General features: G+C 41.8%; 3 protein-coding genes across 3 annotated transcripts; 1 reads left to right on the forward strand and 2 right to left on the reverse strand.

Moving 5' to 3' along the window:
* Positions 1-52,262: 52,262 nt before the first annotated feature.
* Positions 52,263-55,336, reverse strand: LOC311017779 (transmembrane protein 26; the record flags this gene model as incomplete). Its single annotated transcript, XM_084016359.1, has 3 exons — positions 52,263-52,979; positions 53,602-53,746; positions 55,143-55,336. The coding sequence occupies 3 exons, from the start codon at positions 55,334-55,336 to the stop codon at positions 52,263-52,265; spliced, it is 1,056 nt and encodes a 351-aa protein (XP_083872485.1).
* Positions 55,337-58,685: 3,349 nt separating this feature from the next.
* gabrd (gamma-aminobutyric acid type A receptor subunit delta) lies at positions 58,686-77,417 on the reverse strand. The gene is made up of 9 exons (XM_084016325.1): positions 77,026-77,417; positions 67,173-67,288; positions 65,439-65,506; positions 63,850-64,070; positions 63,147-63,229; positions 62,434-62,571; positions 61,858-62,013; positions 60,979-61,190; positions 58,686-59,760 (listed from the first exon to the last, which is right to left on the reverse strand). Exons 1-9 carry the CDS (start codon positions 77,088-77,090, stop codon positions 59,437-59,439), a joined length of 1,383 nt encoding a protein of 460 aa, XP_083872451.1. The 5' UTR covers positions 77,091-77,417; the 3' UTR covers positions 58,686-59,436.
* A 2,896-nt stretch (positions 77,418-80,313) lies between these two features.
* Positions 80,314-120,030, forward strand: cfap74 (cilia and flagella associated protein 74). Its single transcript, XM_084015314.1, has 39 exons — positions 80,314-80,410; positions 80,911-81,000; positions 81,130-81,208; positions 81,451-81,615; positions 82,328-82,426; positions 82,530-82,634; positions 83,073-83,246; positions 83,596-83,706; positions 84,203-84,305; positions 85,619-85,776; positions 85,932-86,145; positions 86,229-86,372; positions 87,762-87,920; positions 88,071-88,189; positions 93,213-93,279; positions 93,693-93,782; positions 94,268-94,432; positions 94,591-94,714; positions 96,729-96,844; positions 97,813-97,935; positions 98,037-98,158; positions 102,577-102,705; positions 107,650-107,737; positions 110,548-110,721; positions 111,586-111,719; positions 112,596-112,872; positions 113,753-113,878; positions 113,980-114,113; positions 114,600-114,734; positions 114,854-114,963; positions 115,076-115,131; positions 116,207-116,326; positions 116,521-116,676; positions 116,871-117,009; positions 117,434-117,588; positions 117,767-117,899; positions 118,726-118,862; positions 119,488-119,622; positions 119,792-120,030. Exons 2-39 carry the CDS (start codon positions 80,916-80,918, stop codon positions 119,894-119,896), a joined length of 4,965 nt encoding a protein of 1,654 aa, XP_083871440.1. The 5' UTR covers positions 80,314-80,410; positions 80,911-80,915; the 3' UTR covers positions 119,897-120,030.
* The last annotated feature ends 1,866 nt before the right edge of the window (positions 120,031-121,896 follow it).

Consider the following 121,896-nt stretch of genomic DNA (forward strand, 5'->3'; position numbering starts at 1 on the left):
TTCAGCTTGTTTTGTTTTGCCACAATGAAAAAGTCGTCGATGCATTAAGGAAAAAGCAAATGCAGAAAGCCTTCAAACATTTTCTATCATACATTGTTGATATCGCTCGCTGACAGCAAAATTGCAACCGCTCTCTCTGAAGTTATATTTCTGTCTTTGTCGTCTTTGTTCCACAGAGATTGATGTTTTGTGTAATTTTTGCAGAGTTTTCCTGATGAGAGCAGCCAGATCTGGGGTAAGATTTCGTAGCTCCAAAAGCCTCTACCTAAACCCTGCTGGAATATTCATGTGTGGAGATAATTCATGTAATATGAACACTTGTCTAATGGGCTGAAATGGAGTGAAAGCTCAACAAAAACCTGTGTTAAATACCTCTAAACGGCCTTAATGAGCCTGATGAGAACTTACTCCGTCCTGTGAGGCTGAATTGATGGTGAAGTCTCGGCAGAGCAGCTTGTATATTTTCCCTGCGAATGTTTCAGACCGCAGCCTGCAGCTCAATACGACCCTTTTTTACCGCATGATTAAAACGGGGACTGTTTCACAATGTGTGCCTGTTGAGTCTTTGGCAAATTACCTATTTAATAATGACTCATTTAGGATGTGTTGATTCTGTCCGTCCACCTCAGTTTTTTATTTTTTGTATTTTTTTTATACACAGGACCATCTGAGAAGCCGTCATTGGAAACTGTTTGGTTAAAGGCAGACACTTAAAATAATAATAATAACAATAATAAATAAAAAAAAATAGCCGTCGATTGGATAAACCATTTGTCAGAGGGGTTGCCCCCCAATGGGCTGAAGAGAGAATTACAATTTTTAAGCACTACCGCTTTGGCTTCACTTTTCAGAACCAATAAAAAAGACAGCTCCACAGCGCTACTAGTGGTCAAATGGAATGTTGCCACAGACACCTGTTCCTAACACTGCTAATGCGATGGCTTTCATCATCAATGGCTTTCGTTGGAATATATATATATTTTTTTAAATGGTTGCGTTGAGCAAGGCATGTAGCCAGAAGGTATCAAGGTCAAGACTTTCTTACTTAATCAGCTAGCCCAGAGCTGCTGCTAACTAGCCAAATGTTGCTAGCTCTCTGCAAATACTGTCTATATTCAGAATTACATACAAATAGCATACAAAGAACTCCAAGACCTACTACTTTAGGGGTTTTACATGCCAGTCAGAAACTCTTCTTCCTGAAAGACTTTCTTCACTCCATTGAAAACACATTTCTATTCTGCCCCTCGCCCACATATCATATGGCTTGCACAATGGTAATTCCCCTAGCTTATTGGTTCTGGCTGTCCTGTCCAAATTGATTATGTCCACAGACAATCAGAAAGATAAATTATTTGATTCTCTCAACGATGGCACAAGCAGGACCAGAGGTGTTTTAATGGACACCTTCTTCATCCGTGGCTTTGTCAATAGTCCACGTAAACACTCAGACAAATCTCTGTGTACACTCTGTCTGCCCTGCCAGCCGGGTGCCGACAACAGACCATCAGAAGGTCATGATAATATATCTCCGGTCTTATCCCTCATTTTCTGCTGACTTGATACCCATTGTTGTTTGCAGCAACGTCTCAGGGCGAGTTGACGCGTTGACAGCGTTTAAATTACCTTTTGTGGAGATTGTGGGCTGCTATTTGCTTGTTTAGATGATTTCTTTTTTGTTATCACAAAAAAAACAGGAATTGGTAATTGAATGTCTGGGAGAGATTCAACAGGACTCCCTGTGCTAACAACTTCCCTGTGTTTGTGGGGGGAGGAAAATAAACTCTAATTAGCCAATACAAGAGTTGCTGTGCTACCTGCTTCTAAGAGAACAGGGATGATCAAACAGAGACAGCATCAGTACTACCAAGCACACATTTCTTGTCTGGTTAATTAGGGAAATGTGTTTTCTGTTCAAATAATCTCAACCACCAAGATCAGTTGACTGCGTAACAAAGACAGACATCAGACAGGGTTTTTTACAATAACAGTAATTGGTGATGGGAACTGGGTTATATTTCATGTTATTCATCAGTTGGCTTCAATTGAGGAAATATTTCTTTTTAAAAATATTTTATTTGAGATATAAAGTTTAAAATGCATCTTGATACTTTTACTTTAATATACAGTATTTCCATTAGGGTGGGTAATAAAATGTCATGTTCCTTTGAAAACTTTAACTTTTGTTTTGGAGACAGTTATCTACTTTAAAGTCATTATGCGCCATTTGTATCTTTTTTTACAACTTTTTTCGACTTGTTGTTGTTTATCTACTATACATAACTTCATGCCTTTTCATAACTCACTGGAAAACTTTCCATATTCCATTAATGGTGTATTAGTTAATGAGTTAATAATTAGTTAATTAACTATTTTAGTCTATGCAGAACAAATCAAGGCTACACAATGTTTAAGGTTTGATATTGATATATTAACAGAAGCATCTTATTGTGGCTTTCTTTGATGGAAATGTCTTTCCTCTGATTGACATTAGGTTCTATTTGTTTTAGAGATGCCTGACGGGGAATTCATTAAACTGAATGTCACCGGTCAAACTGGTCTCTCACACAGTAAAACCAGATGTTATTTATTCAGGAAACAATCGTTTTTTAATAACATAAGGAGAGAGCAAATATGGGTCTCCCTGTATTTAAAGGCTTACCCTACTTCATTCAACAATGGGCTGCTCCCGTGTCGCTACCACAGCCATTCTTTATGTCATAAGGATTATGTTCGTTGATGCTTTAGGAATAATCATATTGTATTCGGTGCCTATTGGAGAAGTCAAATCATAAGCAGCAACCTTCGTATCAAAGCTGTTTGGCTGGCTACATGTCAATATACAAAAAACAATAACACAACAATGGTAGTTAGGTAACTAGCAAGTGTACTTCAAAGTGATCTTATCGATACCTTGTAGATAAATAAATAAATATAATATTAAATTACTCAACAAAATACAGTTGAGTTGCATGGGAACATCATTTTGTAGGAGACAGGGCTGCTGGCCCAGCCGCACTAAACAATAAATACTAATACAACGTTGAATAGTTTACTGACCAAGTACTTTAATACTCTTACTTAAGTATGTTTTTTCATTTTTACTGTTACTTAAACAACATATTTTTTTCTGAGGAACTATTTTTTACATTTTAAATACTTACGGTTTCCTGTTTCTCTGTTTTACGCTCTTTGTGGTTTTCTGTGGGATTAAGGTTTAATCCGTGTGCTTTGTTTTTGCGTGCCAACAGATGTGTCAGGAGCGCCGTCGCTACCGTATTCTCTGCATTAAATCCCATCAAAGTGACGGCGAAAGGGGCCCACATTTAAAACTATGAATTTAATAGTGAACAAATAGCATCATTGTGACAGAGGAATACAAATACCCTTATTAGCAGAAGATTATTTCCAAGCATACAACGTTTTCCCGGCCCTGTGTTCACAGTGATGCAACAACAACCACAGGCAAGCTATTAAAACACTGATACACTTTCTTTTTTTTTTCTTTCTCCGCTGCTTGAATGCAACCAGGCGAGGGACACGGAAAATTCATTTTCTTGTTATTGCAAAATTATTTAAATGAGAAAAGCGTCAATAATAAGATTCCCACAGAGAAAATCCCCCATAACAGGACCTGTAGGATGAGAGATTTGATAAGAGGGTGCGTCCCGCCGGTGCAACATAATAAAAGGATCTTTGGAGCCCAACGGGTTCAGTGTCATAGATGCTCAAGTCGATGATGGATGCGGATGAGCTAACGCTTCCTTTCTATTCACATCCATGTTATTTAAGGACGCTCTGCAAGCACAGAATGAGGTTATCCGCCAACACGCGGTCAGTTTTTCCCTCACCTCTTCGGGCCGCGGTGACAACCCAATTTCCATTACATATAATCTGGCAGTTTAACATTTGCTATAAAAGCTAATGGGGCAGAAACAGGTATTGTGCGACTTTTAATTATCTCACGATCGCTTCCAACAGCTGCTGTGTGTTTAGCACTTATTGCTCTCCATTTTCCCCAAACTGTTTCCCTCTACAGACACCCCACTGTCAGTGTGGATTTCCTTAATCTTCATCCCTTCACTTGCTGGTATTCTATCCTGTGTGAAAAACCCCCCAAAAACTAGACGGATCCGTAACGATCATCACGCTCATCTTGCGACTGACCTCATTGCATCACGTTGTCTGGGGCTGCAGGCAGGTTTGAAGGGGGGTCTGCACAAACCGAATTACAGATTCTGTTGTTGCAGCTTTTTAATTGGTGTGAAATTACTTTTTTGGTGCAGGCACTAGTATCTGACTTCGCTGGGAATAATGGAGTTTGATGTGGTTGACAGACACCCCCGTGAAAGTTGCGTGGCGTTTGATAGCGGCGTTGGCCCGACGCAAACAAGGATTCCAGCGCAGTCGAAGCCTTTGTGTGTCCCATCACATGTGTAGGTAATAAGGCTGCCTACTGTGCTGCATGCTTGGATACGTATCCCCCTCTTGTGTGCAATAAGAAAAGGGGGGGGATTGGGCGGCTAGCTTTGATTCATCCTTTAGTGTCACTTACTCTCGCAGAAAACTTCTTTTTAGTCATCAAATAACGACATCAGTCAGATGTCTAAAGATGGTTATCTTCGGTTTTGCAATGAATCCAAGAGGAAAAAGGCCAAACGCTGACCTTCACTGTGTGGACTGAGCTGTAAAAGGCCAATTTGACTTGAATTGACGCTTTACAGCTTGTCATCTTATTTTCACTGGATTATGGGAGGTGCTTGACCTCTTGAGTATTGAATCAGTCGGCGCCCAGGCTCCGTCTTCGTATCTACTTCTTTGAATTTAAAATCAGTTACACTAACAAGAGCAAAATGTCCTGCTTATGGGGAAGTATTCTGAATTCTTTACTGAGCAGATGTATTTCTTTTTTTCTCTTTTTTTTTTACCACCAGGGGATGACAGTCCTGAATTTCAATCTCTTGTTGATGGAATTCAAAACGGAGCCTTGTAAAGCTCTCATGTACAGAAGAGACACAAAAGCACCAGGATTCAGGTCGTGTACTCCAAAATGGCTACAAGCACATCTTCCATGTTCGCAGTAGTGGGCAAGTGAAGCTCATGGTGGATTTCTTTTAGTTGGGTTTTTTTTTGGACATTGAGACAGTTGTCAGGATGATGTTTGCATAGATTTGCGCTGTCAGAATAACGGAGTAGCCCGCGGAGACTGAAATAGAGTGTGGCATCGTGGAGGAAGCCAGCTGAAAGTCTCCTGAGAAAACACTGTTGCTGCAGATCACAGCATTAACCATTTATGATCCTGTATTCCCTTGGACACCTCTAAATGGTACCAGGTGGAGTGAGATATAGTGTAACACCACAGTCCTCCCTCATGGGACATTACTTGAGCTCAATTTGAATGCGTTGTTTTCACAGTGGGGTTAATGCTTTAAATATTAATGCCTTTTAACTTTTCTATCAATGCAAAAATCCCAATAGTGACCCCTACAGCTGCAAGATTCATTATAATACAAAAGAGTAACTTAACCCCCCAAACCACTTTTTCAGCTAAAATCAAACCAATTTATTTATTTATTTTCTTAGGTGCTATAATACTGTGTGAGAACTTTAAAACGTTTGAGACATAAAAGTGATAATGTTCATAGTCATTCGAGGTCCTTCTCTAGTAAACGTAGGTTTTTTTATGCTGGATGTGAAAACCCTCAAACAAGTCTGAGGATTAACTTCATTACGAACTTCTCAAAACTGTAAAACACGTAGCCTCCGTTAGCAGGATGGCATCTCATCCACGGTGACTGTCAGTTGATTGAACCACGTCACACATTTTATATAACCGGTCCATTGTCTCCCGTCCTGCCATCGTTTTTAATCCAGTATCGACGCCACCGAACCGCCAGCTACAGTGCGGAACAGACCTGGCACATACGTACTTAGCTAAGCCTTTTATCTGTGTCCAATCGGATATAATTGCCTCCTCCTTCCAGATCAAGCCACCTATAGAGAGAGAGGAGCCTTAAAAAAAACCCAGCAATTGGATGTACATCTGGATATGAATATGTCAACGTTAAATAGCTGCAAGAGATTAAACACAAACACACACACACACACACACACACACACACGTAAACAAAGAGGTCCACCTCTTCACACCCACTCCAACATGGCTTCCTTTATAAACAACATGAGTCAGTCGGTTGGCTTTCTATTGCTGCTGTAGCTCCCCACAGCACCGTCCTTGGATCGGATTCCGCCAATCACAGCTGGAGGAGGGATGAAGACGGAAAGCGAGCCGCCGGTCGAGGACAGAGTGACCATGGGCCACGTTTCTCTCTGGTAATTGGCTCGGTTTTAGATCTCAATACATTCAGCCAATCAACAGATGTTTGGCTTAGCCCCCCCCCCCCGTGCCGCGGAGCTGTAGAGGAATTCGCCCTCTGCAACGCCACGTCCTTGTTCTCAGCTGCTCGGGCACCTGTCTCTCCGCTTGACTCGGTGTGCATAACGCACTATACATCACAGGCACTCTCAACACAAATACATGGTTGAGGGGTCCTGGGACTCGCGAGAGGTCCCTCCTGCAAAAAAAGCTTTGTTTTTATTATCTCAGTGGAGATAATACCTGTTAAAAAATGCATGAGCACTAATGTCTGTTCAGCATTTCAATAATTCAACTACTCAAACCGTATTATACACAAATAACCTTCAATCAATGGCCCTTATGAACTATAGTCCATTTGTTCAACCATGACATTGAAATAGTTTATTACATTTTTATAACATTACATACTTTGTAGTAATGGCTTTTTTTTATAGCGCTGGAAAAAGTCACTTTCAGAGCACATCTCGTATCTGTGGGTGTGAGAGTTGAACCGAGGATCTGTCTTCGCCCCTGTTAGCTTGAAAGGTGGCTGTGAAAAGTTTTTAGGGTTCTTCTTCTTGGAGGACGGTGGTTTGTATTCAGCCGGGATTCACATCAGTAACAGCGGATTACAATAGAGACGCACAGTTACCGCCGGGGGGCGAAAGGTGTCATAGCATTAGAATAATGTCCCAAGAAGCTACAGGTTCGCCCATGAAGGTGGAATCATTTGCAAAGGTCTTTTCTTTAATGGCGCCATACAAATGCTACGCATGAATTCATTTCACCTGGGTAATTGGGACACATGATGTCATCATTGCACCTGGTCAAAAGTGTTATGGATGCATTTGTTGCTATGACAACAAGTGAAAGCAACCGCTAGCATTTAAGCCCAACCACCTGATCAATAAACACCCATAAGATGACAATTTGGCCTCATATAAATAAAACCAACAATAACCGTCAACAGCCATCAACATAAGGATCTTAGCAAAGCGTTGTCACAAGTGATGTATTAATTAGATTCATGGGATTTTAGCTAGCATAAATGGTGGTTGTTAGCATCGTAATAAAGTTGCAAATTTGCGACTTCAAAACTAGCAAATTTGCTACTGTATGAAGTCGTAAATTTGCAACTTTTTTTCTCTGAATATTGCCCACTTCTCGGCTCCGTTTTTTTTTTTTTTTCCTACAGTGGGCCTAATACGCCGTCGTAGGTTTTTCTCTGAAAAAAAATGATTCCAACTGCATGGGCGACCCTGTATATTCAAAGCACTCATGCAGCATGCTCCACTTCTCTGCTGTTGATCCATACGCACCGTGTGTTCCAGACAATCACAGCTGCATGTTGCTAAATGTGCCGCCGCTCCGTGTACTTTTAGAATGGAGCTCTTTTTTATGCTGCCCCTTAATTCCAATCGAGGGAAACCTCAATTCTACAGCATCCAGAGATATTTTAGACAACAGTGTGAGAACGGAGCCGCATCAACCAACTCCTTTTGAATGAACTGGGACATTGAAAAATCCCACTTTGCCTTAAAAGGATCTGATTCTCTTCGGCCGCAAGAGGTCTGGATCACTTGAATGTAAACATATGTTCCCTTCTGAAGCAACTGTTGTTCCTCTTGGGAGATACGATACGACATACTTTATTGTCCCCTTAAGGAAATATGTCGGGGTCTCAAAGGCTGCACACATACAAATTGACAGTAAAGCAATCAACATATAAACAAACAGTACAGCAAGACACTGTAGCACAATCTCTCCCGCCTCAAGCAGTGCTGTTTAAAAGTCTCTCACACACGATGGAGATGTTGCTTATGCTGCAGGAGGGGTTGGACTTTTTTTTTTATGGACATGTTGACACACTTTTGAAGGCAGGTGCCGTCCCCGGCCAAAGGGTGAGCTGTAAACTCTCAGGCAGCGAGTGTTTTATACTATGAGTTCACTTTTAAAATGGTTTTCAAGTGCTATAAATTGTCAGGTTTCTTGAAATCACTGCTGCTTAGCGTGGCGTCGTGGCGTGGCTGAAGTATGGTTGGGGAAGCCTTTGTTTGGGCGTGCAGGCGTGTTGGTAATGAAGTGAACTCTAGGGCAGCCGCTCTTTAAAAGCCCTATAAACACTCTCCTACCAACAAAGGACACGCTTGGTAGCTTTCTTCCCCTTCCTAACACGGCCCTCTCGGTCGTGGGTGGTAATTAATTCTTCATGAACAACACACATTTTTATCAGTGCCACCAGATCCATTAAACGGGGCCACACAAATGGAGTTCGGTGATCTGCAGCGATTGCTTTTTTTCACGACTGTAATGTGTCGTTTAATGACAGAAAAAATAAAATCTCACTCAGCGCGAAGGGGGACTCACCCTGATAACCTTTGACCTCCCTTTTTGAAGTCCACTTGGTTACAATCTCCTTGCATTCTCCACTCAGGCTCCCGTCTAAGGGTATCTCCTGACCTTGGAAAAACACCTTTTCCCCATCGTATCAGCATATTCCACATCTTCTTATCGCATTATGATGTTTCGTTATGACCGTTGCATTTGCGTCTTCCTCATAATTGCTTTAAGAACCTTCTTTTATTAATGGCGACTCCATTTTCACTGAGGCCGGTCTCTGGGGGTCACTTTTTTATTGAATCTTCTGTTTGAATCTGTCTGCTCTAAATGGAAATGCATTCAGCTTATTTCATTTATCATAAGCCCATAGTCGCCGGTCGTCTCCGCTTCCCCTCCCGTTGCTCATAAAGAATTGAACGAGTCATTTTATCTACAGTGGAGGGTGATGTTAGCCCACGCAATGGCAGGCTGCGGCTTGACTGCATTATTTAAGACACAATTAAGTACTTCAATTTGATTGCACAGAATATTTGGGATGTCTTTAAAGCAAACAGGGCTGTTTTAGATGCAACCCTTCGTGTCCAGGAGTCCAAGGTTATTATGACTGTAATGTGGCTACGCTTCAATTGGTAATGCTGCAGCTGAAAATGCTTTGGAGTTTTTAAATATTCAAAGAGATCAGTTTTTTTGTATTTCCATTGTACATATTTTAACACACACTTTAAATAAAATTATTTCTTCCCCTGAAGCGAATTATATCATGGAGGCCCCTTAGGCTGCTGCAGAAGTCAAACTGAACTAAATCGCACAATTTAGTCGTGGCAGATTTTCCTCATTGTTATATTGATATCCGATGTGGAAACTGAAACCATCAATTGGAGCTTCCGTGTGGAATCTTAAATTCTGAAGCGACTTCAGAAGTTGAGTTAATCTCATCACTGATTCCATCGCCTCAGCCAACAAGCAGCGGAGGTCTGAAGAGCACAGTTTACTAATGGAACTTGATTTATAAGGACTCAGGTCCCCAAAATCCAAGCTTTAGGGTCCACAATGGTTCAGCAATCTAGTTTTCTGCATTTGTCTTGGTGGTGGCATTACATGGGAAGCTCAAAAGAATAGAAAAGGTCCATCTTCTGAGGAACATGATTTTTCATATTCATTTTCATGACAATTTGTTATTATGATTCTGGTCCTTTTATTGTGAAGGACATATGTTGACCTGCATAGAGTGAGGACTGGCTCCCATGAATGCAGTAAACTCATATCTGTGGGGGTCTAGCCTATATTTACTTGTGCATACTTATTTTCTTTTTGGAGACCCCCACAGAGATGAAATCACAATGAACCCTGGGGACAATGAATATCCAGAGACCATTATGCGGAAAGGTGGGCCTTCACTTTAGAAGACACCTTGTCAAAGTTAAGAGAAACCTTTAACCACGCTCTCACTATGGTGGCCATTAATATAAAGAACAAAAATTCCAAAGTGCCCGTCCAGCAGATGTCAAGCCTGTGCCAGACAAGACGACGGACTGATTGACCCTGCCACTAGCTGAGCAGAAGGGATAAAAGGTACTCACACTGTCCTTTGAGGAAAAAGCTCCTCGACTCTGTCGAACATCAGCCAACGTGTCCAGTGAACCTGTAAAAAGAATCTCTTACACATGTTGCAGTCTGGTCAGCGGGAAGAGAAAAAAAATTGCGGATGTGATCCCTTTTATAGCAAATCGATGTTCCCCACTTAGGTGCAGGTCACGTGGAGGGGAAAGTTTCCCCGCTGAATTGTGGCCCAGGATCTATCACAGTGCCTCTATAATCTGTATTTAACTATCCATTTCTCACTGTGATCGTCCTCTTATGATCAGAGGACGACACCGCGAACCCCTTCGCCAGAATTCAACTTTGACGTTATGAAGAAGGGGAGTCATTCAGCCGTAGAGTCTTTTTTTTTTTTCGTGTAACTTTTAATGGCGTCAACTTCTCCAGAGACCGATTCTCATCGTACCTTTTAAAGTCATTCTAATCATTAAGTGATTCATAGACGTAGTTTTACGTTCATTCTCAAATGTGACTCCGGGGGAACGCGATCGCTATTTCTGAATGGAGTAAAACTTTTGGCTTACGCGTGATCGTGCCAATCAGCACAAATTCTTTTGAGCATGTGTCGCTTAAAACATAATTCTCTCTCTCTTGGTGTGAAGTAGAATGTATGTACAAGGGTTAGGAAGGAAGAAAGGAAACCGACTTTTGGCCGGCTCATGCACCTGGCACAGAGGAAAACAAAACAGAAATTGGCCGAAAACTCCACCAGCATAATTCATTTCCACTCTCCTGGGGAAAATGTTGCAATCCTTTCTACTCGGAACTGGAAAGAAAACTTCGGTCATTCATGTCGGTACTCCCAAATTGCTGAAATACCATCATTTCTCACATTTTGTTTAACGAGGTAATCCCCACAAATCAACACCACTTTAGGTGTGAATGCAACCTTAGGCTATAAACATTGGCGCTTCATTGCCTCATAATCTTAATTTCCCTTTAGATTGGAAGTGCAGTTGATTTACTTTGTGTCAACATCTCTCTGTTATACTTCACTTGCCAAACAATCATTATGTTAAGTTATTAAGTTTAAATAGTTTTTAGATTCTCAATATGTGAATTTATCCAAATAATGCCTTGGAAAAGTCCAATGTTTTTAGAGCTTTAGGAGCTGCTGGCACATACAGGTTATTAGTTATGAGAAATGTATTACACTTGTCAGGTGACTTCTTAACAAATGCCACGACCCCGCCTCTCCAAGCGACCTGTAGTTTGTTGGTTACATACCAAAAGCTTTTGTCTGTTAATACTTGATTTGACAGAGCTTGGTGATACAGCTCCACATACGTTATTGTATGATTAAGCTATCATTTAAATGTGTTGACTAGCTCAGATATTGTTGAGGGACTGGGGGATCAACTCAGCCCTCCGCTCACTCTGACCGAGGGATCTGTAGTCTCTCTTCAGCTGAGTTATGTAATGACATGTGTTGTTTTGGGTTATAAAACTGGGGGGAGATGTCTGTGTGCTCAGGTTTCTCCAGTGACGCTGTGATGAATCCTCACACACAGCTGGAGGCTTCGGGGATCAGAGACGGAGTGTGTTCATCCGTTGCCTTAGGAGAGGTTAAATATCACGATGCACATTAGAAAACAATTTGGTGTCAAATTAATTTCCGCTCCTCAGAATTACCTTCCCTGCAAATTTCAGTTGAAAACTTGGTTCGTTCCAATGTGCGCTTGATGTGCGTGGGTCGCATCATTTTCACCGCGCGGGGGCGGGTGACAATTAAACGAGGGGAATACATAACATCACTGCCAGCTGATCGAGTCTGTCTGTCTCACTTCCTCCGAACCAAAGCCCCTCGCCGAACAAGAGGAGCCAGCAGATGAAAAAAAATAAATTAAAAAGCCCCTCCGCTGGTGCTCCTGCTCCCCCTTCAACTGACAAGTGACAGATCCCTGCGTTTCCACGGGCTTTACATATTCATAAAGATGCTCCGGAGAGGAACCCTCCTTCTCCATCAACGTGTTTGGCCTTGTTTTTAAGGCTTCGCACAACCATTTGTTTTTTCCCCTCCCGTTGAAGATAGTTCCAACTCTATTGCTTAGAGGGATTAGCGATCAAACCTGAGAAATGGTGCTCGTCTTATCAGCCGTTAACTGCTGTGAAAATTAAAACGGAACAGCAATCAAACATTGGAAGCCCCTGCCTACAAGCGAGGGGATCACACAAGCTTTATCTGGCGATGTTTGCATCAATGGCATTGTCTGAGCCGTGTTGATTTATTGAGTTTTTTTTTCTGGGGTTGTTGTTTTCACACCATGTGAACTTTATTTTATAGAGATAACTTATCCGACTGAGAGAATGGACCCATTACCCCTCCAACACCCACCTCCACCTCCACCCAGAGCTATCCTGAGATGCTCTTACAGTCGCCTTCTCTATATTTTCCTATTTATATGCATTGGAGCAGTGCTGCAGGACCTCTTCTTTCTCATTACTGACTGAGCAGGAAGGAAGTGAGCGCTCACCAGAATATATGGAGCACTCTGAGGCCCTGGGGAGAACTATCAAACATGGGTAATAAAATGCACTTGTTGTGTTTCTTAACTCTGGTTTGCTAACGTTGACTGCCGTTACCACGTGGACGTCAGATCTGATCCGTTTGGTTCGACTGCAGCTCTTCTGTCCATAAATGAAATGTGTTGTTGCTGCAGTTAAACTGTCGGCTACATGATGGCCGTGTTGCCCTGTAGCTCAGGACAAAGACATGCAGCAGCAGCAGGTCAAGCTCTGTCAGAAAGTAAAAGACCTTTTAGTATTCAAATATTATTCACACTCATATTTTGTATCTTGATTATTTATTTTTTTGTGATGAAGTAAAAATTGTAACAACTCACAAAGAAATGAATGCTTACATGTCGCCATTATAATGGCTTGCCAAGGTTTCAATTGAATGGTTATATTGGTATATTATGACACGATATGAATATATATGTATAAAATCTATTTTTTTTAAATCTCCTTGAACGCCACCCTGTTTAAACCGTTGACCTTCAGCATGATGTTTTTTTGTCGTCCAACATCTGCGTCCCCTAATATGACGGCGACATAATAATAATAATAATGACCCAATCCTTATATCGTAATACTGATATCATAATGATCAAATCCTTTTATCGTAATTTGAGGGTGTGGATTATAATAATGATCAAATCGGACAAAGTGCCACACATCTGACGTGCTTGTGCAGTAAAACAGGGTTTGATGAATCAGACTTGGAATGCTCATAAGAAAAAGAGTAAGAACCGTTTGGAGTAAAAATCTGAAAATGTTTTCCGTTGTTCTTTCAGAAGCAGTTGAGTAACATTTTTGATTGAAAGCACAAATACAATCTGGAGGTTGTTTCCCTGAAAGGAGATATTGATTTAATCCCATGCATACCATGCTGTTGCTAATACTCTACTACTAGTGCATTAAATGCATATTCCCCCACTATTCATTCCTGTTTGGAATAACATTTGTGACAAACTGGAGTGCCCATGTTTATAGAACAGAATAAGAAGTACAATTAGGATGTTCAATATACAAAGTGCAGAATAAGTCCAGCCTTATCATTTCAGGCTTTGCTGATTTGTTTCTTAAAGTGTTTGTTTTAAAGATTTAGAGAATGTTTTGCTTTTATATGTGAGGTTTGTTTGTCCTTGGAGTCATTTGTAGAAGCCTCAAAAAGCAAAGGAGATGGCAAAAACTAAGTTAACCATGAATTTATTCATCATTTGTCAGATTGAACATATGTTAATTGTCTTTGAACACCACATGGCATCAGAATCCGACACAGGTGGAAATGTAATGATGCAATAATTTCGTTTGAAGACACAAAACCATGGTCACCATGAATTTGTGGACTGTGATTGGGAGAATTTCTTCAGTATGTCGACCCCCTCGGCACTGACCATTTAGTCTCACAGGATTTTCTTTCCTGCATCCGTCCGGTGGAACTGAACCACCTCAGATAGAGGGAGAGCAGCAGCATATGTTGGCCTCCTCTCTGTACTTTTTTGGGAAGGATTTTTTAGAATCCAAGCCTGCACTTAAAATAGCTATGTGCATACTGTACCTACTCTCTTTAGTCATTGGCAGTGTAAAAGGAAGCAGAGCTACGCAGGTGAATAAAAGCCAAAAGTGTACGTCATACTGGTGAATATAGGCTGAGCCACAGTCAGAGGTCAATGGATATCGAGTGAACATGACAGTTAAACATTCTGAACTTTTAATTGTAAACTGTATAAAAAAAAGCTCCTCAGCTAAATCAATAATAATACAATAATGAATAATACATTAAATGCAAATGATAGAATGTGCAACATTTGAAAGGGTGACTTCCATCACCCATCTTGGATGCTGAAAACAACAGAAAAGTGGCAAAAAGAGTTCAAAATTCAACATTTGAGTCCAATGCAAGAAAAAAAAAAAGAATGCAATGAATAGAATTAAAAGCTATAATAACTGTAATAGTAATAAAACAATAGGAAATTAAAAAAAAAGATAAATTCAATAAATTCAATTATACAACGAGAATATTATAAAATAGGTGATAGTGATGAATAATGAAATAGAATAAATTAACTTGAATATAATGAATATAGAATATAAAGTTATGTTAATATACAAATTATAATAATAAGACCGCTATGTGTAAACACTTCTTAATCAAACACCTTCAAAAGCTTTTAAATAATATTGGCTGGACGGACAGCTTTGAAGATGATAATCCAGAAATGTATTGATTCAAACTAAAATGCTTTACATATTTTATATATAAGAGTAGTTTTTCTAGTGTGTGTGTGTGTGTGTGTGTGTGTGTGTGTGTGTGTGTGTGTGTGTGTGTCTGCATGAGCGATACTTTGATAAATGTCAACCAACCAAACAACTTCCTAAAAGAATATTTGTGCCACTCCTGATCATGAAGAGTCGTGAGACTTCTTTTGTATTCATGAAAAGCAATCAATAAGGAAATAAAAACATTAATTGATGTAATTTCTTGCCTGGTGTGAAATTGAAGGCAACCCAAGGGAGAAGCATCTTGGGGAAAAAACGTTTTTCTTTTCATCAAAACAGTGTGAAACTCGCATTTAGACACCAAACGTTCCGAATGAGAAACTTTTACTTACTGTGTGCGTCGTGTCGGCAGGTCGGACTTGCTTAGTGTGTGCTTGAACGGTCTCATGAGTGGAATAAGAAAGCAAAGCAGCCGAGCATTAAAGCCGCGGGCGGCGAGAATAAACAATGTAGAGAGTAGGACGACGTCCCCTTCAGACTCACGCGGTCTACACAGGAGGGGCCGAACTCAAGCAAAGAGCCATTTATCTGTTGAACAACCCCTTCTGGATTATTTATCACTGTTGTACCTATCCACTGGAATCCCAACGTCCTCCCAGCTGCCTGCTCAGCTTTAGGTAAATCAAAGCGACTGTTTCCCTGAATGAGGTATGTAAAACCATTAGGGCAAATTGCAGGGACCAGTAGTGCCTGCTGCTTCCCCACATTCCACTGAGAAGCTATAGGCGTATCGGTGTATCACAAGAGACACATCAGCTTTGAAGGGGGGAGTTCATGCTGTTGAAGTCGCTTGTCACTCGGAGCCAATAGGAGGCTTTGTGTTTAAGTGAGAATTCCCAGGAGAGGTCTGACTAATGGCTCTATATCGATGCACATCCACATGCCTTGTCTCGCTGTGACCTTTTCGGCGTTAATGCTGTATGCCACGGCTGCTGGAGCATGGCGGGTATACCTAACAGTGGTTATTGAAGGTGCCACGGAGACGCTTCTTCTGTGGGCGGGTTTAAATGATGTTTTCATCATTTTACCAGGGACCTCAAAGCTTTACCAGACCAAATGGGTGTGTGCGTGTGTGTGATCTAAGTGATTCTTATAACGAATACAAAATACACCCCACACTATTGACTTCCACCTCACTCTCTCCCATCTCTTTGACTCCCTGCTGTTCGCCTAGAGTTTCAGAGAAATTGGTGCGCTGTCTGCATAGCAATGAAGTCCTATAGCCCATATCTATCCTCGTGATGCATCCCAGAAGCAGCATGTAAATGTAGAATAAAAGTGGGCCCAGAACAGAACCTTGGGGGACTCCTTGTGTTCTAGCCACCCAGTAGGATTGAGCGGCCCCCATGATGACTGGCCTCTCAGGTAGGATGTACACCACAGCAGTGCAGTTCCTGATATGACCAGCACACACTTCTCTGTGCCTATTTGTTGAGGTGCGTTTAGATAGTTCACAGTGATTGTACTGAAATTGGATAAGCCACTAGAGGGAGGACAGAAATTGGTAGAAAATCAATAGGAGCAGAGAAAGGAGCTGGACTTATGTCTTCAAGTTTGTGGGTGAAAGTGTTTAATCTATTGTATTGCTCAGTGGATGATGGTATTGAAGGTACTGGAAGGATTTAAGAGCGTGCTGACTGTGGAGAATGGGGATTTGGAGTCACCCAAGCTGTCATTTATTAGTTTTAGTAGTGTGATGGCTAAGCAGCTTTCAAGGCATTGTCAGTTGATCTGCTCCTATATATCTATAAATCAATTTTCTGTATTGACATTTATTATTAAACTATTTCTTCATGGGGTTTTTATTTTTAAAATAAACATACCTTGTTTGTTGGTTCATTCATGTGTAACCTACTTCCTTCTCTCAATATTGATTTGCAGGGCCGAATGACGCATTATGAAATCAGTCGATACATATCGCACCAAGGAAGAGGGTAAAGAGTCTTAAGACGATTTGTAACATGCTATCTCGTGGATCAATATGCCATTACTTTCATCGAAACACTAATATCTCCGCTCCGATACGGGAAAAGTAACATGATTACAGTCGTCTCTATTGATTCTGTCTTTCTTCATTCTGTCCACCGGTGCCTCTGTCTTCATTTGGACGTCTTTGCAGCAGCAGAGTGTTTTCGCCGGGTTCTTAAAGAGATTCACTTTTGGCCTCTCGGGGGGGGGGCCTCTCCTTCCATCTGCACTGTCTGTGTTCAGCAATGCAAACCCTGCTCTGACAGACAGCGTGGCTCCGTCCTATAAATGACCTCCCCTCGGGGAATTCTGTCTTCTTCTCACAGCAGCCGATCTGCCCCAGTAAAAAAGGGACAGATCCGGCCACATTAGTGCCTTATGTGGTGAAGCATTGCATCGGTAACTGAGATCATATTATCTGTCAGTACGTGGACGTTCACTGCTTTTCCTCTTCTTAGCCAATGGAACAATTGAAAAAGCTCAAATCTTAACACAATGTGCTTATTTCGGTCGTGTCTCCGAGTGTCTGGCCCTGATTTCTTACTTTATTCTTAGTTGAGGCTAATTTGGTCTAAACAGCAGAAGTAGGTTAATGACTAAGTCGTCAATAATTTACCCCGAAGTTTCTTTCTGCATGCATGTCACATTGCAGGAAACGATAGTGATGAAACAGCGAATGACACCAATGCAACAGATTGCTTTTTTTTGCATCATGTATGTTTCATGGAATTTCATCTCACCTCTCCAGCTTGATCTTTGACCGCTAACCTAACTTCCATTTTTATTTCTGAAGGTCGATGTGAATGGAACTGATCAAGATGCATCAAACTGGAACTGTTGTCATTACTTGTCTTTCTGGTTGGTTGTGCTCCAAATGCAATACCATGTACAGCGGAGGGGCAGAAAAGCCGGGACAGGAAGAAGGTTTTCATGTCAGTAATTTCACTGTTGTGTCTTTGTTGTGTTTTTCCTTTTTTTTTTTTGTTTTCTTTGTTGTTGTTTTTTCATGGCTACCTGTCACATCTACTTAGACTGAGGCGAGGTGGGGTGCTTTCTGAACCAAAGTGCCCTTCAGTCTGCTCGGGCAAGTACTCCCTGGGAATAAAACCAAAACCACAGGCTTCCACTCCATGAAACAATTCTCTCCGCCACTCCTCAGAGATCTGCCACTACAATCTATTGCATTTCAAAACAGACTGGCAGGGAGACAAAAGCTCTGGCCCTGATGCAACGTGTTTATTCTGGGTAATGAAATCTAGATTGTGGTGAGGTCTTTGGCCATTTTTATCAACGTTGTTAGCGTTTTTCAATGGGACTGTCTGCACATTTCATGAGAAAAAAAAGACGAAGGGAAGGAGAGTGGCCACGAGTGGGCATTTCGGGGGCTTTTAGGCCTCTTCACACTGACCCAGAACATACCACTCGCATTGGCAGACTGGAAATAAAGCTCACGAGGTGGATCGTTCAGGCACGGAGATGCCGGATCGTGATGTAATGAGCTGCAAAATCAATTGAGCAGTAAAGCAAATGATCTCACATCCGCATCTCCTTTCATAGAAGACCGATTACCTCAACTGCGCTGTTTCAACAAAGCATGAGCATGTAGCACAAGGCCGCTCCTGCAGTAGTTGCTCTGTAACATTCCTATGTGTCTCAGATCCGGCTAATGCACGAGTGCAAATGAGACGCGGAGTTCTCCTGCGAACACGGTGTGCGCCGGCGGGCTGCAAAGGCCAAATCCGACTGGAGGAGATGATGGGGTGAATCCACACTGTGCTTCTTCTCAGCGCTGCAGTGTGCCTCCGACTGCCTAATGAGGCTTTATTAATTCAGATCAGGGTGAATGATTACCTCATCATTCCCGTTCTCCAGAGAGCTCCCTCGCTCTCCCTCTGTACTCTGCCCAGTAAATTTACAGCACGGTGATCCAGGGAGCGTCTCTCCCTCACCGCGAGACTCAAAGGCGGGCGCTGAAACGACATGAGCCCCGGACGGACCTGTAATATGAACAAGTCATCCGCGTTGCTGTGGGGTTCAGCAATTAATGGGAGTTGTTTTAAGTCTGCATAAACGACTGGTATCTATTTTTTTTTTATCTATTCTCTTTTTGGAGAGGCTGCACTCCCACTAGCAGCAGATCTCTGACAGTAAACACAGAACGCCCTCCCCATCTCTGTGCAGAGACTAGTTGCCTAGCAATGAAGTCTCTGATTTTATGTTCTGCGAGGCTTACATACGCAGGAAAAAAAAGAGGGGAGAGAAAAAGGAAAATCTATCAGGATTAGATTTAGAGTACTGTAACAGCGAGGCACTCTGTGGTTGCATGTTTATGTGGACAATATCAGACGATTCACATATCGATGAGGAAAGGAGAGCGCGGCAGACGTCCACCGCGTGACCGAAAACTGGAAGCTTTAATCCCTGGCGAGTGACACCTCGCTCATTGATCCGGGTCCATGGGCGACGCGTGCCCTCACCGTCTACGTTTTGACAGAGTTAATGAAAAATTAAACAAAAGTTAATCTCCGAGGCCAGCGCAGGGTTTGTTGTTAATCAAATTTGCAGCGATTGAATTCAAAGCTTCAGAAAGAGAGAGAGAGGAAAAGGGGAGGCACTGCTCTGTCTGTCTGATTCCACCACTATAGAAAATGTTAAAATGTTTTTGTGATGTAACAATGCAACAGCTGCATGTGTGATTCATTGATTGATTGCGGAGCTGCTGTCAATATGCTCATACTATTAAAAAAAAATTGCAATAAGAACAAATAGGTTGTTTGTTCAGGGCCTAAAAACAATCTGTTTGTATTGACCTAACAAGGCCCTTTGGCCTTGCAGTGTTTTTTTTATTGGCAGAGACAGAGAATTATCAGCCCGTCATGGAAATGACTTTGCTGATTCTAATCCCGAGTGCAGTACCTGTTCATGGCGGGCCGGGGCTGATTGCTTGTCTCCTGGATGTGCAGATTGCAGCATTGTTGAGAACCACTCCTCATCATCGCTGACTCCAGGGAAGTGAAGAAGAGTTTGGTTGTAATGTTAGTGTGTCCAGCGTCTGACTACAGCCAATGAGCTGCGGCCTGCAAACCCCCGTAGTGGACGCTTAGTTCGACTCAGTCGTAAGTCCTGCTGCCGCTGCTGGACAGAACATTATACCGCTTATTTTTAATAGTTTAACTGCATCGTGACTTTAAATTGCACCAACTTTGACACTTCTTTGGCCCCCAGCAATAAACCCAGCATGACCGTAGACTATATAAAAAGTGGACTACGGTGTTTGAAGCAAAGCCTTCAGCATGGATTTTGGCCGTTGCTATTTTGGAATTTTTTCAACCAGTGAAAGGAACCATATTTGGGCTGCGGATGATGATGCATTTAGCAATGGCAGTGAGGCAGTGAGGCCACAGTAGCGACGCCGTCGCCATTCACAAGGCAGCCACGGCCCAAAGCTGTCTTTTTGTACTCTAACGCTCTAAATGGGACCATAATTATCAAAATGAACATGCTGTATTGAAGACTATTGACTGAGATCAGTAGAGAGAATGCAAGTCCACGTTGACTTCACTTTTCAGAACCGGAGGTTGCCACCTGCAAACGAAGCAGGGTGGGTTTACGATGGAGCCGCCTGATGAATCGGTTTCTATGGGAGTGGCTGACACTGGATGTTAAAAGACGTTCAGTTCCGTCTTTTGAATCTTCCATCCCTCTAAGTGATGATTGAGTAGTCCACACTGGAACTCGGAGCTCACCACTGCCAACGTTTCTGGCAGACTAAAGGGTACTCTCACGCAGGCGACAGCGCGTGCGGTCGGCTCGTAACACCGAGCGAGCGCGGCGGTGATGTATTTGAAAATGCACTTTATATGACACGTACCAGAAGAGAGCGTGAGAGCGCCTGCTTTGAGAAAAGAGTCTGCTGATGTTCTCCTGCATTTTTAATTAATCTCATCCTTACACTTCACCCCCACTGCATCTCCCAGTTGCCAAAGCTCTTTAGCAAGAGAACCACTGGGAGAGATACACCGCATCACATGACTGCTGAAAAAGCTGCAAGATGACACAGCTCCTGATAGACACAGCGGTGTGTGTGTGTGTGTTATTATATCTTTGTTTGTTTTTTTTAAAGGGACAAAATGTATTGGCTGAAGAGCAGAAAATGAAAAAAATGAAATCTAAAAATGATAAAATACTGAAGCAAATGAAAGTTATCTTAATCAAAACATAACATGGAGGACCATCATGAAGAGAACAGATGTTACAGAACAGAGGCTTTTGTGCGTTTTAGCAACAAAGTGTGAACATGGTCCATTACTGCCGGCCATTATCTGTAACAGGCACGTTACTAAAATAAAAAATACCGCTCTGTTCACTAGTTTAGAGATATTTTCTTTTCTCCTCCCCGTGGTCTATTTTTGGTGACAGCATGTATTTTAGCTGTTTGAGCACAGATTTTTTGGATACTTTTTCAAAGCATACTGTGAGGTTTGAGATTGATTTCTTACCTTCCAGGTAGCTCCGCTTGAAACCTCAGCACTCCACCTTACTATGTGAATTACTCACATCCCATCGCCTATACCAACCTTCGGGGAGTGGGGGGGAATCAAACACTCCTTTTTTCCAGCAGAGAGGATTTTATCTTCAAAGGTGTGTCCATGAAGTCCAGTTGGAATGATGATGAATGTTTACCTGGGTCAAACCAAACATTTGTATCCATAATTGTGTTGGATTCAAACACTTCCCATAAATATACAGCTATTAAGTACCAGGCGGCAGCCTCCGGTTCTGAAAAGTGAAGCCGAGACTGAAGTGCCTTGAACTTGCATTCTCTCTACTGGCTATCGGGGTTGGGGGGGGGGGGGGCGACTCCTCTGGTTGCAGAAAGAACTCGGATTGCATTGAATAAAAAAAAACTTTTAACACTTCAAATACGTTATATAACAACAGTTAAAATCTGTACGAATGTAAGAATGAGACTTGTAAAGAATAAGTGGTAACAATGAGGGGACGGCTTTCTTTCATCTGAAGGTCCTCACAAATATCACAATACCAGGGTTGTGTGTGTGTGTGTGTGTGTGTGTGTGTGTGTGTGTGTGTGTGTGTGTGTGTGTGTGTGTGTGTGTGTGTGTGTGTGTGTGTGTGTGTGTGTGTGTGTGTGTGTGCGTGCGTGACACCATGTCATGTGAGAGCGAGCGAGCATGTATCTGTTCTTCACACTGCAGTAGATTCTCAAGTGAAGAAGGAATCTCATTTCCTCTCGGGGGTGAACTGATGCGCGGAGCTCGCAGTCCGTGTAAAATTGACCATGAAAGTCGCTCAATTCAGATCAAAGTCAATAGAGCCCCTCTTGCCCGTTCAATAGCATCAGTGTGTTAGAGGTTGCAGGGCTCCGAGGGGCTTTCGGCCTTCTCCCGACTCCAACGGTGACCTGTGACGCTGAGACGAGGGCTCTTGTGTTTCTACTAAAGCAGATGAGGTCGGAGGGCGACAGACAGAGGCATTACGTTGTTGACCTGAAGCAGGCATGTGAATCTCCTATTAGTGATGTCATAATGGGAGATGATGTGAGCCTCCATTGACGGAGAAATACAGGTGATGTAGCAGCACAAAGGAGAGGAAATAAGTAGGTAGCGATACAAACAGAAAGAAAAGATATCATTAGAAGTATCGCATTAAATCTAGAAGGATGAGAACATTAAATACACAGAAGCAATTCAACTGGAAATTACAGGGCAAAAAAAAAGCAGAGCACAAACTAACAATACAAGCAAAATGACACCAGAATAGTCAATAATACGATGAAGCAAATATGCTTGGATTTAACTGTTTTAAGAGAGGAAATGTAGTGTTTTGTTTGTGTATATATATTTATATAAACAAGAAGACAATGGAAATCTAGGCTGCAAAACACTAGGCAATCTGGCAAAAGAGCAGTGAAACGGGCTGTTAGGGGTCAGAGGTGAAGGGTGAGGGTTACCTCTACTGAGAAGCTAATGAGGGAAAGAGCTGCAGGGTGGGAAATGGCCGTGAACGAAAGAGGGAAAAGAGAAAATGATACAAAGGCCGGAGAGAGAGAGTTGTCGGTCTCTGGGCTCCGTGACGTTCAGATTCAGCGCCACGAACGTCCTTTCATCCTTTGTTTCTTTGTCAAAAGAAATGCCAGTATTTTGTGTTGATCTCTTCCCTGCCGACTGGGATTGTTTAGTACAGTGTGTTTTAGCTGTCCGTCAAAGCCGACAACACCCTCCCTTCTCCTCGTTGCCGTGGTGGAACCACTCAGCGGAGCAAAAGCAGAAGTTCACTTTCAACCGACGGATGTGTGTGTTGATCTGCCAGCTTTTTGTGTCGGCTCATATCAAAGCAACATGATATAAAACATCAGCGAAGGACATTCATATATTTAATTTATAGCTTTTGTCAAGCTGTGGCCACAAAGGTGACTGTATGTTTGAACAGGTGTTGACACATACACTCCCCACAGTCTATGAGAATAAAACATAGAAATGTTTCCTCCAATAAGGAACGGCGTGTTCCATTCTGGTGATAGAGCATTTTTACATACAACCAAATAATAAGTACAGAAGAATCATTGTCATTAATTAATTCATGTTGTTGGTGCTGTTAATGTTTAGTCTGATATGATATTGTGGACATGAAGCAACATTCTTTAACGAGCTCAAACTTTAAAGCAGTTTGTTCATTACACAACTCTGTGAGTGTATCAATCAGGGGTTTGTTTTATTGCTTATTAATTCAACATTTAATTGGTTCATGTAAGGCTGTCCAGTTAATATTCACTCAAAAGTTAGGCTTAATAAATGGCTTAAAAGAACTCCTCTGTTTCTTCTGATCCTGTTTCCTCCACAGCCATATCCAAAACATATTGGTTTATTTTTTAATGCGTTCTACTATGATTCGCTGTGTGCTTTGATTTTTGAATAGACTGGCTTATAAAACGAAATCCAAGCAGGCCATGAATGACAACTGACACATTAACTCCCCTGTGGTTTAAAAAAAAAGTGTTTGATGTAAAAAAAAAAATATCTAAATGAATATTTTGAAAGTGAAAAATATTTATCTGCACATCTAAAAAGAAATTGGGCTTTTAATTAAAACATATGAGGAACTGCAAAGCCTTTTAAAGTCAGATGGATTTTTAATTTATTTTTTTGAAAAGAGAGAGAGAGTTTTATTGCAAAAGACAAAAATCACAAAATATGCCTCCGGGAAATGGAATCACTTTAGAAAATGACATGAAAGCTGTAAAAATCCATGAATGTTTCAAGTGCTGGGTGAGACTAAAGGGGCATCATATTGAAAACAGAAATGGCGTGTTGAGCTCATGCAGCACTGTGCCAAACGTGAAGCTGTCATAAAATATTTGAAAAGCATACAATGGTCTTCTTAAAGACTGCCGAGTTCTTTCTGCTCTCTTTATTGAGACGGGATGTCTCCGGTTTCCTGCCGCAGCCAACTGCATTCGCCTTCCTTCCATAGAACATGAGCTCCCAACTCTTCCCGAGCAATTAAAACACAGAGCAATATGAAGTATGTCTCCTTAATTGCCTGAAAACATTTTGTTTGAGGGTAATGTTCTAAATATCAGGGAATATTTAAATTGTGTTCAGCTGGCTCATTAACTAGAATGTATAAAAATCTGTTGTTGATGCAACAACCGAAAATGCGGCTGACTTCAGTAGACCTCGGAGAACGTCTCCGACCTGCAACGCCTCGCAGCTCATCGTCTCCGCGTCGGAACAAACTCCGTCTCCGCCTCAACGACTCAATCAGCATCTTCGTTTGCCTTCCGCCGTCAACAACATTAAACTGGGAGGCCAGATTGATGCATGGCATTTCATTTTTTCCCCCGGCAGGCGGCGTGAGGAACCCAAGAGTGTTCTGATATATGTCCTCTAATTAGAGCGAGCCAGCTAATGAGCTTCGTTTGGGCTCGGAAAAACAGATAAAGGAAATCTAACGCAGAGGTGATGCCCCCGTGGCAATTAGCAGTATTTTTTTTCCCCCCAGCGCGTCTTGGGGCACTTGAACATCAGAAAAACGTTGTTAAGTGTCTTCATTACCTGAGATGAATTTGTCCGTTACAGTCCTCGATTGATCGAGATTGATCAGCGTGAAGACACTTCAGCCAGAAAAGTCAGCCAGTGTGTTTTTCTCAGTTACACGAGTCAAATGTCTTCCTCTCAAAATAAGTACAGGTAAAACTTCTGATGAGAGTAAAACAAAGTAGTCATTGAGAGGAAAACCCATTAGCATGGGTTCAGACGGTGGCCTACCAACTGGAAGCCAAGCTAGCTGTATTATCTTTGACTCTTAATTACACCACCTCGTACCTTCGCTTATTTAAGCAATCAGCCACGAGAGGCCGTGATTTACAGTCGTTTTACAACAGCTAAGGGCCGCAACGCAGGCATTTAGCCGTTGCCAAGCAACACACAGATGTCAGCGACCCACAGCCGTGGAAAGCAAGCTTCAGGATTTGTTAGCGCTCTTCTTCGCTGGTAGCGAGGCGTTTGCTTCTGGACACCAGCGTTTTAAAGAAACATCGCTCCAGCATCTGCTCCCTCTGCAGTTTGGGCGCCAGTCAGATTAGGATGATTCGTCACGAACGTCATTTCTGTTACCTCCAAGCCAGTATCAGAAAGTGTTTGTACAGTGCTGTTGTATCGCTGCTACACAAATCCGCAGCAATAGCAGAAGCTCAACCCCAAGGACTAGTATACCTACAAGAACCCTCGTCATGTTTCAGTTACATTATAATGATATTACATCACTCCAGCTCTTTAATTTCTCTCTCATTCATGTTACTGTGTCTCTCATCTCTTCCAACATCTTAAATGACAAATGTAACACTTTGGAACTATTTCTTTGGTGCAGTAGTACGACTGCGATGCGGTCACATCTGAGTATTTCCCAATGTTATCAAATGCGGCTCACCCATTCATGATCAAGGACGGGATCCATCCATTGTAGAGTTAATAGTTTCCACTTTTTTGTTCATCTACTCCTCATTTAGATTGTTGACTTTTTTGATATTCACATTATAAGAACATAAGCAATGATATAATATAATTATGAGTACACAGCTTGTGTTTATGGGACCAGAACGTTGTTGCATATTTTGTAAATTGTTTCTGACATTTTGTCGGTTGAAGACATCCCTGGTTTTGAAAATCCACCTGTGACTCCTCATGCCTGCCTATCACAAGCAGCGTGTGATAAAAGGGACATGGGAAATCGCATTTTAGGATTTAAAACTCAAAAGCAATGCAGCAGCAATTCAAATCAACCTCACATTGGTTGATGCCAATCGGCTCTGCTTTCAGAAATGGTGTTGGAGCGTTCATCAAAGCTCCATAGGAGTTAGTCATTCAGCCTTCATTCGGTGCATATCATGTTCATGTTATCTGTTTTGGAAGGGAGCATCCAACGTGTCCATCCTGTCATTATCGTTGTTAGTCGAAACTAAAGCTGCAGGAGCCGTTGCTGAGATCAGTAAGCATTTGTCATGGCGATCAAATAAATATACCGGTTGTTGTTGCTGTCAGTGTGTAGAGTGTACAGGGCCAAGCATTGTGGGGGAAAGTGCAGGAGAAAGGATGAATGTGAGCTTCTGAGCACATGAAAAAGACAATGTAGCAAAATGCTCAAATTTACAGGCAAAGGACAACAAATATACTAGTGTCTGCATGTAATTTCACAGTGTTTTTAAAAAATATCATTCATCATGTTAGGTTGAAGTTAACCTTCACTTGATTAAACTTTTTTTGAAGCTTTTGTCTCTTTTGTCTCATGTTTGTAACTTTGTGTTTTTTAATCTTTTTTTATTTTATTTCTAGTGGTATTTTTTTCTTGCTTATTTTACTGTTTGGGTCTCATTTTTAACAATTTTATCATGTGAAGCACCTGAGGTCTGCAAAAGATAAGAGATCAAATACACTTATTATTATTATTATTATTATTATTATTATTATTATTATTATTATTATTATTATTATTCGGAGCTTCATGATCCTCAACAAAGTCTTGAGGAAATACCAGTTTCAAATCAAACACACAAACAAACACAAATTATGTATATCATATTATATATGCAGATAGACTGGCGACCTGTCCAGGTGTACCCTGCCTTCGCCCAATGACAGCTGGGATCGGCTCCAGCCCCCCCGCAACCCTGAATACAGGATAAGCGGTAGACAATGGATGGATATTATATATGCAATTCTGTAGTGTATTAGAATCCCTTCCTCTGTTTTATTTCACAGTAGGAAAAGCACAGGTGGTGGATTCATTCACCTTTTGACGCTTTCTGGTGTGACCGGTCCTTAAGAGGTTTTTGTGGTGCTGTGCCAATATTGTGCTACTTCTGCCTTCCTCACAGCCCACGGTTAATATTTACACAGCTGCAAGAGGTCTTTGTCAGGAAAATGTAAACTTGTTTTAAGTGCTTGACCAAATAAAAAAATGCTGTAATTATTCTGGTAAAGAGAGTCTGTGTCAATATCAGAGCCTGGCTCAATCCCCTGGAGGCCGGTGTGACACGTGTACTGTAAAGCCCTGACGGATTACCATCACAGCAAAGGGCTGATGGAGAATGTGGGGCACCAGCAGAAAAAAAGTCCAGGACGCCTCGACTTTTTCGGGGAGAGGCTGTCGCTAAAGCATCCTGAACCGATTGCTGCGGGGCTCACTGTAGCTCAGCCGATGGCAGCGAGGGACCAAATAATCCTCTCAGTGTTGAATGACTCAGTACGCACTTCTAAATGTGTTTGAGTCATAAAAAATAATGGATACAATGTACAGTTCTTCTCCGGTGTTCAGCTTCTTTGGCTCTGGGGCACAATATGCTGGAGAAATGCTGACTTCTCCAAGCAACGTTTTGTTTTCTTCACCCTCGGAGCAATCACAGTCGTTCCATAATTTCTCCACATCTGTTCCTCGCGCGGCAAAACGATATGAAGGAGCTCGGGAGGGGGATCGCTGGGGTGTGGAGTTTTAAAGGATATGAGAAACTCAATGGCACATGAATGTAATGCAGAGGGAAGAGAAACTGCTCGTTAAAACGGGGTCAAATCAACCCACTTTTACAGCGTTTGTCCAGAAGACAAAAAACTGTGTGCCACTATTTACACCGAGAGCTTTAGGTTGTGGCATTAGGAATGTAAGAGCTAAAGTCAGCCACTCCTCACGGTCTTTTAGCTTTTATATTCCACATTGAATTCTGTAGACAAGTCTACTACATGTGTGAAAAGAGGTGATCCAGGTGGCGCAGTACCAAATCCGCTGAATCTCCTCAAGTGGTATCAAAATCAGTAGCGTCAGGTAGCGCTGGAGAGTCGTAAAAAATGCATTAATGAAGCTGCGTTGCATTGGAGGTAATTATGATTTTAGGGAAATGTATTGTGTTTGGGGATTATGGTTTTTAATACATACTGTATCACACTAAAATGAGTCCACGTAGGGATGCGGTCAAAATAACACAACTTTCACTTAAGAGACAAACTATGTTGTTGTCTTAAGATAAGCAAGTACTTTTGTTGTATTTTGTTTCAATTTCAATTTTTCAGTTTTAATTTTTTAGGCCCAACTTTTACTTAACCCATCTAAGTAGTTGTAAGTGTAAGTTTTGACAAACTGTTTAAAGCTGCAGCCGTAATCTGAGAGAGAATAAAACGTCCCTCAAAATGTCATTTAGAGTGCAGTTTAGTTGTATGGGGACATCATTCTGTAGGAGACTACATTTTAATAACACGTGAATGTAATTGAGAGAAAGTTGAAACGTTGGCTCACCTCCTGAATTATATAGCTTGAACTTGTCACATGAAAGGCAGAGTAGGCCATTGGGAAAAAACACAGAAACTTTGACTTTGAACGCATCGCCGAACCGGAAAAGTCCCGCCCCTTCGTTCCGACTTCTGGTCAAAGCCGCTCCCCAGAACGCCAAAGAGTGATCGCGATCGGCAGAGTGGCCTCCTGCCCGACGTTTTTAATTGGACGGGGGTTTTACAGTCCTGACACGGCCACAGATTACATTTTTTTTTTTTTTTAATGTTAGAGCATTTAATTTATTCATTGCTATCAGTATGTTACGAGGATTTCAAGTAAAATAACAGAGAGGGTTTCTGAATAGAATCACCTACTCAACCTTTAAACGCTATTGTATTCTTTAGTTAGTTAGTAAATGTGTGTTTTTGCTGTGTGTGCTATGTGATTAAACATTTTGTTTATTAAATGCAAGGAAACAAATTCCAAAGCATCTGCAGTCGGAAATAAAGGATTGATTTATTGAATTGGAATTTATGGATTAACAGTCCACATATATACTGCAGTATTAATATGATGTCTGCTTCCCGTTAGATGCAAGCCTAACCATATAATATCTGTTGCTATGGATGAAGTATCTAACACTTCTAATTATACCACTTTTAATCTACCGCCGAGATAGAATAAGATGGATTTCGAATGACTCCTCGAATGAGACAATTAATGCAATCACTAGACATCGGATATGGCTCTAAGCTGGCGTAAGAGCACATTAATGAATTAAACAAATAACAATGGGGTGTTGCGCAACCGATGAAATGAATAACATGTAATGTATTCATGTTTGACTAATGAGGACTCTCGTCATAATTTAATAATGATGGTATTAGAGCGATTAGACCGTATTACCATTAAAAGTAATCACTAAGGGTCCGCTGAATGCCGTTGTAATTAATTGTCCATAATGTCGCCACCTCTTCCAGTGACGGTCACAGTGTAAATAGAGCAGGAGCTCAGCTGCTCGGAGAGCCAGACGTATAGTTCAACATGCTCACTGCCTGGCAGATCATGCATTGCATGTGGCAGACCACTATTCAATGTCTGCAGATGGAGCATATACATGACATTTATTTTAAAAAGGAGCTCACGCTGTGGTTATGTTTCGCTGTTGCCAGGTGACGAGAATAGCTGACGATCAGCAGTCAGTCGCATTGCCAGCTGTTGTTTATTGTGCCGGGTCAGTGTGATCGTGCTGCACAATGCACAATATATGAGATAGGACGATGGAAAAACAAAAACTTTGTTTTGAATTTTGTTTTTGATCAAGAATGCAAGGGCCCTAAAGCAGAGACTTTCAGCACAGCTGGGGACAACCGCAGTGTTTATGAGGCCTCAGGCGGATCTCAACTGTATGAGGGCCCTCCTTACCCTCCGCTGACACCCTACACTTTACCTATCACACCTGCTCTGATTGCAGGTTTTCAGCCAGCTCGCTGTGCTGCGGAGGTTTGAAGATCTATCATGCATTTCATTAGCGAGACAAGATTCTCACTGAAGACTGCATAATAAAGGCATCGCACACTGTCATTGACTGCAACTGATGCACGCGTTTATCTGATTTACCTTCGCCGTCGCCGGCTGGAAATGCTGACTGGACTACTGAGTGCATGATGTCACCGGCGCGGTCATCACAGAGGGAAGGGTCTCCATCGTAATGATGATCATCGACCACTAACAGCACGTCTTGTTCCAGCAACTGTAGAGGAAACTGAAGTTACCTTTATGTTTGCTGGGGACGACCACGCAAACAAGATGTCTCATATCTAGTAGGCTGTCATTACACCGTCATGCTCCCAAGGAAATTCAGAACTTTACTGATTTCTGAAAGCTGCACTCTTTTTTGTGAATGACTGATGAAACAACTACTAATGTAAAATGCGTCACCCATAGTAACAAAGCCAGAAACTCTGTTGTTGCCTTGAAATCTATAGAGCATTTATGCCACTTTTAGCTCATTGTTTGGGTTTTGAGGGCCCTGTAACTTGATAAAATTATTATTCACTACTTGCCCAGCACCAGCAGACAGATGAAGTTAGCCACTAGCTGGTCAATAGATATTTTTGTCGGGAGTTGGTGGAGACCAAAAAATCCGTCCATCAAAAGGTTAATAATAATCATAATCTCCACAGCTCTCATCATCAGTCCGGTACAGGGGTGAAAACTTGCTGTGGCTTGTTTGTATTTCTTTAAACTAATCACAATTTAAAGCAACTTCAAATGTAATGAATGAGACCATAATGTCACGTTTACAATGTTTACTGGACTTCTTTTTTCAACGAGAGCTGTCGCCCCCTGATAGCAGAGCAGAGACAATCCAAGTTTGAGGCACTTCAGCACTGGCTTCACTTTTCAGAACCGGCTTCACTTTTCAGAACCGGCTGTTGCCGTCTGGTCTGAGGATATCAAATCTGTGAATATGTCTAATAGCCTCATATTCTAAGGTGAACATTGCAATGGGCCATGGCATAATAAATGTGGGGTTAACCTTTTCTCTGCCCCGGTCACATCATTCAGTGTTCAGACAAATACAATATTTTTTACCTGAATTGACCGTTACAAAGTCTGCTCGTTGTGAATGAACGAAACGCATTATGAGCTTCAGGCAGTTGTCCTTAAGTTTGCCTGTTTTTAACTCGCACAATAAACCAAAGTGTCACACTTTCTGTTTTTAGCAGCTCTGTTGCTTAAAAACATGTCTGGCATTATGGAACCCGGCTGAAGAATTGCAGGCAAATACAAAGTAATGGCTGTGAACTAAAAGGCTCCAGACCATTAGTGACCAAAGAGGCGTTTACAGCGCAGTTGCCTGAATGTAACTCAACCTCCAAAGACTTTGGAACCTCCCAGTTCCTAAATTCGCCTACAATGCAGCATGCACCCTCCCACGGTAAGCCCTCAAAGTGGTTATCAAAATACACACAGCAGCTGAGGATGTGCATCTTTTCCATGTCTTTTGTAAAACAAACTTATTACCCACAAACGAAAAGATTGCTGTATTTTGGGATGTTCCGTAAGTCAAAGTGAGTTTATCTGGTAGCAAAGTGATTTATTCCATCATGTCAGAGAGCTTAAAATGATGATGATGAGTGAAGACACCTCTGCTGAAATGATATCACCAGCTTGTTGGAGTTGTTTGCTCACTCATATTGTCGTCCGCTTTACTCTGTTTGCAGTCCCGGTTGTCAGCAGAAAATGTGCCAAAATGTATCTCTGCTTTAGATATTGAGGAATGAATAATTAAAAAGCCGAACTCCACACGTCAAAGGAGGGTGATGTGTACATTGCTTTGAACAAGCTGTGGAGGAAATTAATAAATACATAAATCGGGTGTGTGCTCGCACAGCATGCAAGCAAGTACGCCAAAAAATTGAAATTGCACAGAGGGGGGGAGGGGAGGGGGGGCGGATGAAAGTGAGAGGTAATTTTAACATAAAGCATGAACTGTCAGAAAACCTTTTTTTCATTCCTCAACGGTGCGTCCTGTTTCAGACAGAGCGTTTGTGAAATGACAGATCCAGCCCATCGTAACCGAGGGAACAACGAACAAGCTCATTTTCGTGGTTCTCCTTTGACAGCTTCAGAAATGACATTTCATCGCGTTTTAACACACATATTGATAGTAGTGTTCAAGACTCAATATCCATCGTATAGTAGCACATGAACAGGATTGATTCAGTGACAACAATGTGAGGTGCTTTTTTAATGCCAAACCAGGTAAGAGTTCAAAGTGTAAGGATTTATGGGCGCATGCGTATGCTGCTTCCGAGCACTTAAAGTAACAGAAGTAAGTGTGGGGACAGGAAAAGGAAGGGTGGGGGTTGGAGCTGGTTGCAGGAAAAGAAGATGGATGAAATAAGACTTCAGGCTAAACCAGCAGCAGGGAGGTCAGTGACTGTTGTGCCCACACCTTTACAGAGATCTGGCTCCATCGTGGCATCACAGATCAAGCTGCACTTGACAGGCAGACAGCAGGACAGGACACTGGGGGGAGGAGAGGAGGTGGACTCTGCAATAACATCAATGATGCACGCTGCTCAACCATAGTCAAGTTGATGGACAATGTTTCCCTGGTTTTAAAATGTTTTATGTTGTGATGCCGGACATCTGTCCAGAGAGTTGTTTTGTTGCTGCTGATTTCAATCCTCCTAATACATGTTCATAATATGCTCTGCAGCAATGCTCTACTGGTTTTGGTTAGGGACACCAAATAAATGCTCTGAATTTCTTCCATCGTCCTTTCATATTTATATCTGCAGGTGACCTTGGAGCCACGTGTTCCTATTCTTCTGATAATTGTAGTTATAACATTGTATCTCATATGAAAGTCTAGTGTAGATTCTGTTTGTTTATCTGATGAAAGGAAAATAAAGAATGAGAGCCTGTTAACTCTGCCTCAATGCATTTTTTCCCAGTTATAAAGTATTTAAAGGTATAATCAAGACCATTCATTTGAGTGCTGAGGCTTACAGGCCTTGCTAAGACAGGCAGGGGGAGCAGGCAGGCCACAGCAGGATGAAGCGTGCCTAAAGGCTGAGTTATGCTTCCACGTCGACACAACGCAAGGGGGCTTGCGGACCCCTTACGTCCTTGCGGACCCCCCTTACGTCCAACGCAAGGGCCTGACGTGCACCTCCCAAAAATCCTAGACGCGCGTCAAGGCGACGCAACACCAACGCAACACCAACACAGCGACATTGGCTGACTGTGATTGGTCCGCTAACTACATCCGCTGGAGACCGCTATCCGGTTTCCACTCATAAACACCGCCATTTAAACTTTTAAAAGGCTACTTTTATTGTTTTCACCTCGTTTTATTGTTTGCACCTTGTCGCTTTTGCACAAAGAAATAAAACACCAAGTTCTGAAAAATTGTGGATGTTTAAAGCCGGAAAGTAAACACATAGGCTATAACGAGGCTAACGACGATATACGTCAAGAGTCTCAGTCGGTCGGTCAGTCTTTACAAAAAACATAGCGCCCTTTACCGGTGTGGCATTGAATTGCATTTCGACACGTAAACCCAACGCAGAACCATCACGGTCTCCAAGCAACTGCGTGGCTGTTGCGTGGCCGTTGCGTGGCCGTTAGGTGATCACTACGCGGAAGCATAATCAGGCCTTTACGCTGCATTTATTCTGAATCTGTCACCTTCCCACTGGTTAGTGAGGAGGTGTGGATGTGTTTATTTATGCTTTAGCATGTAACTTGTTTACCTTTTCAAAATAATATAAAGTGATGCAGAAATGTCAGGAACGTCCATTTATAGAGAGGGCCTATTGTGAAATGGGTCGCTATTGTAATTTTCTTTCAAATTGGGTCCCAAAGCTGATGTAAAGGACAGACATTTGCATCCCAGACCCCCAGATCCCATATATGTATATACATACTGTATTTATTCAGAGGCAGCGGTAGTTTGAAGAGATGAAGAGCTGAACTCAATAACACTCTGACACACTGTCAGAGATCAAGGTAACAAGAGCTTCTGTTTCACACTTCCAACCAGAAAACTCCTTTGTCTATGTGTGTAGATACAGAGCCACGTCTGTGTCTGAGCTTGTGCATTGATGCGTTTTGTTCCAGTCATTTAGCTCAGCAGTAGATAGCTCTGTGTTTGCTTTTTTCGTGGCAACTTTTCCTCTCTAATTGGTCGCGGATCAACTTTGTTGTAGAAGGCAATCTGTTCTCTCTGTCTACAGGTCAAAGTTTCCTGTGTGATAACAAACTCAAAGTGATGTTTTTTTCTCTGTTCACAGAGGAAACAAATTGCAGCGTGACGACTTTCCCTTTGAGTTTCTGTACTCTCGGAAATCAAACATGCTAAAGTTTGAAGACGATCCGAATAGTTTGACTTTGCTTCATTTGTTTCTGTCTGTAGAATTAGCAGCAGCAGCAGCAGCAACCACTGTATTTGAATTGGAAGACAGATCACAAACTCAAACTCTGGAGCTCGTGAAAGATGGCAAAGTTTTAAAGTTTGGTGGATGACGAGAGAGTTCCAGGACACAGAGCGTTGACACACCACAGGAGTGATCAATTATTGCACGTTCCTTGTGATTATTATGAAATATAAAGCACTGCACGTTTTGCTAACTATGGGATCAATTACATCCACAATCAATAAACAATGCATGACCTCTAATATTAGTCCAAACTATAGACGGCAAAAAGACTAATTCCACAGCCATGCCAGCAGGTTGTGCTTTAAGCTAAATGCTAATATCAGCATACTAACATGCTAACAATGGCGATACTAACATGCATGTAGCAGACCTATTGCCGTGTTCACCATGTCCGTCACCTTAGTTTATATGCTAACATTGAGCAGTTTGATCTGCTGGTGGCGCTAGAGGAAAAGTGAGGGGATCACCACAGTCATTAGGATTCATAGTCTGGATAATCTAATAATAGTTTCTGAGATGTTTCAGCCTTGACTCGAAGGCTGACATTACCATCCCTAAAACTCCTTTTCATAACCTTGGGAATTCTGTTTTGCATCTGTATGGTATCTTAGTTGGCAAAAATTAAACAAAAAAGCTATATGTGACACTTTTCAGGCCATGCATTATGCATGGTCGTATAACTGCTTGGCTTGTGGCCATTGCTTGTTCATTACTATAGAAATAAATTATTTGTGGTAGTGAATTCTGCACAAACAGCAAATCTAATTAACTTTGGCCATTGTCTCCACGGAATACAACAATGTACTTGCAAAGCGAACTGGTGAAACTGCTAAAAAGCAGCAATTGATTAAGTCCACTGATGGGTGATATGGGAGGGAAGTTGAGTTCAGTAGGCCCTACTTTAGTATGCTCACGCTCAGTGATACTGAAAACCCTTCATGTATACTTCTTATGGTACTTTCAAAAACCTGCAATATCCGATGTATTGTGGTCACTTGGAGGCAGCAAAACTGTTAACACTACATTGACATACTATCTTTTATTGCAAATAAAATAGTTTCTTATTTACACATCCAGCACTTACAGAGTAACATTCTAATTCATTAAATGGTATTTCTGGTAACCTAAATAATAGAGTTCAAATATGCACTCTCACTCTCTGCTTTTGTCTCTTCCAACCAAGTTTAATTTTGACACTTTTGATTTTGTCCCGACAGAAACATATTTTCATCAAATTTGTTTAGATTATTGTTAGTTTTCTTGATGAATTAAACATTTTCCCAATTCTGGCTGTTTGAGCAGAACTGCTCACTCTCTTGCTTCTGCTCATCTAGCAGCTAATTGTATTCTATAAATCTGTTTCTTCCAAGAATATCACATATGGTTGAAGAATTTGTAGTGAAACTGTCCTTAATTTGTTTGTCTATTTGTTCATCTTTTACATTACCGTGTAGTTTAAGTATTTTTTGGCCTTTTTGCAGAGAGAACAGCACAGGCCACCAGTCAGAATTGAACCTGGTGCTGTGAGGACTTAGCCTCGGTACTGTCTACTGACTGGGCAATCCGGCACCCCAAAACTTCCACTATCTACCAGGAGTGGGGTTCGAACCCACGAGGACTATGTCCATTGGATCTTAAGTCCAACGCCTTAACCACTCGGCCATCCTGGTACACATGTTATGTAGTTTATCACAGCTCCTTTATAGTACAGTTTAGTCCAAAGTCTCTCCTCCAAACTGATGCTGGGTCCCACACACTATTTAACATTTGAGCTCACGTCTTCAGCAAACCCCAGAAGATTTGTTTCATTTATCCTACTCTTTGAACCACTTTCAAAGAGCTTACCGCTAACAACAAAAAAGGGCAACATGACACCTCACACGAAACACGCCCACCCTACTTGAGAAACTTTTACTTCTACTTAAAAATAATCAGAAGATTGTTTTTAATTCTGCCTTGTTTGAGCAGGCGTCTGGCATACAACAAAGTGGGGGCCAGGAGAATGTCGGGGACAATGTAGCAGGCCTGTCACTCACTCCGTACCTGTGTGGTTCCCTTCACCCAAGGGCCCACCTCCTCCCATTAGGCTGAATATATGAGATGCCAATCAGGCAGTTGAGGTCTTGGCTCCACGCAGAGCACAATAAGTGCCCCCGTCTGCTCCCTGGTTATGGTGAATTTGTTGTGTGAGGCAGACAGGGGAATTCACTTCACTTTACGCATTGTGGGATCAACAAACAGAAGCACTCACGGTTGTTGCAGATTTGGGTGTCTCTGGTTATTCCAGGTTGGAAGGCGTTGCAAAACTGTGAGAGGCAGATAATAAGAGAAGTCGATAGGAGGAGGGAATGGTAGAAAAAGACTACTAAATGCCCCACACAAAGGATGCAATGCCCCTCTGGGCCGTCACATGTACTTTCCCAAATGTTTGAGATGTGTCATTTATCCCCCCAAATGTGTGAAACCAATCACAGGTGACAAGTGTAATAATGTGTGTTGCCATGAGAGTTCTCACAGCATTTATGTTCGTTTCATGTATGGATTTTTCAGTCTAGTTTTTTTTTTTTTCAGTCCACTGCCATGTTCTGCCTCCTCAGTGAAGTGGATGCTTGAGTGATGTTTAAGCTGCATGCTTCACGTACGTCATGATTTGTGATTATTATAGTATGTTCCCAATACATTTTTGTTGCTAGGTTTATACATTTCCCGAGTATTTTCTTACAGTAATGCGTACATTGAAATGCACATGGATGGATGGACAGATATACCTTTATTGGTTACATACACAGGCAGCAGTTGTGTTGTGTGCTGTGGTGTGGTTTTAAACTTAAATGCTTATCTTATTTATTTTATTTAGTTATCTCATTTTTTATAATAATAATAATAATACATTTTATCTTTATAGTGCTTTTCAAAACTCAAAGATGCTTGACAGAGAGAGAGAAAAATACAAGACAAAGTCAAAACAGCAACAATAAACTGATCTGCGAGCGACAGAAGCAATACAATGACTCAACTTGGTGTGACGGGGTTTTTTTTTTTACTTCTTTCTACGCTTTTATGTTACCTATAATGGACTTTGTGAGTACCGGGATCTTCTCCAGTGTGGCCTCCTGCTACTGCAGAACCACGGTGCAGGCATCATGGATCCCTGGCCTGTCCTTTCCGCGGACATCCCCCGGCAAGTGCCCTCTGTGGGAAAAGGTAGCTGGACATCCAAGTCGTTAGGGGTAAGGAAGAAGGGGAGACGGGGAAATGGAGTGGCGTGTGCCAGACGCTCAAGAGACTGCTGTTGTTCTGCTGGCTGCACTACAATATGCCCCTCGGGGGTAATAAAGATAGCGTGAACCTTGAACCTCGGGCACAGCGCTACAGTCTGCTGCTTCAAATAATCACACATCACAAAAACAGCACAAACCCTCTTGAAACAAACAGTAAGAATCATTTGACATGGACAACATGGCAGATTAAAGTGCTCAAGTGCTTGTATATGCACACTGCTCTATTGCTCTCAGATTTATCAGAGTTCGGCAGCTTGGTGGAGGCTGGAACAAACGATCGCTTCCAGCAGTCGGTTTCGCACGTTTGCACACAGTCTTCTTCCTGATGGCAGAGGTTAGTGTTCAGAGAAGAGAGGATGTTGGAAATCTGCTCTGTATGGCTCATAGTCTTTCCTCCCTGTAACCTTCAGAGCTGTTTTGTGCACACTGACAAACCTGCTTTTTAATTGCACTGTTAGGCTCATGCTGTAATTCCATGTCATCTGATAGGACTGACTGGGATAACATCAGCATGACGTGGCTGCTCCCTCCATACAGCCTCAATAGCCTCAGGAAATAAAATCTGCTGCAGTCTATTGCACAGGTTATCAGCATGTATTTTCCACCAAAGAAGGTAGACTTTTTATAATGTAGTTATCAGGGTTATTGGGATGATATAAGCTCACTATGTGTCAAATAGCATGCAAAGAATAAAGGTTGAAAATAGAAAGGGTAATTCTTCAGAAAACAGCCAGACCGGAGACACGAGTTTGGTGCACTGTTGCTGTTGATTTCATCCACTGGTTATATGGTACTGATTCCAGCTCAACAAGAAAAAACTATAATAATAATAATACAATAATAACTTAAATCCCCTCTCTACTTAACATGAGCGATGGCAAGATAATCTCTTCGACAAAACTTTACAGCAAGGTGACAGAGGGAAATCATGCAAGGTATTGGGACGGGCTATCGTCTAGCCTCTGGCCTGCTTCGGTCTTAACTCATGAAAAGCCCTGCCACGCTCTTCCCTTCCACCAGTGGCTGAGGGTGCTCGCCGAGCGCATGAGAGCAACAATGATTAATGTGGTTATAAAACCAGTCGGCTGACTTTTAAGTGTTACACTAGATCATCCAGTGAGGGTGCTCCACCATGTGCACTGGAGCGACACAAAACTCTGAGCTCCGAGAGGTGCATAGGAAACAAATCTGTCATCCAACTTTGACGTACCTCCCCCTTGACAAAAAAAGAAAAGAAAAAACTCCTGCGTCTTCTGACCCGGCTATGAAAATCCTAAAATCCCTAAAGTGTCGTGCTACTGAGGAAATATTTGCTTTCCATCATACAATGAAACTGTTCTGCTGCTGGTTTCACATCATAGGTTTAATTGGTATTTTCATTTTAAAAGGGGCAATAAGTAAGGATTTGAAACAAAATGACCATAATATATTTGTGGGGGGCGGGTTAGACTGTGGATCACTCTCTATGGGCTTACTCGACAAGGAGTTAAGATCTGTTGCTTTAAAACTCAATTTCTACCCCTCAAGCATTTGCAAAAGAAAGCAAAACAAAGAATGAAACAGAGCAGTGCTCTGAAACTCCTTTATTCCTCTTCTGACTGCAATAGATTCCAGTCCTTGCATTCTCATAGGCTGTCAATCAGCAACTCCCACTATGGGGCATGTGAGATTGATGCTAACATAGCATTGGACTGCTTATATAGTTGCTTTTTACTCGCATTCTTAGATGGTGTGACAGTCCGACCCTCTCTGAACAGGACTCCTTGGTCTCTGCCTGCAGAAGGCTGGACTGACTGACTGCTGCTCTTCATAGGCTTCCGCCAGCCAGTCTTTCTCTATCCTCTAGCTTCACAGTGTTTTGTAACTTGCAACTACCAGCGCTGCCACCAGCCACCAGCCACTACTGCAGACTCACAGTTCGGGGTTTACTCTCACTACACACTTGGGTTTTCCCACACAGAAGTCAGAGGTTTACTCTCAGTGCCTTGCAGTCGTATTGAGTTGAACTTTTCATTCTCTGGGGAAAACTACAATATCTTGGCACTGGGCGCTCTCACACCTTGGGCAACTCCAGAAAAGGCCAGAGTCCAGCCCCTGTCCAGGAGTTTGTGTGGCGGTGATCCCAACTACATTTAGTCGGTACCACTCCACCTCTCGCACCAGCTCCTTCCCCACCAGAGAGGTGACATTCCATGTCCCTAGAGCCAGATCGGCATACCCAGGTACCCGCTGCCTGGCTTGCATAGCACCCGACCCCGTAGGCTGTCCCCGGGTGGTCTTTTTAATTGTAAGGTTTTGGTAAAAATATATGCCTGTTTGAAAAGTAGTGAGCCTTCTACTGGATAAATGAGAGTTGGATTATACTCCACGAGTTGTGTGAGACTTTGTAAATGGATGTTTTGATGTTGTTAAACATGGCCCCCACTTGCTTCAATTCATCAAGGATTTACTCCATGGAGGCATGTTAGGAAAACCTTTCCAAGAATTCAAGGTAACACTGGGTGAATAATTGATATATAAATGGTCACAATTACTCCTGTAATTAGGAAAAGTTTTGTTTTTCACGTTGGATTTAAATTGACCACAGAGTCTGTCTTTACATTTTAGGGTGTTTATATCCACATCTGATGAACTGAAATTGTACTCCTAAACTGTTCACTCTTGATGGATGTGAACTCCATTGAAGCTGAAGGTCAGTACTTTAACCTCACAATAATTGTTTCACTTCAAATCCAAAGAAAAAAAAAAGAAAAACATGCTCCACCACAGTTCTTATACTGCGCTGTAGATGTTGAATTATGTTTGGAGTTGTTGTCCATATTACTTGAGGTTCAGTGGGGCTCCTGATGCGACTGAAAATTAACTAATGGAAACGTTGATGCTAATTCCATCTAATTTCTTGTTTCTGTTCATACGTATGCGTCTGCTATTGATTGAAAGTCTGACCTGCTAAGTGATTTTTCCTGTACTTTAATATTCCCAATTAAATTGATGCAGCTTCCCCTCTTCTCCATCTTCCTGTGTTCCTTCTATCCCTGAGGTGTTACGTAGGCTAATACAATTATTTGTTCAAAAACAAAGGATCAGCAAAAGGATTCTGTTCTGAAATAAAGCAATCTTTCATTAGCTTTGGGGCTATTACAGCATAAGGAAACTGGATACTGTCTTCCTGCTTCCTGTTCTTGCATGTTCTTCTGAATGCATTGTGCTTTGCAGGTTTATTCCCTGCGTAGAAGAGCGATGGCACACTGGTACACATGGATCCTCTGCTTGTTATCCACTGCCAAGTAATCTGTTTGAACAAAGCCTCTTGTTGCTGTACATATTGGATTCATGTGGGCCAGTATTGACAGTGACATATGAAGGCTGGTTGTCTTTTTTTTTTGTGGCTAGCCAGAGCTGGATAGATGGGAGGTGAGCCACATTACTGGAGCTACCATTTCCTTCCTCTGTCTTTCTGCTCTCCGTTTGCTGGCAAGCACACTGGGGGGATGTTGGAGGATCTGCCTTCAAAGGATATTTTTTAGCACGTACGTGCTCCCCGGTGCATCAAAGTGAGTGCATCAATTAGAATTTAAGTAACACGTATTAATATGCATTAACCAGCACAGAGAACTTCACCACCACACAAATGGTTAACCGTGGGATCTATGTATGCGATGTCATGTTAGAGTAATCTGGGCGTAGAACACGAGCCCCTGGAATCTATTAGCTTGTCAAATTGTTTTTGACTGCCTTTGATTTTCCTTTTTTTCCCCCTCATCTGTCGCTCGGTAAGACTGAGGCAAGGCTGTTATCGTGCGGTGGAAATGGAAATCAAGTCTTAGCCCATAGTACAAATGCATGGGAGGCTCTTTGAGTGGAGCCTAACAAAGAATATGCTTTATCATTTCACTGTAAGTGGGTTTCAAGGACAAGTCCAATAAAGCTCCACATTAAGAATGCTATGACTGAATTAATGCCGACAGATTATTTGGGTTTTACATCACAAGGACTTCAATCGCAATGTCATTTTAGATTATGTTGGTTGCTTGCCTTTATTAGACTAAACAGTAAGTTTATGCCCTAAATCGATAGTCTCAGGTCTTCTTCGATACAGCATGATGTCGATTGAGTAAATCATGGTCCCATTTAGAGTAAAATAGGTGATAAAGCTGGGTATGCTTCAGGGCGTGGCTACCCTGTGATTGACAGGTTGCTACCACAGCGTTTGCTGCCGCTGCCTTGCTACTGTCCCTACCCCACTACCAATGCAGTTAGCTACTTAAAGAGTACTTCATCACTTAGCTGTAAAGTTTACCTTGAATTATGGAAGCTTACTTTGTTAACGGCTTCACACTAGGAAGCCAGATGGAGCCAGATGCAGTGAGGCTGCCGCTCAGTGTGCCGCTCTGCCACTTGTTTTTGTCAGAGCCAACCATTGCTCCTCCTGATCAAAATACACTTTTCACATTTCACATTGAGACAAGATAGCATTGTCCTAGCTTAGCTAGGCTAATCATGTCCAGCTTCCACATCTCCACAACTTTGAAGCTTCTCTATATTTCTCGAAGCTGTAGGCCTAAATCCCAAAAATGTACTATTAGTTGAAGTTGTTAACATTACTGCATGCTGCTAAACTATCCTTCACATGGGTCTGGATTAAATGCATGACATGTACATCACAGCAGTAAACCCACAGTGCCTGGTATGGTTTTATCTCACTATCTACAGATGCCGGGACACCAGGGGCTGCATGGTGCAATAACAAATATCCTAATGTGCAAAATATGTGTTTATTCTCTGAATCAAGCCTCTTCCCGTCACCACTAACCCACTTCCTGAAATAGATCTGCTCCATTCACTCTCTGAAGTGTTCCAAAGAGGAAGAAGTGCTTCTGGCTGCCCATGTCCTACATAATGTAATTATGTAAACCATACCAAGAAAAAGAACCCACCCACAACACAATCTACCACGCAATCAATGGCAAATGATCATTGGAAGAGCAATAACCGCGGAGAAAGGCTTCCGCTGCTGTTACAGATACGAGGGTATTCTCCGGAACAGTCAGCTCGAGTCGTTTGTTAATATTGATAAAAAATGATTTTTAAAAAAAGAGTGCGTTCATGGATGAAAGAATTCAAGAGTTCTTTAAGTACCAGGAGTTTATGAGGGAGACCTGCACTGCGTTCCCCCCGCTGGCAGATTGCTTTCTCGGGACCAAAATGACAATGGCTATTTTCTGTCTATTTAACGAAACCATTTGGTGCTTCAATCCTCATGAAATGCCCCTTGAAAGCCTTGCTCGTCATTCTGTGGCAGGCAATCGGCCTGCTGCCATAATGTTCACAAACACACACACACACACACACACACACACACACACACACACACACACACACACACATTCAGACGTATCCCACTGATGTTCGGTAAATTGCGGCTTCATAGAACACTCTGCTGTATAATGAAGGAGGACTGAGCTCAGGTCGGGCCAGAGAAGACATAATAGTGTTTTAAGGCAGAAGAACACGTTTGCATGTCTTATCTGAAGGTCTCATTGGTCCCGCGGTCAAAAGGAACAGCCTGTCCTCCTTCAGATGCTTCCATTGGTTAGATTGAATCAATTGGGGACCACTTGTGCCATTACAGCGTGGTTCGATCTGCAAGTGACTGAATCACTCATTTGCATTCTCGTTTTTTATGGATATATATATTTATATTTCCTTTTTTTATGAAGTGCTTGAATACACATGCACACACATATGCACACACACTTAGAAGCCCAACATCATAGCCTATTGGTGCCATTACAGCCGGGGGGTATTTTCTTCAGCTAAGCCTGTCAGGTCAATGAAGACTTGCATAAAGTGAAGTGAAAGCATTTTCTCACTGTTGAGCCCTCTTTTTTGACACATTACATGTTCACATAACAGATCATGTTAGAGGCTGACCTCCTTTGGAGACCATCAATCTCTTTTTTTGGTGTGTGTTTTTTTGTAACATATATATATATATATATATACTGTACCGTGTGCTTTATAGCAAACACTTCCAAGCCCAGACTGGTATTTAGAGCCACCATTAAGGCGGCACGACTATTTCATAAAGTTTAGTTACTCCCAAGAGCATTCATTACAGTTCCTTTAATGCCCTCCACGATGTTGTTTCCGAGAAGACTGATTGAATTGAAGTGACAAGGAAAACTCTTTACCTCTCTTTGGATTATCAATAGCTAAATGTCACATCCAATGTGTCTCTTGTGGAAATTAAAACTTTGGTTTCATGAGTAATTGAAAGCCATATCTGAAGGAACTGACTTTTTCGAACATTGATGATTCCTGGTGGTAGTGACATATAACAGAACACGTAACAGGATTTTACATTCTCGTCAACATTCGTCTGATACAGAGTTCTAAACACATCTGTGGGACTTTATAGAACATCATCTTTCAAAGCTGGCTATTAAATCAATGAATCCAATATGCACCCAAATATTTACCTTTAAAGATGACTGTGTGCACGGCTCAGGTGCTGCACTGTCCCTTTATTTAGTTTAACATTTTTGTTCCATAAAAAACAGTGAACTATTTCATAATTATACAAGATACAAATCACAGTTTTATGTGAATCAGTTGTTTACTGGGCAGCTGTGACTCAACAGTGAAGAGTGAGTGAAGTCGTCCTCCAATCAGAAGATCATTGGTTCTATTCCCGGCTCCTCCAGTCTGCATGCCGAAGTGTCCTTGGGCAAGATACTGAACCCCCAAATTGCCCCTGTGCCATCGGCTTGTGAATCTGCATGAATGAGTTAGATTAGATTAGATCCTGATTGGCAGGCGGCTCCTCTGCCATCATTATATGAATGTGTGTGAATGGGTAAATGTAGACTGAAAGTCGTGTAAATCGCCTTGAGTGGTCGAAAAAGACCAGAAAAGCGCTCCATAAACGCAGGTCCATTCGCCACATTATCACTCTTAAAAGTGCACATAGGGGCTTTAAGGTTTAAAGTAGATTGTCTTTCAGCCTGTCACAGTCAGGCATGCTGGTTTCAGCTCACTTTCCTCTTATAGATAATCTTTGAAGGGTAAACCCAAATCCAGCCTTTATGACATAACAACTGTCATCCCTTTTTATTTCATTTAGTTTATACCTAGAGTAGAATGCATTCACTATTTCCATTTTTGTTCAACTTCCGAACCGCTGCTTTTTAACACGCTCTTTGGATTCTGCAGCCACAGTGAATGTTGCATGAAGGTACCAGTCGTTCACCAACAAAAACTCATGGGCCGCGTTGGCTGAATTACTGCAAGCGAGCGGGGAGTAGCCAGGCTCCACGGCGGCCGACAGAATTAGAACATTAGCATCGCACTGCTAGGGATATCACCAGGCATATGGCTCAAGCCACACTGGAGCTAAATCCCCAAATGTGTGTTCATGGAGCGCCTTTACCGTCCTAATTATGTCGTCCAGTCAGACAGTCGACTGTACTTCCTCATTAGAACTGGTGTCCCGACGTGGCCTCAGCCTCCGTGACCGGAGGACATGTTGTAGATTGGAAGTGGGTAAAGTGGCAGCTCTCCCAGCTCAGAGGAACTGGGGGATGGCAAAGGAGGCGGCCGATTAATATTTCAACAATACATCCTCTGTGGCCTGAGATTGACTGACTAAACCGCTAACTGTCGGAGCAGTTATCTTCAAACCTGCCATGTGGGTGGGAATTCAGAACGCTCTGTTTAGAGAGGGATTTCACATTCACTCCTTACTTGTGCATTCCGCGTAGAATCGGTTACTGAGGCGATTATCTTTGGCGGGAAATTAAGTGAATACAAATAAGGCTGAGGGACAACAACATTATCAGACAGCTTCCCTTCTTCCAGGTTCGGTTTGTCTTCAGATCAGCAGTTAAAGTGAGCAGACTCCTACAGAATATGAGATGATGGATGTACCCCATAGCTCAGGCTCCTTTTCCTTCCAGAGAGGTGTTGTTCCGTGGATCTATAAGACCTTGATGTTACTCCCTACGTTTGGAAGTTACAGCCATGAGTGTATCAGGGTTGGACTCGAGGGTAGTAGACGTAGTATTCCAAGTCAAAAGATGGTTGTTGTGCCTGTTTCTGTTGACCCTCATCTCTGATGTGCATTGGAGCAATTAGCAACTGTGGTGAAATTTGGATTAAAGGAATACTTCACCCACAAAAAGGCCATTTGTATATCAATTACTCACAACTTTTTTTCCTCTTTAGAAGTTTGTTTTAGGGGAATTTGTCCATGATGAAGGATCCTGGGACAAAGGATGTTGTACACTGTACAGATGTTTTAGCAAATTTGTGATTTGGGGCTGTATGAATAAAATGTAATTGAATTCTTGTAGAAAAGAGCATATCTACTGAGCGTATGCCTGGATCAATGAGGGTACAGTCACATCTGTTGTTTGGTTCACAGAAATTGCTCCATTTCAGTTCTCTTCTGGTTCCTGTTGACACTGACTTTTTTACATACAAACAAATAGGAATAAACATGAAGTTATACAGGCTGACACGTGGTTGATTGGACTGTGTTGGGCGATGGTCCACCTTCATCATCAGGACCCACGTGAGGAAATCAAATTCCATTCAAATCAGTGTTGTGAGAGTTTGATTGACACCTTTCACACCGGACCAAACAAGTTTGTTTTAAACAGTTTTCTGTGAACGCCTCCTGAGATATGCATTATACTGCACATGTTTACCAAAGGATTTTTGATATATTGGTTGAATGTGGCCCCCATTAACTTAGATGAATCAAAACATCTCTCCATTTTTTAATTCTTCATCATCCGTCCTGGCATGTGAGAAAAATGTTTTCCTCACAAATTCATCTGAAGTCTTCAGAATCAGGATGTTCCTCATTAAGAGAAGCAGCTAGCTTAGTTGGCTTTAGGTGCAACTAACTGGGAGGAGACCACATGGCAGCCCCGATCCTGTTTGTCTGTGCTGGTGCAGGGAGGAATGATAACACTATAGCCAAAGAAGTTTAAATATTTGAAAGGTACATTGTGACCCGCCATAAATCCGGCCTTAATGAGACCTCTATATCACGCTGTCGACTCCATCTCTACAGCCTGTTCTGTGTGGAATCAAGACAGCCATGTAACATCCCTGATCCACCACCAGCGCAGTAAAGCTCATTATTTTGCCATCCGTGGTGTTACATTAGGTCTGGATCGTCAGCTACCTGTCAGAAAGTTGTGAAGTTCATTTGAAGTTTGCCTTTGTTTTCATGTTTTCACTCTTCCTCTCTTGCTCTAACGTTTCGCTGGCATGTTGACGGGTTTATCTGTAGGATCGGAAGCTGATGAGGCGCACCTCGGCGTGTTTGGACTTCCTGATTAGTTGACACAAAATAGGGAAACTGTGGCATGTGGTGCAAAACGCACCAGGCTGTCATGGGAAATGCACCTGCTCAGGTTGAGGGAATTTCCTTCTCTCTCTCTGTCTCTGTCTCTCTCTCTCTCTCTGTGTCTCTCTCTCGCTCTCGCTCTCTCTTTTTCAAGACCCCTTATTTGAAGCTCTGCGTTTTATTAATCATTTTTAAAAAGGCCTTGAAGGATTTCTGCACATGCTCAGTTTTGATTATCTTCGTCACATTTTCTGAATAAATCAAAATGTCAGTTGCCATTTAATTATTTTTCAAGAAACAAAGGTGCCGCCACATGTAGCTGGATAGAAAGCTGGCCCCAGGCCCTCAGGTGCCCCAAAGGGACCAAGATGATTGTGTGTGGACATTCTTTTGTGGCAATTTTATGAATTGTTCATTTCAGAGTTGGCATTCATTCTTGACCTTGAAAAAAGTAGCTGGACAAATACCATTGACTCGCCCACTTAATAGCTTCATCCATAGCTTTTACATTGCATGGTATTCTTCAGCAGACAGTTTGCTCTGTCGTCATGGAGATAGCTTATCACTTGCCACACACTCTAAACAAATAGGGGGCAGCATTTCACCTCTACTATTGGGTCTCTACAATCCAATAAACAAACAAGCCCTGTCCCTTCAGCATTTGACAAGTCCTTGGGCAGCTGTACTTCGTCATCCTCTCATGTTAGACCCAGGGAAGACTTGATGCTACAGTGACTCACTACCATTACAAGACAGGAAGTGTCTGGGGCTAGCTGGAGGGGCTTTCAACTGTGAAACATTGCAAACTGAAGGCCATTATAATGCGTTTTTGATTCAGAAAATATCATTCACTCCTCTATTTTGTCCCACTTGCCACAGCCAAATTTCTCATCTTCACTTGTACAAAATGCAGCAGTGAGGCTCTGAACTAGGACGGCCCATAGATCTCACATCACCCCATTTTTTAAGCCTTGCTGCATTGGATGCCATTGAAGTTCAGGACTGATTTGAAGATTCTTTTAATCACTCAAAAGGCACCCTATCGCAGCGTAGCTAATCCTAACACCACACGTTAGATCTGCAGAGTCTGTTCACTGTTTCAAAAAAATGTCTAAAAACCCAATCAAACTCATTAAAACTGTGTTCTTAAGTGTGTTTTTATGTATTTTTGAATATTGGTGTTTTTTTTCCTTTTCTTAACTGTGCTTTGAACTTAGTATTCATGTTTTCTGTACTTAAGTTGCTGTGAGACACTTTGTAACCTGTTTTTCAAAAGTATACAAATAAAGTCCTACTTACTTACTTACTTACTTACTTACTTACTTACTTACTTACTTACTTACTTAATTACTGATTTACTGACTTACTTGCTTATTTGGTTACTTACTTACTTACTTACTTACTTATTTGCTTGCTTACTTACTAACTTACTTACTTACTTATTGTACTTACTAACTTACTTACTTACTTACTTACTTACTTACTAACTTACTTACTTACTTATTGTACTTACTAACTTACTTACTTACTTACTTACTTACTTACTTACTTACTTATTTGCTTGCTTACTTACTAACTTACTTACTTACTTATTGTACTTACTAACTTACTTACTTACTTACTTACTTACTTAATTACTTACTTACTTATTTGCTTGCTTACTTACTAACTAACTTACTTACTTATTGTACTTACTAACTTACTTACTAACTTACTTACTTACTTACTTACTTACTTATTTGCTTGCTTACTAACTTACTTACTTACTTATTGTACTTACTTACTTACTTACTTACTTACTTACTTACTTACTTACTTATTGACCTACATACTAGTTGTTTAGCATTGTCATTTCAGTAGATATCTCTGACTAAACTAAACTAAAATTCTGAGATCTTCCACATTGTACCTTTTAAAGGAAACACAATACATACATTTACATTAATCCAAAGCGACTTATAATAATAAGTACTTTTGTCGGAAGAAAGTGCAACAGTATAGTATAGATACAGTACAGATTTCACAAGGACAATACACATACACATAGCAAACAGTTCATAGTTTGATACCTGCTACCTCAAAGCAATAGAAGCAAGTCAATTTTGTGATTGTATCTTCCAAAGAAAACCCACTTGAATACACAACAAGTTGCATATGTGATTTCCACTGTGGCGGGGTGTGACACGCGAGTCTCTGATCTCAGCAATGAAGCAAAATCTGTAGGAGCGCCGTACTGTTATTAACTCAATCAGGATGACTAATGCTCTCATCGCTCCAACCAAAGGAAATGTCGGTGCTCATCGGTTCCACTTTGTCCTCAGAAACACGCAGCAGCTTTCAAAGAGTTGGTGGGAAATGATATCACATGCATGGACTTTGCTTTGCCTAATGAATTGATCTAATCAGAGGTGTACAGTCAGGAGCTTTTAAGCAGCACCTGGAGGCAGCATCACTCTTCGCCGTGTGAGCAGATATTTTTCAGTCGAGGGCTTGCGAGGGTTGATGATTTTTTATTTTATTTATATATTTATATCCATGTGCAATGGAGTTGCAGGCTTTGAGTTTCCACGCTCCCTTCCCCTCTCTCTCTCTCTCTCTCTCTCTCTCTCTCTCTTTCTCTCTCTCTCTCTCTCTCTCTCTCTCTCTCTCTCTCTCCCTCTCTCTCTATCTATGTAGGGCAGCCCATGGATCAGCTGACATCCCCATCCTCCCACATGCCCACACAATCTTGTTAAAGCATGCCGTTAATCTGAAGAGGAAAAGGACTCTCTTCACAAGCTAGCGGCTCTTTCATCACCCTTTTGTATTGCCCACATCACGTTGTCATGCGAATATCGGATCCCCCCCCCCCCCCCCCCCCCCCTGAAAAACTCAGGTGCCTGGAAGAAGCTGCGCCCTCGTCTTGGCTTTGCATGATGTCATTCCCCCGGGAGCGACTCTGTAAATTAGCCATTATCTTGCACTCTAGGAGCACGGGTAGCATTGTGTTGCAGCGGAGAGCCAACATCTCAATGGAGACTCTCCATTAATTTTTCCCTTCTTTCTTTTAGAAGTTGGCTCCACCATCAATAATTTAGTCCAAAGTGCCGCCACGATCAAAACAGAGGAAATAAACTAGTGCTCTTCAGCAAATCCTCCGGAGGAGGCCTACAGTCGTCGATTTAGAAAATCTCGCTGATATCCTATGCATTTTTATGATCAAGAACATTACAAAAGAGGGAGGGAAACACACACATGCTTCCCCTTCTCTCCTATCTGGTTTCTTTTTCTGCCTTTCTTTCAATGAGGGCTTATTGGAAACAGAGTCGGCCCTCGTTCACAGCCTGCTTTCATCGTCTGGCAGACCAGGTGAAGTGCAGCTATTTGATGGACGCAGATACAGTGCGACGGGGGGAAAAATGGCCTCTGATTGAATTGCCACTCGCTTCTGGTGCCACCGACACGGTGAGAGAGACAGAGTGAGAGTCTGGTCCGTAAACGCAGCCCCTTGTTTGACAGGAGAGAGGTATTGTCTGGATCGAGGTGATTGTGCCGCGCCCGCTTGTCCAGACTGTGAAGTGGCTCGAAACCTTACGACCCGGAGCTTCTGCTCAAACATTTCTCCGTCCTGGGCTCTCAAAGAGTCTCTCTAGCATTCATTGGGCTGTGGAGGTTTATCTCAAAAGTGCTTTCTATCTCTCAAAAGAGAGAAAATGAGAGCAAATCATGTAGAACTTGAACAACTCCTACATAATCACGAGTGTGCTTTTTCAGACATAATAAAAAAAAATGCACTGCACTCTCAAACAGGGCTGATTGTGCTCGAGAGGAAAATGAACCTTGGAAAAATGAAGCAAAGCCACTTCAATCTCCTCCTACTTGTTATACTGTTTGAGGTGTCTATAGATTGCCTACATGAGAGTATTCATTACAGAGCCGCTGCCTGAAGGTGACTAAATCTTTTAAAATGTAATTTATCACAGGCCATATGTCTCCCTCACTATATGATCAGGTCTTGGAAAGAGACTCGTCGGGGAGATTTCCTGTCTAAATCCAGCAAATGATGAAGTTAAACATCGTAACTGTGCTACTGTGTTTCTGTCTCACTGTTTTTTTTTATTTATTCCCTATGTAACTGGCATGCATGTTCCAGTCAAGTAAACATTCGGTGCTTTAGTTGACTTGGCAACACTGCCATCTCATGGTGATCAGAGGGGGAAAAAAGAAAGAAAAAAAGCAGCAGATTGCTTTTCTGAAGCATCTTTATTAAAAAGGTTTATTAATTAAACAAGACATGCCATCGCCATATTGCTCCGCCATTTTAATTCAATCTATATATTGTTTTCTGTCAAAGGCATCATCATTACAATAGTTTCCTAAAAGAATGCACATACACACAACGTAACGAGATCACCACCAGCTGTTTGCTGATTAAAACAAATGTGTTTTACTGGAAAGCACAACGCTACGCTGATTTGGGTTCAGCTATGTTGTTAATTCCCTCATATGTTCCCCCCAACAAAAGTGAAACTTGTAGAACAGTTCTGTTTTTGTTTTGTTTTTTTCAGTGGAGAAACCTCCTCTGGCTGAAACACCACTTCTTGGAAACGTTTTATCAAAAGGGGGGTTGCATGAATTCATCTCTGATCTTTTCAGCGGGGACCTATTCTCTTCTCTTGTGGTCTATTTCTAGTCCCTGAGCCTCCAGAGAGCCGAGTCTGTCTCTGAGCGAGGCTGAGATGCAAGAGATGGCAGATGGGTTCGGCTTTTCTCTGTGTGTGAAAGCCGCCGCCCCCCTCCCTCATCACCCCCCCACCCGAGGGCCAAAGTCATGCCCCGCGGCATTTTGAGCGTTTCTATACCTGGACACCTTTCTGATCGTCCTCCCTCTCGGTGTCCCTCTCTGTGTCTGTATGACAGCTCGGATTCTCTCCACCTGCCTCCTCCTCCTCCTCCCCATCCCTCTGGGTCTGACAGCGGAGCACCAGAGCAGAACACCTCTCCAACCCCGACTCCCCAAACCGCTGCTCGCACTGCACCACCAAGATCCTGTAAAGCTCCAAGAGGACGACAAGGATGTTCTTGCAGGTGAAGAAGATCATCAGCTGGTTGAGTACCCGCTCCTGGACCATCAGGTAGAGCCGGTAAAGCAGAAACGGGCCATCTTGGAGTCCCACCGTGAGCAGCAAGCTCCACACTTCGCTGGAGCAGCAGGAGGCGGATGCCGATGGAGCAGCGGGGCGGCGGGCGGGACCGCCTGCACCACTCGGTGAGGGCTCACCCTCTGGGAGCTGCGTCTGGGTCAGCACCAGGGGGAACTGCATGAGCGCCCAAGAGAAGAGGCCCAGGCCCATGATGATAACCGCTCGGTTGGTCTGGACCTCGGGTTCCTTGAAGGTGTCGAAGATGTCCAGGATGTCGGCGCCCAGGCCCACGTAGACCATGAGGAGCTGGGAGAGCTGGTCGCGGGACATGTCCCCCTTGGGCATCAACCAGCGACCCAGAACCAGCACTATGAGCATGGTCTGCTCCAGGCCAGCCACCCAGTTCTCCGGGTCCAGCTCCACGATGCCCTGATTGTCAAATCGGACAATACGGTTTTAATCACAGTTTGTGTTACAGAGCAGGGAATTTCATTTGGATTCTCATCGGCTTTCCCTAATATTGCAATAATTGTTTGATCAATCATTTACAGCATGCAGATATTATTATGTAATGGGAACGTTAAGTGTGTAATCAATGAAACACTGGCAGTCCTCCACTCAACACGGCCTCTCTATTCTCCATGTTAGTCGGCCCCTCGTTGTGTCAGGGTTCATCGGGTTTATCCTGACAACACCCCTCGACATTTCACAACGTTCCCCAAACGTTACGTCTTCCACTTTCAAAAGCTGCCACCTAGCCTCGAGCACAGCCAAGGGGCCAAAGAAAAAAAATGTTCCCAAATCCCACATGAAAGAAAGTCCGCTAAAACCACTCCAGAAGGGGAGAGATCTGAGGGTTTTTCAAGCAGGAGCCTATCTGAAATCCATCTCAATGTGGCTATTACACATTTTCCTGCAACTAATAGTTTATCCGCCCCTTGCTAGATTTAAATCTTATCTGATATCAGGTGTTGCTTTAATGTGGCTGCGTGGAGGGTGAGACAGGGAGTGTGTGGAGGGGGGGGGTGCAGTTTTCTGGTGGGACGCCTACCGCTGTGATCGGGATGCGAGCCAGCAAAAGGAGCTCAGGGCCTGAGGAATTGTTGACAGGCAGCTTGGACTGCAGCAGACTCAGCTCCAGGAACCAAATGGACGGGATGACAGTACTGAGGTAGAGGAAAACCATGGGGGAGAACCTGAAAGAGGACCGCCAAAGGAGAGAGATGGTGGGTGGGGGAAAGGTGGGGGTAGGTTATTTTTAGGGACAGCCTTTTTTCTTTTTTTTTTCTCTTTTTTTTTCTGCGACCCGCTTAAGAAGAAAGAGTCCCCCCCTTTTTTTCCTTTTTTTTCCAAAAGAAGCATCGAATTTCAGACAGGCAATTATTCTCATCATATATGCAAATCCCCCTTGACAGTGCAAAGCCTTCTCCATGAGGAGAGGACTTCAAAGTAAGACTCAGTGAGAAAGAGAGAGGCCTGAAGAAAGCTTGTTCACTGTACTGTATATGCGTCAGAGGGATACAGCTTTTCAATGAGATGCGGCTTGATGTTGAATGAGGTGTGACACTAAATGCTCATATCCTCCAGGGACTCGCATAATAAAGGTTGGTGTCAGTTTATGTTCACTCGAGCCAAAAGTATAGATATATATATATATATGGTCAGAATTTTTTTTTTTTCCTTTCATTATTATTTTCTCCAGTGGAGGCTGGAAAGGAGAGACGGAGACAGAGACGTCCGCACAGAGAAAGACAGAGCAGAGGAATAGATTTGTTTGTCGATAGAGACGAAAAGACAGACAGACCTGCAGAGGATAACAAAGAATTTAGTGGCAGAGAATATTATAGGCCGTACATGAGCTGCCTCTCACCTCCCTGGGCAGATGGTGTTGTAAAGTCTTCAGAAGTTATTTACTCTCCTCACAAAACAGCTTTACAGAGTCCTGCTACAACATCTCAATCCTAATGTCATCGCTTTAAACAAAACAAAAAAAAAGAAAGAGCAAAAGCAAAAAGGTGGTTTGCCCTTGCTTATAGCAGTACGGGATCCCTTATCCAGCCATTAAATCAATACGTACATGTCCTTTATTTAGTGATTAAAGGTGCAATCCAGCAATTTAACGCATCAAGCCCCCTAATGATATCATCATCACAGTTAATTTGGCTTAATTTACCAGCCAGGGATAGTTGAACAAAGAGAACTGGGTTGCATTATGGGAAATGTAGGATCCAGGATTTTTGGAACTTGACTAGGGGATTCAATTAGTTTACATTTTTACCTTTTTTTTTTAAATTTGGTCTCTTGTGAGATTCACAACTTTATGGAAGTGCACTACTGCCGGAGTATCTACTCATTCATTTAGTCACATTGAAGCTCATCTTTCATACTCAGGCTTTACATTGATGTCCCATTTAAACTTTAAAAAAAAAATATATATATATATATATATGAAACTTAGTAATACTTTCTCATTCCTACAACTTTTACTCTCAATTTTAGGTCAAAATGTTGTGCTCCTCCATACGATGTCAGCGTGGAAGCAAACAGACACACTTAATCCTGATATTAACACTGCTGTGACCTCAATGTTACCATTTCCACTCCGCGTTTCGGGTGCACTTCAGAGTGACGGCCATTTCCACGCCCAGCAGAGCCACGCCCGTCAGCAGCAGCCAATAGAGCGGCTCGTCTTTAACGACCACCACACGCCACACCGTCACCACGCCGTGGACCGCAAACAGGAAGCGACTCAGCAAAGCCAGCAGCGCGTTCAAGAGACGACACATCGTGCACCTCGGAGAACCTGTACAGAGGACAGTGTGGATATGTCTGAGCTGCCACTTTTAATGTATAAAAGGTGGTTTAAAACTCAAAATACAAGTGTTTCCAAGTGAGTTTAGGCGGATTAACGAGCCAGTGCATCCCTGGATTTTCCTTTTCCCTTAATTTACTATAAACCATTACTAGAGTGTTTGGTTCTGTTTGATACTGAACCATTGATGTTGGACAGATTTGCTTTTCAACAGATCATTATGCAAGATTGAAAGCTGATTTTTTTTCAAACCGGCCGTGAAAAACAGTAAACACTTATGTGACCGCTTGCATCGTTACACATCACGCAGTTGAGCTTTCATCAACTATCGCATGATGTCTGTGTGCACACAGGCTTCGCTTTCAATTAGTCAGCTTAGGAAAAATGCCTCTGATCTTTGGGGGAATTCAAAGCAAGCAGTGATTAGTAAGCAAGAGTTAGAGAAACTGATCTCTGTCAAAACTAAAGGACGCCAGGAGGCTTTGCATGAGTTTGCTCAAATCTGATCTCTGGATGTCTGTGGATTATTGCGATGGCTCGATTGTTGCCAGGGACTCTCTCTCTCTCTCTCTCCCTAGTTTCCTGACTGTATGTATGATTGCAAGATTGGATAATTTAGTGGAGAAAACAAAAGAAACATGTATTTTTTTTAATTTACTTGTATTTTTATTTTATTGATACGTTCAAGATCAAGATTTTTACTCATCACGTTATACACGTGATGAGTAAAAATCAAATGAAAATATACACCAGTCTGCATTACGTTCCCTTCAAAAATTTATGAATGTAATTTCTAGAAAGGGAGATACAAGGTGTTTACTGGACAGCAATGAAATGTTAAGTCATTAATAAAGGCTCACTGGGTTCTCACTGTCTAACAAGCAAAAGTTAATAATGCATCAGTACATTGAGAAGTCTTATTGACACCTGCCACATGGATTAAAAAAAAAAAACACAGAAATGTGTTGTTATTAATTGTTTATAGCTGGGCAATATATTATATGAAATAAATATAATATATTCATGGTCATGGTCTACCTGTCCATGCCTTGAACAGAATTCATGCAATATTTATGCATTCAGTACAGACCTACAGCATGAGCCGGACTCCTCGCTGAGGTCGGTTGAGATCACTCTCTTCGGTGTATTTCCTCAAAAGTTCACAGATGCTGTGAAGTAGAAAATGACAATACCCAAACAGTCACACACAGTGACCAGGCCTGTATCTCCCTGGTTTTGCCTTTTAAATGATAGCCACCTCCTCGACCCACTGGATGCGGAGACATGTCAAAGGTGTGTGTGTGTGTGTGTGTGTGTGTGGGTGTGACTGCTGTTCAAGTCCGCTGACCGTCAGTGAGTGTTACTATGTCTCAGTGTATGTGAGTGTCTCCGTCCCCTCGGTGCCAGTGTAGGAGATAAGGTTTCCTGCCCCCCACCCTTGCGCCCACATCTTCATAGCCATTCATCATGATGTCATCTCTCCTGGCCCAGAACAAAGTTATCTCCCTGGGAGAAGCTGGCCTGTTGCGCTCCCTGTTCAGAGAGCGCCGGGCCCTGCCCCGATCCCACCCATGCCTGTGCTGCTTGCCCTGATAACAGCGGCGCTCTCCGGTCTTCGCGCTCACAAAAACATGGAGCAACAAGAGGGCCTGGAGACGCCGTGGGGCCCTCTGAGCCGTCACTATGGGAGCGTGTGCTATCGTCGCTATGTCCGTCTGCTGTTTGATGCATCACAGTGTTTTACAGAGTTTATCAGAGCTTTGTTTGCCCAAAAGGTAAAGATACAAGCTGAGGAGTGACGCTGATTTTTGTGGACGGTAAAACCAAAACAACGAGCTGAAAGGCAGTAAAGACAGAAGAGTCAGGGGTGTGATTATGTGGTTATTAATAATTATGATTGTAAAATATTGATTATGGCTCGTGTTGGGGTTCTTCTTCAAAAACACTTACTGTCATACTTGTTTAAATTCTCATTCCATCCCAACAGCAATCAATAACTCAAATGCTCGGAGAAAACGGCTCTCAGGTATTCCTCCGGTGTTACCTTTAGCTTTAAGGTGGTTCAGACTGATCGGGTCTTCCAGGCGCAGTATTTGTTCTGTGTGGTGTGCATTGAAGCGAAGACGTGTCAGTGAGGCCGGATAATGTTTCACATTTTATCTTGAGGCATTATGACTCCAGTGTATGAACACACTGAGACAAGGAGAGGGATGTTGAGAGGAATTACAGAAAAAGTGTTTTAAGCTCAGACATAGTCTGGCTGTGAGCTGTCACATCGACACAATCTACTCCACACAGAGAGCTGGCGTGTATGAGCTTGAGCACTTAGTACACTGACTGTTTGTGGTAACTAGATATGGAACGTTATATCATATAAATAATGCAAAAATAAGGGAAAGATTTGCTTTACAATCAGTCTGAACATATTTTAGGAATGAGACACACAGGCTAGATTTCTATTCATTTTAGTATGAATATTCAGCCCAAGTTCATTCAGGAAAAGTGAACAATGTTGCAGTGATGAACTTCAGAACATAAAGTATTGATCCCTTTGTGTACGGAGGCAGAAATTATGAACATGTGCGGTGGAAAGAGGCTACATGTAGCATTATGTCATTATGAGGGATGCTGTAAACCAGCCATCTGTCCCTAACCTTAACTATACCATGCTGTAGTTGTCATGCACTGATGTTGGATAAATATATACTATATACTATATTGTGAATATTAATGTTCCCCAGTGATGAATCCTCATGTCTTTGGTGACACTCTGACCCCCTCGTAAACAGGAGCTATCTGACCTACAGTTTGCCATGAGGTTTATCTTCAGTCATCAGAGAATACATCTTCTACATTTTGGCTTCTGAAAAGAGAATAATTATATGCCGTGCGTATTTCTGGTGGATGTAGCTTTAGAGTCTCAAACTTTGTTTAACTTCTAATTACTTTGCTAACAATACTTCCTTAAACCTCAAAGAGGCCAGTGATTATCATAGAGGCGATACTGTGATGTTGAATCTAATATGGAAACTGGGTCATCCTTTGACTGGGAAGCAGCGGTGCTTTTCTCATCCCTAACTCAAAAATTACAAGTTCAGACAGACAAGAGACCAAAATTATTCATAAAGCACAATTCTTGACCCTTTTGTTAGTTGGACACACAAGTCAATTATTAATTTATTTTTGTTAGCATTTATTTTTTAAATAATATGTTTTGCATGGACACATTTTCATCTCCCAGAAGACAAATCAGCATTTAATTTTTCTTTTAATCACAAACCAGCAACCATTGGGATTCCAGGTTGGAGTGACCATTTGAAGGGAGAGAGAGAGAGAGAGAGAGAGAGAGAGAGAGAGAGAGAGAGAGAGACACTCACAGGTACTGTAGTGGATGAAGTCCTTTAATGGTGAGGAAACAGGCAGAACTGGCAGAAGGAGATAAGACACCCCAGACGGTGTCCTGAATTGAAAATGAATTGAAAAGAAAAACGGGTGGAGGGCCAAAGGAGGGAGAGGAAGAGAGAGGAAGGGCGGGGGCAATGGTGCGGGAAGAGGGCGAGTGAGTTATCAGCCATGCAGAACAGTAGAACACCTCATCTTGTTATCCTCTAAGTTCGGGCGGCGCTTTTTTCTTGCTTTTCCGAGATAACAGGCGCTTGGCTCCAGATTGTTGCTTTGAGTTAGTGAAAGCCAACTGTGCTTATTTGTGTTTACAAGATGTGCACTTTGTTGCTGTAGTGTCCCGAGTCGAGTTCGTATTACAGCATGATATGTGGAAATCTAGATTGTTGGCTAAAACTGCATTTACTGTGCATGTGAACCTTCAACAGGCAACATGGTCCTTCGCCTCGATCATTCCCGTATTTGTGTTTAAATATATGAAGTCCTGTTAACACTTTTATCCATTAATTACCATATTTCACAGGCCGTGTATTTATTTATTTTATTATATTACTGAGGCCTGCAGTGTATTTCAGCTGCACCGGTCTGCCAGCATTGAAGTGACGCATCTCCAGCAGTTCCTTATATACAGCTCTGGTTGGCAGCCGTTCACACAGACTGGTTGTCTCCTCCTCACATGGTGTAGGCCACCCAGTAGATCACGTTCACCACGGCGAAGGTGAAAGGGAACACGGCCCTGGCGTAGATGTCGATGGTGTCGGCGTCAATGGGCTTGCAGACGCACTTGGAACAGCACTTCTTCTCCTCCGTGCTCTCCTCCGTCTGCCTGGATCTCCTCCTCCTCGGCTCGGACTCCTCGCTGCCGCCCTCGCCGGGGATTTCGCTGCTGGAGCGCTGTGGTCGCCCATGGCGGTTGGAGATCATGACGCCCTGGTTCATGCCGGTGACCGACAGGGAAAACAGAACCATAGCCTGTTTGCCGTTCTTCACGATGGACTGTAGGGAGACAAAGAGAGGAGCGTCAGCATTCTCTGAGGCTTTAAGAGTTTTCAAATATCAGATTGATCAATCTGACAAAAGTGACGGTTAGCCCATCTTCCCCCTGGTGGACGAGGAAAAATGCAGGTTTTGCAATTTGAATATTGTGTCTCCAACTATATTCCTCATTAAAAATCCCAAGATGTTTTGATAATGATTATGAAATATGGTTAATTCAGTGGTGGACAAAGTTTCCAGATCCTTTACTGAAGTAAAAAAAATACTAATGCTGTAAAAGTACCTTCTTACAAGTAGAAGTCCTGCAATAAAAAAAAGGTAACAGAAAATGTACTTACTAATGCATTTATGTAAAAGCAGGATTCTACTGGTATATAGTGAGAAATTACAATTAGTGATATCTTCACGTTTGTTTTGTCGGACCAACAGCAACAATAAAATTTTAAAAATATTTAAAAAAAATACTTTAAAATGATTAGAATAAATAAAGGAACGTTTTTGTAAAAGATGAAAAGACTTTTAAAGACACATTGTTAATGTTCTCTTTTAAAAAAAATTGTACTTCAACAAGTAATAAAGCTGTCAGATAAATATAGTGGAGTAAAAAGCACAAGTGGCATGAAAAGAGAAGAGTCAAGTAAAGTACAAATACCTCAACATTGTATTGAGTAAATGTGGTTAGTTCTATTCCATCTCTGGGTTTATTATATCATTTTTTACAGTAACTGTAGTTTTATTCTGATGGAAAATCAACATTTTCAATCACGCCGAGATTCAATGTCACCCTCATCTTTTCATCTCTTCATCCTCATTTATCTTGTGGCTGCCAGCATATAAACAGCTTTTTGCTTACTATTCTTTTTATGAGATTTTATTGTTCAATTTCCCCCCCAAAAAAACACCATCAAGTCAGCGTGTCCCAATCTAAAGGCATGCCTCAGTAAGACGTATATCAACAGCAGAGCAATCGGACAATATAATGAGAATCACTTTCCCTCCCTGAAGGGAATCTTCTACTTCCCCATTATGCTCTACAGAGATTCTTTGTCTTGCTGAAGGTCAGTGGGATGGGTGCTTGTCAACATCAGAGTTTGAAGCCCGTCCCAGGTCTATGTTTGAAAGGCGTGCTCATTACTGGCAACACCCCCCCACCAGCCGCTCTAAAGCTCTACATTGTTCTCTGCTGATGGGAGAACACGACAGCGATGATTGTCTCACCTCGGAGCTGAGCTTGTTGGCCTTCACCTTGGCCTTCTCTTTGAGTCGGTAGTCAGCGTTGTAGTGAGCGAAGGCGTATTCGATGAGCGCCGCAAACACAAACACGTAACAGATCCAGAAGTAGACGTCCAACGCCTTGATGGCTGACGCCCGGGGCAGGGATGAGCGGGCGCTCACCATCAGCGTGGTCATGGTGAGAACGGTCGTGATCCCTGTGGAAGTTCAGGTTGGGGTTTAGCCGTGCTCGAACGCAGACTTCAGGATAAAAAGGCCACTTTTTCAACAAAACCTCTCATTACCGAACTAGTTTGCCATGAAATCCTAAAGTACAAACCATTTTGACTTCTGATGCCAATGCCAGGATGCACTTTACATTTGTAACTGTTAACAAAGTTATCCTCTATAGTTTGAGTTAAACTTTACAGCTGCTACCAAAATGACTTTAACGACTGTTAATCTTGGTAGCTAATTGCACTGGTAAGTGACCTGTCAATCACAAGGTAGCCACGCCCGAAAGCACAACCTTTTTTTTTATAAATTTCACTGTAAATGGGACCATAAATTACAAAATGAATATATATCTAAATATGTATTGAGGACACTTGAAAACAGCGATTGAGACCATTAACTTGTGTTTACAATTATTAATGAGATAATAAATCAAGTCAGAAGTAGGGACATTTTCTCATACAGTTCCATGCAATTGAACTTCTTTTTGCAATCAGTTAAAGTCACCCCCTAATGTCCAGTAGAGAGATTGCAAGTTTAAGGCTCTTGGCTTCACTTTTCAGATTCAGATGTTGCCGCCTGGATGAATTAACACCAACTTTAAGTTCCACCTTTAAATTAAAACAGACTGAGCCAAAAAATAATACCAACCTAAGGAAACTCGAGCAGGGACTGCTGATTGGCTGATCCAAAAGGACACCCAGGACATAGCAACCAGTAATATCGAAGGCATGTACGACTGGATGATGTAGACGCCTCGATTGCGCCTCAGCTCGAAGCGAAGGCTGAGCCTCGGAAATCGTCCCGCTGGGAAGCAGAAAACAGACACGCACGTTTAATTGCTTTACTGTTCATATAGAATGTCTATCTGCTCGCTTGTAACCCTGGTGGCAACGCTTCAAGATGCAAGTCATAAAAGAAGCGTTGCAAACTACATTTTCCCAGCAGCATCTCTTATCATCTCCATAACCTCCTGCCTGGCTCAGCAGCAAGCCTGACTTGATTCATTCCTTCTATGCATAGAATATAACTGCAGAATTGCCTCAAGTTCAAAAAAAAAGGAAAAAGAAAAGAAAGAACTTGCCAAAACCTGCTTCAAAAAGAATCTGAGTCTTCCAACACAAAGAGGCAAGCCAAATCCCCAAAACTCACCCACATGCAAGAGGCTTTCAAACAGCCTCTACTGGGGCAAACGTTGATAACAGGGAAAACAAGATGGTTGCTCACCAGATTTGAAGTTCATCATCTCAGTGACAAACCGATAGTCTGTGATGGTGAACTGGGAGAGCTCCAGTTTGTCCAGGCCGTGGATGTGTTTCTGACTATCCGACCAGTGGTACACAATGTCCTCTGAGGAGTAGCCATCTAGAATGGAGAAAGAAACAGACGGTATTTTATTAGTCCAACCTACAAAGACGTAGTAATGTGAGTGTATTGGTAGTACTGCGTAAAGCTCGAAAGATCTGTGAATGAAGCAAACGCTAAAGTGCCCTCAAACTCGCATTCTCTCTACTGGCCAGCAGGGGGCGACTCCTCTGGTTGCAAAAATAAGTCAGATTGTATAGAAATCTGTGAGAAAATGAAGTTACTTCTCACTTGACTAGTTTCAAGTCTTCTCCAATGCAGCATGATGTTAATTTTATAAATGATGGTCGAGTCAAATAAATAAGGTAAACGATAAAGCATGCTTTAGGGGCGCGGCTACCTTGTGATTGACAGGCTGCTACCACGGAGTTGTGTGTTTTCGTCTTACGGCTTTAAGCCTTTTACAGTGATTTGTTTTGGTCGCCTAAAATGTCTTATTTAGTGTTCAGTTTTACGCAGCTCTCCCCTCTTGTGACATTTTTGGCAATGGCCAAAATGGCGATCGACAAAACGGCGAACAAAACATCACAGTGACTACTTGTCTACTTGTCACTGTCATGTGAATCCCGACTTACAGCTTTCTAGATCCAGCATGCACTCCTGTTCATCCATGGGATACTTGGTCAGGTCCATGTCACACGCCACTGTGGAAGTGATCCTAGGAACAAAGCATCACAGTCGTAACGCCATAAACATTTCATCAGAGTTATGTCTAAAACATACGGGTTATATCTTTATGTTTCTTTCCTGTGATGCATGTTTCCGATTGTTAGCTGAGAACTGTGCCCGCTGATGATGAGAAGGAGCTCAATACTTTATTTGCTTTTTTTGCACAACTGTGGAGGTTCGGTTGAATGTGGCCGTTTTCATACAGCTCCTTTAATGCGTACTTCAAAACGTGCATACAAATATGTGAATGGAAACACGGCTATCCAGTTTCGCTCCTTTGATTACTCTACCTCCCCCATCTCCTTGCATCAGCCCTGTACAAGCACATCAGACAATATCAGAGGCTTTTTTTTTTAAGCCCGTGAACCACAGAGAAAAGCATTTACACTCAGATCATGGTATGGACCATGAAGGATTTTCCTTCCCAAAGACGAAAATGAAAAGATGTCTGTGAGCTCGAATGTCTGAAGTGTCTGAAGGATATGAGATGAAAACAAGCCTAGAAAATCTGAAGGACTTTCTCATATAAAGTAAAGGACAGCATCATAGAACCCCAATACATAATGTCCCACTGGTGGTGTTGTCTGACAAGAATCTGTCGGCTCATACCGGCTGCTGTATAGGATGACTCCGTTGGGCTGCAGGCGGATCAGCTTGTTCTCCACGGTGACATCGTGGAACCAGGCGGACTTGGCGTTGACGATGAAGGTGTCGGGTAGCCACAGCTTGTCCACGAATCGACTGTCCAACCCCAGCGTCTTGTTGGTGTGATTGTAGGACAGGCGGTCATCGTGCCAGCTCTGCCGCAGGAACACGGTCATGGTGTAATCCTGCCAAGAACATAAAGGCTGAGTCACAGGCATGGGGAGGCAAACTCAAAACGCTGGAGAAACACCTTGAATGCTATAGGGAAGAAAGGGGGGGACATTTTATTTCAAAACTCACTTTTTTGCTTAAAGTGGAACTCCGCCTGGTAAAACATGAAGATCAGTTTATGAGCAGTTCTACTTGAATGATGTCTTTTGTGGCTCTAGCTTCGACTATATATAAGAAGTGGATTTGAAGCCTCGAGTTATACATTTTAGCCATCGCCATCTTGTTTTTTGGAAGCAGAAGTGATATAACAGGGTGGATTTTTAATGAACTTTCATGAAGCGGAAACACACTGTGAAAGGATTAAAGTTGTAAGATCAGTGGTAGTGACCTGTCAGTCACAACGCAGCCACGCCCTGAAGCATACCCTGCTTTAACGTCCATTTTACTCTAAATGGGACCATCATTTACGAAATGAGCATCTATTATATAGAAGAAGACTTGTAACTCACGATTTAGAGCATAAACTCATGTTTACGATGTTTTCTGAGAAAATAAATCAAGTGAGAAATAGGGTCATTGTCAAGACTTCTATGCAACAAGAGACGTCGCCCTCTGTTGGCCATTAGAATTAATGTCAGCTTAAGGCACTTCCACATCGGCTTCGCTTTTCTAGTTTTTGTCAAATCAGAGGGGAAAATGCATTATGGGAAATGTAGGATTCAGTGTATTGGGGCTTGAATCATAAAAATGTCTGAATATCTCGGCATCTGCTGTGTCAGTTTTGACTACTTTCTTTTGAAAACTATCATAATTTCAACACCTTAACGGGAGCGTAAAGCTAAATTGTTGGAGTACCCTGTTGGATACTGCAGTGTGGGGGAAATACACTAGGTCTCATAATATCACCTCATTTAAAATGAATTGGTAGACCACCATTTTTTTAATCCAATTATGTATTTCTCTCTTTCTGATTATTTTCCCAGCTTGAATCACACTGTGCATTAAGTTGCAACTTAGAATATGTCATTAAAGGGTTTTTGTTGCCTGGTTCCAGAATTGAGCCTTTATAGGAACGTTGATTTTATAGCTTTGTAACTGTTGAAGCAAGAAAAAGATGTATTGGTCTGTGAAAGAATCAGGGCCACAGAGTGCATCTACTAGATGTGGTTCTTACGCTACAGAAATCCCTGAAAGTATCAAATTATCTCACAACTCAAGCCAATGTGTCACACATGTTCAAGCTGAGTACTTTCAAACCCTCAAGTAGGATAAATCAGGATTATGCAAATGGTAAAATCTTTGATCTGTGCCCCAAAAGTGAAGTTGAAGGATGGTAGAGAATGTGTGTGGCAAGGAAGGAGAGAAGTGAGCGTGTACTTTACCATGTTGGCTTCTGAAATGTGGTCGATGCTGGCCACTTCAATAGCCATGGACACGTTCACCGGTGGACCTGCGGGGGCAGAAGTGAGAAAAGAAAGCAAACCCACAAACACACACACACACACACAAACACACACACCACCCCTGCTCGTTCTGAACCCATCAATCCCTCCCCTTCAGCGCTCCTTCTCCCATCTGTTTCCCTCCCACCTACCGCCATCCTCCCACGCTCCTACAGAGCATAGAGATTAAACATTATCCAGTTTAACCACACTAAGTGGCACATCACATTGTGGGCATTCAGAAACAGTGCTGGGCTTTCATGGACTCGCACAGAGTGAGCTTCTGCCAGCATTCACACACACACACACACACACACACACACACACACACACACACACACACACACACACACACACACACACACACACACACACACACACACACACACACTTTGACTGTGACTCTGTGATCGGATGCTAGAGGGCAGAAACTACAGGGGAGCTCACTGATGCAGAGCAGAGAGGCTATTTATACTGAACATTAAGGAATCATACATAACCATTCCCCACCATTCAACACCATCCCATAACGATTTCTAGCAGATGATACTCTGTTCCGTCAGCCATACACTGGATGTATAGTGTGAGGTGATTTACAGTGGCAGGTTTATGGCATGCCAAGGTCAGCCTGTTTAGAGGGCGCCATGTGATGCAATGGCAAGCATGTTTTACGTCGTATCCTCCAGTGGTTCTGCACATGTCAATAATGCATTTGTAATACACACAGTGCAATACAATAGAACATTTGCCATTGAAGAGTCTACCATGTAATGTTAATGTGACATTCATTTTGTGTCATAAAACATCAATATAACATGAATATTACGCAAAAACGATGAGACTCACAAATGTGATCAGTGCCTTATGCCAATAACGTCCACAAATATGGTTTTCCATTTAGAAAAATCCAAAATACCATACATTTACAGTATTTTTGACATGTTTCAGTCTTGTGAATCACAAATATCATCACCTCACTCATGTGGATTCTCTTGATGTCATATTTGTGAGTATTGTCTCAATTTCAAGAACTGAAACATATTTATGAATCCCTTTTAAAGTTCTTTTAAGTTTCATAGTCATTTGATGATTCCGTGACACAAACGTAACTCCGCGCTGAACGGCTGTGGGATGTGATGTTGAATGAAGGGACTTAACACAATCACACACATGATTCCTCAGTGGTCACTAGCAGCCCTTCCTCTAGCTTTCCCCGCCACAGCGTCACATCAATGGGAATGCAGTCACCACACGATGTCTGTGTTATGATGGTCTGTGTGGGGGCGCGGGGCGACGGCGATGCTGCTGCTCCACATTTTCACCTTTGCTCGGCTGAGTTAAGCTGTGAGATTGAGAAATCTATCGCCGTGGTCATTGGATGTTTCACATCTTGCAGCCATTCTTAGCAAACTCTCTGCAGATTGTTTGCACTGCCTGTCTCCCTCAACATTTTTTTGTATATCCGTAACAAATGCTTCACCTAACTGAAGAGTCAAAGCAGGTATTTACATGAAATACAGTTTTGACCTCTCAGGATGATGGAATCGGACAGATGAAAATGATGTAACGCCCATGTTGCTGTAACCTGAGGGTTTGGGTGATGCTAAGGATGGCTGTAAATGCGAGGTGGGTGAAATGCAACCCAACGCCACGAGCAGCAGATCTCGTACTCACCTCCTATCCCAGGGCGAAAATTTCTGGCATAGCCCTTCATTAACTCATCCAGATTAGGTAACCAGGATATTTCAATGTCTGTACCTACATAGTCCCCAATGTCACTCAGCATGGCCCTAAAGGAGACAAACAGCAAACACAGCAGTCTTCAGCGGTCGTCCCAGCAACGCCGTGTGTTCACGGGGAAAAGTCTGGCAGAGCCTTAGTGATTACTGTTGGAAGAAAAGGCGTTAGACGTTGCTGTGATGAAAAGGGGTCAGGCACCTGCGTGACCTCATCTTAAAGGTTGAGTAGGTGATTCTATTCAGAAACACTTTCTGTTACATTTCTTGAAATCCTCGTAGCATACCGATAGCAATGAATAAATGAAATGCTCTGACATGAAAAACTTTTAAAAAATGTCATCTGCGGCCGTGTCAGGACTGTAAAAACCCCGTCCAATCAAAGAAGTCGGGCCAGAGAAAGTAATTGGACGTCCTGCCTGTCTGTCAATGATCTGGAGCACTCGTTTGGCGTTTTGGGGGAGTGTCTTTGACTAGAGGAACGAAGGGGGCGGGACTTTTTCAGTTTGGTGAGGCATTCAAAGTCAAAGCCTTTTATGTTGAATTATTACATTTTTAGAGCTGCATTATTGCCTTTTTACCATTTGGGGGCAGCAGAACTCACCGTTAACACAACAGTGACATATTGTCTCCGTGTAAAGACTTTTTAGTAAATTTGTTAGTTACATATCTGCACATCCAGCAGACAGAGAGCAACATCAGCATTCATTTGGGGTCGTGTTTCTGTCTTCATGACGGGTAGAAGTCAAGTATTCGCTCCTGAAGGGAATATCTTTCCAAGCTCGTTGCTAAGTGATAGTCTGCAGTGGGTTCGTCACCATCAGCAGCTCTTTTTACAAGATTAAGCTAAAGCATTAATATTAAATTTAAGAGCATGCACAGGGTTAAGAGGGTGATATAATTCATATAAAAGGGAAATAACAAAATGTAAGATTGAATGTGTTTTTATTTGTAGATTTTTAGAACACATGTGACACGACAACATGTTTTTATTCTTTGATTGTTGACGATTATTGTGATCATCAGGCAAATATTAAGTTAGAAGCAATGTTATATCATGGAAATGAGAAAATACAACATATGTATGTGTTTCTGCCATATACTGCAAATTCCTGAATTATTTATTATCGAGCTAGGAAATGACTTGTCATGTCTCTTAAGCAACAATAAGAAGAAATGTGTACATCTAAATATTTAAAGAGATTTAAGAGGGATGAAGCAGCCTCTTTGCTCTGTTTTATTTATGCCCTCTTTTTTTTATTGAGACTGTGTTTTAATTTATTTAATAAATGATACCAAGCGCTGTATTTTTATACATCCATAAATCATAGTAAGTGCAATGGATGTGCTCTCCAATAAATGTAATGAAAATGTTAAATTATGAATGATTATGTGTTGTGGATTTGTTTCATGGATTTGATTAAATGATACTGAATGTAAGACAAAATGCCAGCCATCAGCTGTATCCTCTCAAATACTTGTAATCTGTATTAAGCATATAAAAGGCACATTGGTTGAAGCCCGGTTGGCATATTTTCATTCATTTGTGTCTCCACCATGTGCGTTTGTCCACAAGGAGCCCGATCCGAATCTACCATTGTCAGGTTTCACACTGTTCAGACTGAACACCATGCTGTGCCTCAGGACATTTTTATTAAAGAAAAAGGTTCTCATTAGACTACAAATCCCCATTTAATAAGGCTTTTAAGTGAGCACCTTATTACATCGCCGTCTCGGCGGGCAGTGACGCATCGATTCAAGCAGTCCTTTTGCTCTTTTCATTCCTCTAGGCTGTCAAGAGGGGAATAAAAGTGAAATCAAAACTATTTTCTCTCATAAAACAAGGCCCCTGGAGCCCTCGGGGGCCGTTGGAGGGCCCGGGGTCTGTTCTGACAGACAACTGCCTGGGTGTTGGATTTAACAAGAGCAGCACAGCTCAGACACCACCAGGTGGCGGCTTTGCATCCTCAAACAGAGCCTGTGAACAGATGCAGATATAGAGTGTGTGTGGGCCTTCATGCATTTGAGCCAGGTCAGTTACACCATCATGAGAGACACTATGCTGTCAGGAGGCAAAGCTGTATCCATAGAGGTTTTCATGGAAGGGGTGGTACAAGAATCACATTTTAGAAGCTAAACTGCCATCTAGAGTTAAAAGAGCCGACTGACGTGCGACAAACAAATTGATTAAAATGAAAGGTTTCGCTGGCATTCAAAGACACAAAGGCTGGTGGCGGCGGCATCAACGGGGAGAATGACCGTATGGGGGCTAGATCGAATGCGTCATTATTGACCAACAATGAAAAGCCAATCAGTGACCTTTGAAATAAGGCTGGCATTTGAAGGAAAGTGGACTTCCTAGAGAGCAAAGCGTTACACCCACAGCCGCGTAAGTGTCCGCAGCAAAACAACATGCAACAATTAGCTGCTCCTCTACACAAATTGTTAAAAATAAAAAAAGACTATTTCTGCCACATCACTGACATTTCCCTAGAGACTCCATCTTGCAGTGGCAGATGTATTTTTAGTCTGGAAATCACTGTCATGTCTGAAAGAAATGGGAGCACTGAGAGAATTAATTAATCACTGTGTGACTCCTGCATTTCTCCACTAATTGGAACGTTCTAAATATGGATATGAAGAGCTTTTCCTTCAAGAAATACATTTACAGGCCAAGGTCAGGAGGGCCTCCTTGCACGGAGGGATGAGACTTTGTGTCTGCTAACGAATCTGACCAGAACTTCAGACTCATTCCCAGGAAGTTTACACTCCCCGACATTACCACGTTTCACACCATTATTCTAGGACGAGATGGTTTCACATGCATTTAATTATTATTATTATTATTTTTATCAAAACCAGCAAAATGGACATGTATTTAAGTTCTGACTCTGTAAACTAAAAATGTGAAAATATTCTTGATTTGCTGACCTGAATTTGCATTTTTACGCAGCTCCCCGATGGGAAAGAAATATGAATGTACATGCTGTTAAAACAGCTCTTCAACAGGGGGTTCGTGACCCCTAGGGGGTCCGCAGAGTTACTGCAGGGGGTCCCTGGAATGATTTAATCCCAAACTTTATTTCTTCCAAAAATGTAAATATGTCCCAAAATACACATGAACATGAATACAACCTATATTAAGCAAATATAAATCTCCCTATTTATTCACTGTTATGAGGTGAAATTGTGACGTAGAAATGCCAATATAGAATTAAAATATTATGTTCTGTAAATATATGAATCTTTCAACAATTATACATACATCATTGCAAAGTACTTTTATATCTGGCGTCTTTTATAGGCTGCACTACACGTTATCATTGGCCCGGTTTAATAAGTAACACAAAAATACCATATGTAATAGGGGGTCACTATAAGCCTTGGAGTCCTTAGCCTGAAAAACAGTGAACTGTGTTAAAAGACATGTGAGGGGTTGAGCGTGGAGATCCACTAAACATTCGCCACTCTATTTTCTCACCCCTCCATCCATGACAAACAGTGGAGAGAGGATATTTCCAGACGCTCCTCTTCCCTCCTGCATTTCACTTTCATCAGACGTGTCTCCCGAGGCCCTGGATCTGCACCCGTCTGTTTACGAGCTAACGTTAAACAGATGGGAAGAGGAAAGACAAGGAGCAGGAGCCCTCGCTCAAATTTATGGCGTCTCTTTGGGAACGCAATGTGCAGCACGCACTAACAAGCCTAATTACTTTTGTACACTGACACCGCTCGTTACCTGAGCACGAGCAGAGCACCCGTCCTCTGATCCACTCACTGTTTCATTTGCTTTATTGGCATCGATTTGAGACGACTCGCATTGCAAAATCCATTTGGATAAATCATAATGAAACATAAATAAGGAGCGCGTATCTACAGGCAGCTGCTTCATTTGTACGACTGAGTTTGTCCGTGTGTGTGTGTGTGTGTGTGTGTGTGTGTGTGTGTGTGTGTGTGTGTGTCTGCATTAACTGAAAGTTACAATAAATTATAGATTGCTTTTCATTCAGAAAACAGATCTTTTTATGCACTGCAGACGTACTCCACTTTTTAGAGATTTAAATATGGAATCAAAAGAAGGGACATACTTTCATATTTGATTGAATTAAATACTATTTATTATACTACATTCTCTCTTTCGCCATAGATTGAATGTGCTATAAGCTGCATGGAAAATGGGAAATGTTGTAAGGAGATGTGGGGGATTAGGACTTGGATAGAAGATTGAAATAAATGTGCTATAGGAAATATGTAATAGGTTTCAAAAATGTGTCAAAACTTCTTTCCATTCAAGTCGGATGGAATGAAGATATGTCAAGTAAACAAACAGCATCAGCAGATAAAGACCCTGAGGATGTCATCTGGGATATATTGGACATAGTCATTACAGGGAGTCTAATGAAAAGATTCTCTTGGTTGCATTATGGGAAAAGTAGGATCCAGCACTATTCGAGCTTGATCCATAAGTCGGGATATCAGTGTGTATTTATTTATTTTAAATATTTTAGTATAATAAATAGTATGCTGTTACTGGATGAAATTGTGATGTTATAACAGTTTAATGTTCTGCTTTTTCCTCCCTCAAAAAAGAGATTTTGAACTCTCAATGGTAATATCCTTAAAATAAAGGTTAAATAAGAATAACTAAATACAATCTGAACATCCTCCTTTCACAACATGATGGATCGACTCTCTTCTGGAATTGATGCTAAGCTTTTCCTTGTTTGTGAGGTGATTTGATTCGAGCTCTAAAAGAAGGACTTGGTGCCACACATCTTCTCTGTCTTACTTGTTGACTTCCTCTTCACTGTCACTTTTTCTAATGTTCTTTCCTCTTTCTGCAGGCAGGTCAGAGGTCAGCTATAGAACAGTAGCCGCGGGACCGTCTTGCTCAAGGACACTTCAGCACAGTTACAGGATAGTCTCCGTTCCTGACTGATAAATTCAGTGCAGGTTTCTCCTTGTCAGAGTGGAAAATGCTGCAGGGCTAAAGTTGAGGTCGGTGACTTTGCTCAAAGTTGATTTCAGAGGAAAAACTGAGCTTTTTCAAATTTGAATTATTACTTTCAGCATTGTGGTTATGGGATGAGCTGCAAATCATACAGAAAATATGTTTCACAGCACAAAAACATGGAGATAATATTAGTTAACAGAAGAGGTAACAGGTCCATTTGCTGCTAAGTGGCTGGTTTTTGGTTACTTGTGGTTACAATATGTTATTGAATTGTTGAAGGTCATTTATCAAGTTAAAGGATATCAAACTCCCCATCGTGCCATCTTCTTAAATGTGTGCATTTATGTGCTGCTCTTCTGTTTATATCATATTGTAAAGTGAACATATTTGTGTTTTTTCTGCTGTTGGGGACAGGGCACATGTGATGAGTTCTCCTTTATATTTCATATTATTCCTAAGCAGTGTTGCAGTGCTACACTCTTTAATGATTTGGTCTTTTTAATTGTATTAACAAATATTTTGGTATAAATGCGGTATCAGAGTCTTCACCAGGCTTACAGGAATTGCATTCTGATGGGAAAATACTGAATCTTTAATTATTTGTTATATTTCATCAAACTCTGACATATCTAATATACATTAAATGGTGGAATCAGCATATACGATGTCAATTATATTCATTAATGCCCCTCAAGTTGCTAAAAAACCTAAAATTGAGTCACTATTTCAGCCACAATAATTACTACAATGTTGTGACATTACCAACGCGGTGAAAACAAATATATGATTCCATTATTTACGTGTTATCTGTCGTATCTCCAATATGCCATTTGCAGATGGCTGTAAAATTCCCAAACAAATGAATTAATATGTATTTGATTATCCAAACGTGAATGCTTGTGAGCATATTCAACAGATTAGACAAGGGAATAATTGGAATAACATGTGCTGTGTCAAATTGAGTAGGAGGCTTTCAGCGATGGCACTGAAGTGTCCCCGCACCACCTCGCCCTGCTGCAAGAGCAGCGTCAGCCGGTCCATGCAGCCAGCAGAACATGAGCAAATCACTGTGTTATTGGGACATGTACTCTACGGACAGTAGGAGAGATTTATCCGCTGACTCAGCCTCTTATACAGATTGGTTAGGAGCACCGTGTCACTTGCTGTTTAAGGACAAGTGTGGCAGGCCAGAAAGATCACGAAACGTCGGGATTAAATCCTGCTGCATCGCATCTCGCTGCCAAATATGTCCACGTTTGCACATATACACAAAAAAAAGCATTTCTGCCCATATTGCAAATTGGTATCTACTTTTGGACTGGATGATAAAATATGCTGAAATTGATAGCGTTCAACAACTCCAGCTCCCATGCAGAGCTCCTATTGACCTGCAATCCTCCCACTTTCTGTGTCTTAGCCACAGCAGACTGAGAGATTTCTAGTTTGACTTCATTATATGTTGCCGAGAGAAACCAAGCACCTGGAATAACACCCTGTTTTTGTGTCAGCTAGTTTGAGGTCATTTGATTAAATGCTTATTTATTTAGAAACCGCTATTATAACCACTGTAGCTCATCTGATACTAATTGGTATCTATAATTTGGTTATTTTCAGTTTTGCTGTCAGCAAATGTATATTATATATTATGTATATTATAATTATAAATACTGTATTGCAAGGGAGGGATGGTCAAAGTAGTGAGCTAGTTAGAGAAAAAGGTGCAGTTGGCAGTTTGTTCTTGCTCGAAGCATGATTTATTCTACCAATAGGCCATTTTCAAAGCTGACATTATACTAAGCAGTTCTGCATTGTACCTATTGTACCTTTGCATAACAAATACTCTATATACACTGTTGCACATAAAGTTGGAATATTTTGTTTTCAGACACAATCCTCTATTTATTCCTATTTAAATGTATCGTCAATTTTGACCAGGTGCAATGATTTCATTATGTGTCACAATCACCCTGGTGAAATTAATTCATGCATAACATCTGTTTGGTGCTATAAAAAAACATTTGCAAATTATTCCAACTTTATCGATGACCCTTTATATGCTGTGTTAATGCTCTGAATGTTGTATAATACCACACATTTGGCGGTTCAATTCCTGCACTGAGTGTCCGCCTGTTGAAGTGTCCCAAATGCTCCCCAGCTGCTTCACAGCGGAGCCACTTCTCCTAAAAAGGCTTAGCATAGTTAAATGCTGAGGTCATATTTCATGTATACACCTGTAAGTATATAACAATTATAATGAATTGATTCTTAAGAACCTTTAATATCATTGGTTAAAGTGGTGCTTTCTTGCCAAACAGGTCAAGCTGTCTGTCTTGAAAAAGATCTGCTGATATGGAAGGTTGATGTTTTTCTATATTTACATATATCTATAACAAAATCCCATCATTTGTCCAAAATCTCCCCCTATTCACTATATAGTGCATCAAATTCAAAGTTCATTAGAAGAATACATTATAGTGCCCTCAAAAGTTTGTGCAATGAAACAACAAAAGTGGCGTCTGAGACAATGTGCAGAACTTTCTGCTAACAATTCTACAATTCAATGCATTATATTGTTTATATGGACCTATAACATCACCTCGCGTGAGCATTGCATAATGACGTGGATGGGTTTACATTGTGGTTAATTAAAAGCCTTCACGTGTGTCTCATAAAGATGGCGAAGGGCTCATTGTGGGCGGGTTTCCGAGGGTCAGAACAAAGCGTTGTTATTTGACACCCTACAGTAAAATATTGAGTGTTTAATATAAAGTAAGCAAATATGTAATTTCAGAAAAGGCATTAAACAAACAATGTATTCATCTCAGCCCATTGGTACCTACTGAAGATATAACTAACTCTTCAAGGTCAACAATAGGTTGCTTGAATAAAAAAAAAGGCTAAGGCATTTCCTAAAAGAGGTGGCCATTGTAGTTTTTAGCAAACATGATTGAAACAGAGGTAAATAATGCATTTGATGGGGACTAAGTTCAGCCGTACAGCTGCTACTGTAAGTAGTTACAACATCTTGCTGTTGATATATTGAGATTTTGGTCTTTTCAAAGGATTCGTTGTCAATAGGGAAAATATAGAAGATCATCATCCCTATCTTAACAATCCAACTAAACCTGCCACCAAAAACTTCACTCAACTACTAAGGCTCTTCGCTCTCTCTGCTGCAGATATTACACTATTAGATGTTTGGGGAAGTTAAGGGTGACGGAAAGAATCGAGGAAATCGAGTCCCTGCACCCAGGAACATTTAACTGGAGCATTATCTAGTGTGACAACTCTATTTATCGCCGCCTTTTATGCTTGTCTGTCCTGCACCTAGCATTTATCGTCGGGTCGTGCGTGCTTCTGTGAATACTTTTCCGTGAAGTGAAGGGTGACACTTCAGCTGGAAAGATAAAAGCTGTGAAATCTACGCCACGGCAAAAGTGGCGAGGCGTAACTAAGCTCAGCTAAAAAAGAGAACTGGAGTAGTTCTGTTCGGAGCTGGGAGACAAGGAAGGAAGCAGTTTGCAACTTTCAACCACCGAAGGCAAAACAGCAATGTGTGTGTGTGTGTGTGTGTGTGTGTGTGTGTGTGTGTGTGTGTGTGTGTGTGTGTGTGTGAGGGCGCTAACACGTAATGAGGTGCAAGAAAAAGCCTACACTGCATTGTACTGAGAACAAAATAATAATAACAGCAGTGACTAGAGGCAGGAAAATCCAATTACAACAGCTATTACTCCCTCTGCTGGTGGACAGCCAAGAGGGACAATAGAAGTGTTTCGCCCAAATTTCATCCAAAGCTGAAGTAGCTTCACCCTTTGACCTTTTCAGCGGAGGCACTTGCCAGAATACGGGGCTTCGGGGAAATCGGGAGGCTCAGCATGCAGCTTAAGGACGAGAGCATGAGAGCGTTTGAAACTGCACCGAGATGAAGGTATAATTCGAAATAAAGTTAAAGCACTGAAACTCACCATCTGCTTTGGAAACACTTGCTTTACCCCGCTGACAAGAGCAGCCTGTTTTGTATTCAAGACAGCTGTTCAAGAAGGTCATTTATTATATTATTTATATCAATATTGACAATCGGAGGTCACGGTTGGATTCAATTCTCTTTTTCATTTTACCCACAATTCTCACCTCACTCGAAGTCCACTATTGGATGTGATGGAGTCGTTCTCCTCATTTTATGAGCACTAAACAGGAGGTGGCGTATGTGTGATGGCATCTGTTTGACCCCCTCCCTTTCCTTAAACTCTCCAAACTGGGCTTCTATCCGTGTTTATATAGCAGAGGGGCTGCTCTGTTTAGATATACAGTACTGGTCGTCCTATAAAGGCCACGTGCATCACGGTGACATCTGACCCTGATCCAGCAGGCCTGCCTGGAGGCGGGTGACGTTGCACACCCACTCTCACCTCACCTCGCATTCATCTCCATGAAAGGCAACATATATCTATGCATATGCATTATGCAAATAGTGTCATCAGGTCCTCCATGTGCCCGGAGGTGAAGCAGAGGAGAGAGCAGACTTCAGGTTGAGGGTGTGGAAGGTGTGTAGAGGGCAAAGCCACATGAATACAACTCACTCAGCTGTACTTATCTGTACATTAATATGAATACGTGGGAGACTAGCGAGGGGGATCAACTGGCAGTATTTTAGCTTTAATTCATGCTTTAAATTTTTAAAGTAGGCTATAATAAGTGGTGGTAATGGTTGTTTATTGGTTTAGGTATTTTAGTGCTGTCATCATAAATTCTAGCTCTTTTGGTCAGACTTAATATTAAGGCTTTATCCAACTTTTCATCCACCATTGCAAGAGGTAAAAGGTAAAGCTGATCTCACCAGGTGAAAATATCCCCTCCGACGAAGAGCAGGGCGAGACTCGCCAGGAAAGTTGAGATCTCCATACCGCGCGCTTTGAGAGAAAGAATTCAGGAGGGGAAAAAAAAAGGAAATAAAAGTTTCCCGGAATGAAAAAATCGACGACCAAAGAAGCCACGGAGTTTTATTTCGGCGCACTCTCCTCGCGATCCGGCGCTGCCGAGAAGGAAGTAAAGTGTGGTGCTGACGCTGCTGGAGGTGATGGAGATGGAGATGGAGATGGTGGCCCCATGGTCATGTCCCCAATTCCTCCGCGTCCAGGAGCGCACGAGCAGAGCGCACCGAGGCAAAGTACCGGTCCGACCGCAACAACCAGCCGATCCGAAGCTGCTGCCGCCGTCTATCCTCCGGCGACAGAGAGACAGAGAGAGAGAGTGAGAGAGAGAGAGAGAGAGAGAGAGAGAGAGAGAGAGAGAGAGAGAGAGAGAGAGAGAGAGAGGGAGAGAGAGAGAGGGAGAGTCAGTAATCTGTCAATTTCCTCGTCGCTCTAAACGTCAGATTCAATCTGGCCTGGGAAGGGATGTGAGTGAGGGAGGGGGGGCGGGGACGGGGATGGGGGGGCATGTCACGAACATAGGACATTCTATTATGTAATGTTGAACACATTAGAAAGCACATCCATTAGATAATTACTGTCTCAAATAAAGTCGATGGTCCACTCTGGGGGAAGTGGACAAACAGGGGCCCAAGTGGGTATAGGGGGCTTGACTTGGTCTGGGTGACCTTCCCACGCAAAAATCATTCTAGTGTTTTAACTGTTTCAGACTAAAGTGGGGGAAACAGTTAAATTCCCACAAAACGTTTCGGTTATTCTATGTGATCGTCTGATAACCACCGTAATAACACATTTTTCACGTTTCACGCCTCCCCTGAAACATCTCAGAGCCTCCCCTGGAACATCTCAGAGCCTCCCCTGGAACAGCCTCCCACTTTGGATGTGTCAGCTGTCGGGATAATTGGAGCCGAGTGGTGAAAATTAAACAATTCCATGTGGGACTCTGGAACAGCCGACTGGCCCAAGTTCCCTTTGGTCAGCAGAATAATGTGAGGAATGGAGAAGTATGATAGCAGATAGCTCAACACCTCCAACCCAGGCTGTTATATAATTCTCTTCTAATGCACGTGTAGGTCTGAATGTTTCTCCTATCAGGCTCTTATTACTGTGGCACGGAGGTTATAACACTTCATGTCAGGGACCAAGACGCTCTGAAGAAGTATAGTCTCTACAGTGGCGATTCAATACATCACAAATACAATAAGACCACTGACACAGAAGACAAATGACGGGGACACCACAGTGCCCAATATAGGGGTTAAGGTCCCGAACACAATCCATCCATCCTTCTTTATTACACGTCATTCCACATCTCTCACCCCCATCGTTTCCTCTTCTCTTTACGTTTAAGCACTGACTGGAGGCATAACAGTCCTCTATAAAGAAGAACACAAACCATCATTCACATAAAATCTTCAATGTGCATTAGAGACACAATATATACATACATTTATTTTAGCAGTATCAACATTAACAGTATAATAAGGTGATTCAATAATACAATTTAAGGTAAATTATATGATAAATACAAATGTATTTCTTCAATTCTGTATTGCACTTTCAGGCTGCTAATTATGCAAACAATTAATTGACAATTAGTTGCACTCGGATGTGCCTCATTTTAAACTTGCTAATACTTCCTCTTGTCAGTTTGTTCCATCTGTGTTCATGTTGTCAAGATTCTTCCTTGACATTTAATATCTTGGTGTTGCGGCTGCAGCTGGGGCTGTGATGATTTCTGTTGATTGACTCCGTTCGCTTCTTTATGACCAACCTTTGTGACTACAGTGTGATTTATGTTGAGGTCCTTTGAGGTTTACACATTACTTTGTCCACACAGTTTAATAAGGTCACCACAGAAAACAAACTTGACAGATATTAAGATTGATTGTAAGGGGGGGTAAAGTTATAAAGACATCTCACTCCCCACGTGAATTAGTCTATGAATTTTCCGAGGGATTTATTATATTATAGAGATATTACATCCCAGAGGTATATCATTAAAGCATTTAATCACCTTTTAGTTTGATTAAAAAAAAAAAAATAGGATAGTAAATGTGTTCTCTATTTTGTCAAACTGGGCAGGCTTTTATTTTCTCCTCATTAAAAGTAACCTCTTTTATGTGCTGTGGGGAGAATGCATAGTGGCAGCAGTGCACCTGCCCTGGTTTCTGCTACCTCGCTCTGGGGAGCCGAGGCAGGCCTGGAGTCAGTGGCTCTGGATTCAAACCCCCGTCTCTCCTTCCCACCGGACCATTCCGCTTGGATTTTCACAGCTTTTTTTGATATGAAGACACCATACACACTGCAATGGATTGTATACTCTGTGTCTGTCAGACACAAACTATTTCTTATTCCTTTTATTGCTCTCATGTATTCTCTTTCTCCGTCTCTCTTTGCTTTCCTCCTGTTGATCCATCCTTCGTGTCGGCTGGAGTCTTTGTTTCCCTCGCAGTTACTTTGCTTTGCCTTTATCTCGCCAAACAAAACATGCCCTTTATCCTATCACACGCACACACACACACAAACACACACATACATACATACACACGCACACTCATGCTATTTATCTATTCAGTCTCCCATGGTGATCCAACCTGTGGAACACACAATTTTCTATATGTTCTACAGTAGGAAACTCACTTCTGTCCTTCCTCTTCTTCTGCATTCCTCTTCAACATGATGGTGAATTGAAATTGAGCTTTATTGTGTAAGATAAAATAGAATCCTTCTGGTGCCAGTGCATTGCCGATGAACTAATGAACGTCTTTTCCCAGTGGAGATCAGATAGGGCCATACGGTGGTTTGTCTTGCATGCTTGACAAAAGATGTTGCATAACTCACAGATGAATCATTCTTCTTTCGGGAACCAGCTGAGATATGTCCTGCTGAGTCTGGCTTGAATGGTATTAATCAGATGAAATAAGTCAGTGTTGGTGACGGAAATAATATTGAAAGGTAGCAGCGGTCAGAAAGTCATGTAAGGTCACTGGTATTGTGTGTAAAACAAATTCCATATCATTCAATGTTAAAAAATAATGTTAAAACAATGTGAATGTATTGTTCATGGATCAAATGTCATTGCAGCTCGTGAGCTATTGTGTTATTACTTTTCCACCAGCAGGTTTCCGTTGGAGGTTCAGATGACAGACGTCTCGCGGGGCTTCCAGGCCTCGCCCCCTCGCGTGCCGTCTCCCTGGAAACACTAACAGGGCGGATAAACTTTTACCGTGAGAAAAAGTCATTTTGAGAAGATAAATTACCAAGAGTAGGAACGCCTAACCACGCGAGGTAAAGACTCATGTGAGTTCAGTTAAATTGTAAATTAAAAATTTCGTACAGCCTAAATTCGTCATTAATTGTGCGTTAACGTAGCCAGTCGACAAGCTTTCGAGGTTTCCATTTTAAGCTAGCAACTATCGAGAAACGACACGCCAAATTCCATCCAAGAAACTGGTTATTGAATATTTCCTTGCTCGGGGGCAATGGTTTACAGCTAAAAAATACGCCTTAACATACGGTGCAGTTCACTTAAGAGTTTATCTTGGAAACGGCGTACGTATAACCTTTTCAAAAGGACTTAATTCAAACCAGTGGCCGCAGTTTTGACGTGAGCTTACGTTAACGCTAACGCGAACTACGCAAGGATGGACTTCTGATAAGTAACGTCATGTCTGCTGAATGAAAGAAGTCAAATCAGTTAGCTACGCCGGGTAGGTTTGCTAGCTTGGGGGATATGTTGAAGCTATAGGTCTGTCTGCTAACATGAACCTTTCTTATTCATAAATCAGGTGAAATGGACAGGGAGAGATCATTTGACCTGACCTCAGACAGGTGTGGACTGCTCGGTGTCCACCTCAGCAGTGATGAGGACAGTGATGGTGAGTGAGCCCTTGTAGTCTGTACTTGTAAGACATCTTCACCACATACATGCATATAGCTGTCTATTTTACCTCTGTTTTAAGAGAGTGGGATATCCTCAGTCCTCACTTAATATATTTATCTTTCAGATGATCCAGGTCAGGAGACATTTAAAGATGAGGAGTCAGCCCTTCCTCCTGATTTAAAGTGGTTAGAAGAGTTGTATGAGTGAGTGTCTCTTTTCTTTCAGTGACTCATATCATATATTGTCTATTAATCCGTAATCCTGTTATCTCCCTCTCGGTATTTAGAACATCAAGTTAATGTGATTGTTGTCTATGATCATTTTGATAGCTCACTTTTGTCCTTTTTTCCAGAATTAATTATTCTATTTACATTGTAAAACCTCAGCACAAACGCATTGTACGTACATAATGCACCTTTAGATGTCATTTTCCATCTGCCCGTAGCGAGGACGATGGTGATGCAGACAGCGATGGTGACCTTGTGGTTGGCGCTGTCGGTGGTAAGAAGCAGAGTTATGCCGAGACAGCACGGATGTTCAAGCTGAGACGAAACCTGGACCAGCTGGACTGCTTTCACCGACAGAAGGAGCACGACGTGCAGAAAGCCAGGTCTGGAGCTGGCAATCAACAGACCTCTAGAGCCACAGTAGCACTAAGAAAAAAAGTGTTATTCCACTTTCCTAGGTCTTTCCCATCTTGCCCTCTTCACACAAAGCCCATCATTTCTATACCAATTGATTCAGCTATTTGCGGGAAATCATTTTGGCTGAAGAGAGAACATTTTCCCATAATGTCCTCTCTTCCCACTTTTCTCCCCCCCTTTTATTTGTCTGCACTGCGAGCCATTAAGCACCCGATGAACTGTGATGCGGTCCCCAGCGAAAAATGGCTGTTATTTTTCCTTTAGCACAAAACATCGAAGGTCAGAGTGGAGCTCTATTGCGCTCTGATCAAACACGAGTTTAATGGAATCCAAGCACACCTGGCTTTTAACCAATCTGCAGCTTTTTCTGTACCACGTGCTATTTTTTTATGACAGTACCCCCGGTCACAGATTGTTCATTGAACCACAAAAAAACAAACAAAACAAACATTGAGCAATTCAAAGCTGTTAGCCACTCTCAGCTTTTCGATATTTTCATTAGATTACCTTGTTTACTGACAGAATTACCTTCCTTTTATTGTGATGGTCACAAGGAAATCCATTAGCCTGGTGCTTTGGGTACATTGCACTTTAACAGCCACGAACATGTTCTTTCTGACTGGCTTTGATCTGGGATGTGAACTTGTCTGTGTTATTTTGTGTTTCTTTTTTTCCCAGAGAAGAGCTTAAACTTTGTCGCCAAAATGTTGGAAATTTGGTGGAGCAGAGGGATAACTTGGAGAAAGAGATGGAGCAGCAGAAAGCAGCCGACAACGGGTTAGTTTTCACAATGAACAAAGATTCACTGGCCTGTACTTAATATCCATAAGTGAGATGTTTTCTGCTTTGTATTCTGCTGTTTGTTTATTTTATTCTGCAGTGTGGCAGTGTTTCGCTTGCGAGTCCAACATAAGCATCTGTGCCAAAAGCTGCGGAGTGAAGAGGTGCTGAAGGGCCACATCAACACTGAGCTGAAGCAACTTGAGTGAGTCTGTGAGGCAAATGGCTTTATGAAAACTATATGAAACTACACCAACATTTCAACGGTACCTAAAGCAACAGGCCCACACCGATGCCTCAAAATGATTAATGAATTAAATGAAACCCCGTAAAATTAACATGAATTGCAAAGTGTAAACCTTGTAAATGCAGTAAGAAATTGGTCAAAACTTGAACTGGATTAAAATTCCAGTATAATGTATAAGTACATCAGTTTCAGCCTGTGCATCCCTGGTTTTAATCGTGATTTGAATAATTATTCAATAGTCACATCCACATTGTGCTGCAAAACCCAGATATAAGTCTAGCTTCTTACCACCGCAGCACTAAGTGACTGTACAGGTAGATAATATACACCAGCTGTCAGCATTTTTAACTCCGCGTTCTATCTATATCCATCTCGTTCTGTGTCTTTGCTACTCAGACTGGAGCTGAGTGGGGTGGAGGTGGAGCGTAGCAGGTTCTCCTCACTCAGGCAGGAGGTGCAGGAAGAGGAGTGCGTCTTCCAGGTCCTTAAGGACCAGAAGGCAGCGACAAGGCTGCAGCAGCAGAGGAAAGCCAGCCAGAACCTGCAGCTCAAGATGCAGCATCTCAAAGAGTATGGAAACTAACCATCTTCTCCATTCACACTGTATCTTATGTGCGTTTGTGACTGTTGTGCTTACTTAATTAAAAAAAGTATATAAATAAGTAAGCAGAAGACATCTCATTTAAGTGAGTTATCATGTATATCAACATGGTAAAATATTATAAATTATTCATTTCTGCACTTCAAGTATATCCAAAATGTAACTCCCCTATGAAAGTATTGTTTGTCCGTTGACATTGTTCTATAGCATTTTCTTATTCAGCCGTTTAATGAGAAGCCTGTATGGGGAATCTGTTATATCAGCCTTGACTTGCCTTGGAAAGATGTATGTTTTATATGTGTGATTTTGTTCTGATAGTAAACAGGTGGCTATTCTGAAGAAAGAGGATGCTGAATGTCAGAAGAAAATTGAAGAGGGTCACACAAGCTGCAACGTATCTGCCAAATACTTGAAAGAGACCATTAAAAGGTGATCAGCTTTTAATTCAAAGGATGAAAGATCAGATCTGAGGAGAAAAAGTGATTCGAGTTGGTCAAAAAAATAATCCGCTATAAACCCATTATTAACTCCTGTTTGAATCATTTTTATTATAATATGCAATTAGCAGCTGTTTTTGGAAATTACTTTAAAAGAAACGAAGGTCTGTAAGGTTTACATCTGCAGTAGGAACAATTCGGTTGAGGCTTAGTGCTACAGACATGGTAGGAAGGTCAGAATGTGCAATCATCAAACATCCCCCCTTGCAGTATATTTATGTTTCAATAACCACACTGTGTTGAGTGCATTACTACCCCCAACAAGGTAAAACACCTGTGCCATTATCGTAATATTTGTATAATTTAAATAGTTGTATTTGTGGGGGGGGGTTTCTCTCCAATAAATGCATATGAAGCTGAGCTGAACTGTGTTTTCGATCAGTTTTTATCGAGGATACATGCTTTGGGATTGTCCCCATTTAATTCAGGATCCATCAGCAAGAGGCTGAGAAGGAGCAGCAGAACAGGGAGTTCCTGGAAAAGAGGATGCAGGCTGTCATGTCACTGAAATCGAACATAGGGGCCAACCAAGTGAGTAACAGCACCCTCTCATACTGATACTGAAGCACTATGGTTGTTGTTGTAGCAGTGATGAGAAACACAAGCTGTAGTCCTATGTAATATTAATATTTTCTACAGCTACCATATCTATATTATGTACTGTTATGCCTTACTTTGCCTAATTTGATTTGTGTTAAATGGCAATGTAAGCACATGACTGTATAGTTAAATGCATGTATGAACCTGAATGTCTTTTCTGATGTTTGTCTAAAGATTATTATTATAATCATGCAATCATAATGCATTTCAACTAAAGTACAACCAGTGGTACTAGTAGTCCTGCTGGAACTCGTAGTAGTAGCTTCTTGTCTGCCTTTAAAGCTAGGGTAGGACATCTATTTCAGAAGATTTCTTTTGTTATTTGTTCATATAACGTTTTGATACTTTCGAAACCTAGCTTACTCTCACTGGTTTGTCCAAAGTTGCCTCCCTCATCTTTAAGCTAATGCAGTTTACTGAGCCTGTCAGGTGTCAAGGGGAAAAGCACAAATGACTCATTTGTACTCTTGAATAATTACATCTGTGTGGACTAATTATAGAACTGCTAAACAAGATGTTTAGGTGATGTTTAACAGGCAAAATCTGAAGTTGATCCACATACCTCATTAAAACAAAGCTGCACTGAAGACTTCATTCAGATAACTTGATCCATGGCCTGACAACAGTTTATTGTTCATTGAATTAACACAAGGCTACACAGAGGTATAAGACTTAAAGCAGCCAAATCTGACATGTTTGCTGAAAAAAAAAAAAAAAAATCAGTGTAGCATCACAGTAGTATAAACAAAAATATATGTGAGAATTGAGTACATTTGAGGGCATATATTTATCAATTTGTGTGCACAATATATATCTTCATAATCTGTTTTTTAACAGTGCAATAATCTTATGTCTGATCATGTGAATCTAAAATTGCTAATTTCTTCATTGTACAGATATTTTGCATTTAAAAAAGACCGTAACATTTGGTCTACTACATTAGAAAGCCAAAGAAAGGACCAAAATCTTCTCCTAGCCAGGAGAGATGTGAAGCAGAAACCACATTTTCATTTTATTGTCATTAGTACACCCCCTCATGGATCCCCAAATGCAGTATCCAACTCTACAACTGTGTATGCTATTGTTGCCGGTACTCTTATCATCACGCTCTGTGCTTTATTTTCCAATTCGGCATTCAACTGCTACATTTCATGTTTTAGGAGAAAATAGCTCTGGGGTATTCATCTCAATTCAAATGATATGATGTCATGTATGACTTCATTAATCTGGTGTTCTTTCTTTAGGAGAGCTTACGGGTCCGTCAAAGCAAAGCCAAAGCAAAAGCACAGGAGGAGGAGCAGCAACAGAGACGACTGAGTGAATCCCTGAAGGCCCAAGGAATCAACAGTTTCAAGCATATGCACCAACAGAAACAACTAGAGGAGATAAAAAGAAAACAAGAGTATGTCCTCTACTCCACTCTCCTCTCCCCTCCCACGCGCATGTCCTCCACTCCCACTCCATGCAGCAGTGTGTGGGTGCTTTCTCTCGCTGTGTGCTGAGGAATACATGGCCGCGTTTCAGTGTAATGCAGTGTTGTTGATTTGCCTTTCTCAGGGAATTCGAGGAGAGGCAAAAGTCAAAGAGAGTGGAGATTGTGGCAGCGATCCTTCAGGAGGATCAGCTGGTTAAGAGCAGAAAGAAGTGCCAGGCATTGCCACCTAAACCCCCAATCACTGACAAGTTCCCAGCTCTGAGGAGAGCAAGAGAGAATCTTCTGCGCTACCTAGATCCCAGCCCCCCATCAGCCACTGAGATGAGAGCCACAACCGTGAGTGGTTCATTACATCTGAGATAAAATCTGTGATGATTTGGACAGTTATGACCCACTGCGTATGTGCTTTTGTCCAGCAGTTAAGAGACTTCAGTGAGGTCAACAGCTCACTGTTGGCCTCCCTTGATGACGAGGAAACCCTGCACCAAGAAGTGACCCACCAGAGCCTTGCTGACAGCCTGGCTGAGCCTGAGTTCTCAGGGCTGTGGGACCAGAACTGCAAGGTGCACTGACACAAGCCACTGCCCACCAAAACCAAATCCTTCCAAGCTGCTAAATTTAAACACATCATGAATCATGTCCCACTTATAGCAGCCACGTGTTTTTTTTATGGATGTGTTTATTGCATATTTTTCAACAGCTGTGTTTCTGACACACGTTGTATAAATCATTCCACTTAAAGTCATTGTTTAACTAGTAGCAGGTTCGATATGAACAAGCTGATTCAACTAATTTCACATTCACTGATTAAATCATGTGATGTAAACAGTGATGAAGACCATGATGGAATGACAATGGTGATCATCACCATAAATATATTGTCATATCATATACAATTCTAATAGAATTGAGTCACAAAGAGTCACTGGCCACCTTATTTTACTACTTACCACACTGAAATCCGTGTCCTGAATAACACATTAGAATACAGTACACTGTGTGCCTGGAGGCAACTAGCACTGACTTTCTAAAACAGTCTGAGAACACAGCAGACCTTTTAGAAATCCAAAGCTGGTATTATTTTTTCCCAATTATCTCAACGCATTTCAGTTTAGTCGACCTCTAACCACATTTCCTGAAAACGTGGTGGTTAAGAGTTTCCTCCCGATAACAAGTGTACAATTGATAAAATCTACAATACATCCACCACCACAGTGTTGCCCCACTGGGAATATTAAGTGCCTTGCTCAAGGGCTGCTCTGTGGCAGTTATTGATAGTGACTCCAGCTTGCTGCCATGGAGGTGAGTTGGCCATTTGTCTAGGAGACACACACACACACACACATGTATGTGAAATGTGGGGCGACAGGCATCACTTCTCATTGTTCTGGCACCTTTGAGGCCTCGGGGCGAGCACAGTGCCACAGCTCCGAGCTCTGGGTATCAAGCTGAGTGGAAGTGATCTCTCCTCCTAACATACAAATCAGACTCATGAGGGGGAGAATGATGGTGAAATGTCCGTTCTATTTGAGTCCTGTACGATACAGGAAGAACAGAGCAGGGATAGAAGTTAAGCTGTGCTCTTAAAAAACACAGTTTCACATGTTTAACACTTGTAAGCCTTTTCCTTTTCCTTATGTAGCTTTAATATAAGTAGTGTTACTCCTGTCTGACAGCATCTCGCTGTTTTGGTACTGTCTAAAATGTCTAAAATTGTCAAGTACCGATTGCTGGAATCGAATGTTGATTAGATACCGTTTGCTGATTTAAATCTAAACTTTGCCAATTTTAAAATGTAAAAATATTTACCTTCAAAATTTACAATAAAAAAACCTTTAGTTCTATGTAAAGAGACATTTTTCTGCCAGTGAATCTTTATTTTGGTGTGACAGTTAAGTGTTTTATTATAGTGATTATCTGTAAATGTCAGCTGCTTCCCTGTGTGGTTACAGAAGCCCCTGAATGAGAAACCGACATTGGTTCAGACAGAAGCAAAGCAGGAAGAACTTGCAATGGCCAGTGGGAAGCTCAACACTCCTGCTAAAAAGATTCATGGAAAAGAGTTGAAAGGGCCTCCATTCATCAGTAAACCAGAGGTCATCCTCTTCAAGGTACCACACTACTGGTGCTGAAATCACTTTGTCATAGGAAGCCATGTCTTGAAGCAGAATCAATACTAATGAACTTGAGCTCTTTTAATTATTTTGTTTATTGATTTGAATACATCACGTTCTGGCACTACAGTAAATGTTCTGTTTTAGGACTTTGAAGTGGGGAAGATATATAAGAAGAAAATCGTCTTGACTAACATCAGCTACATCACCAACCACTGCAAGCTTCTCGGGGTCTCCGCCCATCTGGAGGATGTGATCTCTATCAAGTAAGATTTTTACATTATAAGTGCACATGGGACGAAACATGGGCAATCAAGACAGAAAGCGGAAAGTTCAGTCCGAGATTTGGGTGTGTTATGCTAGCAGCTGTCGTTTGAGCTGTTAGCGTCAGGTGGAGATGAGAAGCTGAGGTCCAGTAAACTCTTTCTGACACCATCACACCACCAGATTTATTTTTTTGGCACAGCTCCGTCTGGAGCGACAAAAAGGCTTCATACAGCCTGTGGATGGATTAGTACTCCCCAAGTAAACAGACTTTGATGCATTGGTGGAGTTCCACTTTAATAGGCTATAAAATAATAAAGGGTATTTTATTCTATTGATACCTTAAAAAGTTTCATTAGGATTTGATGGTGTGCTGTTTCCCCCTGCCTCCATGCTTTGTGCTAAGGGACACACAGGGACTAACTTGATCTTTATTCTCTAAAGAACACAAAGAGGCGTATTGCACTAATTGTTGAACTGTTTCAATTCACCATCATGACCGCATCCCTCCAAATGGTAGGTTGAGATTCATATTCTAAATTTACAGAATAGAAAGAAGCAGGCAATTCCAATTTGGATCTATGTGTCGCCCCTTGGGACAAATCAATCTCTGTGGATGCAAACAAACAAAGTAGACCGTAGAACCTAAACTGAATACCATCCGAGGGATATATTCAAACATTCATCTTACAGAGATCAATGAGACACCCAGCTAAAAAATACGCAATGAAGCACGGCTGAGTGTATTGTGACAACTCTAGAGGTGTTAACAAAAACAAATGTTAAAGCTCTTATGAACTCAGTATATGTCGGACCGCTTCAATTACCACATGGAAACGTCTGATGCATCACCACCAGGAATTCAATACAAGCACTTTCTTTTTTTGTCGTTTGAAAAGACAATGGAGTGGACGGGAAAGCGAAGCCTGTCCTCCCACATGTGGGCGCCAGCTTGGATCACCACGATCGCAGCTCCTCTTTTGAGCCTCAGCTCTCTCTCTCTCTCTCTCTCTCTCTCTCTCTCTCTCTCTCTCTCTCTCTCTCTCTCTCTCTCTCTCTCTCTCTCTCTCAGAGATGCATCGTTCTCCAGGTCACTCGCTGTGTATCACTTTCCCATCAGCTCCCCGGTGACTTGATGTGGTCTCTTCATCTCTCTCTTCTTTCTGCCTGACTTGAGTGAAGACTCTCCCAGGCTACAGCCGGGTCAGCTGGAAACCAGCGACGCCGTTATCCAGCTTTCGTGCTGGACCACTTGTCTGAGCGTATCACCTTCTAGTCCTCTGATCCAAACTCGCATGTAGCAAACATGCACTCTCATAAAAACAATGCAGACATACTGTATTATATGTCCATATCCTCACATTTTCACCATTATTCATATTTTGAAAGTATTTAGATTTTTCAGAGAATAGAATTAAAAAAAAAATTATAAACATACTTACAGCAAGTGCTGTCCACTCTTCATTTTCTGTGATTAATCAGTACTTTATAACTCATTATTTTTTCTGTCATAGCAAAGTTTATTTGGCTTCCTGCTGCACCTGTTTATTCATTATTCATCAACATAAATTAAATGATTGGGCATCTTGGAAAAGGTTATACAAAAATAGCATATTTTATTACAAATGACTTTTTAGATAGATATTGCTGTGTTACTGACATTACCAAGTCAGTTTACAGTCTCCGTAGCTCTCCTCTTCATGCTTTAGCATGTCACTGTTCAGCATTTCAATTGTTAAAGCACAAAGTAACACAAGAAGTCCACGGACCATACGGTACATCAGCAGGAGACATGTTTGTTGTTTCCTGTTTCCTCGCTCTCGGACAGGTCACCTTGTTGTTTTTAAAGCAACTGATTCAACAGAGTCTTGGTAAATGAAGGGACATTCAGTGTGCTATTGTACTGTAATTGCTTATGACTGCAGTGGCTGCTGTTCACCATATGCTACACAGTCCTACTTATAAAACAATCAGCAGGTGATGCTGTCAGGTTCTCCCGATTTCCCCCAATACATTAGGTCCATCATGAAGTCCAGGTCTACTATTGAGTTATGTTTTGTTTATGTACATCCCACTGGTTAATCACACAATATTAGAGCCGGTCGTGACCAAAGGATGACTTATCCAGCTCAAACAAAGAACCCTATAAATTATCCTGAGAAATTGAGGACAGCTTTATTAAGGATACAATACATTTTATCACAAAATTAAACTGTAAACTCACACTTTAAGTGCTACCACCACCATAACTGCAACAGGAAAATGGACATGAAGATTGTAGGAATAATATAGTTTGGTATACTTACACAAAGTTACCTGATTCTGCCCCTGTCCCTGTCATGCACCCTCCTACTATGTCGTGACAACCACAAAGCCTTCACAGCTCACCCAGCTAACACCATTAGCGCATCGGGAGAGAGAGAAACATGAACCAGGAATTCGCAGGGCTTTTTTCTCACCAGCCCATGGTTCCCTGTACGCCCCCTGAATTTCTAAAAATGGCTTCCCATCCCCCTACACCCCCTCGCCCAGCGTACACGCATTGTGCATTTGTGACAGAACAGTCTCTGCTGTATCTTTTCAGAACTGGGACACAACAGTCCAAGCCAGAAAAAAAAAACATGAATCTGTGTTTATGCTATTAGTGTCCATTCGTTGCATGTATTGCAAATGACTGATTGAGAGGAAGACACTCCTCTGTGCCCTGTGTGCTTTCAAGCTGAGCTGTGAGATAAAAACGGAGACTGTAGTAGAAATGGGTGGCTAGCGACACAATCTTAGGATGCAATCGTACAACTGGTTTAGTGTGGCACAAATAATGCAGGATCAGGATGATATGTTTCGTTGTGCAGTTGAACTGTAGAAGTCTGTATGCCTTACGTGCAAACTCCAACTGAGATCAGAGCAGACGCCTCTTTATTTAGCCTCGAGTGAAGTCGCATCCTTTTGGAACCGTCTTCAAAGTTGTCCATCAGCTTTTTGATTTGCTGAGAAGACTTGGTGACTGTGAAACAGACACAGCCTTGACAGCCACGCTATATGTCATGGTTGTGTCCTGTTGAAACCTGTTAGCTTTTTACACATTATCAACTGGTTGTAATCTGTCAAAGTTCATTCCAATGACTGACATCAGAAAACCATACTGCACTTAACCGTGGGTGTCTTTTTTATCAACCTCCCTTGGGAGTCTGACGAAGAGTCCACAAAGTAATCATTTAATATGAGCAGCTGTGGGGCTTTATATCCTATAATAAGCAAATGGTTCTTTTTGATTTACAATAGTCCACATTCCAGACCACTTCACCTGCTTAATGAACTTATATTAACCTTAAAGCTGATTTTAAAACATTTGTTGTCAAAATACAGTGTATATATATGATTCCTAATACTACAGTGCCGTAAAATGTAAAGAGAACAAGATCTCATCGGCAGAGTTTGGACATGTCCCTGTAGATGGCTTTCAGACGTGCTTCTGAGCGTGAGGATGTTTTAGCTCTGTTGAACTGAATAATACACTGAGAGCGCTTATTGATTTACTGAAGGAGAAGCCAACAGGCCAGAATGTAAAGTAGAACACACGGCAGAGTCAGTAATACTGTACAACCATGGTCTCAGCTTCATCACTCTACTGCAATAGATACACTGTGCAGTATGGCCTCGTTTGCAGCACTTTAAATAGGGCTCTAGCAGGCGTTTTTAACAGTTCCTCACTCAGCATTTAATCCCAAGTGAACTGTTCCATTTTTTGTTTTTTCTTCAGGTATTTTCATACCACCTGTCTTGAAGCTAGGAAAGAAGAAAGGTAGCAATAAGGAAATAAACAAAAAATAATTAAAAATGCACCAGACTTACCCAACCAGGTGGAATGCTTTCATACACTTCCAGCACACAGTGGTGATCTGGATCCCAGATCAGCCAGCCACCCTGACATCTGGACCAACAACTTCAAACAGTTGGCTCAAATCAAACATAACGGTCCATTGCCCACTGGTGTTGATGATAGTAGATGATAAGTATGTCTCTATTTTCCACTGTGTATCCCCTTTTAAGTTCACTGCTATTCAAACCATGTTTCAAGGGGGATTTTCTTTTTCTCTGTGGCTGTAGACGGCTTTAAGTTGTCCAACTTTATAACAAGATAACCATTACAGAGACCTAATAACAAGGTTCTTTGGTATCTATTATATTCTGTCACTGTAGCTGCTTCCCAAATCTGCTCATAGTTGTACGTTTGCAACTTTTTGTTTATCTATTGAATATTTTGTGAATCCTCCCTGCTTCTCTGGCGGGCTGCTTGCCTGCTATCCGTATTGATCGTCTCTCTTGTGTCTTTTCCAAGGGCGGCAAGTTATGCAGCTCCTCGGGGCAGCATTAGGCTTGGTGTAAACATGTGCTCTGAGATACACATGTTGCTTTCAAGGAGCTCACAGACCTTGGGGTTTTTTTCTCGTCTGGAAATAAACTTTTGGTTCTGCTCTGGCTTACGGTGTGGTATAATAATGAAATAATTTCTGATCATTATGTTCCACACTGCAATGTTTTCTTATGGAACAATAGATTTTTTTCTTTGCTGCACCGTGCAAACTGAGCATCAGGTTGACTTTTTGACCTTGGCTCTGAATTCTGCTTATCTACTCCAGTCTCAGGAGCTTCATCATTTCATCTGAAGCTGCTGATCTTTTGTTGAATGCAGCGTATTTCCTTCTGCAGAGGCATGCACATTCTGTAGTGCTTAAAAACCTGTGTTTCCTTTGAGTCTTGTGTAATGTCGTTGCTGTATATATATATATATATATATATATATATATATATATATATATGAGGCCATGCACAGACACTGCTTTTACATTGGGTTACTCATCTGAAATATGCCTTTCATATCATTTACTCTACTCTTCTCTTAACTGTGTAAGATTAATTTAATAACCAAAGGATACTTCTATTTTCCATATGTAGTAGTACGTTGCATTTTAAACAAAAAATACAGATTTTCTTATTCATAACTCATTTTGATTTATGTTTCAGCTTTGCACCTCCGGTTTCTTTATCTACTGGGATGTCCTGTGACATGCAGGTTGTTTTTCAACCTATGGTTAGTAACATCGCCCCTCCTTTGAGATGTGATCTACACTCCATACATAATGTTCAAAACTGGAATGAATAGTAGACTGTGTCGCTACATAAAAAGCATGTTTGTGCAACTGCATATACAAAAATGGTCACAACACTGAAATATTCACACTATACTTTGCTTTATTCTGCTTTATTTTTTTCACAGTTCATTGCGTTGTGATGCACCTTTTTAATGTATTAATTCAAAGATTTTCAATACAGTGCACATTGTTTGTCAAACCTCATTCTCTCTATTTGTTGTTCCATTCTTGTTTTAGAATTAAATTTGTGCAGTTTGATCAAATGGCTGAGATGTTTTATTCTGAATTCAGTGTCCAGTAGCTCAACCTGTTATGAAGCAACATGTTGTCCCATTATCTGATCCTGATTCAGATCAATGAGAGCCTGGAAGGAGAGGTCCAGTTTGCAACAGCAGTGGGTGCCTTCTCTGTGCCCGTCAGATGCAGCATAAAGAAATGTGATGTGAGTACTGTGGTTTGGCCAACCTATAAATAATGTACCTTCCAAATAACTTTCAATTTACTTTTTCATTCCCTACTTTTTTCTATTGTCGTTCTGTCTGTCTCAAAGGAATTGTTTTCTTGTTTTACATGCTATTGTTTGGGAGGATATGAGTATACGTATACAACATGGTTTTTATTGGACCAACATCTTATCTTCAGGTTGCTGTAGTAATAATCATGTGAATTATGTATGGCCCAACCGGAAGGACGGAAGGCACAGGAGAACCAGAACTAGGACTGCATGGGCCAGATTGTAGTAAAATGAGAGGTTGTCTAAAAGGACTTTGGTTATTGGATCACTACTTTCTCCAAAATCTTCCAAAATCAACACAAAATCAAACTTCCTGTAGCAGCTTTAATCAATCCTCGTGTATTAGTGATGTAAAGGTAGCAGCTCTTCACTGCTGATGCTCATTACTGATTGTGAATGTCTCCTCTCTCTAGCTGGAAGTTGACAGCCAGTTCATTGACTTTGGTTCGCACGTGGTGGGCCAGACTATTACATGGACTGTCACCTTGACCAACAAGGGTGCACTGGCAACCCTCTTCAGCCTGGAGACCAGTCCAGAAACTAGCCATGTCCAGATGGCATCCCAGGTCTCTGCCAAGGTCAGACTGTCAATCTGCCTTTTCCTCGATGACCTGATGGACATTCACAGCTTACATGACGGATGTGTCGTCTATTCACATGACCACATCTAAGGACCGTCTATATGAATGAACTATTATGTGTAAATTCCATTCTGTGTGTTGTTGTTGGCTCACAGGAGACAAGCAGTCAAAACACAACACCTGACGACCAGAGCAGCTCTGTATCCATGGGCACTGGAGAACTCCAACCAAAGCAAGAGAGTCAGGAACTCTCTGAGGCGTTGCAGCAAGAGCACCCAGGTTACGCTCTTACAGTATGCACACACATAGAAAATGATTATTTGATGGCAGTTTTTACCCTGAACTAGTGTTCTACTGTAAAATCCAACTCTGCTACAGCCAAATTTGGTACCATTTCCTTCCCTTTTTCCACTTAAAATTGTATTCTGGCTTGCAGCACATGACACACTGTATATGGACACAAACGCTGGCAGGTCACTCTAATTAGCTCCACTCTGAACCTCAGTACCCATCTTAAACGAACATTGTCCCCGGCAAAATAACTTATTTGTTTTGGCACATACATTTTAGAGGAAAGCATATTTTGCACAACATTCTCTGGCAGTGTTTTGTTAGAATCCAGGAAGTAAGGCTGCAGAATATTAAAAAATATATTTTTAGCTATATGCTGGCGGCAGAAACGTTTCTGCAAACCATGGATTATGTTGAATATCAATGTTTCTGAACCGAAAATATGTTTCATAAATGTTTCATATCAGCGCCATATCACACTTGCAGAAATGCATGGTGCCAAAGTACTTGGCTTGTATTGAAATATTAATTTAAGAATGTAGCAATGTAACAATTTAACGTAACAGCATAAGTAGCGCAAGTAAATATCAACCACCTATGCAAATCTTTGGGACTAATAAAGGTTATCTTATCTTAGCATAAGTGTAGGTGTAATAACGTTATGTAACATGCACAGTCAATATTTACTTTTTGTTTCACACAGGACATTATCAGCGGCCTCCTAGGTGAAAGTCCCGTGTTTGTTGACTTCTCCTCTAGCACATTTTTGAGATTGATATTTATGGTCTTGAGACAAATTGTCTTAACAGCAATTAAACTGTGTATTATACTAATTATAGCAATATTTAAATTCCCCTCAGGAATAAGAATGTGTGAGCATACTGATGTTAGCATTTAGCTCAAGTACAGCCTCACAGAGCAACTAGCTGACTGTAGGCTTAGTTTTGTTTCACAAAAATCAATAGTGACTCAAAGCGTGCAGTAGGGTGTAGTGACCTTTTCAATACTTAACCAACACCTACAATCTTTCCAGAGTCTTAGGAAAGTGTTTTGAGTTGACTTAACACAGCAATAATTGTGCTTTAGTCACAAGAAGCCGTGTTGTAGGGCAACAAATACCGTAACGGTGATTTGTTACATACAGTAACTTTATGCTGTCATGCTGATGAAAATATAATCCGAGCAGCATTTGATTGCCTACTAAACATATTAATCAGTGCAGTTACACATGAGCATAATTAGTAGAGGACACCGTTTCCTAAAACAGCCTCTGAAATACAGGAAGTGATGACTGACAAAATCTCCCCATTGGTGACGACTTCTCTCATCTCTCTATTCCTATTAGGACATTTGGTTCTGGTAAGAACAAAACAAACAGAGAACACACTCAGAAAGCAGCGTGTTCACCTTGCTCTCACAGCTGATGACAAGGAGGCAGCTTCTCTTTAATCTTCTCTCAGATCAGAAGACGTCATCGCTGCACTCAGCACATTCCTCCGCTGATGCGTTGATAAGCTGTTCAGTCTTTTGGCTTTGCTCTGCTGGTTTGAAAAAGACAGTCTATTTTTTCTATTCGACATTGTCGGCAAACTCTTTCTGATCGAAGCCAAATGTTTAGGCTGATGGCGGTTTGGTATTTTGTGCCTGTATTTGTTTTTTATGTCACCGATATCTCTTGAACTAATGGTGAGATTGAAGACTGGCATCACATTTGGTGTCTCCATTAATGTGGAAGAGGAGGAAGAAGTGGTACTTTGTTTTCTAGGTCAAATCATATGGAATCTGATGAGCTACTGTATGTACTTATCCCGTGTTTTATTACAACGGGCACACTCATACTGTCAGTGAGAAGAATATTTTGGTGACCCAACCTCATACAACCTTGAGGCCAAGTTTTCATTTCTAAAACTGTGTTGTATTTGGTGAGATGGCGCTTCTTCAAAGCAGGTTGATCACTCATCAATAAAAAAAATGTGTGTGTGTGTGTGTGCGTGTGTGGCAGAATCTGAGGCTTTAGCTCCAGGTCCAGAAGCTCTTCCTGAGACTAGTGTGACCAGTGATGTGGATACCCAGACGGATCAGAGCCACTCAGACTCCAGTGACATAAGCCTAGGAAATGTAGGTATTTACAAATACTCCGTTATGTCTTACAGAAACACAATTTCTTTGATGACCGATAAACCACCTTTAGGTAGTGTGACTAGCTTTTCTGTGAAAACATGCCGAGTTAGGTCATTCTCACCTCAATGGTCAATTGAGAATTTCGAGGGCAAAAAGTAAAGAAGGCTGTTGTCGAGTTCCCGCGGGCTTAAACCACGTCTTTTTTGCTTCCCATTGTCTGTAGTAGGGACAAGCTTTTACGATAAAATTGGTCACATTCAAAGACATAATTAATTGCATTTTGATAGAAAGAGAACCTTGATACGTTTCATCTGTCCATATAAGACTCTCTGCCTCTCTGTCTTCTTTTTAGCACTGATTCTGTGTGTCTTGTGGCCCATTTGAAGTTCTGGAGTTGTTCAGGGTTCATTACGTTTCTCTGGTGGGGGGCTAATGGTGCAGCGCCTCTCCCTCTGTGCTTGTTATGGCTGTGCCTGCATGCCTGCAGCTCAGTTGTTGTCATTTTGACTGATACTTTCACGTTGAGTGGTTGAACGCTTGTGTCTTAAATGGCAGATTATCCATCAAGCTCTTGTGGTCCCACAATATTGAGTCAGTTGCTGCACGAATGGCTTACTCCTCCCTTTTATTGCTCTCACAACCTTGATGCTTTGTAGCTGAGCAGACAATCCACCCAGCTTCTCACTTGAGTTTGATTGCATGCCATTCAAAGTTGCACATCTGAGAGCTTCCTGTACACCGATAGAAATGGTTTTGTGTCATGAAGTAAAACGGTCAAACAAAAGTGTATCCTGTACGCATTAAATCAGCTTCACAATACGAACAGAGAGAGCCTGCGAAGATCACTGAAAATATGTTCATGTTCGTAGAATTATTTTAGAATTTGTGTTAACGATTATAGCATTTTTTTTTTTTTTAATCAAATGTTTACTTGTTCTATTTGATGTTGTTGTTGACGTCCTCAGGTCAGAGAAGGGGAGATCGGACCCTTTGAAAGCATCAAAGTGGAGGTTGTATTCACTCCAACCATTCCAGGAGAGGCCAAACTGGACTTCCACATCAAATTCTCAGACTTAACCAGCAAACCAGTAAGACACAACATGTTTGACATCTTTTGAATACAGTGAATAAACAAGATGAGGATTGCATGCAAACCATTTGTGACTAAAGGGCATGTTGGTACAAACAGATACCCATCCAGGTGAGGGGTGTGGCAGTCAGCGTGCCTGTGTGGATTGTTCAGCCCAACATTGACCTGAAGATCTGCATGTTTGACCGCCTCTATCAAGACCACATCGTCATCCAAAGCAGGTGAGCCTGGCTGGCTGATGGCTGAGATGAACGCCCTTGACACAGAAATATTCCTGCTCTCCTGCACTGTGGCATTTCAAAATATATTTTCTTTTACTGCCTGGCTCGCAATCAAATGCCTGAATGTAATACACAAGACAGGGACCTAAGTGGTCTAACTGAATCCACTCAACAACACACTGATTTACGTAAACATTGAGTTAGTGAGTATCCATTGAGTTACATTTAATGGAGAAAAGTCCTCCTGCCCCTATACTTGAATACAATTAGTTTTCTTTCCCTTGTTCCCTTGTTGATGTCCAATTGGTTTACACCAGAGTGAACCATGTCCACATACAGTATGTCTTGTTCAACTACCTTGTTTGAATGGACCTCATATCAAATTAAGGGATGATGTCATTTTGCTATTCATCATTTAACACCATACTGTCACTTTAAGTATTCATCTGTAACAGAGACAACAGGGAAACATTGGATCAAGGACAAACACGGTGTGCCTAGGAACCATTAGTTCTCAAGGTGATGCACATGCAAATAAATACGCTAGGCTCTGTAATGTTAAAGGACAAGTCACACAGAACACAAGACCTCAGAGTACCCCTTCCCTTTGTTTCCCAGAAATTAATCAAAATCACATTTTTAGGATGTTTCTTAACATACTAGTTTGGTACTGATTATAAACCAATTAGAATTGGTGCACTTGGTGCCACCTAATTTATTGACGTTTGTAAGATTGTACCAGGGAGTGATAAAGTAGTTGCGTAATAGAAGTGCCCGATGTCTGTTTAGAAGTTATATATATAATTTATATATATATATAAAAATTATTAGGAAGCCCTATTAGTGGAAACATGCCTGTAAATGGAAGTGCTGTGTTTGTACTTAGTATAATCGTGAGTCCATGTTAACCTGCAGGAAAAATGACAGCTCATCCTAAGTTTTCCTTGCTGTGTTTTCATATACAATTGAAATATACAATTGAAACCGATGGTCCACAACCATACGCACACACACACACACACACACACACACACACACACACACACGCACAATTGTATGACAATTAACAGTGTCATGATGACAATAACCACTTCTATAAATTGTAAATGGTACAGTTAGTCAGTGGGTATCAGCATCCTCATAGTTCTGGATATATGACAGCAACAATACTGAGGTTGTTCAAAGGCAAATGATAGGATTTGTGATTTATAATCACATATTGTTCTGTTCTGTTACTTTGTCCCTTGGGAGTCTGGCTCCAACCCAATTTGTGATGTCACGGTTATTCTTAGTGCCTCTCTGACATCACGCTGGCATTTAATGGATAGGAAATGCCAATAGACTCCAATGCCAAGTGTCTATTATAAATCCACTGTGGATATTGTCTAAGCCACACACCTGGAAGAAATGAACGTAGGAGAGTTAAGTCATTAAAAAGAGGATACTAAACTCCTACGCTGTCAGCACTTTTCTGAAGTTAACTGAGAACACCGCATTTCAATCACAGACCTTTATCAGGCATTCAACTCACAATATGAAACAATACCATCTTTATGCTGAAGCCATATCCTGGAACAACAAATAAAACAAATAATATTTACGAGGATGTATAGAACCCCTCAGCCCAATGCTATGACTGCATAAGTGAGCAGTGCATGTCATATTTTCATTTTATTTGTCGTCATGCTTGGAAACACTCTTGGAATAGAGTTTGGAAAGTGGCACAGACTGCTGATGTAGCATGCTGGCTTATCTGAATGCAACGCTAAAACTCCCTCACGTCCTCAGTCTCTGCCAAAACAGACATTTTCACAGAAACCGGCTCATGGAAATCCTTTAAAATTGACATGGCCAGCTTACTTTTCAGCTGGCACAACATAAAACTCTCCTTACACCGCTCAGGGCCAAGTATTGAGATATTCGACAAATGTGGTGGACATAAGGAGAAAAAAAAAAGGAGATGCATTAGCTGATGAATGTTCCTAAACACAGGATGATGCACGGGACCAAGTGGTCATCCCCTCAATCCTCTTTGGTCCGTACAATAGCAGTGGGCAATGGCAAAACCTTCACGATTATCGATGTGATACATTATGACGCGCACACGAGGTTAAGATTTCACAGTAGCGATTGCAGGCGTGCCGTCCACCACCTAGCCAGTCATTGTGTCGCATCGTGTGGGGGAGGGAGTGCATGTGTGGGGCTGAGGGATTTGTGACAACTGCCATCTGGTGTGCTGGCACACTAGCACATGTGACAAGATGACGATGACAGCATCCATGTGAATGGCAGCTATTAAAGTAAAAAAAAAAAAAGAAAAGAAAATGCAACATGTCACTCTGCTTCCAAGACAGACATTTGAACAATAAGAGAGCTGCTGCTTTCATCATACACATCACTTTTCCCTTTGAGTAGATGAGTAGATATCCCACAAGTCCTCCTTAGTTTGTGACATATTGTTTTTTTGAAGAGAACAGCACAAAAGATAATTGAATATGTCTCTCCTGTCTGTGAGCCAGTGATTTGAATATTACTCCTACTAATTGAAAGCTTTTTTAAGAGACTTTAAAATGTGCAGTGTTTGACTTTTGCTTGCGAGCCAATGCTTGGAATACGGACAGTTGGCAGTTGGAGTTTTCTTTTTTCTTTTTTCAAAATTTCAAACACTCTAGACTTTCAAACCCTCATCTCCTGGCTCCTGCTGGGGAGTTGAGCATTCCTGCCCAAACTCAGGCCACAAACACACAAGGAGGCCGTTTTTTTTCTTCACAAAGCCTTCTGTCCTCGGTTTCTCTCTGTATATTGTTTTTCTAATGCATATCGTGCCGTCCAACCTGTGTCCCATGTTGTTTGGCAAGGGGGACGTGAGTGTGTGTTTGATGTTAGAGTTGTTCTTTTTGTTTGGGGGGAGGGGGATTACCATTGTTGCTCACAATAAACCTTATTTTCTAACTGTTTGTTTAAAAAAAATACAGTTAAAGCAGGCATTATGGGGGCCAGTAAAATGGAGAGAATTAGGTATGAAATGCAGCTGAGGTTCCAGTGACTGTCACAGTAAATTGCCTCAAACTAGCCCAGGAAGGAAGTCACGTCAAGCTCAATTTCCAGTGACTCCAGTGATTTTATTCAACATAAATGAGTAAAAGATATTGCTTGTGTTATCATGGCTCACCCGACTTTCTTCTAATCATTTACTTCAGTCGCCAGACAGCTTGGTCACACATTAGCGTGTCATCTCGGGACACATCGCTGAAATGACTGATGCTGTCTCCACACCAACCTGTTAAATCTGTGTCTCTGTACCGATCTGGATTTGTGCATGAAACAGGAAAGAGCCTTCCCCAAACCATTACCACGACTTTGGAAGCATGTTGTCGTTTCAAATACATCTCAGACATCTCAGAGATCCATTTTTGTTTCCCTAAAATCAGGTACATCATAATCATAATTACATAATCATCATCACCACATTGTTCTTCGAACTCTGAGGAAGCAAATTATGTGGATTGCGTTGAAGTGACCTTTTAATAATTAAACATTGCTTCAGAAATGCAGTGGTCACAGACAGCCGGTAAAAAAGGATCAGTTTAATACCCCCGTTAATTAGAACTTCTTATTGCACTAAATGATTATGTCCCCCGTGAAAACTCCCCCGAGAGTGATTTGAAGGTTATCATTTGGCTTGAATAAAGATGGAGACTTAATATCCCTGAGTGTCCCTCAGAGTCCTTGCCTCGGGGAAACAACCATCTGGCTGACCTTACTGTGCATTGTGGGTCATTTCATTTGAAACGGGAATCGGAAACGAGTGGGGCTCCCTTCAGTCTGTTTGGACACGGCTCACTCATCGCTCACCTTTCTACCTTTTGAGGATGAATCAGACACAACAAAAAATGTTATCACTGTATACACGTATCACCTCCAGCAAATGTTTTTTTTTTTTCCTTCAGCATGTTTGTACTGTGATGGTTTTATGAAGGTGTATGAGTGTGGGCTGTGGTTAGATGTGTTGGAGAATTCCCAAGGTGAACAGCCATTTATATCACAAGCTCCGGCTATAACCAAGGCTTGTAGCCACAGGCGCAACCATCTGTTGAAGCTCCTGGAAATTGGGTCACCGCACCGAAATGATTTGGACTTGTGGGGCAATTTACTGTGTCACTCAAACAAAAAGTATTTTCTCTGTCCTTTCGGCGTTTACCTTACTGCTACTGTTGTTGTTGTTGCTGTTGTCGCCCTCTTTTACGCCAGCTGATAAACTACAAGTGTACTAACATCATTTCCTGTGCGTTATTGCCTGAGCTTTGCCGCCTGTGGATTATCAGTACAGATCACCCCTGGATTACACTCATTCATAGTGGAATGCGCTTGATGTGTTTAGCATTAAGCTAATGAAACCCTATCTCTTGCATAAACAGGGCCAGCGTAGCCTTGAAGCTGATCTTTAAGGTGTGCCCGGAAATGAGGAAACACATGGAGATCCTTCCAAAGACGTGCCTCGTCCAGGCACAGTCCAGCTTTAATGCCCGACTCAAGTTCCTGCCGAGGTGAGGAAGGACACACAAGAGAGGATGCAATGATAATGAAAGCGCTGGAGCGTTGATAATCTTATTTTGGACTATAAGCTTGTTAAGATAACCTTCTGTGAATGTGCAGACAGTTTTGGTTCTGAACAGAACCCTTTGTCTTACAAAGAACCTTTGGGAAAACACTTTCTTTGAAAAGGGGCTTTTCAGAAGCAAATTGTTCTGGGTAGAACCCAGAAGAACCCGTTCAGAACTCTTGTTTCAGGACAGTAAGGGCTGGACTCATCGTTCACTATACTACACAGCTTATATGATAGTTTTGCTTTCTGATGGAAGGAAGCTGTGGAGTCTTACGGAGGTACAAAACAATCTACAGCCATCTATAGTCAACAGCCAGCGGGTATGAAAGAGTTGCTTCCCCATACCTGCACTCTGAGCACCACGGTAATGGTTCCTAATGACTTTGAAGGACATGGTAATTCTTTCTACAACAATACAGGCTCTATATATAGATGGAGAGGCTGGAGTTGAACTTGAGTTTTCAATGCCAGGAGAGCGGACAGGGGACCCCCAGGGCAAATATGAGAGGCGTGCAGTGCGGCATGTAAAAACTCAGCGTGGGCGCGAGTATTCTTCTTCTTTTCCCTTCTCCTTCCCAGTTCAGCAGCTCTGTGTATTGACGGCCCGAGAGGATATCGATGTCACACACGAGAAAAGTTAAGGGGAAGCGGTGGTCATTGTTCAGTAAGGGGGGCAGGAGGGGAAAGTGGGGTCAGTAATCTGCCTTAGTGAATCAGCGGAGGTTTTAATGCGAGGATTAGAGTACAGCATTACTCGTGCTGCTGCTGCTGCTGCTGAGACGGTGCAGCGTTCACAAGCACTAACAGCTACAGCTACCACCCCCTCCCTACCCTCTCTGTATCACTCTCTCTCTCTCTCTCTCTCTCTCTCTCTCTCTCTCTCTCTCTCTCTCTCTCTCTTTGTCTTCTCCCACTCTCTTACACATTAGACTCACACGCTTTTCTCTTTCTTAGCCTCTCACCTCCGTGCTTAACTACATTTCTCTCTTTTTTGCTTTTTCTCAAATGATCTCTCTCTCTCTCTCCGTGCTCCTCCACTTCCCCCTCTAACTCTCCATCCATTCTGCCTCTCTCTGTTACTCTCAAACTCCTCTCCTCGCTCTGTGCATCCACCGTCCACCACCGCTTACATCCTGGCCCTGATACTTGCTTACGTAACCTCCGACAGCAGACCTACTTCCCCGTGCTCTCTTTGTTTGTTCTTGAGTCCATTACAACTTCTTTTGTAGGTTAGTTCTATCGATTATGCTAACGTTGCTGGCATATGGGAGCAGATCGACATTGCAAGCTTCATAAGCTGAATTGCCATTCCATTTCACTGTGTTATTTATTCTGGTTCCTATACGTGGATTTTTGTTTACCCTTAAGAGTTAGACCGTTTTAAATGAAGAACAAATAAAATGACAATTTAAGAGTAGCTTTATCAGTAAGGCAAACCACAGCCTGCATATCTGTGTCAATCTTTGACCCATTTGCCACCATATTTGTGGCATTTTTTTCTTTTACTTTTGGGTACACGTCCTATGGGATCCTATCTGGAAATAACTTTAAAAAGAATAGCTTTTTGTTGTACAGTCTTGGGGGATTCTGGAATTACCCTCAAAACCGTAGTGTTTTCATCATCGGGTTATCGTTCAGAAAATCAAATGCTTTGCTCAGTGACTCAAATTGATCTATCATAACCAAAGCTATGAAAACTAGACTGGAATTAGCCTTCAAGATGTCCCCAGAAATTCATACAAATCACACTGGGAATGGAAAATGTTTCCTGCATGTCAGCAAGCAGTGTTGCATGCATGTCTCATCTCTGTCATGGTTGGATATCATCTTCTAATCTGCCAGTTTTTTTAAGTAGGTTTGCTTTTGTTTCACGCGGCGGCGGTGTGTCATTTAAAATGGCACTGCCAAGACCTTCTTCGCCAAAGCGATTTGATTTCCAAATCCTCATTAGCAGCACTGCCTTCACTCAATGTCTCATCCACACACACACACAGAGACACTCATACACTGTTAAATATGGATTCCAAATGACTCATAGCTTTCATTCTTCACACAGGTGTTTGCTTCTTGCCTTCCCTCCCCTGGATTTTGGGAGAGGGTGTCCACATTCTTGCTTCCTGCTCTGAAGGATTGCGCTCAACCTGCCCACATCCTTCGCCATCTTTCCTTTGCTTCATCTCTCTCTACCCATCGTCCTCCACTTTTATTTGTCACCATGCAACCCACATGTTTCTCTCGCATATCCAGAGGGTTGTTCCATACACCGTGTAATCCCCTCTCAACAACACGGAGGCCAATGGTTCACGTTTGTGATCCGGTTGAGCTGGAGATGAATTGGATTTGAATTCAAATGGACACTGACAGGCAGCCTTATAATCAAAGTGAAGTGTTGCATTCTTATTCCGGACACTGTGTTTATCTTGTCATTCTCAGTCGACACAGAAGTTGGTGGTTGGAGTGGCTTTTCATGATAATGGATGGAGATTTTAGAGTTCTTTTAAATGTAAACTTATACAGCTGAGTTCGTCTCTTTCAACATTTTTGCGGCTGTTTTTCTGTCACTTCTTTCATGACCTACAGAGCTCTGATTGGTTCATTATTTCAGGGTAAACAGCCATCCAAAAAGACAGATTGAAATTGCTTAATAAACCGAAGATGTTTCACGTCACCACATTTTTGTTTTGGACTAAAATCTGTCATGTCATGTAGCTTACTATGGCCTGACCTTTTTTTTTTTAACTCTTTTTAAAGAGTAGAGAAAAACATGCATTTCTTTTAAAACAATAATTCAGCTTCCTGGGTAACGTGAAATAATCATATTGAGAATTTCAATCCAACACACACGACCAGACGAAAATTTAAACCTGATGACAAGATCATTAGACTAGGACAGCTTGAATGAACGGTTTTCGGTGTAATCCCTGAAGAGCAAGGCAATGTGTCCCGCCCCGGCAGTTCCGGCTGATAAAAGGGAGATTACAAGGATGATTTACTACAGATTACACCAAACAGCTCCACCATTACTATTTACTGATGGTTCACCTTTCACAACAGTAACAGAACCTTTAACGATGCTATACGTTGCAAGAAAACCCAAAAAACACACACAATGACCTGTTTGGTTGACGTGGCTTTTAACATTTATTTCACAGTCCTTTACTGTATTTTTTGCACATCCATTTCCCCATAGTGAAAAATCGCTAAGCCTCTTAATCTGTTTTGTAATCCTTTTCATCATCACTTTTTTAATGGTGACATGAAATCCAAGCAGAAATCCATATTGAACATACATTACACATAATAAATATATTGTATTTGCTCCCGTTGGGTAAAAGGAAGCACTAGAGCAGCCGCTTTCCTCAAATCAAACGTTCTTAAAACGTCCTGATAAATATGTATTTAGTGTTTTTCAGCCTTTCTCTCATGGATTATAGGTAATCCTGCGAAGTGTCTGTTCTTTGACTTTCCATGTTTTTGAGGAATGGACACCGAAATCATTTTTTTAATTTTTTAATTATTTTTGTTTGTATGTAATTTGAGATGAAATCCTTTGGAGAGTCACACTGTAGCTCTCATACCAGCACCGCAACGTTAGAACACCTATTCAAACACACTTGACCCTGCACTTCATTGGGTCCTCAGCAATGCACCTGCCAAGTGTGAAGGCGATCACTCAAACGGTTGTCAAGAAACTCAAAGGACATACAAACACAGAAATTCTTTTGGATGAGGCTGTGGGTAATCTGGCTACAGACCGTAAAAGCACTCGAGTAAACCTGTGTAGGACACTGACAAATCTGAAACCCCATCCATCCGCAAAATTATCCCGAGCATATGGGCCTGGCGACGTCCCACCACGCTTTTCCACTCTGCCCTGCCAAGCTAATTCAAGAGTGACTCTCCAGCAGCGATGCTATTTGCAGGCAGAACGAGAGTGCTTCCTTAAATACACCCCCCCTGTGCTCATTGGTCAAGCTACAGAGGGGGGGGGATACTTTTTTTCCATTAGTCCTCCTTTGTAAATGAAGAGATTTAATTTTGAGTCATGAAGGGTGTTGGCATTAGAACGGCACGTTTACGGTGGATCGCAATGAGAAGCCTCTCCTCGAACCTGAAGCTGACAGATTTGTTGAAGGCGAGGCTGTTGGTTGTAGCGCTTTGGAAAAAGAAAAACACACACACACACACACACACTGACATCTGGAGAGCCTTAAAACTGCTGACATTTACAGCATTAGCTCTCAAGCCTTCAACCAGCATTAGGAGCGTAAAGAGGGAAAGACAGTGAAGACAGTTGATACTGTAGCAGGGGAAACAGAGGAGGGGGAAACAAGGAACAGCAGCGGAGAGGGAGAGAAGGGTGTTTGGGAGAAGGAGAGAGAAAGTGAGAGGCGGGGGTGGATCTGAGCCACCAACTGCATCTGACATTTGACCGCTGTTTACATGATAATGAACTCCACATGCATATATACAGTGTATGTACTCGTGTTATATTGAAGGACTAGTTTTACATAAGCCTGTGCATGACTACTGGGCCTCTTTGAATCATACTTACGTCTCCCGTCACCATGGCTACAACCTACAGTAGTGTGGAGGTGCAATCTACATCTCTTTCCTGCCTTTCCGGGCGAGCTGATCCTACAGTCGTGGGTTAGAGTAAAGTAACGGGTCTTCAGGGTCTGAATCTTCATCTTTCTTTGTAAAGCTTGAAGGTGGATCGTGGATTTATGACTGAAAAATTGCCAACCCTTTTAAATCACCGAGCCCTAATTGGTGTCTTTGCTTTTTGTTTCTGTTCATGAACACATTGCAAAAATAGAACGTGTTTAGGAGAAAGTGCCACTTTGCATAATTGTGCTTGTTTTTTTTTTTTGCTCTCACACAGAAGCTCTTTATCCAAAGATGCCAAGAAGTTTTTTGACAGTGACACAGGAGTCCTGGAAGTTCCCCTGACAGTTCAAGTAGCAGGCCAGGTTTGTATTATACAAACACGCTACACGTTTGTCTATTTGACAGTTAACTCCCTGTGATCCTTAAAACACTGTTCTTGTGGTGCATTACAGGGCTTGTGTCCTACTTTATCCCTAACTGAAGCAGAGGCACTGAAGGTTGTAACCTATTTTTGCTGGTAACAAGCTAAAATTATCTCCCAGCCCCAAGGCCCAGTTACTCCATGTGCGCTAATAAGCCGAGCATAAAGGTTACCCCATATTGTTTCACTGAGAATTTCTCCAGAATCTCTCTTCGTATTCCAGGAGTACATATTATGTGCTCACATTCGTTTTAACCATGTATTTATCTATTGGGGTGATTATTTGTATTAAATCCCATCCCTTTTGACGTCAGGTTTTGCCAACAATCGCTTACTGAACAAATAAAGCGATAGCAGCAACTGTTGGAATTTAAATACTCTTTTAAATGACAAAAGATGCAAGCCTATATGCTTAAAATGTAAATGGGGATGTTAAGGACCGGCAGAAACTGTAGGACGATACTTTTTAGAAAACTGATAACTGCAAATAATGATAATCAATTGACTTTTATTTTGACTTCTTTGAGGCTAATTTGGTGTTTTAATCCCAACAGCAACGACAAAGATTTTAAATTAACTACAGCTCTGAGTCACATCTCCGCCTGGCCTTTACAGCAGCACCTGAGGCTATAGCATTATTCAGAGCCATCCGTCACACCAAAGTGGCATAAAAGAAGTATGACTCCTCAGAAACATAATTATTATAAACAAATTATTTCCCTTGATGATAATCCTATACATGTTCCTTGACATAGACAGAAGGGGTTCTTGGATTCTGTTTGTGTGTGAATTTTAATGAAATCTGGTTTCTGGAAATCTTGTTTTGCAATACAGTTTGGCGTCGTCAATGGCTACTGTAAACATACATTACTATTGCTATAGAGAAGAAACCAATCAGAGGTGCAATTCAAAATGCTTCATTGTTGTCGTTGGGGACAAAACATTGAAACTGACCAAGAATCTGAAAGTGAGTTGATGTAAGCTGCAGCCTGTGTTATCTGTTTTCTAAACAGCTTCATTTGTATAGTTTCCCTTGGCTGTTAGCGGCACACATGACACAATTTAATCTCTCTTCTGACATAAATGACTTCTGAACAACAAATGAGGGAAACATAATATGCCACCACAAAGGATATCTTATCATTTCAGCACTCTGAAATGCAGCTCAGTGTCAAACATAATAAATCACTCCCCGCAAGAGGCACAAAGCTCAATATCCTCTCCACATGGTCCAATTTGCAAATTGAAAACTTTTGAAATATGAAAACAGTCAATTCGGGAGCTCTTGAAGTGGAAAATGAATTCCCAACTGCGACTGAATTCCTTCAGCTTGTCGGCAGCAGCAGCCTTTATTAAAAAATGCAGAGCAGCTGCGTTGACATTCGTGTTGCATTGATGCCAGTCGGCTTTCTCAATAAATCTAAATCTGGTCGGTCTTCTTGCCAAATCGTCACCTTCCTCTTCCTCCCCATCCAGCTCCTATTCCCTGTCTCTACCATGAGTGTGTGTGTGGGGGGGGGGGAGTGGAGCCAAATATGGGCCAGGATGCTCCTGTGGAGCACCAAAGCTGTTGCCCCCAGCCTAAGCTCCGGGCATTAAACCATGTGTGCACACACACACACACACACACACACACACACACACACACACACACACACACACACACACACACACACACACACACACACACACACACACACACACACACTCACACACACTCACACTGCGGTATGGACTTCACAGCAGCCAGGAAAGCGAGTTCATCTGCTGATCACCGATATGATTCAGGACGACATTATCTGGAAAAACACTTCTCACAAGATTACTTGGTTTTTCTAATTAAGTGCTACACACTCACACACACTCACACACACACACACACACACACACACACACACACACACACACATAACAAAGTAGTGTTGAATGACATGGTTGGTGATTCTCTGTATTTTTATTGCTGTTCCTTAAATAGAAATAAATTAGCTGATCCTACCAAATGTTGTCTGTGTACACAAAGACAGATTTAGCTCTGTGACATCAGCCTCAGTTGTTTAACGGAAACAACCAAACCCATGAGCCACACTGTCGTTCTATGTGACATGTTCCGTATTTTGGGGAATTATGTATCCTTTTTGAAAAATGAAATTATATTTGCGTGTGTTTAAAGGTATAATATGTTACAAATGTCAGTTACTGCATTCAAATTTGGCCACACCTTTTTTTGACGAGGGAGGGAAGCAGCATCGACGGTGGAGCGAGCTATAGAGTGAACGAAGTGAGCGAGCGGCGTTGGTTAGAACAAAGCAGTGTGTCAGAGAAATAAGACGCTGCTTTCACAAATGTCCCGAACTAAGCAAAATAAGAAGAAAGGAGAGAATCTCTGTTGATACAGACAGCCTTTCACGATTATTACAATACTAATTTAATTATATAACAATAACTGATGAATGGTTACTTGAGTTGTTGACAAGATTTTAATTCCCAAATCTCATGAGTAAACACTCTGTTTTGGAGTGCCCACAAACACACACACACACACACACAACTGGGAAATTTGTTGTTCCATGTTCATCTTGTTGCAGTGTTGGTTCACATCAATGTTTTTTTCTTCAATTTACATATGTGTAATAAAACATGATTGCAGTATTAGAATGACATAAAGGAGATCTAATCAGAGCAAATATGTATGCATGAAGCTGATTCCTCATCATTCAAAGATCTTTAAAGCTGTCGTGTCGTTGCGTTCAGGTGAAGCCGGTGGATTTCACAGTCCTAGCTGTTGTGACCTCCTCAGACCTGCAGTTCGACCGGACTGAGGTGGACTTCGGCTTCTGTTCCATTTACCAGTCGGTCAGGAGCAGCGTTTGCCTTACCAACCTGTCCCTGCTGCCTCAGGACTTCGGCTTTTTGGGCGTCCCAGAGGTACTGCATGAGTAACAACAACCTCTAGGATGTTAGTTTGTGGTGCTGTGAATGCCTTATTTTGTGTACAGCTGCTTGGATCCATTCTAACAGAAACTAACCCAGATACTATTAGTTACTGTGTGTAAGCGTCATTGTTAGCCATTTGAAATGAAAAGTCCTTTCACTGTTGGAAATTCAGCTTCACTCTTCATTTTACAGGTTTCCATTTTTTTAGATTTGCTCCTTTCTTTCAACCCTTTAAGTCGTAATCCTTGAGATTTCAGTCCTGGTTGATTTGGCAACCCCTTCAGTTACCATGGCAACAGCAAATGCAGCTTAGCACTACAGCAGATACTCGTTGAGCAGCTACTTTGGCAGAAATACAGCAATTACCCGTTGGATGTTTTTAATGTGAAGTTAATGCAGCTCTGATACGTGTAAAGTAAGCGAATAATAAGCAGCGACACTGTAATGGATGAGACTCCTCTGCTAAAAACTACTATCCTTATGGGGCCTGTCAATTATGGGGTTTGTTCATTTCCCGGTTGTCTCTTGACTTACGGGGTTACAGCACCATGAATAGCACGGATCTAACTGCTGTGCAAATAGTGTCCTGTGTTTGTCAGGCTGCTGTGGAAGAAAGTCTCTTGTTTTCTTCCAGCGTTGTGTAAAACTGGTCAGAGAGGCACAAGCAGCAAATGCACATGGACACAACACTGAACATTCCCACTTTCCATGTAAACAGGAAGTTGCAGAGTCTGAGAACTTCCATGTTGTTGAAGCATCAATAGAGAGAGAAGAACTGAATGTAAATATACTGAAAGAAAACGTCACCCATAAATAAAATCTTAAAATGTGTGTTCGTGTTCTCTCTCTCTACAGTTTATGGAGGTCCAGCCTAATGACGGTTTTGGCACTCTGCTCCCACAAGAGACCCTGCAGATCGATCTGATTTTCAGTGCCAACAAAGCCAAAGAGTACACTTTCCAGCTCACCTGCAAATCAGGAATTAACAGGTTCACTTTTCTTCTTACATTGAGTGTAAGACTAGTATATCTCTGGTTTTAATCACAATACAGGGTTTGATCAGAGGAATTACCTATGCAGTGAAAATGATTAGCTCAGTAGCACGATACTATGTGCTATTATTGCTATTTATTATACTTTTTGTTGCAAATGACTTAATTTATACAGATTTTAGTGCTATTTAAATACGCTTTATTGTGAAGCTATTAAAAGGTGCCTTTTAAATAGCAAAGATGACCGTTTTAAACCGATTAAATGCTTGTTGAATGTAAATGCAGAACACAGAAGGGCAATGGGGTGCAGCGTTTTTTTCAGGAGACACACTGTTGCTTCTAGTTGCTATGAGACAGAATATCTGCGGAAGTAAAAATGTTGGCACAAGTAAGAGTACTTGCTCTGGATGAAGGGAAGGCTGAAGGATGTAGGGAGAGAGAAGACGGACCAGCTGGTTTGTGTTTATTCATTTCTACCACTCTACAGTTGTTGTTCAGCTCTTGCAGCCTACATTTAGGATGTGACGGTTGGTGTTTGTGATATTTATCCCGCCCCTCCTCAATTGTAATTGGAAGGCGTGAGTAAAAGTGACTAGTGCAGCATTTTACCCAAAGTTCTCTGGGACAAAAAGCTGGAGTTTGTAGCATACAACGCTCCCATTGCAAAGACTTCACCAAAGAATATATAGGAACATTTTTTTTTTGCTGTTGCTTGCCATGTTGGTTGGCTTGTCAATAGTGCTGTACTGCAATATTGTGGCTATTGCAGCAGCCCTGCGATCGGTGTCGTTATGTCTGATATGATGGATATGAATCAGTTTAGTGCATCCGATATCTATGAATATAAATCTATTTATTTCTCTTTGTCCTCAGAGATTTCCTTCTGCCTTGCCGAGCAGTGGGTGTCCACCCTCCATTGCAGCTGTCCCATTCTGATGTTCAATTTGGGGCGACGGCGGTGGGGGACAACTCCACTGCCGTAATTTACCTGATCTACCATCAGACCAAACACAACCAGTCCAAACAACCTACCGCTCCATCGGTCAAGGACGCCACGGCTGCTGTAGCACCCAGGCTGTTCTCCTTCAGCCTCCCCGAGGACTCAGACATCAGCATCACTCCTTCCGCCGGCCGCCTACTGCCCGGAGAGGTGGATAGCACACTTCTTATGTTTACATTGATATTAGAGGGGCACTCCATTCCCCCAACGCTCTAATAGTGCACTACTAAATTGCTGGAATTCCCCTGGACCTGTTCAAACCAAGCATGTTTTTAGAGCTATTTGGGCGACTGAATATACCTGGAACTAGCAAATACATTTTTACTTTTTATGACAAATTGCGGCAAAGACACGCTGATCACAGAGCTGACGAAATTGTTAAACCACAGCACAGTTAAACAGAACTACAGTGAGACAAACAGCCATAGCTGGTAGCTGCCACGGGCTCACAACAGATGCCTTTATAGTGTAATGATGCACCCTGCTGGACATCTGAAGGAAGTTAACAAGTGCTTTTTATTTTTGCACTGGCTTTATCACTGAGTACAGAACATAATACAACAAAAAGAGTTGAATCTTAATTTTGATTATATATTCGCTGGATAAGTATGATTTTGTTCTTTTGTTGAGATCCTTGTACTTTATTTTTGTAGCTTGTGACAGTTGATTCAGAAGATTTTCTGTTTGTTGACAGTGGAAGATTTCCTCCAGAATGTTTATGGAAACAGTGAATTCATTGCATTCAAACTGCGTAACGGCCTAGAAATCCAGTAAATAGTCTGAAATTGGAAAACGGGGGGATTATCGCCCTCTGTCCAATTTTGTCTACGCTAGAGAACCCCCTCACAGGAGACTGCCCAAAAACTCATTCAAACCTCTGCTTGGTCATAATTAAGCTGAGGTTTAAATAGAAGGAGTCAGAAGACTGTTTCGGATTTCAGAACACTGAAATCCGAATGCATGTGGAAACTTAAAAATAACCCATGTGTTTTGCTGGATCCTCTAAATCGGAGAAATTCCTCTCACATAGAGATGTCTGGTCCAAGTGACGTTCAGGCCCAGACTGTCAGACCAAGACATCAAAGAGGAAGCGCTGCGTCTCCTCCAGCGAGCCAAGTTGCTCCATGAGACGGAGTTGGAGAGGAGCGGACAGGAGGTACAACTATACACACACTTACTCCAGTCACCTCCTGCTACATTTGTCTGACCTATGAACCCGCCAATTAACTGAACGTGTGTTTGTGTGTGTGTTCCGAGACAAAAACCAAGGTCCCAGTGGAAACCAGTAAAGGAAAGAAGGCATCTGTAATTCCAAAGACTAGCAAGGCTTCAGATAGCCCAAAGATAGAACAGCTAACTGAACCACCATGTCCTGCCGACATACAGCCGTGGTAGGAGGTTTTCCTTTCTACAAAGACTTGATTCTTTCTTCATTCTTTTTTTTTTGCTTAATGTCATAAATCTTGTTTCTTGCTCTGTAGCGCAAATTACCTTGGAAAATGTGTCCAGTTTGCTGGACTGAAACGCCAGTAAAGCAAATATTCATTCATAAATATTCCATTACCAAATATCAGAGTAGTACTGCAAAAGAGAATAAATTATTCTTTAGAAAGCATCTATATGTAGTAAATTGCCTCAACCCAGTGAATAACTAAATAGCGTCTGAGATCCAACAGCACTTTAATAAGTAACACACAAAGCTCTCGCTTGATTCCCTCGTCTTCCAGTGCTCAAGTGATTTCATCAGTATTCACATTTCTTTTTCATCTGCAGTGACCACACCATACACACAGTATTAGAAGAGAAAGGGCTTCATTGTACTAACAGAAATGAGACGCTGTAAATTTGTTTCATTGTGCTCAATCTTTTCCTTCAAGGTCAGAGCAATACGAGGAGGCCAGGACCGCTCTGCTGCGCTCCTTCACCCAGCGCTACAGCGAGTACACCGCTTCCTGCTTTGTGTCGGATGGAGACCCTCCAGTGGAGGACTGCCAGGCCCAACCGGCATGGAGGTGACACTACATAATGTTCCATCATTCTCCCGACTCAACGTGTTGTTAAGAAAGCAAAGAGTGGGAGCTGTTCCATGTACTCCTCATTTCATAGCTTGTAATGTTGCATATCTCCACAGCCCCTTCAATACGCTGTCCTTGAAGCTGCGGTGTCCTGCTGTACAGCCCCCTCTAGTGGTTGTAGCCAACAATGGAAACAATGTCATAGACTTCCATCGGGTGGCAACGGGTGAGTGATTTTCGAACTATGTTGGGTTCTTGCTGTAAATGTTCACTTGTGCATTCAGCATACACATCTTAGTGCTTATTTACTGTGTCTTCTTCCTGTCTTTTATCTTTAGGGGTAAAAGTGATCAAGAGGTTTACAGTTCAGAACATTTCCAAGGAAACTTTGGATGTATCCTGTCGAAACACAACGTTTAACAAATATCTCTAGAAATAAGAGTCATGCTGTCCTCCCCAGATCCCCAAAATGCTACAAAATGTTTTTAAATAAATGAAAGAATATAATTAGCATGTAAAAGTCTCTAAAAGAGTTGTATGGCACATCTTTAATATTGAAGTGTGTATTAAAGGGCCTCACACAATTTACAGACAAACATATTATTCGCACTTCACACTGTCAAGTATTTTTGGGGAACTCTTTTATTTGAGAGCAGGGTGGGAAGAAAGGAAATGTCAGGAGAGAGAGATGTGGAATGACATACACGTAAAACTGCAGAAGTTGTGGTTCACAGCTGTTTACTCTTCAGCCACAGCTTTTCGATGCATTTCTGTTGAAAGCAATTCAAAGGAGTGTACTGTGGGTTATATAGAGTAACAAGGACACGTTCCCATAGGATACATGTTATGTTTGAAAATTTGAAATGAAAATTTGAAATGCTGTGAGTAGAATAAATGGTGTTTCGTTCACGTTCATTGCACTGAGATGGAGGCTAACATCTCAGAGACAGCCTTCTCCCCAGTGGCCTCCGGGTTCAAGGCGTTAGTTGTGTAATCGCAACATCCCAGGTTCATGTCCGACCGCGCTGAGGGCCTTTGGTGTGTGTCATCCCCCATCTCGCTTTCTCCACAGCTCCTATCTGTCTCTACTCAATACAGGCATGATCAGCAGCGGAAAACCATGGGTATCTCAAAACCGGACAATTAAACTATCCCTTCATGATAAAATCACTTAAAGCAAAGATTTCATCATGTTAGATGCATACTTATGCATTGCCTTTTTTATGAATGTGCATCTATGAGGTTAATCCAGGGGGAACAAGTCTTACTCATCAATAGATTTACCTAATTTTATATTTTTTACATATTGCATCTCTTTCCGCTGGTTATTTTCATATCTTAAGTACGTCAGTTGTTTATCTTTTTCCTAAATTTCCACTACTACTTTTATTATGGCTACTACATACTGTATGCTAATAATAATATTATTATCCAGTTTCCACCACTGCTTTTCTTTGACCTTTTCCAAGCTGAGGTCATCAGTGCTGGATACACACGGCCCATTTTCCCTTCTGAATGCTCTCAGATGCATACGACCCGGAGAAAAGCACACTCTGGTTCTGGCCTTCAGTCCGTCTGTGGAGAAAAAGGTGGGTCAACAGTAGAATTGAGCACGGAGCGCTGGCTTTATTTACTAGAACTTAATACGAATATTAGCATGTGTCACACTTTTCTTCAAAAATGTATGATCCTTAAGTCATAATGTCATCGGACTTAGCCATTTTAGCTCTCAAAATATAATTCAGTAACATGAATATTTAGTGATACCCTCTGCTGTCACCAGTACCATGAGATCCTGGAGGTGTGTAGCCAGAAGATGACCCTGGAGATGACTCTGTGTGGTGAGGGTGTGGTCCCTGCTGTAACCTCCTCCCACCCCGGAGGTCTCCTTGACTTTGGCTATGTGTTGGAGAAGGAGAGCACCTCACAGGTCCTGAAGGTCAGTCAACAATGTGCTGATGGCAAAGGTAAAAGAAGAAGTATAAGAACAGGTTTTGAAGATCATTTCTGTTTTTCCATGTCTGATTCAGGTCTATTCAGAACTCAATTTGCTTTTTACATGCACGGGTTACCTTGATACTTTTGAGTCGGTTGCAGATTCTGAACTGACATTAAGTCCCGTTTGGCCTGCAGCTGCAGAACAGCTCAGCGGTGGCAGCGGGTTACAGGGTGCTGTTGGCCAGCCTCTCTCAGTCGGAGCTTCAGGGTGCAGCTGACAGGGTGGCCTTCCTCCTGGGGAGTCACACAAACTCTCAGGTCAAGCCTACTGTGGGTAAGATGTGATTAACCAAAAATGTTTCAATTTTGTAACATACAGGGGCGTGGGACAAATGCGAACAAACCCAGGACACATCAGTCTCACTGAGCAACTCCTATTTCATAACAGATATTGATATCCACTATTGGTCGGGCATCACAGCTATCTTGAAAAGATGGGACAGTTGGTATCAAAGAAAGTAATTAATCCATGCCTTATTTGTATGTGTAATATTGTAACTAGAGTTACTTCATAAATAATAGTGGTCCAAATGAGCAACAACTGTGGTATTTGGCATCGGAGACATTGAAATTACAAGGTACAATTACAGTGAAATGACTAAGAGTACTTTCTATCTCATTTCTAACAGCAGTACTAGTAGCAGAAGTAATAACGGGATATTTTAGTAGCAGCAGTATGTCTTTTGCATCCCATGTAGGAGTCCAGAACTACAATGGGCTGAGCGTGTTCCATGTGGTGCCAGCAGAGGGCAGCATTGCTCCAGGAAAGAGCCAGGACATCACCGTCACCTTTCAGCCCGACCACCCGTCTGTCAACTTTTCTGACAAACTAACCATAGAGCTTGTGAATAAGGTTAGCAGAGCGCCACTCACACAAAGACTCACTCACGCCTTCAGAACAGAAAACCTGACCACGAATGGAATAACTTGTTTAAGAGCATCACATGGTCCCAACAAAATGCTGCCCCCCAAATGTCTTTGGTCTTCATGATATAAAAAACCTTTAACCCTGTGCCGGTTCTGTCTCTCAGAGTAAAGTGTGTACGGTGGATCTGAGTGGTGCAGCTTCTTCACACAACATGTATCTACTTGGAGGAGACCTGCTGACAGTGCCTATTGAATCCCTCCTCCCTCCACTGATAAGCAGTGAACCTAAGCTCACAGGTACCCAGGCCTCCTCCTTCATCTCTTCTTCAGGGTTATCCACTTCTGGTATAATGGACATGATGTGGTTTAATGGAATAGAGTTAATGTGGAAATGATCAGTATAATCTGTGGAAATGATCCATGCAATAATTGCATTTCAAGCATATTCTCAAAGATACCAACAAGTCGGACGAAATAAAGGCCATGACATCATGAATATGACTAATAACTCCCGGACACATGCCATAATTTATGCCAGCAGGGGCAGGGTATGTGTTGTTGTGATTTATGCTAATTGCCGGATGCTGAAGGCCCCTTGTGCTTGTCACAAGCATTCAGATCATATTTCGCCTATTTTCCTGTTAGTGCTTTAAAATGTCACCAAACCGAAGCGCTGTTGTGCATTAAAATAATTTCAGCATTCAGAATCGGAAAAATAAATCAGAAGAAAAGATGTTATGATAGCCTCCTTGACATCGAACAAAATTCCACTTTATGAAGTCTGCCTCCTTTTCCCTGAAGAAGTGAATAGACCATAACCGTGTATTCTCCTTCCAGGCAGCCATTAGTTTTCATTCATTCCTGTACAGTGTGAAAATCAATTAGCAGACTCTTGAAACTTGCTTGAATTGTGTACGCCATTATAAAACGATCATTAGGGAAGCATGCATCCTTGTTAAGGTCACATAATCATTGTGGAAGTGAAGTCCACTTTCTAGTTTCCACATTGGCATGGCTGCAGCGTGCCATGCGTGAACGAAATGAACTGACGCAGCAAATTCCATCAACTCTGCTGCGTGACTTGTGATTTGTAGTAAATGGGCTAAATCTCCTCCCTATCTAGCAGAGTCAGAGGTGATGGAGAAGCCCTCCATCCCTGTGCTGGTGACCCTGCGGGCCAGATGCAGCACAGGAGGCATCCCACCTGCAGTGAGAGAGCTGCAGGTGGGATGCCTCCGCTCCACACAGCCCAGTGAGAAGGTACTGTGATGTCATCTGATAATACTGACACTGCTAAATGTTTCCTCAAGTGTACTGCCATGCGTCATTCAAGAGTTAATAACCGATTTGAGGCAGGGCTTCGCTCAGAATCATCATACAAGCATGGCAAAAGTCAGTATCATTATCATACTGTATATTAAAGGTTGTATCAGCGATTCTGGGCCGAAACATAAATGATCACATTCATCTGTTTTTACCTCACGATCCGCTAGCTGCCCGCCCCATAAGCAGGCCGTCAAAAAAACGCGTCTCTCTAGGCAGCCTAGGCTCCGAGATCGCACACAAAAACAAATGGTACTACCAACACCTCAAAAGCAAAATAAACAGTGTTCCAACCAATCACGTTCATGAAAATGCCCGTCCATGATCATTTTCAAAACATGGGAGGGAGGGGCTAGCTGGCTCTGTTTGTTTTGGATCTCGCAACGGAAGTGAGGGCAACCAGAATCGCTGATACAACCTTTAATATCTTCACTTGACTTAATCTTTATATACTCCAACCCATATTTTAAGGTAAAGGATTGGTGAGAAAAAAAATGCAGATGTACCAATCTTATCTTGAACGCCTGTATGGAGGAATTATCTTTGTTCTGTTTTTCCCCAGAGCGGCAAGTTTCACTGGGATAACGTAGCATCTCTGCAGCAGCACGGCTTCAGCGTGCAGCCCAGCAAAGGCACCGTGGAGGCAGGCCACAGATGCACCATCACTGTCACATGGACTCCCTGCAGTGGATACAAGGTGAGGACGGACGGTTTGTATCACTGTTGTTGTCACTGAATCAACACTGGTCATTTCAACATAGAAATGTCATTTTACGGTAATAAATATTGAGTTAAACTAGTAGTTTGTATAGCAACACTACCGACCTCCTTTTGTGTGTGTGTGTGTGTGTGTGTCTCTGTTTCAGCCCTACGAGGTGGTGGAGACATGCGTGCCTTTTACCTTGAAGGGGGACGAGACGAATGTTTACAGAGTCACCCTGATGGCTATGGTCTCCACCACTGCTGACTGACCTCTACAGTATCTGGACGCTGGCCAGTGTGAAAGCTGCTCACACACACACTGACACAGCACACAAACACATGTGATATGCTGTACATTAACAAATGAATTTATTGTTTATTACTTGAAACATAGTATTAAAGGTTAAACTGACGAATCTGATTTGAACCATTTCGTTCTACAGTGACTGTAGCTTTCAATGAGCCCTAAATGTTGACTGTGGAACCTAATTCCACCACCAGGGGGTGTATTTAATGCCAGGCAGGCAGCTGTGTTATATCATGGTTAAGGGTGTGTCAGCTGATGTAAGCCAGCAGATGTATATAGTCCATACTGTAATACTGCTGGTACATAGCCATGAAGTGAAAGCTGGTGGAGTTCACACTGAGGCCAGGTGCAGTCTGGGAAATATGACACAGGATGTACAAACAATTATAGAGGTAAATAATGTAAAACAGTATTTTAGTATAAAAGCCACTTGTCTAAAATGATAGCCTATTGATTATGCATAGACTAGTTCTAGTATATTTGTATAGCAGGTGTTGGGGCTGCAAGCTTAATTGCTGTATCAGTATTAGTATCAACAAGAGTGGTGATTATTATTATTATTGGTCCCTATGATCAGCTATTGGCAGCTTAAATCCAAATATATTGGATTGGATATTAAGGCCACCTTTTTAAAAAACCCTAAGGGGATTGGTTTAACTATGGTACTTTGGATATCCACTAAAAATGGAGGTAAAACACTGTTACATTTAGCTTGTCAAATATGCAGCTCACATATATTTTCAAATGTAGGCTTCAGTGGCTTACAACAAACAGAACTGGATCATCTTAGACGTTTAAGACAAGTATTTGGGATTTCGCCCCAGAATGTTGTTCTTACATGAGGAAAAGTATTGTTTGAATTTCTTTTTTATAAGTAGCACCATTGAACGGTTTTACAACTTTTGGACAAAACTTATGAGCAGATTTGATATTGAATGAAGATCAAAATAGATTTCAACTGATTTTGTACATCAGGGACATCACTTCAGTCAGTCCTCTGGCTGGCATTCCCATCCAGAAGACCTGTGGACTGGGCCTGGGCCACTCAACTCGATTGTTGCACGTACAAGCACCTGCCACTAGGAGCCCCTAACGTCACCACTGTCCCTCCAGTGGTTATGGAATTTCTGGAATGTCATGCAATTTAAAGTGCTGTGGTGTATTTGAAATAGTGAAAGTAGAGGAACTTGATCATCCACTCTGGGGGAAGTCCAGCATATTGAATGTGTTATAAAAGGGTCGCTTGAAGAGGACAGAAGAAGTTGTTTTCTAACTAGTTTAATAACGATAATCTGCGCAAGAGATGGAAACCTGCACACTGGTCTCTTGTTCCCAATTCTTCCTTTCAACTAAATAGACATGTCAAGGTTTTGACAATTACATTGATTTAAAAAAATCTACATATACTTGGATCACTCAGGACTGTAACCTCCAAACTGGGACAGTGGCTGTGCAATGACAAATTATGTAAAAAAAAAACCAACTCTAAAAGTGAAAAGTAAATAACGAAGGATCCCATATGAAGAGGGGACTTTCCACATACCAAGATACTCTGAACCAAAGTACAATTTATTGCCCATTATTTAAAGATTAGACTCAAGTCATGTGATTGCTCTGTATAGTGAAACAGTTACAATCACATTTAACCTTTAGGTTATTTAGCACTAAGAATAATCCAACACTGAAAACAGCACCAATGGACACTCTTTCTCATCTAGATTCTTAACAACATTACACATTTAAATTCTTGCTTCCAAAGATGAGGATTCCCTTAACAAATTCCTCTAACGGTGTCCAACTCCCATGTGAACCATTATGAACAGCGGATAGCAGTAATACCTCAAAACGGACCAATAGGATAAGACCTCTCTGAGAGATGCACGCTGTAAGCATTTATCAGAGATTGGAGGAGATTATGCTAAATCAGATTACTGTACCCCAACCTGCCTATAAAAAGCAAGG

Source organism: Eutrigla gurnardus, assembly GCF_963514095.1.
Source record: "Eutrigla gurnardus genome assembly, chromosome: 8".
NCBI lineage: Eukaryota > Metazoa > Chordata > Actinopteri > Perciformes > Triglidae > Eutrigla > Eutrigla gurnardus.

Coding starts and splice junctions, on each gene's coding strand:
- gabrd (XM_084016325.1), bottom strand. CDS start 77,090: ATGGAGATCTCAACTTTCCTGGCGAGTCTCGCCCTGCTCTTCGTCGGA. Junction 65,507..67,172: donor TTTTCGCCCTGGGATAGGAG/GTGAGTACGAGA, acceptor CTGCCCCCGCAG/GTCCACCGGTGAACGTGTCC. Junction 62,014..62,433: donor GATGATGAACTTCAAATCTG/GTGAGCAACCAT, acceptor TCTGCTTCCCAG/CGGGACGATTTCCGAGGCTC.
- cfap74 (XM_084015314.1), top strand. CDS start 80,916: ATGGACAGGGAGAGATCATTTGACCTGACCTCAGACAGGTGTGGACTG. Junction 102,706..107,649: donor CGACTCAAGTTCCTGCCGAG/GTGAGGAAGGAC, acceptor GCTCTCACACAG/AAGCTCTTTATCCAAAGATG. Junction 110,722..111,585: donor GCTTTTTGGGCGTCCCAGAG/GTACTGCATGAG, acceptor CTCTCTCTACAG/TTTATGGAGGTCCAGCCTAA.